This window comes from Sebastes umbrosus, chromosome 4 (genome assembly GCF_015220745.1).
Source record: "Sebastes umbrosus isolate fSebUmb1 chromosome 4, fSebUmb1.pri, whole genome shotgun sequence".
NCBI lineage: Eukaryota > Metazoa > Chordata > Actinopteri > Perciformes > Sebastidae > Sebastes > Sebastes umbrosus.
The window spans coordinates 32,914,212-33,058,390 of NC_051272.1; the positions used below are offsets into that span (position 1 = coordinate 32,914,212).

Genomic DNA, 144,179 nt, shown 5'->3' on the forward strand with positions numbered 1-144,179 from the left:
TGTTTGGGGTTTTTTTTTTCCTTTAACTACTTATGTTCTTTGTATTTGCTTGTCTCAATTTTTTATTTGCCTTTAGTTCCTAGTATTGTCTGTTTTTGTTGATATATATCAAAAATGAGGCATTATACACACCCCACAGAAGTCTGTATCCCTGACATGCACATGCTTCTTAATAAAAATATTTAAAACACATGAAAGTTGAAGTTCAGACGTCTGGATAACTGTATTAACTTAAAAAAAAAATCCAACGCATGCATTTCTGTATTTGTGGAACAAATTTACATCACAAAATCAGTCAGGCAAATGAACAATAGATCCATCTCCGCAGACAGGAGAGGGCACAAAAGATCGATAGGCTACATGATATTATTATAATGAATTATTAATTCTCTATTTCTAATAAGATTAGAGAGGTTCATTTTGAACAATTTCTACCATTCTAATATATTGGTATAAAGATTCCCCGATATGGATGAACATTTTTTAATTTTGCAATAGTGAACCTGAAACGCTGACACATTTGTTTTAAGGGGTGAAATGTAAAAGGAAGATTGTGCATAAATAAATAACTGAATAAATAAATAAATAAATTTAAAAATAAATATAGAAATATAGAAATAAATGCAAAAATAAATAAATAAACTACATGCAAAAATAAATGAATAAATAAAAAAAATGCAAAAATAAATAAATACTTAAATAAATAAAAGGAAAAATTAAACAGAAGAGTAAAAAAATAAGGGAATTAATATAAAGTTAAATATAGATTGAAGCAAATTAAAACAGAAATATCAATTTATGTCACATTTTATCAATTAATTAATGGCTACATTTATTTCTAATATTATTTTTGCTATATTTAATGACATATTAATTTATATATCAAGTCATTTGTTTATTTATTCATTTATTTTTTATTTAGGCAGGTTCCCTCCTCCATACAGTCTACCCTACTAAATGGCATGTTAGTGTGGAATTTCGGACGCAACCACCGGCTGGAGGGGAGCTTTCCATGATTTTCCAGCTGATCTGTATTTATAGAGGTTAAGACTGTTAAGTAAATATATGCTTGATGAGAATTTGGATCCATTGATGTTGTTTTCCCATGATTTGTGATTGCATTGCATCATTTAATCTCAGTGACAAAGCATTCTGCTGCAACCTCTAAATAGGGTTAAACACACAGCGATGGAGCAGTCACGTGATTTCTAGGATTAACTTGATTAACACAGGAAGCAGAAAGTTTACAGAATTAAGTGAATGAAACATGACAGAACATTTGATTTTTTCCAATAGATCACAACTGTGTTCCCGGTGCACATTATATACAATACTCAGTGGTGGAAGAAGTATTCAGATGCTTTACTTGAGTAAAACAAAATGTAAATATACCACATTACATTACAAATCCTCCATTCAAAATGTAGCTTAAGTAAAAGTACAGAAGTGTACTTCAAGTATCAAAAGTAAAAGTTTGGTAATAGAGAAAATGTAACGTACTCTTTCTAGTTTGTCATAAAAGTTGTTAGGAATTTGTCTCAGTGTGCTCATGACAGAACAACAGTCAAGACACATAATAAGACATAAAATCGCATAACCCCATAAAACATTACATACATCCCATGTAAGATATTTACACTCTATAAGGGGAAAGTCTATCTTCAATCTTGATCTCTTCAATGTGAATGAGCTACAGACTAATGCACAGCATAACCGGTATGTAATCAGCACGCAGGGCAAGTAATGACAGGCGTAACTGTAATATAAGCTTCCCCCTTTTCATATAAGAGGTCTGACCTGGTTTTGAAGGCATAAAGGGTTGTGTTGGTGTACCGTGGAAAGCCGCACAAGATGGTGATGTGCAATATTAAAAAACATTGAGAATCAAAGTTTTAATGAGAACAAATACAACTGTGACTCAGTTCAGGTGTTTCATAGTGAGTGCCAGACCTTGACAAAGACTGTACAGCAGCAGGCTGCATCTTGCCCTTGGTGTGTTGGGAGTGAAGATCATTACTCTCCTTTCAGCCTCACATGTATTTTCTGGACTTCCCAGCTTTATTGCGGCAGGCAGCAGGAAAACCGTCCCATGGGAGCCGATGAAAGGAACTCATGAAAACTTAATGCAATGTGTCCTCATGAATTTTTAAGAGTCCTCTCTTCCTATTGTACCACTAATGTGCGGGATAGTAATATAAACAGGAGTGCTGATGTGCAAGGCTGAGTGCAAACCTACCAGCAAGGCAGAGCGTCATCACCTGTCAGCCCCATGAAGAGCAACAGATAGTGACACGTGAGGACACACATACAGCTCTTGTCTGAATCAAATGAGCCACTGACACCTGAGGGCAAAGTTTTGATAACGGACTGACTGGATCTGGACCTCAGCAGGATTTCACGTGTGTGCGCAATAAAATTTGCATGTCTGATTGCATGAAAACTTAGCCGTTCCAATAGCAGGTTAGCTCACACAAAATACCAAATGTCATGCATGTCAAGTAAATCAGAGTCTGGAACAAAGACAATACATCCTCTGAAAGCCAGAATCTCACCTATTCCGGAAGCAGTCACTGACTCATTTATGTAAGGGATAAAGTACAGCTAGCCGGTCATTGTTGTGAAAGAATCCCCGACAGGGCGAAGTTGCCCTGAAGGGGATTCTTTCACAACAATGACCTGCTCGCTGTACTTTATCCCGCTTATCACACGGCTACTTACTGAAGAAATCAATATTTTGACACAAAAACGGTCCTCCAGAGTCCAACATCAGAGCTGCGCCCATAGCAACGGCCTGTTATACATAGCAACGGTCTGTTATAGAGAAATAACAGACCGTAGAATGCAGCGGGGCTCCTCAACGAGTTACGTTATCGCCTCCCGACCGCAGCCGGCAGTCGCAGGGAGACACCGGCACCCGGTCGCGAGAACGCGCGCTCTGTCTGAGTGAAGGAGAGCAGGCAGCGGAGACGAGGCTCCGGCCACACGCGAGCGTGCATATGCGAACGCGCATTTGTGGCTACCCGCTACATTTATACGCTTAAAAAGTTACCAATAGTCCCTTTAAATTACAAAACTGAATAAAGAAATTTAAGAATAACTCTGTCAATGTTCAGCAGTAGGGCGGCACGGTGGTGCAGTGGTTAGAACTGTCGCCTCACAGCAAAAGGACCCTTGGGGCCCTTCTGTGTGGAGTTTGCTTGTTCCCCGTGTTAGCGTGGGATTTCTCCGGGTTCTCTGGTTTCCTCCCACAGTCCAAAGACATGCAGGTTAGGTTCATTGTTGACTCTAAATGTCCCGTAGGTGTGAATGTGAGTGTGAATGGTTGTCTGTCTCTATGTGTCAGCCCTGTGATTAGAGACCTGTCCAGGGTGTAACCCGACTTCGCCCAATGTCAGCTGGGATCGGCTCCAGCCCCCCCGCAACCCTGGACAGGATAAGCAGTTACAGATAATGGATGGATGGATGGATGGATGCTCAGTACTCATTTTGTGACAAAGTGAGCAATAACATAAAAACAAAAAATAAATTTAAAAATAAGTAACGATTCAGATTGTACTGCAAATCAAGTACACAATGTTTTTGAAAAAATTGTCTCAAAAGAGTTAACGAATATATTTGGACAGTAAATCAATAAGTAAAGGAATGATTTCCTTTAAGGAGCTGCAGTTAAAATATGGATTCCCACTCACATTTTTAGATAAAAGGCAAAAATTCCATAATAACCTTTCAGCATATTGTAATTCAAGTGTTCTGAGAGAAAACTAGACTTCTGCACCTCCTCGTGGCTCTGTTGTCACGATATAGCGACTGTTTTTTATAAACTATAACTTTTTTTAATCATATTTGCTCCAATCTGCATTAAAGCAGCAGTGGGTAGAAATGGAGCAAATATAATTAAAAAAAAGTTATTTTTATAAAACGGTCACATGCTGAAAGGGAATTATGGAATTTTTGCCCAATGATGCCAAACAAATTGCTGCCTAGTGAAGCTTTAACAACAAACAGCTCAAGTACTGAAAAAATAAAAGGATGTGTTTGTCCCCGTGTTATGAGTGTAAAATCGATTCAGTTTTCACTGGTTGCATAAATGTATTTAGTTACAGTTTCACCCATGTAGGTCAGGGAACAGCTCTGTCCATTTAACACATGCCTCTAGTGGCAGAAATCAATAGCAATGCTACAAAAAGATTTGTGTTTTAACGTACGAGGAGTCGGGAAGCGGTCGTGACTCAGAGAGATCATGTTGCTCTTCTTACAGTCATCATTCCCTTGGGACAAACACAGAGAACTGGACTACCCATGCTCTGCGAGCAAGGCGGGCCACAGGAGTTGAAACACACCACTAGCACTGACTGAGACTCTTAAAGCCAACAACTTCAGCTCAGCCTGGAGGGTTTACAGCTGTGCTACATTCCTGAGAGCTCAGTCAGATCTGCTGGGCCAGAACAGCAGGTCTGAACTCTCCTGTTTTCCACTACAAAAAAAACCCTCAGAAAGCGAGTTAATGGAAGCACATAAAAGTCTGCTGCTCTGGACGCGTAAACAGGAAATGCAGTCTTCACATAAAAATACCTGCGTATAGAACCTTCCCCTTCATTTCCTGGAACTGTGAGCTGTTTCTTAGACAGGAAAGGGAAGGTGGCTGTATTGTTTGTGAACAATGAGCGCATGAATGTTGAACCTGCTGTCAATAGTTCACCTCAACAAAAGTAAACTGATAAAACGTGGACCTTGTCCTCTGGTATAATAAGTTACTGAACTGAAGGCATGTTCCATACACTATTATCCATGCTGGCCTTTTGCATGGCTTGTTTTTTCATGTTATTTCACAGACTAGTCTTCCATTTTATCTACTCTCTTTGATTCCTGTTTTCATTTCATCATTGAGTACTTCCCCATTTTCTCTTCCTGTACACCACTGTGCAAACATATTTCCTCACTTCCCTCTACTAGTATCTAGCACGTATAGTTTTTCAGATAGACCCAGGTAGTTTGGGTTTCATTTGCCAAGGTTTTTCAAATATCTGCCACCAACCAAACAAAAGATGTTCGTCTTTCCAGAAACAATGTTCTCAGCACTCTGAATAATCCACAGATCACACTGTAAACACTAAAGCACTTTGTACCAAAGAAATAGTCTCCTTGGAAAACTGTTGACAACGTGTCTAGTGGGTTAGTAACAGGGACACCTTGAGTAACAGGGACACCTTGTCCCTTGTCTGGAAAGACATTTTACTGTTGAGCTTTGACAACGTGTCTAGTGGGTTAGTAACAGGGACACCTTGAGTAACAGGGACACCTTGTCCCTTGTCTGGAAAGACATTTTACTGTTGAGCTTTTCCACCGTTTTCAACTGTCTTGAAACTCAATTCCAAAAACAAAAGTCTTCATTCATTCATTCAAAACTGTAAATAAAAGAACTTAAGTAAAAGTACTTAAGTCTTAGCAGTACCATATACTTAGTCAAAATGGACTATGTCTGAAGTTATTATTCATTATAGGTGGATCGGAGTGAAGCTATTTTGTATACTATTTACTGTACACCGATACCTTCTACTCTCTATGCTCATTTCATCTTTTTAAAATGTTAATCTGCAAAGTAACTATAGCAGTCAGATAAATGGAGTGGAGTAAAAAGTACATTTTCCTCTTAAATGTAGTGGAGTAGAAGTATAAAGCAGCATGAAATGAAAATACTCAAGTAATGAACAACCTCTGAATTGTTCCTAGTTCAGTACTTAAATACATGTATTTAGTTTACTTTCCACCACGGGTACTGCAGTGGCAGCAGAAGTTTTTGACCCACTAAAATGTAGTCCAGTCAGTGAAGCCATGTCTGTGATTATGATACATTTTGTCTGTCTAATATTACACATGTAGCCTGTATGGAAAACAACCACATTTGATTCCACTTAATCATGAGTTTAGTTTCTCATAGTAGCTGCTGTTTCTTTTAGGCTCTTTCCTTTTTTTTTTTATCCAAAAATATCACAAAATTCATAAATCTAAATGTCCACGTTGAAAAGTTTTAACACATACTATTAAATATGCTAAAACACCGAGCAACCGTTCTAGCATCTGTGTGCAAAAAGTGAAACCAAACAGTCACAGGTTGGTATTCTGGTCACACTCTTTATGCAACAAACAGCCTGTTCTCTCTCTCTCTCTCTCTCTCTCTCTCTCTCTCTCTCTCTCTCTCTCTCTCTCTCTCTCTCTCTCTCTCTCTCTCTCTCTCTCTCTCTCTCTCTCTCTCTCTCTCTCTCTCTCTCTCTCTCTCTCTCTCTCTCTCTCTCTCTCTCTCTCTCTCTCTCTCTCTCTCTCTCTCTCTCTCTCTCTCTCTCTCTCTCTCTCTCTCTCTCTCTCTCTCTCTCTCTCTCTCTCTCTCTCTCTCTCTCTCTCTCTCTCTCTCTCTCTCTCTCTCTCTCTCTCTCTCTCTCTCTCTCTCTCTCTCTCTCTCTCTCTCTCTCTCTCTCTCTCTCTCTCTCTCTCTCTGCTGACCTGTTAGACAGGTTTTCTTGGCACACATACTCTTAACAAACTGAAGCCTGTTTAACAATGCTTTTATTTATTTGTTCTTCATTTCTCCTCTCTAAAATTCAAGTACATGGATTCGCAGATCCAGGAGACACAATCAGTAGCAATTACTTTCATAACATCATCATGTTCCTGTTTGATTCACAAACAATTCCACTTAACCCCCAAAATTTCTCACCCAGGCTAAGACACGTGGTCCTCTTGTAAACATGATGCAAATCAATCTTTGCTTTTTGATTACAAAAAGTAATCTGGTAGAAAAATATCTTTTCTTTTATAGGTATGTCTCTTTTTAGGAATATTTACATTGAGTACCTCACAGTATAATCTGATTTCAAAAAGTACATACTGTAAAATAAACACAAAAAGGTCTCAGAGGGGTAAAAGGCCTTTGGTTTTCATGAAAAATACGAAAACAACGACAAAACACAAAAAGTCCATTCACTGTCCTCCGGTGTTCCGCAACAGTGATGACTGGATTGGTGATTGTTGTGTGTCTCGTAGCCAAGACTGCGGGACACCAAGATTTTCCACAGATTTGAAAGAGTTCATTCTTGAAAAAGTTCAGAACAAAAAAAAAAAAAAACTGCGGCTACAATCAAGCGTCACTCCTGGGGACGGCGGACCCGCACAACTTCCTCTGGGCAAAGTACCCCAATACTATGAGCAGCATCTCCGACGTGCTGCTGAGGGCCACTATGAAGGGCGCCTGGGACGCAAAGTCAGCTTCCACCCGGCGGAAAGACAGCTGCATGACGGCGAGTGCCAGCAGGCTGTTCTGGACGCCGATCTCGATGCTGACCGTCTTCCTCAGCGGCGGCGCCAGGCCCGCCAGCTTGGCCAGGATGGCTCCGACCACCAGCCCCAGCAAAGGCACCGTCACCCCAACCGCCACAATCTGGGGCTTGACGTTGGCCAGGATGGACGCGCCCATTTGGTAGGCCATGAAGATGCCGCCTACGATGAGCACGAAGCTGAAGGGTCGTATGAGCGCCAGCAGTACGCGTGTGAGGGCGGGCAGGCGCAGCTTGACCAGCATGCCCAGCGAGATGGGGATGGCGATGAACAGGAGGGTGCCGAGGATCTTCACGAACGGCACGTGCAGGGCGGCGTGCACGCCCAGGAGCCGGCCGTACAGGGCCGACGACAAAGGCATGGCTGCCGCCGCCACCACCGTTGACACCAGGGTCATGGAGATGGCCAGGGTGACGTCTCCTCCGAGCAGCAGGCTGTACAGGTAGCCGCCACCGCCGCCCGGGGCCGAGCAGGTGATGACCAGGCCCAAGGAGAGCGCTTTGGGCAGCGAGGCCAGCCGGGACACACAGTAGGCGTATAACGGCATCACCAGGAACTGACCTACGACCCCTAGGAGCAGTGGCACCGGGCTCTTCAGCAGACCCCGCAGAACCTCCACCTCCACCTTGCACCCGAACGCACACTTGTTGACGAAGATGAGGGGCAGCAAGGCGAACAGCACAGGGTTCTCAGAGAAGTGGGACAGGCCACCAGACTGGATGAGCCTGGTGGCCGGGTCATCATTCCCAGGCGCCACTCTGATGGAGTAATCCGTCCTCTCTTCGATCAGAACCGGCATCGAATCCTGGTCCAGGTCCAGCAGCTGGATCTGCAGCTGGGCCCTACCAGGGAACCCGGACCGGATGCTGATGATGTAGCTCTTGGCCGGTCCTGCGTGGCCGCTGTCCGTCACGTTGAGGATGGAGAGGACCTCCGGGTCCAGGGAGCGGACCGTCACCGTCTGCTTCCAGCTCTGGCGGCCCTTCCTGCTCGCCGCCGCCGCCGCCGCGCTCCGGTACCGGCTGCAGATTACAATCACGCCGTTGGTGTTTTCAGGAAACTCAAATTCCTGCGACGAGCCGTCTCCTATGCTGATAAACCCGCTGCTGCTGTTGGCCGTCTGCTTGGTGTCGTTAGTGCTGTCGACAGTGAGATTTCCGGTGGCCCACGCCCGGTACGCTCCGCCGGTAATAAGGAAGAGACAACAACATGTAAATAGCGTCCTCATCGTATTGACGGACAGGGGGCGGAGGGGCGCCGCAGAGACGACGCGCTTCAACCCGCCAGCCAGCGGCCTCCAGACGGTTACACCGCCGCCCTGCTAGCACCACGACGGGACACTTCTCATTCTAGTCTCCGGGATGATACGACAGCGTCGGCAGACGGCTCCACATCTCGTCTGGTTCCCATTTTCTCGCTGCCTTTATACCGGAACCTAAACATCACCCCGCCCTGTCCGGTCCCGTCCCGAGCAGCTCTACAGCAGGAAGACAGACACTCACACAGGCTCCTCTCGGCTCCTCCTCCGTCTACTCGATGTGAAGATGTCTGTCTTGGTAAACCAAAGCCTCGCCTCGTCCTCCGTCTTTATTATCGTCTCCCCGGTTGATGGAAGCTGAGAGCATCGTAGCTCAGAGCTCATCGGTTGCTTTGCTGCTCAGATTTGCTCAGATTCCGTTAAAGCCAGCTGGAGTAAGAGTCGCACTTCCGGTTATGAAATGCCAAAATAAAAGCCCCTTTATCTTTATTTATATACATTTATATATATAACTAGGCTGGATAATTCATTGCAAATTTCACTGGGAATTTTGCACCACCAAAGTAGGGGAGACCGGGGGCAATTGTAACATCTCAAATTCAATTCAAACTTTATTGCAGACTCAAGGTCCAGATAAAAAAAACAAGACATTACATAAAATACATTACAATACAAGAAGCACTGTAAAAAGTCAGGATTAAAAGAGATTCAAAATATAAATATATACATATATTAAAGGGACTGTTTGTAAGAATCAGAAATGCTTGTTAACAGCGACACCTGTGGCCGTTAAGTCAACGAAAGTCAGCGTCGGGCTCACTTTTGTGCTCGCTCTAAATAGACATGAACGATAATCGCTCAAAACAGTGAAGCGACACACGTCAGCTAAAACCACAATATCACTCTATATTTCACCTGCTTGGCAGTAATGTTAGCTGACCAGACAAAGGTCTCTCCATGAATCACTGCTGATCCTAGTGTTGGCTTTTCCTGCTTCAGCCTCCCGACCGAGGTCAGAAGGAACAGGGGAGACACCGCAGTTTTGGTCGGAGACGATAACGTTACTCTTCTGCAGTGTGTAGTGTGCGCGCATGCACGTGAGAGAGCAAGTGAGAACGAGTGCGGTGTGTGAGTGAAGGCAAGCAGGCAGGCAGCGGAGCAGAGAGTCCGGCCCTGGAGACCAAAGCTACAGTCTCCCCCGTGTCTTCTGTCAGCGGTCGGGAGGCTGGATCAGGATTAGTTGACACTGTTTTGCAAGACGGGCTTCACTAGATATAACTTTGCGGTTTTGGTGCTTCTGTGTAGTTTGTGTTGGAACAGTGTAATCACACGCGAGCGTGCATAGGAAACACCGACCCACAATGATTTATAAGAGTGTAAGTGTAATAAGTTATTACCTTTAAGAGTTAAAACACAGAATTGAATCCGCTGTCCCTTAAATTACTTATGTCTATTTGAGTTTACACAACTCAGCAGTGACTTCGTAATCGAAAAGCCAAAGTCCAGCATAGAGAGGCTCAGTGAATGTGGTCTGGACTCTGTGGAGGAGAGTCATGGTTTCAGAGACGCTGTAGAAGGACAGAATACCTGCACTGTGATCCAGGTACACTCCTACTCTGGAGGACGGAGGACCTGAGACGGGGGTTTTGATACTGTTGTACAAAAAGCTATAACTGAGTTGGTTACAATCTAACGCCCAAGATTTGTCATTGTATCCAAAACATTCATTCGACCCCCCTGCTCTCCTGATACTCTTGTATGCGACTGCTACAGAAACTCCTTCCCCTCTCCTCTCCACCTCCCAGTAACAACGTCCAGTCAGACTCTCTCTACTCAGGACCTGCCAACATCCAGTGAATCTGTCTGGGTGACTAAAATAAGACTGTTGTTGACTCATTGCTGTTGCTTTTCTGTTCCCCTCAGATAATAACAGCAGTGTGTTTGCTGTGTTTGGATCCAGTGTGATTTCTCGTGAATATTTTAAGAATCCAGCTCTGGTCTTGGGCTCTGGTTGTGACAGTAAAACATCTACTTCAGTCACTGTCTGTGAGACGTTTGTCCATTTGTCTCTCAGAACGTCCTGTAGTTTATCTCTGACTTCTGACACAGCCGCCATCACGTCCTCAAAGTAGCGCCGAGGACGGATATTGATGCTGGACGAGTGTGTAGATTCACTGAGCGGTGACAGTGAGGGGTAGTTGAGTAGAAACTGATTGTGATCCTCTGTGTGTGAGAGCAGCGTCATCTCAGCGTCTCTCCTCTTCAGCTCAGTGATCTCCTGCTCCAGCTTCTTCTGAAGCTCTTTGACTCGACTCACTTCACTTTTCTGCTGGGATCTGACCTGCTGCTTCGCATCACAGCTTTGTTTCTCCATGAGACGGATCAGCTCGGTGAAGATCTTCTCACTGTCCTTCAGGGCTTTATCAGCAGAGCGATTGACAGCCTCCACCTCCTGTTGGAGCAGCTTCACATCTTCCTCTCTGTCCTGGATCCTCTGCTGGATGTTGAGTCGACTCACCTCCAGCTCTCTCTGCCTCTCGGTCCTTTCTGCTACAGCTGAGACGGTGTCGTGGCCTTTATGTTCATCCACAGAGCAGACATAACAGATACACTGCTGATCAGTACGACAGAACATCTTCATCACCTCATCGTGACGAGAGCAGATGTTCTCCTGGAGCTTCTTGGAGGGCTCCACCAGCTTGTGTTTCTTTAACGGAGCTGAGCCATAATGACGCTGGAGGTGTATCTCACAGTAAGAGGCCAGACACACCAGACAGGACTTGAAGGCTTTCAGTTTCCTCCCAGTGCAGACATCACAGGCCACATCTTCAGGTCCAGCATAGCAATGATCAGCAGGAGCAGCTTGGAGTCCAGTCTTCTTCAGCTCCTCCACTAAAACTGCTAACATGGTGCTTTTCAGCAGGACAGGCCTCGGTGTGAAGGGCTGCCTACACTGAGGGCAGCTGTAGATCTTCTTCTCATCCTCTCCATCCCAGAAGCTTTTAATACAGTTCATGCAGTAGCTGTGTCCACATGGAGTAGTCACCGGATCCTTCAGTAGATCCATACAGATCGAACAAGAGAAGGTTTCCCGCTCCAGCTGAACTCCTTTCTGCGCCATTTCACCTCTCAGTAGCAACGACTGTCTGAGTTTCACATCCTGAGAAGTGAATCAAGTTTGAGCTCTGATCTAAACAACATGTTTGTGCAGTGAATGTCAGCTCTCACTCGACAACTATGTCGGTTACACCCATCCTCAAACTGTAGATCTGAAGGTGAGGGAACAAGGAAATAAATGGACAGAGTGGAGCTCCATGTGTTTGAGAGCAGGAAGAGGAGGGAGGGCTTATCAAGCTGTGAGTCATTCCAGGACGAGGAGCAGCATGACTGACTACGTCCCAAATCACATGCTTTTACTTGTTACTTTTAGTACACTGCAGCTGCCCTTACAAAGTACGTGCTGTTACATGCAGTATGCATACAATTGTTGGCTTTTCCTGCTTCAGCCTCCCTCCCGGTGTCCCGAGACACCGGCACCCGGTCGGAGACGATAACGTTTCTCTCTATGGAGCCCCGTCACTTCACAAGACACGGGAAACCTCTGTTGGTCTGGAGGAGCTGCAGCATTTATTTCTGTACAAACGTCCACTGTACATTCACTAGATATTCTCAGAGCTAAACTAACTCTCCTGCAGTGTGTAGTGTGCGTGCATGCACGTGTAGAGGTGGAGCGAGACAGCGAGAATGTGCACAGTGTGTGAGTGAAGGCAAGCAGGCAGAGGAGCAGAATACAGCAGAGACTCCGGCCACACGCGAGCATGCATGGGAAATCGACCCGGGTGATTTAGACGTCTAAGAAGTTACAAACAGTCACTTTAAAGCTGCAGTAGGCAGTATATTTTTTGGCATCATTGGGCAAAAATTCCATAATAACCTTTCAGCATATTGTAATTCAAGTGTTCTGAGAGAAAACTAGACTTCTGCACCTCCTCATGGCTCTGTTTTCAGGCTTTAAATAATCTAGCCCGTGACGGGAGACTTTGACCAATCACATGTCATTTCAGAGAGAGAGAGAGTGTTCCTATTGGCTGTGCTCGGGTCATGTGACCAGTACGTGGCATTCCTTCAACAGATCTCAACATGGCTGCCGCGTCTCAAACTTTCTCATTTTACAGCTAAACAGTACACTACAAGATGTTTCTGAAAACATTTGAGGAGAGAAATAGGCATTACAGTAACAGAATATTCTGTTACAGACAGACATCTTCACTCTACCCAAACACATACTAAACTTCTGTGAGAGAATGTTTGCTTGTGCATACATCTTGCGGCATTATATATAATATCTCCAATCAGAAACGAGACAGAACCATGGAACTCATTATACACATAGTCTGTGATGATCCCTCTCTGCCTGCTAAAGGACAAACTGATGTCTCAAAGTTTTTCTGCCAAGACTAATTTTTGAGGTATAAAAGTATTTTTTTTCCATCTGCAGTATTTTCCTCATACAGTCTTAACCTTTAATGTCTATGAATTTGAATCTGTCTAGTTTTTATTACCATAATGTTACTAATATTTGAAATCCTTGTCAAATGTTAGCTTTGTTGTTTCTAGCCAGCAGGGTTGCTTTTGTCGTGAGTGGTACGATCGGGGTCGATTGTAACTCTGTGTTACAATTGTGACACCAAAAATGGTGTCTGACCTAGTAACAACTTAAAAATAGACGTTTTTATTTTTTGTGTTTTGTGTTCAGTTTAAATATCTATGTAGACTTTATTCATCACTGTTACGTGCCTGCAGGGCCAGAGAGGCCTGCAGAGCCTTTCTCCTGTTCTGTTCTGCCCCTCCCCCTTGTCTTGCAGGTGCTTCCAGGGTTGGGTGATAATGGAGGTGATTGGAGTCCACCTGTGTAGAGTTGGTCAGCTGCTGATTGGCTCACTCTCCTACCATCCAGCCAATCGCTGTCGTGGGCTGCATTTAAAAGAGGCACACTCCGGGCTGCCCCTCTCTCTGACTCATTTGTACTGAAGTATTTGACTTGTGCAGACATCTGGTTCTAGTGTGAAAGTAAAAGATAAGGTTTGTGGTAAGGAGGTAGAGGGCATAGGTAAGTTTGGGGTTCCCCGTATACCTTTAGCACGTAGTTTGTTCATGTCTAGAAACACTAGATTTATTGGTTGGTGCCACCCCTGTATGTTTTGTACACTGCTGTTTTTTTAGATCATTTAGTAAGCCTTTTGTTTGTTTCTAAAGAAGGCAGAGATTTAGTTAGGCCTGGTTTTGATTTATTAATTTTGATTATTTGGCACAACCATTTTGGACCTACCTCCATCACATTTGTCAACCTTTTTGTTTTCTTTAATAAACACCTTAATTTTGCACTTCACTTTGCCTCTGTCTAATCTTTGGTTGTTGTTCAGTTATTGTTCCACCTAGTGGACGTAACAATCATGTAGTTTATGGCAGTCCAGTGTTTACGTCTCTTTCCTCTCAATCTGAGGACCAGGGTTAAAAAAGACAGTAGTGCCATATTGGCTGAAAATCAACACATTGCCTATTGAAACTCAGTAGTATTGAAACTCAGTTTTAAACCTAGTTGGAGCCATTTCATTTTTACACATTATAAACAAGGAACATGTGTAACCTCTCAAATTGCACCATCAGAATCGAGATCGAATCATGAAACTCATCATGTGCATCACGGTTTGACGATGCCTTCCAAAGGACAAACCAATGTCTCATACTTGTCAAAGTTTTTCTGCCAAGACTTTTTTTTCTTTGAGGTATGAATGTAATTGATTTTTCAATGGAAATTAAATTGTTTTAACTATATCTATATTCTTGGTAGTTTATTGTGGTCCTTGCTTTTTATATGACGGTATTACTTGTATTGTTTCAGTTGCCCCCTTATGCTGTTACAATCGCTCCTTCACATGGAAGCAGATGTAACATTTGACTTCTAGTGTTTGAATCAATATTTTGACTCTAACATTGCTTGTAAACACATTTGATGACTGTTAACAAGTACAACACAAATACAAGTTACTTCCATAAAAATTGTATCCAAATAGCTCCAAAGAGGTTTTTGAGTAATGACATCAAAATTGCCCCCTGGTCTCCCCTATAATATCAACCTGGAGGGTCCTGGAGTTCTATTGGTTTTGGGTTTGTGTATCAAACATGCATTTTCAAGAGCCTGTTTTAATGTTGTGCTCACATGGTGAAAATTTCTAAATAAAGTTGTGTTTAATCAATTTACCACAAATTAACCCAAATTACGTACTGGTTGCACTGGACTTTATGGGAAGAGGGCGTTAAGAGGGGAGTCATTAGGGGCCTCAACAGCAATATTTTTATCCAGCCCACTGCCCAAGGCCTTCAGTAAAATTAAAATCCCAGTAAATTGTTTCATATTCTCATACTTTCAGCAATTTATAATACATTTTTATAGAGAGAACGGAGCAGAAATAAACCACTCTTGTAATGTATGGTTAATGACCTCCAGGGGTCCCAAAAAGTCCAGTCTTGTGAATCAAGTGCTTCGTGCTAGTTAATCATCAACTAACAGGATAAGGGCCTTAAAGGGTGGGTCCTGCTATATCAATTCAATTCAATACAACTTGATTTATGCCTGTATGCCCTTCATTGTTTCTGTTTTGTGTTTATTGTTGGATATGGCTCTGCGGCCAGGTCTAGCAGAGAACATTGTACACATTGTAACAGGGGCCCAGCAGTCAGTCCAGCCGTAATGCTAAAGCATCATATAGGTATAGGTTTCTCATATTTTCTCGACTTCACACACTGGGATCATTGTTTTCTTATATTTCTTTCTCCAAACTGTTAGACGACACACATTTAGGCCACCTACTAATGACAAAGCATCTGCGCTTATTTTTTAAAAACAAATCCCTCTACTTCCTGTCTCTGACTGGGTAACCGTGACTACCTTGACACAACTGTTCATTAATCCAATCGGAGCGGCCCAAAGAGTCATCTCTCCCCTTCCCTCAGCCAATAAGCAGGGGCGGTCACATGGGAGAGGGAACACTGTGATTTGTATCCTTTCTGTTGGGGTGGGGTGGTTGGGTGGGAGGGGGGTGGATTAGTCAGGGATTACCCATCAGACACAGGGGGACATGCATTTAATTTCCTGACCAAAGTAAAATGGCGGAATTGCTAGATGACATAATGATGAAGTGATGTTTAGGCCGATAATAAAGCTCGTTCCAGTCATGCACACCACAAAGATGGTTGGTGTTCATGTTGCTTTCACTTTCACATTGTCTTTCTAAGGCCCTGTTCAGACCTGGTATTAACATGCGTCCTCGGTGATCCGATCACAAGTGGACAGCTTTAAGTACGTCTGTTCACACCCGGCATTAGAATGGGTCTCCACATGCGTCTCCACATGTGATCGGATCTCACTTCCCCGCTCCATATGCAAATAAACACGTAGTAAACACACGGCTAATACAGCAGCCGTTGTGATGTGATATTACAGGAATGTCAGTAGTAATATCCTACATATCCGTGAATTCTGGTACATTTTATTAACATAATAAAAGGTTATTGTACTGGTGGTTCCCGGGGACCTCTGTTCCACCGGCACCGCTGCTTTTGCCAGACAACAGCGGAGTACAGAGCTTCAGAGAGCCGGGGAGGAGAGAGAACAGTCGGGCGGACGGACGGACGGTAGGGTATCAGCTCCGTGCAAAGCAGCGGAACAAAAACACACACATCTCCATCGGTATGATAATAATGCACTTCCTGTGCCTAGTCTGATAGTCTGTAGATATTTAGCCTATAGATAAGATATATTTTAATGAAATACAGATGTACCGACAGCATACAGTAGAGCACAAAAAGCTGTTTCCATGCTGACAGGCGCTTGCGTCTGCCTGTTTATTCACCTGTACTTAGAGCTGTCGACTTGTGATCCGATCACTCAGGACGCATGTTAATACCAGGTCTGAACATAGAAACTGTAGACCTATTGCTCCTCTCTATTGCCCTCTTAATCGAGACCTTCGTCAGTTTCTTTTTCCTGACCTGTGATCCCTGTAGTATCTCTTGACACGGATCCATTATGCTCATGGAGGAAAATCAACACATTCATACGCCCTGATCAGTTTCCAGTTACAAACCTGCTGCCAAGTAGGCTGTTGCTTATTTGTCATACAGAAACAGCAGACACAACCGGGAAACCCGACACTGCCACCCATCTCGGGGACGTGGCATTAAAAGGGAACTCCATTCTGTCAGCATAAACCTTTATATAGCAACTGGCTCCTGCAGGGAGTCACTCACATATTTAAAAGCCATTTTCAATTCATAACCAGTTTTCTTCCCTGGGGAGGGGGGGTCAGCGAGGTCACTGGGTCGGTATTTCCCAGTGAGAACACCACCTAGGCTTATCCTGTCACCGCTCACTGTGTTACAGTCAGTCCTGGGACAGCTTGTTCATCTTCTATTGTGTTGTCATGAGTTGTGCGCCCTCCTTCTGTCACCATGGCTGAGTCAAGGCTTCCAGAAAAAGAAAAGGCGGGGGAGTCCACAGTGGAAACTCCGTGCATGCCAAGACAACCTGCTGGGATGATCGCTCTGGCCTCTTCTTTGACATTTCATGGAGCGACAGCACGTTGTTATGGGGCTGTCAGGCACGCACATTTCCTGCCTGGCATTTGTGCTGCTCCCCTCCCAGGGCTGTCTAATTATTTACCCATGGTATGATAATTTACCTCATGACTTATTTCACAAACAGAGCAGGAGAGAGAGAGAGAGACAGAGAAAGAGTGAAGAGGAATGCAAAAAGCCCCTAAATTACATTCCACTTCCGCCCATCTTGACACTTTCCCCAGTAATGGCTCCAGTGAGGAATACAGGAATATTTGCTGTTCATGCAACTGTTTACCCAGAGAACACAGCAGCCTGTATTTGCCTTTGTGTGTGAACACACTGCATCTGTGTGAATATTCATGAACCGACTCAGGGTAGTGGTTATGATCTGCCTCGTGTTGCGTTGCAAATGAGCTGAGAGCAGCCATGATGACTAATCCAAAAGCCTTGTCCTGAAATGCCAGTTTAGCACCAGTCCACACAAGGTTATCCTTGGCTAGATGGCCTGGCAACAGTATGTCATAAACAGAACCGTAGCCAAGATGTTTTAAATACTGAGGACAGGAGTCCAAAGACTCCCAGTGAAACCCCACCTGCCTAAAGGGGTTTTCAGACTGAACAAAACTCATTTTAGAGGTGGTCTGAGGAGTACGTAAGAAGCCGATGCAAAGACACGTGAACATGGATTTGCTCTGAGCACAAACTGAGGCACTAGATGAAGATGTTTCAACTTGAGTTAAAAAAAAGTGTGCTTATCATGAGGCTTATCAAGTTATTTTTTATAAAATGGTCACTATATCCTGACAGTAGTGCATGAGACAGGTAATCTGAAAGAAATCAGATACCTCTGTGCCCTCTGGTGCTCCTAAAGGCATCTGCAAGATTTCACAGACCGGAGGAAAACAAGCAGTCAGAGCTGATCTGGAGTCTACCATCCACAGCTGCCGTCTTTATATTCTGTTACTGTAATGCCTATTTCTCACCTCAGATGTTCTCAGAAAGATCTTGTGGTGTACTGTTTAGTTGTAAAATGAGAACGTTTGTGACCCGGCCACCATGTTGAGATCAGTTGAGGAAATACAAAGCACCACCCACCAGCCGGAGTACAGCCAATAGGAACGCTCTCTCTCTCTGAAATGACCTGTGATTGGCCAAAATCTCCTGTCACAGGCTAGATTTTTTAAAGCCTGAAAAAAAATGACAATATGCTGAAAGGTTATTATGGAATTTTTGCGCAATGATGCCAAAACATTTCTGCCTACTGAAGCTTCAATTTCTTCCACATTGTACTCATTAATTAAGTAACTCTATTACTGTTCGTTTTGGTAGCCTGACTACAGCTGAGAGGAATGTATTGGAGAAAATAGTTAAGACAGCATCTCTCCCATCTCTACCTTTGATTTCTGAAGTTGGGCCTTCTAAAAAGCTTCTAAAATCGAATTGTTAGAGATCTTTCATTCATCTCACCTTTTTGAGAAAGGAAATTTGAATGGTTCAAAGCCACTCCCAAGGCTATTGGACCCTTGAATAGTAAACCTCTTGTACCAGTTACCAGTGCAGTTATTTATTTTGTGTATTTATATGAAGGTATTTGTGTATGCTGTGTTGAATGTTGTCTGTCTTGTTTGCACTGTTTGCAACATGTCCATGTAATAAAATATTTTTTAATTATGCATCAGCTTTCATTAAGTATTCTGACCTACAGTAGGCAGGGAGGTAAGGAGTAATGGACAAAAAACACATAATTAGAGGAAATGGATTCCATCAACATGTCCTTGCTACTGTGTGAAAGCTGCATTTGCAGTCAAATCCTTCGTCTTAATGCTTGTGGTTCCATCTACTGTTGCTTGAAATGTGATCCAAGACACACTACTGTGTATATACAGCTCGACCGCATCAATTAAAGCATCGTCTGTCTGCACTCAACACACCCAAGCCACTGAAGTCAAATGAAAGACTGCGTCAGAGGGCAAGATTTTATTTTCACAAGATAAATATAGAAAAACAAAATGTAAAATTGCAAAGTATGCTGAGCTTTGAGTCAAAATAAACCCTCGCTGTGTAAATTGGACAAAAAAATGGAAAACATTTTCAGAGGGTGAAGCTGCCCTGTCACAGGTTGAGGTCTGGCTTAGGCCTGCATGCCCTCTAACTGACATCTACATTGAACTCTCAAAGAAGGAAGCATCAAAACTAGTGAAATCACTTAACAAGTATCTCAAAACAGAGTTAGAATCTCAAAAAAAAGAGAAAAGGAACCAGTCTTCTGTAAAATCTTGCCACTGTTTACATGGTTTACAAGGCAAATTAGGAGTAGCAATTGATCTGAAAAAAAAAATCCAGCATCCCTGCTTTTAATTGATGTTTTCTCCTGAAAGTGTTTAAACTACTGTCCTTCAGGCACTGGCGGGGGGAAGCACATATGCAAGCACCTGCATCCCAAAAATAAGGCGATCAAAGCAAAAAAAAGTCTGAATACAGGAATGAGAAATCATCAACAATAAATCTGAATAAAAAGAAAGCAGAACACACAGAAATCATTCATTTTGACACTGAGAAACAAAAAGTTTGAGGATTGTCCTTTGTCGTATACAGCGTTATAATAATGTCATGAAGCAGTTGTTGCTTGGGTGACTCTGATGAAGGAGTTAGTGTTACCAACATGTCGCTATGTCTTTTCAACTTAAAAAACTACAAAACACCAAAGTGCAAAAACTGATATTTCTTCCCCATTAAATGTATTTATTACACGGCTTTGTTGAATACTCGATTCTGATTGGTCAATCACAGCGTTCTACGGTCTGTTATTTCTTTATAGCAGACCGTTGCTATGTATAACAGACCATTTGTATGGGCGCAGCTCTGATGTCGGACTCTGGCAGACCCTTTTTGTGTAAAATTATTGATTTCTTAAGTAAGTAGCCGTGTAATAAGCGGGATAATGTACAGCTAACGGGTCATTGTTGTAAAATAAACCCCTTCAGGGTTAATGTCGGGGTTTATTTCACAAAAATGACCGGCTCGCTGTACATTATCCCTTACGTGTCTCCTTCTTCCCAACAGCATCATCCAGTTAAACCGTCTCTGACTGACAGCTCCCCCCAAAAGAACTTAAAAACAACATGGATATACATCCTTAACCCACCCTGCACCGTAAGAGAGCCAGGGACGCCCAACTCCCTTATAATCACTATAACTGCTTATTAAAACCTTTTCATTTTCATCATTGTACATTATACAGTTTGTAAAATGTGTTTTTTTTGTACAAAGCATACATCCAAAAGCGTGTGATTTGAGAACCGGCGAGTCTGGCCACAGGAGGAGGAGGTGGTGTTGGTGGAAAAAGAGGGAGTAAAAAGGAGGGAGAATAGGAGACACAAAAGGTAAACTGAGATCCAATGGGGAATTAAATTGGAAGATAAAAACGGGAAAAGATGGATGGAAAAAGGGAAGATGAACCAGAGAGAGATTTGTGCCTTCTCAGGTGGTATTTCTAGCCGGAGTGTGAGTGTATTTATAGAGCAGGGGGATGGTAATCGATAGGCTCATTAAGTCCTCCTGGTAGGAACAGTTCAATAGAAACACACACAGCTCCTGTCGCCATCATTAAACTCGTCTGCTTCCACACAGCTGTAAGCCCTGTCGCCTCTCCTGGAGGAGCCCTCAGTTCCGCAAAGCAGCCAACCTGCAATGTGTGAAAAACGTGAGAGAGTTTAATTGTTTGGAACTTTTGAGAATTGAGATACAAGCCTTAATAAATGCAAGGCAGACGTGGTGCATAGATTGCACTTCTCTCCCACTAGATAACAAAAAAAATATTCAAGGTTACATCACCCCTCTGTGTGAAAGGTTCAAAAGATCAAGGAACTCGGTCTCATCAATTCTTACAATGTCATAGGCTGCAAACTTTTTGGGGTAGTTTATTTGATTTCTTTGCCAAGGCTTTTAATAAGGACTGTCGCTGACTGAAGAAATTCTTACTCATCTAATAATTAAATGATTTATTCAACTAATTGTTTTGTTAATTTAACTGAAAAATCTGTCAAATTCTGTTTCCAGTATTACTGTCCATGTGCTGATATTCTTAGTCGACCAAAACCTTAATGACCATTACTACAAACTACAAGGAGGCAACACAAGAAACTCTTGTGTACATGGTGATTTCCTTGATTTAAAGAATATACTGTACTGTGCTTTTTAAGTTAAGGCTACATGACCAAGCATTGTCTACTTTCCTAACCCCAGTTCATTTGACTATTCTGATAACCCATTTCACATTAATGCAATAACTTCCTTCTGCCTTTGAGACACTATCGGAGCTGAACATATTGTTTCTTTCTCGTTCACTTATGACTTTGCAACTACAACAATTGTGTTCAGTGTGTGGGGGGAAGTAGCTTGCTGTGTAATCTAATTTCCTGATCTCATGCTCTGTCCTAACAGCAAAATTGCCTGTTCATGTGCAACTTGTTAGCCCAGTGCCAGAGAATGAAAAGAGTGTACCAGGTGAAGAGTGGGAAGATGCAGTGTGTTGCTTAAAGGTATAATATGAAAGAATTATCTAAAAAACAATGTATAGACAGAAATGATCCTCTCAACCATTACTTCTGAACCGCTAGAAGTGTGTGGTGGTGTCTGTATCTACAGAGACCCTGCAGCCCTCTGCCTGCCCTTTCTCTTTCCTTCTTATTTTGCTGTGTTCGGGACGTTTCTGGGCGTCTGCAAAGAGCCTTTGGGCCCCACGTGGGGGTGTAACCCCCAGCCAATAACAGCGCACAGGGTGTGCAGCCCGTTCGGGTGGTCAAATACAGCCGCTTTGTCAACACCCCTCGATGTCTGATACCCAGGGTTTCCGCCAGAAAAGTTGTTAGGACTCCTCAAAAAAGCATGCAGGAGACCAGAGAGAAAGACATTGTGTGTGTTCAGCTCTCAGTACTTTTGTAGCTTCTAACTGAATCTCCTGCTTTTTTCCTGTTTGTACTTTCACAAATCTGCTTTATTTTACTGTTTCGCTTTCAGCTGCATAGGAGTCGTGTTAAGTTGCTGCTGATAATAATTTTGTGTTTACTGGCTTTTTTTAAATGTATTTTATTTATTTACTGTTATTTAATTTTTTTTTCTTATCTTTCTACTTAATTTTGAACTATCATTCCCTGTGTAGATATGTTATTATACATTATTTTGTCTAGGCAGAGGGGGAGGGGGGAGAGAAAGTGAAAATGCTCTATGTCAAATATCTGTGAATAATGCTCTTTTTCCTAAATAACTAGAAGCGCATTCGGAGAGCAAAGACCTCCACCAAGGCAGGTTTCATGTACGTCGCCGATAGAAAGCGGCCGTATTTGATGGATGAGAACGGGTTGTGTGTTTTTATGTGCACGTGCTCCAGTGTTCCCCCTGCTCCTCTGTCTCTCCTCTACTGTGTGTTGCGAACGGTGTCTCAGTTTGAGTTTGACAGAGAGCAGCGCTGAACCACATACAGCGGACAGGATGCATTCATTCAAAATCTGGCAACTTTGCATCTTCCCGCGGGGTTGAGCGGAGGTGTGTGTGTGTGTGTGTGTGTGTATTCAACTGCCATGAATCAATCAGAAAACCTCTAACCCAGTAGTTATGGGATGGAACATATTGTCCTGTACCAAGTAGAGACACTACCTTCGAGACAGCAGGTCCTCCCTCTCCTGGCTTCGTGAGCTCTCTGCACCTGCACCTGCACCCACTGAGGTGGCTCCTGCAGGCAGCTGGCTGAGCTGGTCCATCACCTCCAGGCCGCTCTCCTCTGCTATTTGGTGGATCAAGTCATCCACCTGTTCCTGAGGCGTGGTCAGCGTCATTGCCGAGCTCATGGAATCATCCATCACCTGGTGTGGGGATAGGACAAAAGAAAACTCAGGCCAGAGAGCGCAGAACTGGGTTTGACTTTTAACAACTTAAAGTCAGACAGAATATCTAACATGCACAGTTTTCGAAGCACACCAAGCACTTGACCAAAACACTGTATTAAAATACATCTACAAGAACAAAAATGCACATAGTCTGCAGCCACTCACTGAGGTGTGGACGTCGAGGTTCTGAACTTGGGTTTCAAACTTATCCATGACCGCAGAGACTTTTTGGAGATCCATGGAGTTCAGAGCTTTGTCCAGAGCTTTGGTCACCTGGCCCATGTTTTTGGTCACCTGATGGAAAAAATGCCTTTATAATGTATTTGTCTTGAAGGACAGAAATGATGTGCTAATATGAATAGAGTTGCTTTATAATCCTACAATTTGAACATATACTAAAACTGCATATATTCTAAGGCAGCAGGTATCAGTGAGATGACTGAAAACAGTAACTTACTGCCTTCATGGTGACAGCAGTCTGGACTTTAGAGGCCACCGCGTCGAGTCGGGACGCCATGCGCAACCAATTAAGACTTTCATTTTTTTTCCGGATAGCGTTCTCCGCATAAACTCTGGCACATTCCACATTCTTCTGTTGCAAAGCCTGATGATGAGAAAATGACACTGTTAACACTCAAAAACTGCATCTGCAATTCATCTTTAGAATACCTCATTTAGTAAAATCTTCCATGTAAATATACATACTGTATATATATATATATATATATATATATATATATACATACTGTGTATATATATATATACACAGTATGTAGGGGTACAGGGTCAACTACAAGTATTTAGTTGTGTTTAATCGTTTTCTTGTTTGCTTTGGAATCTCTTTTTATGTCTTGAATTAATTTGTGTTTTATTCACATGCAGTTGGCATATACCGCATGCCACGTGTCTTCAGACACTGATTTGTGTCCTTGTGTTCTACTCCCCTGCACAAGTTGTGGGCAAACACTGGATGCATTGGGGAGGATTTAGGGATGCACCGATAACGGATCGGATATCGGGTCGAGACTGACTCAAATAGCTGGATCAGATATCGGTGACAATGGGGCTGATCTATTCAATTCAATTCTATATATATATATATACTATATACGTTATATACTGCTGGGATTTTAACTCCTGTTTAAGTTTTGACCAATTTGTAGCTGATTTAAAAAGGTTTACAACTGAGTTGTAATTCCTGTTAATTTTGAAGATTCTTTTTTTTTTACCGAGTTACTGGTGTAAGATTTAATATTAATATTATTATTATTTTTTGTATTTTTGCCTTTATTTGATTGTGATAGTATAGACATGAAAGGGGGAGAGAGACGGGGGATGACATGCAGCAAAGGACCGCTGCGGTAAGGACATGGGCGCCCTCTCTATCAGGTGAGCTACCAGGGCGCCCCATTTATTATTTTAATAATAAATAATTCAGTAAATTTATATTTTTGTATTTATTTTTTACATTTTGTTTTACTAAGTTAGGAAAGCGATGTTTAAATCAAGCCTGATGTTTCCTTACACATAAAAGAATGCGAGACATACAGCTTATTAATCAAACACTGGTATCGCATCGGTACTTGGCATTGGCCGATATCCAAAGCCCAGGTATCGGTATCGGTATCGGGACTGAAAAAGTCAGATCGGTGCATCCCTAGGGAGGATGCATCTTTGGTGTGAGTGACTATGCACTGTAGTGGACCAAAAGGCTACTGTATATGATACGCTTTTTAAAATAGAAAACAAAACAAAAAATAGAGACTTGAAATAGAGAAAAGCAGGCAACTCTTCGCTGAAGCTGTTATTAGTATGTGTGTAGTATTTGTACCAGATCAAAATCTATAACAGTTTACATCAATTACCCAAATTAATTATTTTAATGACTCACTGATGAGGCTTTAGCTGTCCATGTTGTAGTTTGTTCTGCCTGATGAGACCAGGGCAGCAATCTTTTAAATCCCCTTTTTAATAATAGTTTAATTGTGTGGATTGCATCTTGAAAAGTGTAGCTCACATAGCGTTACTAATACTAACAATCATAATCCTTTCAACAGGAATAACAATCAACAACAACAGCTTCCTGCATATTTCAAATGCATGTGAGCCTGTTAGACAGGATATAAGAAGTGAAGTGAAGTGAAGTGAAGAAATCTCTCCGGTGAGTGAGAGGATAAGGGATCGTTGAAACCCTATTGTTGCTTGAGAGAAGTCATCTGGACTTAAAAACAGGAACGGCAATACCTGAATACCAGAAAACTTTACCAGCCATTCATCATGATAATAATAATAATAGTGACACACCTATTTCACAAAACAACTAAGGCACTCCTTGTCAATGCTTAAGTTGTACTGCCCCCCGATGACTGATGTGTGAAACTCCTGCTGTCATTTGACCAGTAGAATGAACACAAATAATCTACAACAAGAAAAAGATTTTCAATCGTGGAGCCCCAAAACTGACAAAGGGCAGTAAAAGGTTATCAGATAAAATACAATTGAATATATCAATAAATATTACTCTTAATTAAATATTAAAAATGGATTGTAAAAAGAAATACATATCTTTAAATTCATATATTGCATACATTATTATATTTAACCCTCAATCAGTTGGTGTTCCTTAACCTCAAATAAGTTGCTAAAAGATTAAATATAAAATTTAAATAATAAATTATTCATTTTACGAGCTAATTTTATTTTTAATTCCTTGTTTTTTCATATTGAGTGTGTGCGTGTTTGCTTTTTTAACAACAGTGGAGCAAGAGGATGGTGTGGCTAGCTAGCTTAACAACAAACACGAGATAAACTCACTGAGAACCGGCTTTCTCAGCTCGCTACCTTAGTCATAAAACTACTCCATTAAAGGAAATCACAATCATCCATATACTGCGTACTCTTGTGTATATGTACACACTATATACACCAACGATAGCTAAATCATTTCAAGGCAAGATAATGCTGATAGAGTTAGCTAGCTAACACTAATTAGACATTTTTAGTTAAGTTTATTTGACATTATGAGACAATACATTAAATCACACACATCGGCAACTATGATATCTAACACTAGATAAGTGTGTTTATTATTTATATACATTTTATTTAATGTTTTTTTAACATGCTTTTTATGTTTTTTCTATTCATTTTTCTTTATTATTTCAAACTTACTTTGAATGTATCTTATATTTTTATATTTTCATTTACTCATTATTATAATTATTATAATAATACTTATTATTATGTAGCTCAAGTATATTTGATACAACATCATTTCTTATGTTATTTTTCTGCTTTCAATATTTGTTTTAAAAACAAAATAGAAGAGAGAAAAAGATATTCTGTATGCAGATGATATCCATCCGGATGCTTTACATTGTTCACTTGTGCTTAACAGAGCAGTTAAAGAGTAAATACTACCTTAAAAACCAATCCCTGCTGCTAACGCTTCACTTTTTTTCTCTCAGCGCATTTTAATCTTTATCAACACTTCCTGATATTGAAATGCTTGAGGTCACAGTAGCGATGAAGACGGACAATGGTGAAGGGACATTGTGATCACAGTATACTGTACCTATGGCATGCATTCAGCCGCAACAATAACCCAATGGCTTGGCCTTAAGCTTGACCCAGTTTGCTCACCTTCTTGACCTTGGCCTGCTCCTTCGCAGCGTCCTTCTCTGCCTTCTTGGACTGTCTCTCAAGCTGCTTGCAACTGAACTGTGAACCACAGAGAAAGATGAATAAAGGAATAAATAATCCACTTGTATAAATTATATCAAGCTGACACGGATTAAACCTTTTCATAGATACATACCTTTAGCTGGAAGAGTGTGTCTGTGGAGACAGTGAGAGACAGAGTTATGTAGTGTATGTAATGTAAACTGTCACAATGGGTTGTCTGTTGCAGCAATATGCTAACTCTACATTATATACTAAAACGTTGGCTTTTCATTCTCTGAGACTGATGACAAACTGATAAGGTTTGTCCGGTCTATCTTTTCTTTGCTTGAAGGTAAGCACATTTTCACTGAAAAAGTACAACAATGAATGATACTAAAAAAACAGATTGGAAAAGTAATGAGATGTATAAATGCACATTTTACTTCTGACCAACTCCAAACATTGTTTCCAGCAGTAACTGGAAAACCTTTATCTAGTCATAACCTAAATAATCAAATTTTCTCATGTCTTTGCCTAATCCTGACACAGGCAGCTCCCTCTTGGAAATGTACAAGTTAGGCCTTAAAAATGTATGTTTTGCCTTTCTTGTCAAATGTGTGACTGGAACTTCTGTCCCCTAGGGGCCATTTGTGATTTTGTGGGAGCTTCTAGTGCTGTTTGACAAAACAAAATTGACAAATATTGTCTAAAAGACGCAAAATATACACAGCTTGAAACAGTAGACATTTTTGTACCATAAAACCATATAGGGGGAAATGCTGTCAAATACAAACCAAAACGTCAACAAAACACAAACAACCAATACAGTAAAAAAGAGTAGGGATGCACTGATCCAACTTTTTCCGTCCCAATACCGAAATCGATACCTGGGCTTTGGGTATTGGCCGATACCGAGTACCAATCTGATACCAATGTTTAATTAATAAGCCTCACTGTGTGGAAGTGACTGGGATCATTATTACCTCCGCCAAGGCCGATGGCCTTGGCGGAGGTAATAATGATGTCGGTCTGTTAGCAGGATTTGGAGGGGTGGAGTGTGGCACAATGAACAATCCATTAGATTTTGGTGGTGATCCAGATCATGAGTTTAACTGATGACGCGTTGATGACGCATTGATGACGCGTTGATGACGCGTTGATGACACGTGACCCTGCCTTCTTCCTTCTGAGAGGAGAGAGATACGTGTGTGGATGTGTGACGAGACATTGAGGTGCGGGAGCTGCTGGCCGTCCGCAGTGAGAAAGAAAAAAGCGGTAGATGATGGGATGTCAGACAACGTAGTGTAACGTTATACAGACATAACAAGGCTGCTGAATGAGAGAGGCATCCGCCGACTACATTACATGGAAACACACCGTGTTAATAATAAGCCGACCACCTCACGGTTCCGCCAGCTGTGAGCTGTGATCTGTTTTTAAAGTCACGCACCTTGGTGGAGGTCTAGTTTTATGTGTAAGGCATCAGGCTTGACTTAAACATTGCTTTCTTAACTTTGTAAAACATAACAAATAAATACATAGATATACATTTACTAAATTGTTATTTATTGTTAAAATAATAAATCGTACTAATCGTAGCAACTTGGTAAAAAAAAATCTAAATTAACAGGAATTACAATTCAAGTTTAAACCTTTTTCGTAACAAATTGGTCAAAACTTAAGCAGGAATTCAAATTCCAGTATATAATGTATATAGTATATAAATCGCCCCCATTGTCACCGATACTCGAACCAGCTATTTAAGTCAGTATCGGCCCGATATCCGATCCAGTAACGGCATCGGTGCATCCCTAAAAAAAGAGTAAACAAAGAAGTTTGTTTCTGGAAGGGCTGTTATGGTGATCCAGTAATGGGGAAACGACAAAACATTATTATTATTATTATTATTATTAGGTATTATCTTATTTTTATACGTATCAATTAAATTATAAGTGTAATCATGACTTTTTATAGTGCTTCCTGTAATGTAATGTGTTAAATGTAATGTATTGTTGTTGTTTTTTTCTTTTTTCTTATCTGGACCTTGAGTCTGCAATAAAGTTTGAATTGAATTGAATTGAAATGTCCCAATAAATATAATCAAGGAGGGCAATAAATACAACCTGGAAAAAATACTTAATTCCTCACCCTGGTGCAATAAGCTCCAGTATCTCTCAGCTATAAGTCGACATGTTTGTGTACCAGTGGAAACCTCAGGAAGTGTCTATGAGTGTCTATCAGTCTGTCGAGGCTGCACTAATGACAGTCAGAGAGGAGTGTGACAATCCTAACATAACACTCATTTGTTAGGAAAAGATACAGTGACAGTAAGACAAGATGTTAAATCAAACCAAAAGCCGAAATTCCAGTTAGATAATGATAAACGAATGAAGTGAAAACAGATCTGACAGCTAACCATGCTAACCTCTTTAGCCACCCACCCGAGCTAACAGGCTAACAGGCTAATGTCACTAGATTGGTGGTTTTACTAAACACAGAGGCAACTCCTATCGAGATGGACCGTCCAGCGGTTAAAACACGACATACCCTCCATGTCAAGACCGATATGAGGTCAGGTGATCACAGGAAAGATAGCTTTCAGCTCCTCAGCAGTAGAGTCGTGTTGGTTTGTTTTGATGTCAGAAACTGGATTGACGCAGCACTTCCGGGTCTGAAAGTAGTCACGTGATCAGATTTCTTCTTCTTCTCCTTGATGTTTTTGTTGGCTGCTAAACAACGAGATGGTTTGTTACCGCCCTCAGGTAGCACGGAGGGAGTGTGGATCCAAACAATACATGTCTATGGTTCACTATGGTTCACTCAAACACACTGATCCTCAGCCTGACATGTCTGGCCTCTTTCTCACTAGATATAGAGCATATTTTCTTTTGAAAGTGGCCTCCAGGTTACAGCAGCATATATATAAACATAATATTATTATTCAGTGCCTGCTGGACTCTGTCAGTCACAGCCAGCATCAGATATGTCTCTGTTTGTGAAGCTATTTAGTGGTGGACAAAAGGTGAGAGAGACGTGCTGTCAACAAGAGGAGACTGAGACACTTCTAGAGGGAGAGGAGTTGCTGATGAAGAAGAAAGAGTTTCTGAAGAAAAAGATTGACCAGGAACTTCTGATTGCCAAGAAAAACAGCCGAAAGAACAGAAGAGGTGAGATATTTAAAAAGGTGTTGATATATATATAATTCTTTAATTAACATTCAAGCATAACTTAGAATTAAAGCTGCCAATATATTGGCATGTAGATGTCCTCAGGCCTGGACTGCTCTGAACAACAACAACAACTTACAAGCATGTAAATTCTCTGCCACGCCACGGCACGACAGCTCAAACTTTTAATAACTTTTCATCGCAGAGGTCTTTAGATTGTACTGACCAAATTTGAAAAAATCTGGTTAAATCTCAAAGAGGAGTTTGTCAAACTACAGAGCCTGGAAATGGCCAAAAATGCATGAAAAATTCACACAAAATTCAAAATATAAAGGTCCCATATTGTAAAAAGTGAGATTTTCAGGTCTTTACATTATAAAGCAGGTTTAAGTGCTATATAAATACTGTTAAACTATCAAAGTGCTCAATATACAGAGAAATACACACAGCCCGTATGCAGAAATTGCGCATTTTGAAACAAGCCGTTAGGATTTCTGTCCATTTGTGATGTCACAAATATACAATATTTAGACCATTACACGGTTTTAAACTTAAACATTCTAAATGCGTCCCAGTTTATTTGCTGTTGCAGTGTATGTAAAACTGACAGGAAGTAAACATGGACGCAAACTGTTGCCTAGTAAAGCAATTCCGTTGCAATTCCATTGAAATGCACTAAAACGGAGCGTTTCAGAGAGAGGGTAAATACATTTATATTCAGGCAGACAGTATGAGGAAAATAAAGTGTTTTTTGAACATTACAGCATGTAAACATGTTCTATTAGAAACACAAAATACAAGCATGAACCTGAAAATGAGCACGATATGGGACCTTTAAGTATACATGTGAAAATGTGCCTAGCAATTTCCGTACTTCTGGGAGAAATGTACTTTGAGAGCTGCTTCATCGAACTTTTGTAGGGAGCGCCCCTTTGCCACACCAAAGCACAAGAACCATATCAGATGACAAATTTTAGCACTTTTAATGCGTTGTCACAGCAAGTGATGCCAGTAACGTGTTATTTTGTACGTGTCCAAGACTTGAAATTATGATACTTTATCACACAGATGAAAAATGTATAAAGATTCCAAATTAAAAAATAAGTCTTGTTCACTGATTTACATCACTGTGTAAAATGGTCTATTACAGCGAGAGACATTAAAGGGAGAGATACCACAGTGTAGGTAGTATGGTAATGGCCACAGTGAATACGACATGGGGGGGGCGTTCATAAGGGCCCAACTCGTAAACACGGCAAAAACCACCCCATTTGAAGGCACCGTATGTCTATTGCCACCTGTATTTTCCCACATTCCTGATAGAAAACTAATTATATACTGTACAGTAACAATTGTAGCTGCCAGTAAGATAACATTGCTCCACAGATATCTGCGTGGTGACTGTGACGTTGCTGTTTTGCTTAAAAATTCCCATGAGTCTGTTTTTCTTTTCATTTGTTGAGAACATTCCTACTCATAAACCGTTTCTCACCGTTCTCTCCTCACAGGGGCTCTGCTGGCGCTGAGAAAAAAGAAGTGGTACGAAGCCCACATCAAGTACATCGACTGCGCGGTTAAGGCCGTGAGGTCCACTCATGAGCACATGTAAGGGAAAAGACATCAGCATAGGAGGTCATTTGAATTAATGACATGCATGAACAGCTGAAAGAAATGTAGGAAGATAAAAACAAGAACTCACACAAAACGTCAGCAATTATTATAGATAATAGATAGGATTTTGGAAGATTTTCTGAAGCTAAGTGAATGTATGCGGGTGTTATATACCATGAGTTTGGATCCAGCTAATGTTATAACCTTATATACAGTCTATTGTTATAGCATCCTCTTTTTGTGTAAGCCTAATATAGTTTTAAAGAAAGGTCTAACTGAGACAGGAACTTTCTGCTGGCTGTTTCAGAGATATTGTCAACAAGGTGAATGACCTGATCAAGGACGTTACAGAGGAACACGATCTGAGTCAAGACATGTCAGACACCCTCCACACATCCGTGAGCTCTGAAGTGGAATTTGATGAGGTGGGCTACAATGACAGTAACTCCTTCAGGGACTTTATTTTAGTGTGACTTTTGTGATTTCAGTCATGGACTTTTGGTGTCTTCAAATGAAACTCGTGAGCTCGTGTTTACAACATGAGAAGTCGTGTACACGATATGCTTGGCGTTCAATTGGTTAAGTCGTGAGAACATCGCTGCTAAGCAACCGCGATATTAACGTCACTGTCGGCGTCTAGAAGCAACGGAGGCTAACAATTTAGCAAGCTAGCAAGTAGATAACATAATGCAGTAAATATATAATGACAGAGGAAAAAGATGAGGCCGTTGGGAATATCAACATTTTCCTCAGGCATATTACAAAATTATGAAGAAAAACAATTTACGACTAAAATTAACTTCCATGGCCTCTGCCATTTCTCAACAAACACGTCACAAGTCATGAACTCTGAGCTTTCAGAAACTTTCCACTTACGGGACTAAAACAGACTATTCAGTTTAAATAAAAAAATGGTGCCTTGAAATGGGTCGATGTTTACCGTGTTTACGAGATGAGTCCATATGAACGCCCTCCTCTTATTCACGACCTCCTAAGTGGAAAGTTTCTGAAAGCTCAGAGTTCACGAGTTGTGACGTGTTTGTTGACGTTGTCAGAAATGGCGGAGGCCTTGGAAGTTCATTTTTCAGTGCATAATAAGTTAATATATTTAGTCGTATATTGTTTTTCTTCATGATTTTATAATAGTTCTGAGGAAAATGTTGATATTCCCAACAGCCCCATCTCTTTCCTCTGTCATTATGCCTTTGCATTTACTACATTATGTTATCTTCTTGCCAGCTTGCTAAGTTGTTACCCTCTGTGGCTTCTAGACGCCGACAGTAACGTTAATATTGTCGTTGCTTAGCAGCGGTGTTCTCACGACTTAACCAATTGAACTCCAAGCATATCGTGCACACAACTTCCCATGTTGTAAACACGAGCTCACGAGTTTCTTTTGTGCTTTCCCCAGGATGAGCTGCTGGCAGAGCTGGAGAGGCTGGAGGAGATTCTGGATGAGAGTCTCTGTGAGAAGGACAGAGCGGAGGAGAGAGTCTCTTGTCCCAAAGTGTCGCCCACTGCATCACCTTCGCAACCTGGTAAGAACCATCTGAAGATCAGGTTCAGGCAGTTGCAAGTACATGTTTGGTGGCGCTAAAGCTGCAACTTCACATGTTAGCTTCTTTAAAAGGATTTGGAAAGCTGATGATAACAGCTAAACTAAATACCATGCTACAACACAAGGTGCATTTGGTTGGAGTGTCTACTAATTTGTGCAAATTGCTCATTTTTTTGTTGTTTTCTTCTTCCCCAAAGGCAAGCCGGAGAAAGATGAGTTTGAAGATGATTTGGAGTATCTGCGGCGCTGGGTGAATGAACCCTCATAGACACGCCATCAGCGCCAACACATGGAGAGGAGAGGATGATACGCTATTGTTCATGAGTGTTTTATGTTTGAGGACATTTGTCTTCTCCACAGTAAAGTGTTGTCAGTGAAAGCATTTAATGTAATGCACAGGGTATTCCAAAAAACTACAGAATTTATATCTTAGTGAAGTATTATGAGCTCTGTAATACAGTATTATCATACTGTGAACACTAATTAGGGCATTGTTAACATTTCTAATGACTTAATGATGTTATCTGAACTTGCCCACCATGCATTTTCCCCTTCCCCTCAAACTCCATTGTTTCAGCTTCTCGTGCCTATACTTCAAGAGCCTCACACCAATGTCTCTTATTATTTGGTATATTTAATTTTTTTTTTTATATATATATATATATATACGTATATATGTTTTTTGCGGTAGCTGAGAGGTTCTCTTGTCCTTCATCCTGTTGGCTGTCAGGGTCCTTCTTATAAGAGTTTTTGTTTCAAATTGCTGAATGCTATACAAATAAACATATATACAGTATAACACCTTAACCCATATGTGCATAAAAAAAAAAAAATGCCACAACATTTGTTCTTGAAATCTGGTACGGACATACTTTGGGCAAGAATCTAACAGCACAACTTCCTTACAGTACAAATTTTAGATCACACTTTCATCATGATTTTTGTCAAATTAGGAAAAACCTCAACATTGTGTTTATTAAATGTTTCCACCTACTGTTAGCAAAATTAGACAATGATTTGTACACATATGATTCCGATGTACAACATCAGCATTTTCTTTTAGATCGTTTTATTGCTTAGTTTTTCGTTTTACATAAGAAAGTAGAGATAAGTAACTGTAGGCAACTGGTGTAGTAATAATAATAATATAATAATAATAATTATAATTTATATAACACTTGTCAACCCCCCCCCATGACACCGTGGGTTGGTTTTCCTCCCCAATTGTCTGAGTCACCAGCCGCCACTGATATATATATATATTGTCATACATAGTACAATGTATAGTGAATGATAGCTCCAGAGCAAATCTAACAAATCGATAAATAGAAAAAATGATTTAAAAAATAGATTAAAAAATAGGATAAAAAATAGATACAATAAAAATATTAGATGGTGAAATGATAAGACAATACAACAATATCATCAGTATATGAATACATATATATATATATATATGTATATATATATATATATATTTTGGTATTCTAGTTTGGAGGTAATCATGTGGTATCAACATATACAGTAATTATTTCATAATAAAACAAGAGTTTATACTAGTTATCCTTATCTGCCCTTTAAATCCAGTATCTCTTTGAACCACTGTGAACTGCACAGGATTAATGTCCGTCACCCAGACAGAGCGAGTGACGGTAACAGGGAGGGAGTGGCAAACGCAGGAGCCTCAGACATTCACAGCACATGCTCTTAAACGCACACTCTCAATGTGATGTAACTTAGACTGGACAAAATGTGAGCACCATGTATGTGGACGTGTAAGGACTGTACAACAGCTGACTGAAGCCTAATGGGGGCTGGAGCAAGTCAGAAGGAATATTCAGGTAGGAATGAAATACACAGGACATCAAATGACCTTAGTAGAATCGTCTGGTTTTTACAGATCGGATTTAAGGATTGCTGCTTTAGGAATAAATACATTTTTTATCCAGATTCTTCATAATATTCTGTTTGTGTTTGTCTTAAAGTGCAGGGGAGGTATAACTGTACATGGACTGTATATTTTTCTGTCTATTGACCTGCCACCCAGATAACTTGAATTTCTTTTTGCTTTCAGTAAATATTTTTCATTAACAACCATGGTACATGGTTCATTAACATCAAGTTAAGAATTCATTTGGCATTTATATATGTATAGCTGTACAAATGATAGATATGTGTCCTCTGAGATGAAGGTGCAGATGACCACTTGTCTTTATTACTGTAGAATTAATGCTGATCAGCTTTAGTAACAACCGTGCCAACAAAGCAGCTTTTTATGATGATGTTAGTTTGTACTATGCCTCAGCTCCCTCATCTACATGGAACAATTGTGTTCAGCAGTGTAAAACGTTGCTTTTTTTTATCAGAGCAGTTGAATATATTAAGATACCTAATTGTTATTGATCATCGTTAATTATAATAAACACTAATATGATATAGACACAGCACTAACGCTCTTAAGAAATTAGCACAATCCAATTTTAAAGGTGCTTCATACCAAACATAAACACTGTGACCATACACCAGCACACACACACACACACACACACACACGCGCACACACACACACGCACACACACACACACACACACACACACACACACTGCTTGAAATCCTCTATCGTCAGCAGGATTACCTCACCTGAACTGCAGGCCTTGTCCCAGGCCAATGACTGTCCGGTAGTTACTCTTTTATCACTGCGATGACTAAATTTAGTAGACAGGAATTAAAACAGAGGCTGGAGAAGATGGCGTATAGTTAAAGAGCACATTTCATGAGTTCATTGGGTTCATTCATCATGTTTTAATGGGTAAATATTATAGTAATATATAATTAGTATTTGGTGTCAGTCAGTGTGTATCTTCCACCTCTCAGTTACAGTTACAGAGAGCCCCCCACCACCACAGGCCATCTCTGAGTCAGATTCAGCCGACTCCTCTCCACGTCCACCTGCCATCATCATCACAGCTCCGTCACGAGAGGACATCTATGCCTCGCCAACCACCGTGACGATAGCCGATGCTCTCAAAGAGCGGAGGCCTACTTCCACACCCTTTGTAGTGGGGAAGAACGCGGTTACCAGACAGTAACTCAACACCACAGAAGGTAAAACAGGAATCAAACTTTTGGTATGATCAGAGAAAGCAGCAACAACTCTGAAACTTAAAGCTGCAGAGGGTAGAAATGGAGCAAATGATCAAACTGTCACTATATCCTGATAGTAGAGCATGAGGCAGGTAATCTGAAAAAAAATCATGTGCCTCCGGTGTCCCGGTGTCCTCTGGTGTCCTTCGGTGCTCCTAATGGCATCTGCAAGATTTCACAGACCGGAGGAAAACAACCAATCAGAGCTGATCTGGTGTCTCCCTTCTCTCAGCAGCTGTCAATCACTCTCAAACTCGGACCAAACGGTCAAACTAGGCAGCGCTGATCAAATATGAATCAATATTCTGTTACTGTAATGCCGATTTCTCTCCTCAAATGTTTTCAGAAACATCTTGTAGTGTGCTGTTTAGCTGTAAAATGAGAACGTTTGTGACCCGGCAGCCATTACAGTACACTACAAGATGTTTCTGAAAAGAGAGAGAAATAGGCAATACAGTAACATAATATTGATTCATATTTGATCAGCGCTGCCTAGTTTGACCGTTTGAAAACATTCTGCCTACAGAAGCTTTAAGAATTAGGAAGAATTGACCTATACTCAGACCCACACTGAGTATTTATTGGACCTACTGCTTCAAGTTTGACCATTCTTTTAAAAAAATCTCTTTATGGATGTGGAATACAAATAAAATGCTGGAGTACTTCTACAGTTACTGCTTCTACACCTATGCTTACTACACTTCTTGCTCACTTAGTACTTCCAATAACAATAATTATAGCCATATATTCCATGCCATTCAATGTTAGGACTAGTGTGACTACATCTGTGGTTCAATCCTTGACATTATTTTTTATTTTTTATTACAGTCTTCCAAGAAGAACTCAAAATGGACTTCACAAATACCAGCCTCCTGTTGACCTACGGTGTCCCTGCCTGTTCAAAGCATCAAACTCCGGGAAAGCTCGCAGTTGTCCAACAAAAAAAACAATGGAGGCGCCCATCTAAGAGTGCTGCGGCCTGTCGAGTTGAAGCCATAACAGAGGATATTATTGTCTTCTGAGACTAAAAACGACCTTAAATGAAAGAATGGACACCGTGGGAGAGGACGAACCGGACCCTATAAAGCTGAAGTCCATCAAGAACAATAAAACATTCACAGTGCCTCAGAGTGACCGGGTAAGAGGAGTGATCTCCTGGTGACGCCAGACTCCACTCAGGAACCTGATAGTTTAATGTTTACCTGCTGATCAGCAACCATACATAACTCATAGATCACAAGTTAACAATCAGCACAACTCTACATGGCATAGTTTACAATTCGGCATATATTTGACACAGGTTATATTAAATATAATAAAGAAAATGTCACTGTGTAGATCCGCTCCATATAAATGAACCACAATCCGTATACAGGGGTTCATTGATAATCAAGGTAACGTTAGTTATTAAAATAGCTGATTTTTAAATGGAGTTTGGTATTATCTCCATCTAAGAGAGTCTGTCGGTTGTTAAAGTAACTTAATAAACTATCTGAGCTTATGAGGGCACATTGTGGAAAAGTAATTAATCTGTATATGTCTGTGTCTTTGCTGTATGAGTCACTTAACTTTCACTTTAGTGCACTTCACTACTAGTGATTGCTTGGTGAACCCTTAGTGTCCTCTCTGTCTTCCGGGTACCTTTTTTAGGACTGAGGAATAGTAATCACTACCCTGAGACACTAAGTTTTGTAATGGCAAATCCTTCTCAGAGCCAATTCTTCTTAGTGGCTCAAGGCGCCTGTTTGGTTTGATAATCACCATTAGATCCCTTTTATTGATTTCTTGTTATTCATCATTTCATTTCAACTTCACTAAATGTTCACTTAAAGGTCCCATATCATGCTCATCCTCAGGTTCATACTTGTATTTTTGGGTTTATATTAGAACATGTTTACATGCTTTAATGTTCAAACAACACATTATTTTCCTCATACTGTCTGTCTGAATATACCTGTATTCACCCTCTGTCTGAAACGCTCCGTTTTAGCGCATTTCAACGCAATTGCAATGGAATTGCGTTGCTAGGCAACCGCTTGGGTCCATGTTTACTTCCTGTCAGCTGATGACATTCACATACACTGCAACAGGAAATAAACTGGGACACATTTAGAATGTTTACGCTTAAAACTGTGAAATTGTCTAAATATTGTAGATTTGTGACATTGCAAATGGACAGATATCCTGACGGCTTGTTTCAAACGCATAGTTTGTGAATACGGGCTGTGTGTATTTATCCGTGATTTGAGCTTTTTGATACTTTCACAATATTTATATAGCACTTAAACCTGCTTTTTAATATAAAAGACATCTCATCTCAAAATCTCACTTTTTACAATATGGGACTTTAAGTAGTTCTGAATACATAAAACATGTCACATGGAGCTATCCAAAGGAATAGTGCAACTTCCCAGTGTCTGTCCATTAACCACATTTATCCTTTAAGCACAATCCTGGTTGTAAAGTAATGTTGTATTAAAAATACACTGTAAAAAGTACTACTACTGGAGACGAGCATGATGCATGAAGAGAGCCTCCGTGCCATCTCTTATCTTTTCACTCTTTTTCAGTTTGGGAGCTGCAGAAGTGTTCGAGAGTTTGAGAAACTCAACCGCATAGGAGAAGGAACTTACGGCATTGTGTGTAAGTCATTAAATTTGGAGAGACTATAGATTGGTTTGACTAGGAAATTAAAAATATCGGATCATTTTAACCATAGTGCTCAGTAGATAAACTTTGTCCTGTTCTTGATATAGACCGAGCGCGAGACACCAAGTCAGATGAGATTGTAGCACTGAAGAAGGTCCGGATGGACAAAGAGAAAGATGGTAAGATCACTGCTCTAATGCTGATTCATATGTGTTCATATGAGTGTTTTGAATGCATTGTTTTTGTATGTACTGTATGTGTGTCTGTCTTTGCTGCATATAATTACCTTATTGGGGAATACAAGTAGCATCATTTGTCTTGGTTATTCCAATTACAATCTAGTGCCTATTAAGATTTTGGTATGCCTTGTATATAGGGGTGTAAGAAAATATCGAGTATCGCGATATTATGTTTTGTGATACTGTATCGATTCTCAAAAACACTATAAATTGATATAGTTATTTATAAAAAGCTAGTTTATATAGTTTACATGCAAAGATTAACTCTCACTTAATACTTTATTTCATTGGCAAAGAGATGCACCCTTTCAGTTTGTGTGCCCTCTCAAAGTGGTGCTATGATGCTGGATGTTACAGAGACTGTGATGAAGACAAATGCAGATCTCACTGTTCTGATTGCATAAAAAAAAAAATCTACTTTTTTAATCAGATTTTATGCATATGGTGGTGTGTTCTTTTAATATGACAGTTTTTCTAAAATTTGATTTAAAAAATCGCAATATATCGCCTTTCTTACATTATCGCAATATATTGAATCATAACCCCTGTATCGTGATACGTATCGTGATACGTATCGTAATGTCAGATTCTTGCCAACACACAGCCCTCCTTGCCATGTGGAAATGTTGGCCTGATAGTGGTGTGTAGAGGAGTTGAGCGAGTTGTTATGGAGATATATATCTCGCTCTGGAACAGTGTTGGACACACCAGCTAACCTGTAATGTCATCCTTCTGTCCCACTTTTAGCACTGCAAAAAATTTGAGTCCGCAATTTATTTACAGTTTTTGTTTCATGGTGTCCAAAATGCCTGAACCGTTTCATTCCTGATTTTCTTATCGTTGCTGTAGTTTGCCTGTTAAATTGATCTGTAAAAGTTGTTGAACCTATTGATGCCCTGCTCTTTCTCTGTCAGGGATCCCCATCAGTAGCCTCAGAGAGATCAACCTGCTACTGAGGCTGAGACATCCCAACATAGTGGAGCTGAAACAAGTGGTTGTTGGCAGTCAACTGGAGAGGTAGTACACGAATATACACACCACCATAACGGTGGATTCACAAGCAATACAAGAGAATATTATACAAAGTTAAGGCTGAACATCTCTCTGGGTGAAATGTAACTATACAGAATACAATTTTGATTAATAGTTTGCATGCATAGATGAACTCAGTCAATACTTTATTTCATTTGCAAAGAGATGCACCCTCTCAGTGTATGTGCCCTCTCATAGTGCTATGATGTTGGATGTTACAGAGACTGAGAAATGAAAACGCCAATCCCACTGTTCTGATTGCATTAAAAAAGTAAACATTTTTACTCAGATTTCATGCATATGAAGGTGTTTTCCTTCTACAACAGTTTTCCTAAAATTAGATTTAAGAAATTGCAATATATCGTCTTGCTCACAGTATCGCGATATATTGAATTGTAACCCCTGTATCGTGATACGTATCATATCGCCAGATTCTTGCCAACACACAGCCATACAACCTTTTTAACTGCTGTTTGTTAACTGAATACTTAATCATCTATTTTTCTTTAATTCTGTTTCTTGTTCAGTCTGTTTCTGGTGATGAGTTACTGTGAGCAGGATCTGGCCAGTCTGCTGGAAAACATGCAGACACCGTTCTCTGAGGCTCAGGTAGGACAGAGTAGACTTCCTAAATCTAACGTTTAACAAACTCCAGCATTTACTGATTTGTACTTGGCTTGAATTTTTTTAACTAAAATTGAATGTACCTATTTTGTCTTCATTTGTTTGTACTATTACTGCTGGATTTGTATGCCTCTGTCGTGCCGGCGACAGCCGTGGCTGGAAGCATTATGTTTAGCATCATGTTTTCAGATTGACTCTTCGTCCGTCCGTCTCGTAAAAGTTTTCCGAGGGGCTGGCTGGACAATCCCAAATATAAAGCCTGGTTGCCTAGGGATTCCAAATGGGAAAAGAAAGACAGATGCAAGCTTTGGTTAGATCTAGGGATGCACCGATCCGACTTTTTCAGTCCCAATAGCGATACCTGGGCTTTGGGTATCGGCCGATACCGAGTACCGATCCGATACCAGTGTTTAATTAATCAGCTGTATGCCTCACTGTGTGGAGGTGACTGGAGCTGGACTTAAACATTGCTTTTCTAACTTTGTAAAACAAAATGTGACAAATAAATACACAGATATAAATTCATTTAATTTTGCTTTATTATTAAAATAATAAATCCTACACCAGCAACTTGGTAAAAAAAATATATTAAACAGGAATTAAAATTACAGTATATAATGTGTGTAATATATAAACATAAAAATGAATTTAATAGATCGTCCCCATTGTCACCGATGTCAGATCCAGCATCGGTATCGGTGCATACCTAGTTAGATCATGGGGGGAGGCAGCAGTTGTAAGCCATATGCAAAGGCGAAAGCCCTGTCATCATGTTACAGCATCCCCTACACCAAGTCACAAAATCAAATATGGTTTGAAAAATCAACCGAAAATCCTGGAAAAGTATGGTATTTTGTAATGTGAAATGTGTAGGCACCCTGTGATGGAGACTAAGCTTGTCTGCCACCAGTGGTACTCCAATAGCAGCCCTTAGTAGACTTCTTAGTAGACTTTGTTTAGTTCTAAGGGGCCACAAGCCGTAAAGATTGGGAGCCAGTAGTGTTGTGAATGAAACCAGTGCAATATTCTGATAACTGTTCTCATTGTTGGTGGGGTGATAACTGTAATGAGTATGACAGCTGTTGTATGATTATAATTGCAAGTGAACATATCTGAACTAGATGAATCTGTAGAGAATTCAATAACAAAGAAATAATAAAAAACTTATTTTTTATGAGGACCCCTTTGAAATCCCCTCAGGGAGCCCTGATTGTAACTAAACATCCTCTTGACAAGGAATCATTCATGTGATCCACATGACTCCTTGATTGCTGGGTCACGTTGTGTCGTCTGCATTATAGTGTTTTCTCTTCTATTGTCCTTTTTCAGGTAAAGTGTATCATCCTTCAGTTGCTCAGAGGCTTGGAGTACCTCCACCACAACTTCATTATACACAGGTCAGTCCCAGATATTTACTGGAAACACCAACAACTAACTCTCAAGTTTTTTCTGTACTTAATATACTATGGACAGAAAGTAACTAGCATGAATTTGCAATATCTGCGACCACATGCTGTATATGTATAAATCCACGCGTGCAAGCATTCACAAACCGAGTGTCTACCAGAAATGGTTCATGAGTTATGAAAGAGGGCAGGGCTTAAGTGTAGGGGGCGGGGATAACCGACACCATTGGAACAGGAACTCCCAGCTGAGACCAATGATAACCAAGCACCGAGGAAGAGCGCCGGTCGTTGATCCCAACTTTCGTAGTGGTCAAACGGCGGTACTACAACAGCCGTGTCCGTCATGTGACGCCATTGGGCCCAAAAATACTTTTTCCATTAGACTTACATTGGGAAAGAGCCCCCCTAGACCCCTAGGAGAAAATTTGTATTAACTCGTTCCCTCGAGATAGGTAACTCGAGGGAACGAGTTACTTCATAGTAACGAAAACACAACGATTCTTAGTTTCGGGTGATTATACACTATTGAAAACATAGTTCTGAATATTATATTCAATTCCTGCTAAAAGATCCACCGAAATACAACACACCGTTCCTTTAAAGCTGTAACTGAAGAGGTTTAAAGCCGTGTTCCATTCAACTCCACAAATGCAAGACAAGTTGAGGATTGTACAAGGGGAGGAGCATTGTACCGTCTCTTCTGTGAGCTGCCTCATTATCCTCTTCAATCTTGTTATCAGGGACCTGAAGGTGTCTAATCTGCTGATGACAGACAAGGGCTGCGTTAAGATTGGTGAGTCATCACTTTTAACGTAACCACTTCTATAGCTCTCGCTATAATCACATTATTCCTGTACTGACATACATCCCAGCACTGACCTTTGACCTCTCTCTCTCTCTCTCACTCTCGGACAATGACTGCCTTAGATTTTTTTATATTCTTCCAGTTTGATATGAATCACTGTTTACTGCTATCTGCTTTTCCCTATATGTAAAACACGTTTATTTTATGTAAATCAAAGTTTATTTATATACCCCCTAATTAAAAATAACCTAAACTTAGCATTTATAATTAGGTTTTATTTTTCCAAATGTTATCGGACCGGATTGATCAGATTGTGACAGTAACTGCAACTATACACACAGAGAGAGGTCGTATTTTTTATGTATATATTTATGTTTTTTTGTTTCTGTTGTATGCAGCTGATTTTGGGTTGGCCAGGATGTACGGCATCCCCCAGCAGCCCATGACGCCTCGAGTGGTCACACTGTGGTGAGTGTCTGCCGGGCCTCTCAGCCATGTTTACCGTAAATACTGATTTAGCCTAATTCTGTTTACATCTGTGTGTGGATGAGTTGAGTTGTGCTTGTGCAACCTCAGTGGAAACTCCTCCTTTTAATCTCTATCAGTAATCCTCCTTCATTAGATCCAATAGCTCGGGCTGATCAGGTCTCTGTCACGTTATGTGCTTCACCCCACTCTACCCCCCCGTCCTCCCTTCATCTCTTTGCAGGTACAGAGCTCCAGAGCTCCTCCTAGGGACCAAGACCCAGACTGTAGCTCTAGACATGTGGTGAGGCTCCAACCTCTGACATTATGAGACACAAATACACATACAGTACATCCACTTTATGCTTTTATCACATCTTAGAACAGCTGTTCTCAACCACTGGGCCGGGGCCCATTGGTGGGCGTCAGAGCGCCATCTAGTGGGCCATGGAGGTACTGCCAAATGGTTAGATCAAATTAAAAAATATATTTTTGGGGTAATTTACAAAGCTAGTTAATTTCATATCAAAATGTGCTCAAGAATTCACATAAATAAAAAAAACATAGCAATTCAAATAAAGCTTAATTTCAATGACCTTACGTTTGAATATCACCATGCCAACCACGACACATCAATTAGAGACAAAGGTTGCGTCCGAAATTCCACACTAACATGCTATTCAGTACGCGAAAACAGTATGTGAGATATTTTAGTGTGTCCTAAACCTTAATATGAAACCAATAGTATGCAAATTGCATACTATTTACTTACTATATACTGCAGCGGCATAAATATCCCACATTGCAATGTCGTAGGGATGATAACATTCATAATAAACGTTGACGGACAGCTCTGTAACATCAATAACGCGTCAATTTAACTGTAAGTTAAAACTGTAAGTGTAAGATTTCACTTTGCTAGGCGTAATATTTTAAATTAATTCAGACTTTGATTCTCAGAAACCGACGTTTTGGTCACATGAGGTTGGCACGTGTTACCATGGTTACACGTCTCCAACTGGCAAGGAGGCTGTGGTGTGGAAATATGACCCTAAATGCATTAAATTAGGATTCATAATGGCAGGCAGTGATGGTGGGGGTAAGCAGAATATTTATTTTGGTCATCACAGCTGACAGTGACATAACATGTATTTACAGCCCAGTTTATTTTTTTTCGTTTTTTTGTTATGTTATTTTTTCCTCGTTTATTTGAGAAAGTGGTCCTCAGAAATTTTTTAACAGTCAAAAATTAGCCTTAAAGGGATAGTTTTGGTGTTTTTAAGTGGGGTTGTATGAGGTAATGATCCATAGTAGGTGTATTACTTACAGTAGATGATGGTCGGCGGAACGGACAGGAGCACCAACACCGGAGCAAAGCAATACAGCGTTGTGGACGGGGACAGCAGAAAAACGTACGTTTAGAATATTTTCCGACAGCGAACTGAACTGAAAGTGAAACGTATCTGTACTGTTTTAGGTGAGCCTTTTTTTTTTAGACGGCTAAAATATGTTTTGCCTTCCCCCGTTCACACTGTATTGCTTTGCTCCGGTGTCGGTACTCCTGTCTGTTTCTCCAAGCTGGGTGCACGCTGACCGTCATCTACTGTAAGTAATACACCTACTATACATAAGTTCCTTATACAACCCCACTTCAAAACACTCTAACTATCCCTTTAAGTTCCAGAAGGTTGAGAATCTTTTCAGGGGAGAATTATAATTTCATTATATGCATTTAACGACTCATAAGCCACTATTTTTCTCATGTTCATCACAATCAGAGATATTGCAGACTTGCTCTCCCACATAAGGAGCCAGTGGGAATAGATGGCTCAAATCGTTAGCTCTGAACTTGCCATGATGTTTTTTTTGCAGGGCTGTCGGCTGCATCCTGGCTGAGCTGCTGGCTCACAAACCTCTGCTGCCTGGAACCTCTGAGATCCAGCAGGTCGACTTGATAGTTCAGCTGCTGGGAACACCCAATGAAAACATCTGGCCAGTGAGTACTGCGGCTCTCAATATGTCTCCAGCATGAACTAAACTCTCTGTGACTTCTGACGATGTTAAAGGTATTGAGTTTGTGTGCGTGTCTCAGGGTTTTTCTCAGCTGCCTCTCATCGGTCAGTACAGTCTGAGGAAGCAGCCGTACAACAACCTGAAGAATAAATTCACCTGGCTGTCTGAGGCCGGACACCGACTGCTCAACCTGCTCTTCATGTACAACCCACAGCGCAGGTACACACACACACACACACACACACACACACACACAGGCACACACACAGGCACACTGAACTTTAAAACCAAGTCTGAACCCTCAAACAGCTCTAGAAGTGAGGGACCGGCCAAAGATGTCCTCACTCTGAAGGTCAAGAGGTCAAGGTACCCCTTTGAAAATGACCATCGCAGTTTTTCTTTGCTAAAAATGTGCATAATTTTAGAGCGTTATTTAGCCTCCTTCCCGACAAGCTAGCCTGGCATGGTTGGTACCCGGGGATTCTTCAGGTTTTTCTAGTTTCATATGATATCTGTAGACAGTAAAGTCGGTCTGGATCGCGGGTCTCAGAGGGTTAAGTATCAGTGCGTTATTTCCCTGTATTTAACAGTATCGTTATCAGGAATTCATAACACAAAGCTGATTTAAATATGATGTTATTTTTCACACCTATAGGGTAGTTACAATTCTTTGTCAGATATGCTAAATTCGCAAGAGCCATCAATAACTGCTCATTGTCTGTTTTCCTGATCCAGAGCTACTGCCAAAGATTGTTTGGAGAGTTCCTACTTCAAAGAGAAACCTCTACGTGAGTGAAAGGTTTTTGGATATGTATCCACTGTTAATCCCACCCTGCCCTCCGATGTGCTGCTAGTCATTCATCTTATCTCCGTGCTTCTCTGTGCAGCCTGTGAACCCGACCTGATGCCAACCTTCCCCCACCATCGCAACAAGCGGGCCGCTCCTCCGGCAGAGAGACACTCCAAACGGAGCAAAGTGTGAGGAAGACAGTAATGATGAGACATTGGACCCCGTGGTGGCGACATTCTCAGGAATGGACGTTGGATTCTGTCCACACTGCCTGCATGGAACATCGATCTGCTCATGACGAGGTTTTACTGTGGAAACCAGTTCAATTAGTGTCAACACATCGCTGGACCGGTTACACAGAGCTCTGCGGCGTTCAGTGTAATGCCGCGGAGATCATTTGAACATTTTAAAAGGCTTTAAGCGCACATTCTCTAATGTAGATCCAGTTGTTTTGCAGCGCTGTGAACTGTTTATAGGTTGTTAGATTTCTGGAGTATTTCTTAATATTCATATTGCTGCCAAGGTCTGCGTACTAAATGAAGAGGAAGTAATGAGGACAAAGTTGCCTTGACAAAGATGCTGAGGCGTATTGTCCTTTGTCGCGAGCATTTATCACGTTTTAGATGTGCTTTTAGAAGTGGCTCTGCTGTTCTGTGATCAGTTTTCGATCCCGACATCAAAATGGTAAAACTGTGAAAAGGCATGACGAGTAGGAACTGAACCAACTTGCTTGAGCTCTGCCCACAGTGTCACTGGGTGTGCGTGACGGCCTCTCTCGGCTGTGTGTCCTGTCAAAGTGTCCTTGAGGTGAAACACTGAACCCCTGAATCCGCTCGCTTTTTGTTAGCTGTTATAGGAACAGTTTCACTAGTTAGTTTGACTTTGGGAAATATGCTTATTTAGTTACTCAGATGTCTGCGCTGAAGCCAGTTTCACAGTAGTTCCATGTTTACTGTACAGATATGACAGTTGTATCAGTCTTCTCATCAAACTTTGAGCAAAAAAGTGAAGATGCATTTTATCTAAAAATGTCAAAGTATTCCTTTAAGAGCTTCAGCAGACAGAAATGTTTTTGCCATCATTGGGCAAATAATAACCTTTCAGCATATTGTAATTCAAGTGTTCTGAGAGAAAACTAGACTTCTGCACCTCCTCATGGCTCTGTTTTCAGGCTTTACAAAATTCTAGCCTAGTGACGGGAGACTTGGACCAATCACAGCTCATTTCATTGAGAGAGCGTTCCTATTGGCTGTGCTCTTGTTGGTGGGCGGTGCTTGGTATTTCTTCAACAGATCTTAACATGGCTGCCGGGTCACAAACTTTCTCATCTTACAGCTAAACAGTACACTAATAGATGTTTCTGGGAACATTTGAGGAGAGAAATAGTCATTACAGTAACAGAATATTGATTTATATTTGATCAGCGCTGCCTAGTTTGACCGTTTGGTCGGAGTTCACGAGTGATTGACAGCCGCTCAGAGACGGCAAGGCTCCAGATCAGCTCTGACTGCTTGTTTTCCTCCGGTCTGTGAAATCTTGCAGATGCCATTAGGAGCACCGGAGGACACAGAGGAACATGATTTGTTTCAGATTACCCGTCTCATCCACTACTGTTAGGATATAGTGACCGTTTTATAAAAATAACTTTTTTTAATCATCTTTACTCCAATCTCGCCTACTGCTGCTTTAAGAGCTTCAGCTTGGATGCCTATAATGTTCTGTAAATAAACATTAGTAGAAATCGCTGAAAATTTGACTGTAGAGCTTCTATGTAAGGAATAATGTACAGCGAGCCGGTCATTGTTGTGAAATAAACCCTGACAGACCCTCTGAAGGGGTTTATTTCACAACAACAACCCGCTAACTGTACATTATCCCGCTTATTACACTGCTACTTACTGAAGAAATCAATATTTTGACACAAAAACGGTCCACCAGACTCCGACATCAGAGCTGCGCCCATAGCAACAGTCTGGTATACATAGCAACGGTCTGCTATACATAGCAACGGTCTGCTATAAAGAAATAACAGACTGTAGAACGCTGTGATTGACCAATGAGAATCGAGTATTCAACACAGCCGTGTAATAAATATGTTTAAACCATCAGCTGTTGAACATAATAAAAATGTCAAACCAGCAACTGTGCCTTTTTGTCATTTGAAATGTCAGTTTTTATTAATGCAGGTTAAATCAGTAGTAATGGTTACATGACCAGCGGCAGGTTAAATCCCCTTACAGGGACGTTAATAAGTGACCTCACGCTTGACCCAGTATGTACCTCCTCCACAAACACACAGGGATACTAGCGCTGAGCTATCACATGACATGAGTTCGCAGACAAGCCTGTGGTTCTGGTGTAATAGTGAGAGGTCAGAGAGATGGTACAGAACAAACATCTAATAGCAGATTTAAAAAGGTTATATGGAAATGACTAACCGTGTGCTCCTAGGGCTAGCTTTCCTTTATGTCTCTAAGCTGACAACAGGACAAACACTATTTAAGCTTGAGAAGGAAAGCCAGGCCTGAACAGACAGTAATGAAACAATAGGGTGGCGTCTGCCTCAGAGTAGAACTTGGTGTGTACATCTGCCTCCCAAAAGGAAAAAAAAACTCCATCATGAAACATCAACAAAATAAATACTTCAAGTGTAAACATACTGTACCTCTATTATAGTCAGTCAAGTTGAATAAATAGTGTTCGGGCAAATAAAACAAGATGTTTGATTTAAAGAGATGTGCTTGATTAAAATATTTCTGTTTTCAACAGACACAAACTTCAATAAAAGAAAATCCAAGAGGGAAGACATCACAGTACACAACCACACAGACAAGTGTATTCTGGGAAATGGAGTGCTGATTTAAATAAAGCAACTGGAGCTGAGGTTCAAAGCTCATTCTCGACCTTGGAAACAGCATCTATGAGCTTTCAATCGTATCACATGATCTTCATCAGGTTGCCCAGAATTTCTTTCATGGACTTCTCATCAATGCTGGCTTAAAAGCTGTAGTGATGAAGATCATGTGATATAATCAAAAGCTCCGGAAAAGCTATTCAATGTTGTTTTCCAAGGTCAAGTATGAACTTTCAACCTCAAATTCTGAGCCAATGTGGATAGAAAAAAAATGGGAATTTGAACATTTGTAATACTGCTTCATCTGCTGAAGAAGATCACATGATATGACCGAAAGCTCCAAAATAGCTACTAAATGAACCTTGTGGTGAGATTGTTTTCTTAAAACCGACCAGAGGTTTACGACTGAGTTAAAAAAACAAACACTTTTTCAAGTTTTGGACTGAGGAGACGTGGTGTTTGGCTCTCAGTCAAGCACATCTCTTGTATTGTAAATATTGAACATGAACGCGTCGCTCAGACTGAGGTACCGGCCTGATGCAGACACACTAAGAGCTGTAGAAGGGACACTGAGGCAGTGAGGACTCATTAAATTAACTCTTCATCAAATAACAGGGCTCTCAACATATAGACATATACATTAAGACACACAAGTTTCATAAAAACACTTAAGATGCATTCACACACTCGCATGCCTGGCAGGAGAACTATCTGCTTTTGTTTTCTTCAAACGTCTCTGTCCTTCATTGCGACCCGGAGCAAAGTGCACAAAGGCAAACAAATGTACAGTCCTTCAGTCAGATAGACTCGGCCCAGAGGGGGACAAACTGTGTGCATTTTAGATTCAAACGCAGCTTTTCTTCACGTCAACGCAGGTTAGATGAAAAGTTCTTGTCGTGAATACGCCGTAGTGGCTGCTTTCATGGAGCATTGTCTGAAATGGGGTGAAAGACATGGGTTCTATAGTCCAACTACCAAATCACACCAAGATTTTCTATTGTAGCATTTGGTCAACTTCCTCCAAGGATTCAAAAACTCGAGCCCGGATGATTACAAGTACAAGATTTCTTGCCCTTTTTTTTTTTTTTTGTCGGAAAAGACCAGTCATTTATTTTGAAATCCGTGAGAGGCAGTGAACCAAGCGCTCAGCGGAGAGATGAAAGCTTACAGGATGGTATAGCATTAGGTAGGGGGTGGGGGGTTTATTAGGAGCAGTTTGACCCCTCTCTTGGACCGGGGAGAAGTGGGGCAGGGCGGGGTGGGGTGGGGCTCTGTCTCTCAGCCCTCCATCCCAAAGTCCTCTGTGAACTTCTTGACCTTAAAGAGATCTTCTGTGTTGACTGTGGGACGGGTGGTGGACAGAGAGCGCAGCATGTCCGACTGCAAACGACAGGACATACAAGTCATTTTGGGTTTACATTGTTTTTTTATATCCACTTTACCAGTTTACCAGACACTGGTCTCAGAGACGGGTTACAAACATGCAACATGGTATGACATCAGAGCAACATGTTACACATCAGTAGAATCACTTTACTTGTCATGATGACTATCATATCAGCAATATTGAAAAGCATTTGTCCACATTGGGATCAAAACGGAGCTTCTAATAAAAACTAGAATTACCGCCTCGTGGTTGTACGCCTACGCCAACCAGACAAGTTGCAGTTTACATCCATGTGTGTCGAAAATGTCATTATTTTTATCCAATTAGACATTTGTGTGAGTTATGGCCAAAAACGTGTTTTGTGAGGTCACAGCAACCTTGACCTGTGACAAAGAATGTATATCGCCTAGAAGTCAATTGTTCGTTCCATTGCAACGTCAGCGCCCAGCAGCAGAGCTACGTTTCCACCATTTTGGACTGAAAGTGAAGACCGGACGCCAGCAAAACGTCCGCCTATAAAGTGCCGTATAAAAGTATTGTCATATTCTAGCGAAATGGCCCGTGTTGAACAACAAAATATTATAAATATAATAAGCGTTTTCAGTCCAAAATGGCGGCAGTGGCTGTCAAAACAAGCCACCAGAGTTTTGTCTCTTTGCTTCTATACTCTTTACCTATGACCACAAAATCTAATCAGTTCTTCCTTGAGTCCAAGTGGACGTAAGTGCCAAATTCGTTCACAAGAATGGGACGTACGGATAGATGGACAGACCGAGTGAAAACATAATGCCTCTGGCTGCAGCTTTTGTAGGTTCGGAGGCATAAAAATATGTAGCTTAATAATGTAATTGATGATTTAAGTGGCATATTAATACATTTTATTCTTACATTTCATTCCCCACATGTGTTTCATTGTAGCTGCAGCCTTTTCCACTCTTATTCCACCACTCAGGTGAAAAAGAAGTGACTTTGTGAAAATACTGTAGAATTATTTTAAATATTAAGAAAAACTCTTTTTATCACATAAGATATTGTTTAAATCCTGGCAACATCAATAAGTGTCCAGTAAAATGTACATATAATATTGCTGTCAGACAGACCTTATCAAACATTAATTTGTTTCCTTAAACCTGCAGTAGGCAGTATATTTTTGTCATCATTGGGCAAAAATTCCATAATAACCTTTCAGCATATTGTAATTCAAGTGTTCTGAGAGAAAACTAGACTTCTTTACCTCCTCATTGCTCTGAAATGAGGCGCTGCAGCATTGATCATATCTGTGTTGTTCATTAATATACTGTATGTGTATCTCACCATGCAGACTATGGGCTCCAGTAGCTTATCACTAAGCACATCCATCCAGGTCATCTCTACGGCTGCAGGGTCACCAGGAGAACAAGGAGTCAAGAGGTCGTCCACCATCAACTGGTTGTTGCTTCGGGATGGACCACGAACCTGCAGGAGTAAGAACAAGAAAAAAAAAGCTCAATAGTAATGGTGAAAATGATTAACCATAACAGGGATTCAACTGACATGGGCTTTTGAGGATTCAACGTGTTTTCCCCCTCTGGATTTCTTCACCTTTTTGAAGTGGGTGGCCGACTGGACCTTCCTAACAGGCTGCATGAGGGCGTCACGGACGATGATGCTGATGTCGGCGCCGGAGTAGCCGTCCGTTTTATGGGCGAGCTGCCGTATGTCAGCCTCGCTCAGGCTGTGTGGCGTGTTGCCCAGATGAAGACGAAACATCTGAGACCGAGCTGGCTCCTCCGGCAGAGGGATGTAGATACGCTTCTCGAATCTGACACACGACAGAGGACAAGATCCGTTCAATCGCACATTCAACAGCTGCTCAAAACATATAAACACATAAGCTTGCAGGTTTCGCACATTTAAAGCTGCAGTGGGTAGAAATGGAGCAAATATGATTAGAAAAAGTTGTTTTTATAAAACGGTCACTATATTCTGACAGTAGTGCATGAGACAGGTAATCTGAAAAAAATCATGTGTCTCTGTGTCTTCCCGTGCTCCTAATGACATCAGCAAGATTTCACAGACCAGAGGAAAACAACCAATCAGAGCTGATCTGGAGTCTGCCGTCCAGCTGCCGTCAATTAGAGCCAGCTGTCAATCACTGGCAAACTTCGATCAAATGGTCAAACTAGGCAGCGCTGATCAAATATGAATCAATATTATGTTACTGTAATGCCTATTTCTCTCCTCAGATGTTTTCAGAAACATCTTGTAGTGTACTGTTTAGCTGTACAATGAGAAAGTTTATGACCCGGCAGCCATGTTGAGATCTGTTGAGGAAGAAAGTTGGAGTCTTTTTCACAACAATTGTTTTCACCGATTATCTGACTCATGCACTACTGTCAGGATATAGTTACATTTTTATAGAAATAACCTTTTTTTATCCGATTTTTTCAAAGTTACCAACTGCAGCTTTAACCGTGGAGTACTGAAGTGAGCTCTGACCTTCTGCGGATGGCGGCGTCTAGCACCCAGGGGATGTTGGTGGCTCCAAGCACCAAGATACCATCGTTGTTGTTTCCCACACCTACAAAACCAGAGAGCTTCAGTCAGCTCTATATGAGCACTTTCTGCGTCCCCCGGTGTTCCTACATGGTTATGTATTTGCATATTTATGACTTTGTAGTTTTCTATATTCACTCATACAGTACATACAACATACAGGATTTGATACTGCATATTCTTCACTGTGCAGTATCATTGTGCCTCAGTCTGATTTGTGCTCATTCCTCATGTCATTAGGCTCACCTTGCATCTGGACCAAGAACTCTGTCTTGATGCGGCGGGCGGCCTCGCTCTCATTCTCGTTCCTGGAGCCGCACAGAGAGTCCACTTCATCGATGAAGATGATTGAGGGTTTGTGCTGGCGAGCCAGGTCAAATAAGTTCTTCACCAGCCTGGGAGACACAGGGAGAGATGGAGAGACACATGGACAGGTTTAAATCGGAAATATTGCCAAATAGGCGCTTCTGCTTTTCGCTTTGACACCAAATCCTCCGCCATCTTCTTGTCTGTCAACTTGCTCTCGTCCCATGTGTGTGAAATTGGACTCCTGCTACTCTGAACTGAAACTCCGTACGGAGCAGACGCATTCACTTTCAGTTTGTAGCGTCCGTCCGACTACGTATTGATAACACGGAGCTGATACGCGAAAATGAATTAAATGGGTTTTATTTCTATAAAAAAAAGGTAAACAACGTTGGGGGCGTAATGTAATCGGTGTGTGCACGACCACAGTGTAACACTGGTAACACCGACCACCGCCACAAACCTAGTTTTGATTGAAATATTGAAAATATGTTGAGTGAACCGGTCATCCAGTAACAAAAGTGTTGATTGTTGACGTTCATTTAAAGGGTTGAAGAGTCAGGTTTCCACACTAGTTAGGCTGCAAACACCGAATAAAATCAACATCTAAAAGAAGTTATAAAACACATTATTGCTATGTTTCTGTGCTACAATAAAGAGACGTACTTCTCACTCTCTCCCAGCCACTTCGACATGAGATCTGAGGAGGAGACGGAGAAGAAGGTGGAGTTATTGGCCTCGGTGGCGACGGCCTTAGCCAGGTACGACTTCCCCGTCCCCGGAGGGCCGAACAGCAGGATGCCTCTCCACGGAGTCCGCTTGCCTTAGAACACAGAGACCATGTTGGTCACATGATGTCATACTAGGGGACAAATTGCTGAGGTACTATCCAACAGAGGTCATAATAAAACGCTATTTGACATTTCAAAACATCTAAAGTGACTTTTCAACTAATTAGCAGTGATAATGAACAAGGGTGGCAACTTCAATTTTCAAAATTGATTAATCTATCAATTTAATTGATTAATACAATCAAAGAAAAGTGTGAGAAATGCCAATTAAATATTCTTAGAGATCAAGCTCACATCCTCTAATCACTTCAGATTGTTTTGTCTGACACATAGTGCAAAACAAAAAGTTCTCTCACATTTGAGAGGCTAGAAGCAGAGAATGTTTGATGTTTTTGATTAATAAATGATTAATTGAATACCAATACTGTTGCAAAATAATATTCTGTCAATTGATCAAAAAGTGTTTCAGCTCTATATTTACCCTTCAATGTCACATAGTAATACAACAATGGATAATGTACATTTTTAGCTCCAAGCACATCTAAAAAAATGTACCTCTGCCACATCTTTTTAACCATTTGATTTCAGTGTATGATAATTAGTGGGTGTAAACAGAATTACAGCGGGAACATCCCACAGTACCTGTAAAGAGGTGAGGGAATTTGATGGGCAAGATGACGGCTTCCTTCAGAGCTTCCTTAGCTCCCTCCAGCCCAGCCACATCATTCCACCGGACATTGGGCTTCTCCATTACGATGGCACCTGGACACACAGGAACAGCATGATTGAAACTGACAATGCAGAGGGAAGAAACACTTTAAGTGGGGATTGTACACCTGTAGCCCTAGCACAAATAAGACCTCATAACCCCCCTGAACCCCAGACTACTACTAATAAATAAAAATGTATGCAAGGTTACATTTGATAAAAAATTCCATTAAAACCCGTTCAGGTGAAGATATAAAGCAGCAGTGTAGTGTTATTCAATTATACAAAATATAAATAACCATCATATCCATTGTATCAGCAGACCACACTGATTTAATTAGAGATGCACCGATGCTGGATCGGATATCGGGCCGATACTGATTCAAATAGCTGGATTGGATATCGGTGACAATGGGGCCAATCCAATAAATTCAATTCTATGTTTATATACTATACACATAATATTTAATTCCTGTTTGAGTTTTGACCAATTTGTTGCCGCATTGAAAAGGTTTACACCTGAATTGTAATTCCTGTTTATTTTGAAGATTTTTTTGCCAGTGTATGTTTGTTTGCTGGTGTACAATTTATTATTTGAATAATTAAATACATTTATAAATTTACAAAGTTAGGAAAGTGATGATTAAGTCCAGCTCGATGTTGCCTTACACATAAAAGAATGATCCCAGTCACTTCCACACAGTGAGACATACAGCTTATTAATTAAACACTGGTATTGGATCGGTACTTGGTATCGGCAGATACCCAAAGCCCAGATATCGGGACTGAAAAAGTTGGATCGGTGCATCCCTAAATCTAATATCACAAACATCATATCAACTGGCACCCATACACGTATACTCACCCATAAGTTGCTCCTGCAGTTTCTTCTTCTCTGGGTTTTCACCCTCGCTGTCACTATCACTCCTAGACCAGACACAAACACAGATGTTGACACAAATACTGTGAAGCCCACTGGCTTGAACGTGTTTTCTGAGAGGGCAGAAGATAGACAGCCTACTTGTCATTGCTCTGTGCCTCCTTAACAGGCTTCTTTCCCTGTTTGTCTTTATTTTTCAGATAGTCTTTAAGTTTCTCCGCCCGGTCCAGGTACTGCATGCACTTTGCTCGTATACTCTCCTTCGCCTTGTCGCTGTGGGCCTCATCTGAGGGGAAAGATGAAAATTCCAAGCAACAATGTGAATGAAACCCACCGATGTTTGTACCAACGGAAATGTGCTAAACTAATTTTATTTATTATATTTATTAGTTTACTTGACAGGGACAATACATAGGCATTGTTACACTTAATTAAAGTGCAACCGATGCAAGGTATATAGGACTTCTAGCCATAGCTAATTTGCAGACCTTGTCCCTGGTTAGGCTTTTAAGAAAAAGAAAATAAATAAATAAATAAAAAATACAGAATAGCACATCTTACATAAAATCACATAATGTAACATTGTAAATTAAAATCAATTTACATATGTACTGTATGTTCCCAAACAATAATCAGTGATCACAGGTTTGGTTTAGTTTCAGCCAGTGTTTCACCTTTTCATTAAACTAATTCAACTACCTGTCAGGCTGCAGTACTCACATTTGATGGCATGTAGGAAATACTCCACAGCGTGCTGGTACAGTCGCAAGGCCTCCTCATAGTTCTTTGCCTTGTCTTCCTCTGTGGCTTTGGTCACAAGATCAATCGCTTTCTGCAACAGATGCAGAGAGAGACAGTCAGAGGACAAATGTGGATGTAATGTAGATGTGAGAAGGATTGGGGGGTGGAGACAGAAATAAAGGCACGTTAGTCATCCTCACATCAGTCTGCACATGTCAACACTGGAGCTTAAACCAAAACACAAGTTATACAACTAGCATAACAGTGAATACAATGGGATCTTAACAGTTTCACTGTGCTATTTCTTAAAGAAATTATAAACTGGGGGAAAAAAGTTCGGAAATTGTGTTTGGTCAATTATTTCTCTGTTGTTACAATGCTAATTGGCATTGTATTTTACATCGTTGGAAAGCCTGTTTATTTACCTTCACAATGATGTCCAACTTGTAAGGATCATGCATTTGTGGGATGAGCAGCACAGCTGATTATGTGGGGAGCGCCCAAGAAAAATTTGCCAAAATGCTCTACCAATGGTAAACAGTGTATTCTCCTGTTGGTGTTGACTCTTGTTTTGAGTTGTTTGGTGGATTGGATGATTGAACTCTCTATCAATAATAAGAAACAAACAAGACATATTGGCTATTTGACACTTTATTCATTTAATACAATATGTCAGGAGCCTCAGTAGTGGTGGAAGATCCATACGCAGCCACAACAGCCTGGCACCTCCTCCTCATGCTGTGCTGCTCATCCCACAAATGCATGATCTTTACAAGTTGGACATCATTGTGAAGGTAAATAAACAGGCTTTCCAACGATGTAAAATACAATGACCATTAGCATTGTAACAAAAGAGAAATAATCTATCTTTGTGATGGAAACTGTGTGTGAGCAGGTGCTAAAGCAGATAACGGTGAGAGCGCGGCTGGATCCACACATTCATAACCCAAAACCAGAGACAGCTATTGCTTTGTAGTATGTAGTTAGATAGCAGCGTAACGTTAAATCTGGTCAACACTCATTTTATTGTCAAGACAATGTAACGTTAATGGACTGTTTGCAGGCTCAGTTAACTAAACTGGTTTGCTCTCACAACGCGAGCAGGCTTTAGTCAGCTGTTCTGCTAGCTGGCTCTCTGCACTGCTGTCTGTCTACGGCTGAGACAAATTATGCCCAAGGCCTATTGAAGGAGGTTGGGCCACGCGTCATAGCAAAGACGGTATCACACATGCGCAGGAGAGTCTGGTCTGCCCTCGCCGAAATTGTGCCAATCGTAACGCAGGACCGCAGCTTCAGTCACACTGCGCATGCGTCATACCCCACACCCCGAGACCAGTGTCCTCACCTCCTTCAATAGGCCGTGGTTATGCCCCGTTAGCAAGATAACGGTAGCTATAGCTAACAGCAGCCTACCTGTAATGTTGACGTTGTCATTTCATCTCACTCTAGTGCTCTGCTCCCAGGTTTATATCTTCTGACCCTACCCAGAGGCGGATATGTGGAGAGGTGACCTCGTTAACAGCCCTGTGTTGTGAGGGGACAGGTTGCTCTTGACATGACAACAGCGTCCAGTCCGTTATCTTAGCTCGCTGCTGCTCTGACAACTCTACACCGCTGAGACTACGAGCTGCATCAAGCTAGCTGAGACAGAGACGACTTCCGGTTAAACCTTTCACAATACATCACACAATGACAAGCATAATGACCTGCGAATGACAGAATACACACATTCAACAACTAATCAACACTATTTTATGGATAGGATCTTCGCTAAATGAAATTTCCATTCATTTTTTGTATTGATATTTTCAGGCTAAACTTGACGAATAGTACAGTGGGAGTCTGAATGTATAAGAATACATCCATGAGTGGAGATGATGGCTGCTGCCGCCACCCAGCGGCCACATTAGTGCTATAGTAGTAGTAGTACCAGGGATGTAGGAGTTGTACTTGAAAAAGACACATATGCCCAGAATAAGACTAGAAATATACATTAAAGGTCCCATATTATAAAAAAGTGTGATTTTCATGTTTTTTTATTATAAAGCAGGTGTAAGTCCTATATAAATACTTTGAAAGTATCGAAACGCTCAATCCACAGGGAAATACACACAGCCCGTATTCAGAAACTCTGCATTTGAAACAAGCTGTCAGGATTTCTGCCCATTCGTGATGTCACGAATATACAATATTTAGACCCTTGACACAGATTTAAACGTAAACATTCTAAATGTGTCCCAGTTTATTCCTGGTTGCAGTCTATGTGAATGTCATCAGCTGACAGGAAGCACACATGGACCCAAGCTGTTGCCTAGCAACGCAATTCTGTTGCAATTCCGTCAAATGCACTAAAACAGAGTGTTTCAGACAGAGGGTAAATACGGGTATATTCAGGCAGACAGTATTAGGAAAATAAAGTTTTTTTTTTAACATTACAGCATGTAAACATGTTCTAGTAGAATCACAAACTACAAGTATGGACCTGAAAATGAGCACAATATGGGAACTTTAAAACAAGTGTGCACCTCAACGCTGAGAAAAACGGTTGAAACATAAAATGAAATGTAAATATTGTCTATATTATAAAAGTAAAGCCTACATCTAAATCTTCACAACAAACCACACATCAACTTGTGTAATTTGTAACAGTTTTATTGGTAGGTATTTACATTTGAGATTATTACATTGTTGTCATACATTTTATAAGGTAACTTGGAAGGAAGTCTAAAATACTTTGCATAAGACAGGTTGTTGCAGCAGCACTTTATTTACTTTTCAGTTCAATGATTGTGTTGGACGCAAGCTGCCACAGATATTACCTTTGGTTCAAAAACCCCTTCTTTGAAGCATTGCTTTGCATAGACAGGATAGCCTCAGATCATAAGGAGATGAAAAAGAATCACCCGGAAGAAGAGGAGAGGTGTACATTCACAGATTTAAAGGGGTTTGATAGGTTAGTGCATCAAGCTCAAAGAGGGACGGCCTGTAGCTTGTTGAAGGGTGACCAACTTAAGACAATCAGATCTGTGCAGTGGGTTAGAGAAACATGATTAACATAGAATGAAAATTGTGGTGAAAAAGTAAGATTAATGGAGTGCAACACAGGAACAAGACTTTATATCAGGCCAAATAGAACTCTAACATATCTGCCTTTCCTTTTAACACAGCCTATTAACTATAGATTGAAAAAGAGCTATATAGCTACAGCAACTATAAGGCTACACATTTTCACCTTCACAAAAAAAGCCAAAATAAGTTGCTCAAACCATCACAAGGACATCAGAGTCCAGAACAGGATAGAGGTCATTCAGACTGGTGATTGTGTTCCTTATCCGAGGACAGAAGGGATATCTTGTTCTCCTATGTTAAACGCTCTGTGGACACAATGGTACATTGTTTGAGGGCCAAAAGAACACAGAGGCTCTATTGAAGGGAAGGGTTGCTTTAGCAACATGTACCACGAAGCAACTGAAGGTTACGAAAATGTGTTAATTACAGTCATGTAGAACTCATTAACGAGTCAAGTCTCAACACAGGCACTGGACAGAACGGAAAAACTGAAGGGCAGATTGTAATCAGTTTAGTTGGCGAACCTCAACCCACTGAAAAAAAAATGACCCAATGTAGGGGTATTGTACCTAGAGCGATAAAAACAAATGGCTGTTTCATGGTATTTAGTATTGACAGAAATGACAAGATCTATAATGGGATTGTTAAATAAAGTTTCTTAAGAGCGTCAACGTTCATTCTTGAGCTTGAGAATAGCAGTTTAACAAATAACCTTAACTCTAAGTCCATTTAATGGCTTTTCCACAGCTTTCAACTGCATCTCACAGTCTTCATAAGTGGATGGAGTTTGCTCACTCACACTACACCGTTAAAACAGCAAAGGCCTGAACAAACACCAGAAACAGCCATCAGCTGTACGTCAACACCAAAACCTCAACTGATCAAACAGCTAAAAGCGAAATTTTGGACTTAAAGCAGCAGTAGGCGAGATTGGAGCAAACATGATTAAAAAGTTATTTTTATAAAACAATCGCTATATCCTGACAGTAGTGCATGAAACAGGTAATCTGAAAAAAATCATGTTCCTCCGGTGCTCCTAACGGCATCTGCAAGATTTCACAGACCGGAGGAAAACAAGCAGTAAGAGCTGATCTGAGGTCTACCGTCCAGCTGCCGTCTATGAGAGCCGGCTGTCAATCACTCGCGAACTCCGATCAAACAGTCAAACTAGGCAGCGCTGATCAAATATGAATCTATATTCTGTTACTGTAATGTCTATTTCTCTCCTCAGATGTTTTCAGAAACATCTTGTAGTGTACTGTTCAGCTGTAAAATGAGAAAGTTTGTGACCCGGCAGCCATGTTGAGATCTGTTGAGGAAATACCAAGCACCGACCACCAGCCGGAGCACAGCCAATAGGAACTCTCTCTCTCTCTGAAATGACCTGTGATTGGCCAAAGTCTCCCGTCACTGGCTACATTTTTTAAACCCTGAAATCAGAGCCATGAGGAGGTGCAGTAGTCTAGTTTGACCGATGCACACTCACGTCTACGTAGTGCGAGCACAAGCGCGAGCAACAGGAAGCTGTCGTTGACTTAACGGCCACAGGTGTCACTGCTAACAAGCAATTTCTGATTCTTACATAGAGTCCCTTTAAGTTCCACACTTCACGCTGTCATTCACTCACGACAGCTGCATGACAACTGAGACCACGAGATGCATCTGAAAGCTCCAAAAGAAAGCAAGTCAGTGGACCTTGAGTTAAGATTATTTTCTCAAACTTTCTTTGGCTTTCTGGGACTAAAATGGAAGGAAGAGACAACAATAAGCTAAAGGATATAACGGGTACAGTAACTTCTCTACTGCAGGGGATCATAGGAGCTGAGACGTATTTGACCATTAAACAAAATGGTACTTCTGTCATGTGGTGGCCCACCCTGAAACAAGCCTGTTAAACAGTTCTTAGCCAGAGAAATGCTGCTGTAGGAATGGTAACAAGAGACCAGTAATCTCAAGCAAAGTGGAACGAGATGACGGCGACACTGAGACGGAGATGGTGTGTACGTAGGTCAAGAAAGGGGAGGTAACACATGGTCAGGTCATACTGTATATCATCATCTGATACAGAGTTCAATGTCAGGAAGTCATGCTATCATGAGATACACTTAAAAAAACAAACAAAGTAACATGGTTTACACTATAAGAGTAATACTATTGCTTGCACATGTTGAAAGCTTAAAATTCTCTTATTGTGTGAAAGAAATAAAAAAAAAGGAAACATTACAAAGAGTGTCTCTGACTACATGTAGAAAGGCACAGTTGGCACTCCTGATTACAACAGTAGTTTGGGATAATGTGCTAAAAAGGTGAGTCGGTCAGACAGCAGGCACACTATCAAGCCAACAGAAGCGTGTAGTAGAGGCACACACACACACACACACACACGCACACACATACACACGCACAATCTCTGCTCAGTTAACTGCATTCTGACTGTAAAACAGCGTCTTTCACTCCTACGTCTACACTAAGACGAATACATTAAAAGAGCTCAAAGTACATTGGAAGGCTGTCATGGAATGATAGGCATAGAGTAAAAACAGGGAGCATTCACCAATCTGTGCTTGGCTGTGTATTCATTGTCTAAAAATCCTTCCTTTCCTTAATATAGTTCAGTAACACTTTGCTTGAAGTGCACTGTAATGGAATCGCATCTTAGCTTGTTTGTTTTTAACATCATGTCAGGTAATCATAATGGAATTTAATACATAATAACATGGAATGTTATGAGATTGTTAATAGCTTCCCCCCCCCCCCAAACCGTCTCCTAACACCTCATGACTTCAAGCAAAGTGCCACTTCCTTTTTACCTGACCTTGCAATACAAATGATTGGAAGACGTCGAGGAGAAGTTGGAAGAGAAGGCACAATTTTGAGACAATCAACAATACGACTCGTGGGTTAAATCTTCCCTGCAGCTTCAGCTGTGAATGGAGAAATTAAAAAAAAAAAAAAAAAAGAATTAAAAATCAACCCCCCAGTATCAGCATGTTGGGAGAGTCTTCCCCCTCCTTGCTGTGCCTGGGCCCGTCCTCTAGGCCACGCTGCTGCTGCTGTTGTTAGTTGTTTCACGTCAGCAGGCCCATACGAGTGAGCTTGGCTGACAGGAAGGAGTGGAGGACAAACACCACCGGCTTTGGACCCGAGTGGAGGTCAAATACCTGGAGGAAGGAGGGAGAAAGTGAGGAAGGAAAGCATGAACAGTAGATGGAAGAGGAAAAGAGAGACATAAGGATGTAAAAAAAAATGTAAAACAGTTGTCAGTATATTAGCTGGCATCCCAACACTTAAGTTTTTTGAGTTTGTAAATTGTATAGTCACTTTATTATACTATCAATTCTTCTGGTTCCAATCTGTACCGTTCATTGCAACAGTTATTTGCCATTTTCCACAGGAAATGAGTAATTCTGTCCTCTACATTACCCACGATGCAACCTGACCACAGACAGTTCGTCAGAAATTCAGGTGTGTTATGACAGTAGCGGCTAAAAATAAGCGATGTCAAGTGACATCGTGCCATGGATGATGGAGCCATGTGTAAAATTGTTGGAGTTCCCTTGTAACCAGGGCTCTCAACTAACTCTTTTCACCATCCTCCCGGAACCATCCACCGTCCCGAAATGAATGCGGACCGTCACAAATTTAAAATCTTTTCTACATTATCATTAGTTAATCATTCAAAGTGAACTTTAATATAAATCAAACATCAAAATTGGTTTATATAGTGGTTATTTTTTTAATAATTTATCAAAAACTTATTTAAAAAAATAATTTTATTGTTTTTTTTATTTATAATTTGCAAGTTTGTTTTGATTTTGATGTCAACAATGCAGCTAAGTTAAATTAAAATATTTTTTTGTGTAAAAAGTCACATTTGGAACAAAAAACAAGATTTTGCATATGGGCCCTCAAAAAGCTAGAACCGGCCCTGCTGCTGCTGCTGCTGCGTCCTAAAGTTGGAGGAGCTGCTGCACAACATGCTCCTGTCATGTGGAGAGGAGCAGCAAGTTGCCACGGACAACATTTATTGATTGCAGCCTTATTACCCTTAAAGGGGATGAAGAGGAGTAAGTAAGTTAACATTAGTAACATGATTTGAGCTGCTGCAGAGTTTTGACTCATCTTAGTTAACGTAACGTTATCATCAGCTCACTCACTGTGAATGCAGACGTTGGCTGCTGACTGGTTAGCGAGCGTTAACTGTGACGTTACCGTTAACATCAAACAGTCTAACGTTAGCTAACTGCTAACCTTAATACTAGAAAGTTTACCTCATTGATTTGGGAATAATTTTCCGTTACTGCCGGGCTGTCATGAGGTCAGAGGCTGTGTGTGTACATGCGGGACGGATCGGACACTGACTGTACGTGTGTGTGTTTATGTTGTCAAGGAGGTTCAATAATAACGGTGCGCTACACAAAACATGCAGTCATTTTCATCGCTGTTCATTCTAATACAACAGGCGTTTTTATTTCAACTCCCATCCCAAATTCGTCCCAAAATTAATTTTCATCCTCCCCGATCCTATTTTTTTCTGCCCTGGGACGACGGGACGTCCTTAAGCTCCAGCCCTGCCTTTAACATTTCAAAATGGTTACTTTGGTGCCACTGTTGAAGTGTAAGTGACCACAGACTGAACTAATTTTCACTTGAATTATCTTTTTTTTTCTACAAAAACCTATGCCATCAGAATAATTTGCTAGAATAAGGTGCTATAATCACGTAAAAATTCTACATTTAATTATTTTAGACTAAGCAAATCAAAAATAACTGATTGATAAATCAATAATGAAAACTTACAATGACTTTGTGTCACATACCGAACTAATCCAACTGCTCTCTGGCAGGAGTATAAAATGATGAAAAGACATGTGACAGCATACCAAATATTACAGTATATCTTTTATTTCATTGTCTTAAACTCACCATTTCTCCCTCTGGACCCCCAAAGTCAAGGTAGAGGTTGCGTATTCCATCGTCGGCGGACATTTTGAGCTTCTCGTAGGGGTATCTGAACAGCACGGCGCCCCCGGCTGGATCTGCCGGCTCCCTCGTCACAGTGAAGCCCTTTTCGTAGTGCAGCGTCAGCCGAACATCCTGTCTGTTCAACGTGCAACCTGGAAGAGAGAGAGAGAGAAGAGCTGAAGAATAGCAGGTGTATGAGTGAGCGGGGGTGAGAAGCATTCCAGTGGGTGATTGCGAGTAATATGTGTACTGCACGTATACATATCGGCAAAGACAAACTTCAATAACCATGAAGTCATACCATGTGTTGACAGCAGACTACATTTCTTCCTCTTAAAGCTGCAGAGGGTAGAAATGGAGCTAATGTGATTAAAAAAAAGTCTGAAAACAGAGCCATGAGGAGGAGCAGAAGTCTAGTTTTCTCTCAGAACACTTGAATTACAATATGCTGAAAGGTTATTATGGGATTTTTGCCCAATGATGCCAAAAATGTTCTGCCTACTGCACGTTTAATGTCGGATAGGTATGTTGTTAACTTCCTTTATTAACACAAATCCCGGCAGTGACACTATCTGTCGCCTGAATAATAACTTACTCAGACAAAGTTTATTTACAGCATCTGAATTCAACCTGGATGGGATGTTCCTCTCTGCTGCAACCCAAAGTTAATTGCATTTACTGTACTTCCATGTGTATTACTGTAACTTCACTGGCTTGAATGTGCGTGCAGGACAGGGAAGAAGAAAAAGAAATGAAAAAAAAGGCCGAGGCTTTCCAGCGCTGTTCCGGCAGCCAACTATTGTTCTGCACAGAGTGGAAACATTCCCCTCTGCTGGCTCCCACTTCTGCTTTTCCTACACAGAGCTGCTCTCTCTGAGCTGCTGCACACTGCTAGTCAGCCTGTCAGGAGCTTCCTGTCACAGACAAAGTACTCCGACATTTAAAGGCCTATATACGTAAAAAAATATATATATTTGATCTGTGCTTACCTAGACCTCATGTTTGAGAACAAACATTTTCTCTGGAAAACTAACTTCCACTTAACATTCATTTGTTAGCATGATGATTTCTTGCATGACGGTGAACTCACATCCTCTGGTTAACGGTCTGCTTACTCACTGCTGCTAACTTGTGTGTACTGACACAAATCACACACACAGTATACAAAACAAGGAAACGTGTGCACATAAGCCAGACATGCCGGAGGTGCTCAATCCACTCTGTGGTGTTGTATTGTATTGCACTATATAATGAAGTGTTTCCTGTGTGCAAAAAAACATGAACACTTGGGATGACCTTAAATCTAAATCAAGAAGTATTATGAGATTTACCTAGAAAACTATAATTGTAACAATATATATATATTTTTACACATCAGTGCATGAATTTCCTTTATCGTTTTGGCTCACGTCTGGTACAATTTCAACATGACCAGTTAAAGCTGCAGTCGGTAACTTTGAGCAAAATATGAAAAAAAGTTATTTTTTATGAAACTGCCACTATATCCTGACAGCATAGCATGACACAGATAATCTGCGAAAAAAAGTCATGTTCTATTTCGTTCTTCCTGACTGCCAGAGGCAGTGTTTAACACTGGATGTTATCCATCTCGCGCACGCGCAGGTCGAGTATTTAATATCAACAAAGTCACATGTGACCTGGGATGACGTAGTTTATATAAGCCCACGTCATCATCAGAGATGTCCCTTGAATCTTCTCGCGGCAGGTAATCCGCGAATGCAGGTTGATTAAAAAGATAAGCCGTTGACTTTTCGCTGAAAGCCCTGCAACCGCATGGTTGGAGCTACGGTTTCGTCCTCCAAGGGCTGCGATTAGTTAATCACGGCTACACTCTAACACTTTAGACGCTGTAACACCGGTGTTTTCGCCGGTTCAATTCAGCGAGGCTAACGACAGGTGAGCTAGGATAACAAGGTGAGTATATCCTCCCGTCGTTAGAGTTTAAGTTACGTTTGTTGATAGGAGTCTGTTTTCGGTCTCCTCTATTGTTTATTGCCGCCGAGCTAAGTGTTTGCGCTACAGTATTGGCGAGCCTCCGTCGGACAACGAGCCCCGTTGGGCTGTTGTCGGCTAATTCATTTCCTTTTACAGTGTGTATTGCTCAGCAGCGAGTGATTTCGCTCGTTAAGGCAGACATCTCCTTTGTTGATAGATAGAGCGACCGCTCCCCAGTAAGTGATTTCGCTTGTGGGTTAACTTATTTTGTGGCTGCTGTTAAAGGGGAAGTTATTATCTTCCCTGTCTTTTGTATAATAACAGTCCTAGTTCAAAGCTAGTGTCTAGTTACTGAGACAGTTTGCTGTTAAGCAAATTGATGTAATTTCTTTCTCTCTGTTACTAGAGAGTGCTTTCACTCCAGTGTAACCAATGATTTGCATAACTAAGTAAACACATTATATTAGTAAGATAACTACATTAATTAATTAAATTAATATAAGAGTATAAAATGAATACTAAGAATTATTATAAATATCAGCAGCACCATGTTAGGAGAGCATGTTTGCCGTGCCTGCATGGCTCCACTGCTAGCTACTGATGGCCATGATGAATGCCCCACATGCCTCGGTGTTGTACACCTGAGGGAGGGGCTGTCCGACAGTCAGTGCATGAATTGTAGCTTTATGCCACGGGAGCTGAAGATAGCTCGACTAGCTGAGCTAGAAGAGCAGCTCGAGTGCCAGTTGCCCCTATCGGGTGTACCTTCAAATGCACGGAGTAGGCGGAGGCGCGCCCCACCTGAGGGGGCCCCACCTACAAAAAAGTCAAGGAAAGTGGACTGTTTGGCAACTAAGGTCGACACGCTAACATCAGAGTTTGCTGAGATTAAAGCGCTGCTCCTTAACCTTCAGCCAGGCAGGGTGAACGCAACCCAGAATGACAGCCCGCACGCTATGAAACCTACCCCACTGGGATGGGATGAGGATGCCCTGTCTACGAGGGCTTCCTGTAGCCAGTTCTGTGAGGACCGGCCTGGACAGGGAGAGCTAGTAGCCTCCTCCCACGCTTCTGACACCTGTTCCCAGCAGTCAGGAAGTGGGTCCAGGGCAGGCTCAGAGTCTGCTCCAGCAACAGTTAAGCCAGTGGTCCGTATGGCTCAGGGTAGTGTTCATTGGTTTAACTTTGGACTCCCGCCATATGCTGGCCTTCCCAACACCAAGACGAGTAAACGCCATACTCCAGCTCCTCCTCCGGTTCCGGACGAACAGGAGGTTGAGGTACAGCCTGTTTCTCAGGCTGTTAGGTATGTTGACGTCAGTAACAGCAGTAGTGCCACTGGGCCTCCTGTACTTACGGCCATTCCAAATTTGGATCAATGGTCTCCAATTAGATCCAAAGTCCCACAGATCCAAGAGAGTCAGGGTGTCCAGCCGATGCCTCCTTGCATTGCGGCCATGGAGAGACGGGGCATATCTGGCCAGGGGCATCTCATTGGGTTCGATTCCCTCACGTCGCGAGGTGGTGGTGACCGATGCTTCGCCCTCCGGCTGGGGAGCAGTATGGCAGCACAGAGCGATAAGGGGGCTCTGGACAGCACAGGAAGCGGCGGAGCACATAAATGTGCTCGAGCTCCGTGCTATATATTTGGCACTTCGCAAATTCCTACCACATTTGAGAGGCAGGCATGTTGTTGTACGGTCCGACAACAAATCAGCTGTCTACCATGTAAACCGGCAAGGGGGCACCAGATCAACCCGGTTGCTACAGGTGGCACGGAGACTTCTGGTATGGGCTTTCCCTTGTTTTTCCAGCCTCAGGGCCATGTATCTGCCAGGGCCACAGAATGTGGTGGCAGACTTTCTCTCCCGCCAGAAACCCCCCGTGGGCAAGTGGAGGCTCCACCCAGAGGTGGTAGAGGAGATATGGCGCAGCAGAGGTGGACCTGTTTGCCTCAGAAGCCTCAACGCACTGCCCTCTTTGGTTCTCCCTGATGGAGACAGCAAGCCCGTTGGGACAGGATGCCCTGGCACACCCATGGCCAGATTGCCTCCTCTATGCCTTCCCACCATTCCCACTGATAGCAGTAACGCTACACAGAATACAGCACGGCAACAACAGACCCCTGTTGGTCGCCCCAAACTGGCCGGGGAGACCCTGGTTTCCGGGGACGCACAGGCTTCTGGACGGAGTTCCATGGTGCCTGCCCAAGAGGCAAGACTTGCTCTCACAGCTGGGGGGCCGCATCTGGCATCCGAACCCGGATCGCCTACAGCTTTGGGTATGGCCCCTGAGGAGCCGGACCCACTCCTAAGGGTATGTGACCAGGCGGTAATTCAAACCATTTCTGACTCAAGAGCACCCTCCACCAGGGCACTGTATGCCAACAGGTGGAAAATATTCTCAGAGTGGTGTAAAGTTCATGAGGAGGTACCTCAGAGTGCCTCTGTGCCAATAATACTGAGTTTTTTGCAGTCTTTGCTGGAGAAGAAACTCTCTCCTTCTACCTTGAAGGTCTATGTAGCTGCTATTTCAGCCGGGCATGTCAGAGTGGATAACCAGACCGTGGGGTCTCACACTCTGGTGACCCGATTTCTTAAAGGAGCCCAGCGGCGGAACCCCCCGCAGGCTGTCAAGGTTCCCTCGTGGGAACTGCCTCTGGTGCTAGAAGCCCTTTGTCTCCCCCCCTTCGAGCCTCTGGAGCAGTCGGGGCTGGAGTGGTCTTCAGTAAAGGTTGCTTTCCTTTTGGCGATGGCATCAGCAAAACGTGTGAGTGAACTTCACGCCTTGTCAGTGAGTGAAACGTGTATTCGCTGGAACTCGGATGGCACAGGGGTAGCACTTTGGCCTAACCCATCATTTTTCCCGAAGAGGTTGGCTCCGGCCCACTCTAATCAGGTCATTGAGCTGGCAGCTTATGACCCTTCATGCCTACAGGGTGAATATGCTAAGTCAGCAGAACTGCTCTGCCCAGTGAGGGCCTTAAGGCATTATATACAGGTGACTGCGAGCTTTCGCCGCTCTGATAGTCTGTTTGTCTGCTATGGGGGCCATAGGAAAGGGCACACCCTGTCCAAGCAGAGGCTTTCCAGGTGGATTGTTCAGGCCATTGAGGAAGCATACAGGTCAAAAGGACTGCCTTTACCTCTTAATATCAGAGGCCACTCCACCAGGAGTGTCTCTGGGCAGCGCTACGGGGGATCCCTCTAAGTGAGATCTGCGCTGCGGCCAGCTGGGCTACTCCATGCACCTTTGCCCGTTTTTACAGGGTCAATGTTGCTGCTCCCCATGCAGTAGCATCGGTGGTCTTTCAGGAATCCACAGGCCGTTCCCGGTGAGGTGGGTTTTCCTCGTGACTACGTTGGTAGTCGTCATCCAGTGTTAAACACTGCCTCTGGCAGTCAGGAAGAACGAAATAGAACGAGAGTTACGTATGTAACTACGGTTCTATGAGTTCTGGATGACTGCCAGAGTTGGCTGTCACTCGGAATCTTGGCGAGAAGATTCTGGAGGGACATCTCTGATGATGACGTGGGCTTATATAAACTACGTCATCCCAGGTCACATGTGACTTTGTTGATATTAAATACTCGACCTGCGCGTGCGCGAGATGGATAACATCCAGTGTTAAACACTGCCTCTGGCAGTCATCCAGAACTCATAGAACCGTAGTTACATACGTAACTCTCGTTCCTCTGTGTCCTCCTGTGCTTCTAATGGCATTTAACAACCAATCAGAGCCGGGCAGTCTCTAAGCAGCTGTCAATCACTGCTCGTGAAACCCGCGAACTCCGATCAAATGGTCAAACGAGGCAGCGCTGATCAAATATGAATCAATATTCTGTTACTGTAATGCCTATTTCTCTCCTCAAATGTTTTCAGAAACATCTTGTAGTGTATTGTTTAGATGTAAAATGAGAAAGTTTGTGACCCGGCCGCCATGTTGAAAACAGTTGATCCAAGCACCGCCCACCGGCCCGGAGCAAACTTTCTTCCATTCCTGTGTTCAACATTTTCATTTAACAGATAAATAGACCTACCAATCACACCACAACAGAGTGCTTGCAACCCCTGCTTGTCTTACAACACAGATGGCTTCCATTTGATCAAAATGGTAACAATCCACAGTGTGTCAGAGAGCCCCGCTACACGAACCCTGGCATTTCTTTTACGCTCCTTTTTTTTACTATTGCAACTATAGTTGTCAGATACATGTAGTAGAGTAAAAAGTAAAATACTCCCTTCTAATATGTAGAGTAATGTGAAGTAGAAGTAAAGACAAGGTTAGGTGAAAATACTCAAGAAAAGTACAAGTACCTTAAAATTGTACCCAAGTACAGCACATGAGTGAATGTATATACTGTAGCCACATTCCACCACAGAATGTCCTTCGTTGTTACAGCTGTTGTTGGGCGGCAGGTTACCATATACCATACCATAGTGGCTAACCATAGTGGCTAACCATAGTGGCTAACCGCCAACGGCGCTTCTTTTGAAAAGTAATTCGCCTTCAATTTAGCAAATCCTGCTTTATTTTTTTAACAGATATTTAACTAACATTAAATTTACATTTTCTAAAATGTCCTTGTGGAGCTCTGGTACTTGTTGCGCTGTTGGTGGCTGTACTAACAACCAGACAAAGCTAAATCTGTGTCTTCTTCAACAGTGTGTTGAACATGCACTCAAAACAAAAAGGGATTGTTCTTGTGACCAACGGTACAGTTTCCATCGCCGACCTACAGACGAGGAATCCAGAAGAATGTGGCTGAGAAACTTGAAGAGACCATAAACCCTTGTTATGTGTGCTCATTTCATTTAGTGGACAAAAAGCCAACGGAGGAAAACCCCTATCCTACTTTGAGGTTGGGCTACGAAAGACCAGCGGAGAAGAGACGTCAGGTCCTTAAAAGGACTGACAGCAGTGCCAGGAGAACATCAGCTATGATTTCATGTGTAGGGAGGACACAGCATTGTAGCGTTGGTTTAATGACAGCCAGTTACTTTCACTATTTTCTGTACAGTTTATAATGTAAGGCAGTTTATGTAGCAACGGAGTGCAGGGCAGCATTAGACTAAAGATAGTTTAAGTACGGTTATCTGTGTGTAGAAAACAACAAAACCTTGTAACTGTGGAAGTACTGATCTGCCTCAGAGCTTTTCAGATTGTTCATCTCTTCACTGTCTGTAGCAACGGAGTCAATAACGTAGCTAAATATGCTAGTGTAGGTTATCTGAGGCCACTTCTTCAGGTCGTCCTTCCATCCCTCCATAGTAGAAGGCAGAGCTATGATCACATTATCCTGTTTGAGCTGTAATAGGTGGTGTTCACACATGTTTTACTAGATTTATTTATACAATCGCTCTGGGAGAGAGGATTAGCGTACCGTTACAACGGAAAACACCAGTTCCGGTTCAGTGACACAACGCACCAGAAGTTGCACCCATAATTCATACAAGGTATCATCGGGGCTAGGAATAAGGTGAATAAGTACAACAGAAATAGCCATGCAAACGTTTCAGAACGACCCCCGAACATGTTTGTCTAGAAGCTTGTTTCAGCCTTAAGACTGCTTGGGAAGACCAATGTCCACAGAGAATTTTGGAACTGACTTAAAAGTCTTACTACAGACTAATCGCCTACTGCACACACACCCACACTCACCAATGGAGACTTCTTTGATGAGCTCAGCGGCAGCGTGCGCCCCCTGCACGAGGGCTCGCGTCCATGAAGACAGATCCCAGTGGGTCTCCACTCGGAAGATGTGGGACTCGATGCCCCGCCCCGTGCCCGTCCGAGTGGCGAACACCAGGTCTGAACCCTGGGCGGGAGAACCCCGGGCACTGCCAGAATGGACCAGTCTGGAGGGAGAGACATGAAAATACAGGACACATTCTCAAAGACCACTCGCATAAATAATCTGCAAGACTCCTAAATGAAATTGCTTAGCTCCTCTTAAACTGTTTATTAAAGTAGGCATTGACTGATCTAGTTAGTGTCATTTCCTAAATAGGATGAACTGGGTGTTGACATTTGTGTTGTTTTTTTTACAGGTGGGGGTTCCCAGCTGAAGTTTTCCCCTCTCCTCCTCCTACACTAAACAGCTTACCAAATTCTTTTTCAGTTTGATTTTAATGTGAGCAACTGTAAACTTCCAGGTACTTACCATAAAACAGTTTGTTTAACAGTTGACAGTAGATGGAAAGTACTGAACTGAAAGCCTGCTGAAACAGGGTTGTGTCTAGAAGATAACCCCCCACTCTCACAAGACTCGCTGACCGATGACCTCCTATCCTAACCTCAGCTATTCGAGGTAAATGCCTAACCTTAACCATCTTGTGAGAGTTTCGCAACTTGTGGGTTACCTTCTAGACACAACCCTAAACTGGTTCCTTGTGACAGCTGATATGCTGTTGAATATTTGCTGATACCTTGCAAAAATGTCCCATTCAAATGCATTTTAACATAATTATAAATATCTATTTTATACAACCCATATCACAGTTATGATGACAGTGAACTGTTCTGAGCAAAAGGTCAAATCTATAAAGAAGTAATGTTTGATCTATTTTCCTGACTTTCATTGGTCCCATAGCATGACGTGAGATATATTCCTGATAGACAAAAAGCCGACCTGTCTGGTAAGATATGAACATTCTGGCTTTGGTCTGGCCCTGCTGTCTGTTGTCTTTACCTTGTGGCTAGCAGCGGGTGTGTGAGCAGAGGCATGGACCAGGACTCTCTGCTCCACGGCACCGATTCAAATAGCAGGATGTCCTTCTCCGTCAGTGCCATGACCACTGGCTTGTACTGCTGCCGTCCACCTTCCAGCTGGACCTGAAGAAGACAGTCAGGAGGAGATGTCCGTACTAATAGGTTAAACTGATACACGAAAGCAACATAAAGTCTCCAAATTACATCTTTTACTTCATGTTCTGTTCAGTAATTTACAGTATTTCCATAAATCTTTTCTCTAACTCCGTGAAAAGGTGTATTTTTGATTATAAGTAAGCTTGTGTATGTTTCAAAATTAAGCAGATGTGTTATCCAGTTCCATAATGTTCACTAATGACATATATATCTAACTATTCACATTATATGTAAAATATCATAACATGACTGAATAGCACAGGCTTAATGATCACAGGAAGTGATGTAGTTTGATGGGGTGTAAAGTACTACCGGGTCTGGGGTACAGTTATAGTGAGGTGGCTTCATGGGGAACAGGTATTCGTGAAGTAGTATAATGGCGTATAAACTACTATGAGGTTTGGTGTCAGTTATAGTGATGTAGTTTAACAGTGTACAGGTACAGTGATGGAGTTTGACAGTGTACAGCTGCAGAGGAGTTAAGTAGCTCACCCTGACCTGAATTTTGATAGCATTGTGGTAAAAATAGGGCGATGTGTGATCGTCTGAGTCATGGCTGAGTGACTGGAGTGTTGGTGGAGCTACAGTAAAAAGCAAAGACATCAAAGCAGACCTTGTGTTTGTGAGTGCAACAGTGGTGAGTGGGTGGGCTCTAATTCAACGTTAACTTGCATTGGTGTTTCCTGTTTGAGCCCGGTCAAGATAAACACAGCCAGACATCTATACATTCAACATGACCTTGAATGAACACTACATCAAAGTGAAAGTAAAAGATATTATTCAGAATGAGAGTCTTGTTCCTGAATTTAGGACTAAAGCTATTTCAAGAAAACACACTCTTCCTGTGTGCTGAGGCAGAGCAGAAATGCTAGGGTATACTGTATGTTTGAGATCTGTGTATGTGCAGTGAAATAGGTACTGTAGCAACCTAAACTGAAATAAAGTAAATAAAAAATAGCTGCCCAGCCCCTAATCATAGCTGTGGGTCGGGTCCGGGCATTTTGAGGAGGAAGACAAATGAGAAGTACAGGACAGTCCATCAACATTAATCCTTCTGCCTCAAACTCAACCTCACAACCTCAGACAGATTGATTGCTCCTTAAGTGACAAACTGATGTTTAAAAATGATTGATTTCCATTGACTGTACTGGTTCACATGAGGATAGAATTCAAAATTCATAATTCTTGCCTGGTTGAAGCATCTGAACATTTCTGCAAACTTGAGCTACATTTTGGTGGAAAGTTGCGTTATCGCGTTAACTTTGACAGCGTAGTTTAAAGATTATCAATAAGCTCTAAGCAACTGAAAAGGATCATCACCTTTTTAGACCATTTCACAGATCCAAATGTGTCCCCATTGTTTCCTGTTGCACTGTATGTGAATGACGTCAGCTGACAGGAAGTAAACCAAGCTGTTGCCTAGCAATGCAATTTCCAGCTATAAAACTAAACAAAGCTGAATTATACCTGTTCAGCCAACCAGCCGATGTGTTTGAGATGGGGGTGTGTGGAGGCCGAGGACGAGGCCCCCAGGTAAGCGTTGATGTGAGCCAGGGTGTGTGGCAGCAGAGCGGCAATGTTGGTGTGGACGGCAGTGAACCAGGAGTTGGCGGTGGGGCCGTCTTTACAGCGCAGCACCACAGTGTGCTGGCCGTCCGGGGAATGGAGCTCCAAAAGTCTGAATGGGACAAAGGAAATGTATGAACTGTATCAGAGGCTCCATTCAGGGACTAAACAATAATATAAACTTCTCATGGAAAAGAACTAACCACAATCACAAAAATATGGACTATTAAGGTCAGAATTTCTAAGCTTTCTAAGTGTTGGGTCTTTTGGGATATAATTTAATGAAAATACTTTTAATTTTTTTAAATATACTTGAGACATGTTGTTAAATATATAATTGTTCTATGTAATCTCCTTAAAGCTTCGTCCATAACCTAGCCCAACGAAAGAAAATTATGGCATATTCACACTTGACAGGTTTCATGATTATTTTGGGGCCTAAAAACAGGATAGGTATGCCAGATATTATTTTCAGAACTTACTCAGAAGTGCCATCATTTGGCATGTGACTGGTACTGTACATGTTCTGTGACAGTGGAACAAATTTTTCTGACGTCCTTTAACGTTCCCAACCGGTCGAGGCAGATGGCCGCACACCCAGAGCCGGGTTCTGCCAAAGGTTTCTACTCATTAAAGTGAGTTTTTTCTTGCCACTGTCGCACCAAGTGCATGCTCATGGGGGATCTCTTATTGGGTCTCTAAATTCTAGAGTACGGTCTAGACCTGCTCTATATGAAAAGTGTCTTGAGATAACTTCTATTATGATTTGACGCTATATAAAAATGAATTGAAGTTGAATTAATGTCCTTTATCACATTTATGTGCTCATGAATAATTTTTCCTATTTATTTATTGATCTCTTTTTGGATGACCATCTATTTAATATCCACAAACACAAAAATTGTCATGAACATTATATCTTAAGTTGATCACAGGAAAAAAAAACACACCCAGCGGTAAAACACCCATCCACCCAACTACACCTAAACTCCTACATACTCAGCTATCTCTCTCAACATACATACACGTTTCACATCGTACCTGTTCTCCAGATCTGGCATGGTAAGGTTCCTGCTGATGAAGCACATCTTCAGGCTTATGACTTTTCTATCTTTGGAGGAGGAGGAGCTGCTGTGTTTGGGCGACCCGGAGTCCTCGCTGCCGCTGTAGCTGGGTGACTGTGGGCGGACGCCGTCCCACGGTAGGTCGGCCACCAGGGACGGCTTCTTGAAGAGTGGAGAAACCTCGCGGATGTACTTCACTGTGGAGGAGCACAGAAGAGGATATACTGTATATCAACCTATGTACATCCACTACTAAGCCAGGCACTCAGGTAACCTCAGGGGTTACATTGCCACACAAAGTATACGACATTTGATGTTCGTAGTTTCAAATTGAAAACAGCCTTATCTTATTTATTTTTTTCACTAGGGGGGAGCGTAACAAGTTGAAAATACAACATTAAAGGGGACATATCATGATACGTACATACATACATTTTGGGTATCTGTAGTGCCTACCAACCCACAAACTGTGAAATAAGACAACCCAATCATTTTTTTGTGGGACGTCTAGATCAGAAAAGATGATTCAACAAGTCATTGACATTTGGCTCCCAAACATCATTCCTAACTGGCCAAATTAAGCAAAAGCTTTTACAAACATGTGAAATCCACAGATACTCTACTTCTCATCATAACAGAATAAAACAGGTCACTTTGCTAGTTTGTCAGGGGGCAGCTGTTAAATATCTACAGATCTTGAGGAAACTGTGTGTGTTGATAGTTCGACCATCTGTGGGATTCCACTCAATAACACCCGGTCACTCAGGATATATGGTGCAGCCAGCCATAAACCAGGCCATAAGGAAACACTCTGGGAAGTTTTCTGAAAGAAGTCGGCATTCAATCTGCTTTTAAATACACTTTGGGGCCCAGTTAGGGTTAGACTTTTTAAACATGGTTGGAGAAAGCCGGGGTTTGATTCTGTCAACAATCCGTTGTAAATTCATGTGGGATGGAAAATAGATTATGTCCTGTGTTTGTCCGAGCTAAAGTTTAATCATACCATACAGCAATTATTCATACAGTAAGTTATTCAAATGGGAAAGACACTGATCGTATACCGGCCAAGAACTCGGAATGTAAACAGTTCCCTGCTATCTTCCAGCATGTCTTAAAAGGACACAGTGGTCCCCTGGGTGAAATTATCTTAGAGAAATAAGACCTGACTTGGCTGTACAGCTGTGAGCTTGGCAGGTCGGCTGTTTGTAAAACAATGGCTTTCGCTCGGATGTGATGGATTCACTTTCCAAATTTGGACCCGCAGCCTCATACACCTCCTCATACACCTCCCACCCCCACCGGTACACAGTCACGTGCCCTCTCACACTCTTTTATCTTCCCTTGCACATGCTCATTTTATCTCCTCGGTGTTTCATCCAATACATTCCCTCATAGTCTACTTGTGTGCACAAGAAGTTTGAGTCGTGAATATGAGAAATGAAAGAGACAAAAACTCTGGGTATGTGTGTGTTGGACCATTGAGTCGTTTTATGAAACCTGAGACAAGACTCTCAAGAGGTGAGGTCATTCTTGAATGTTGACTGAGATATTTGGTTTGTGAAGGTGTGTGTGTGGGTGAGTATGTGTGCAGTACACGAGAGCTATAGGAAGATAAAGTAAAGTCTCCGGCAATGTGCTTGACTCTAAAATGAGGACAGTAAGATTTACATAGAGTTTATGACTGAACCATAGAAGCAGAGCGAGCTGCACAATGCATGAGTCCCTGCACGCTTGTGTGTACATTACGCTGCGTATGACTCAGAGTGAAGGGCAGGGCCGGTAGTAATGCAGAGGCAACGAGCCAAGATGCTGAAGGCTCATTTCACCGGCCCTCATAACCACACCGCCCATACCAACAAGGTCTGGGGATCATTTCTGCAAACGTAAGTGGTTTGGAGTAAGTAAGTGAGTGTGAGAGCATTCCTGAATGCCCATGTTTATGTCTGAGGGTCATATGGAAGAGGATGTCTCTCTGCTGCAAAGCCCCACTTTCAGCCTAATAATCAGATCTGCTGCAGAGATGTTCAGCCGAGATATTTTCCGTCCGCAGAGCAGACCCAGGGCTCTCTGTGGTCACAGATGTTTATATCTTGAAATACTAAACGAACAGCTCATTGAGCGTCGCTGTGCAGCGGTTATCGGTGTTCAAGTCATCTGTTAGCAGTTCTACAGTTATTACCAATAGTAGTTATAATCCTCCTGTTAATAATGCTATCACTACTTTCATGACTATGACCACAATAAATAAAGAACTGGGATGTAGTTTACAGGGAATGAAAAACTAATCACTCATAGCAAATGTCAAAGTTGGAATTAAATACTACTCCCCAATACATTAAAGCTGCAGTGGGTAGAAATGGAGCAAATATTATTTAATAAAGTTATTTTTATAAAACGGTCACTATATCCTGATAGTAGCGCATGAGACAGGTAATCTGAAAAAAATCATGTGTCTCTTTGTCCTCCGGTGCTCCTAATAGCATCTGCAAGATTTCACAGACCGGAGGAAAACAAGCAGTCAGAGCTGATCTGGAGTCTGCCGTCCAGCTGCCGTCAATTAGAGCCCGCTGTCAATCACTCGCAAATTCCAATCAAACGGTCACACTAGGCAGCGCTGATCAAATATGAATCAATAATCAATTCTGTTACTGTAATGCATATTTCTCTCCTCAAATGTTTTCAGAATCATCTTGTAGTGTACTGTTTAGCTGTAAAATGAGAAAGTTTGTGACCCGGCAGCCATGTTGAGATCTGTCGAGGAAATACCAAGCACCGCCTACCAGCCTGAGCACAGCCAATAGGAACGATCTCTCTCTGAAATGACCTGTGATTGGTCAAAGTCTCCCGTCACGGGATAGATTTTGTAAAGCCTGAAAACAGAGCCAAGAGGAGGTGCAGTAGTCTAGTTTTCTCTCAGAACACTTCAATTACAATATGCTGAATGGTTATTATGGAATATTTGCCCAATTATGCCAAAATATGTCTGCCTACTGAAGCTTTAAAGCTTTAAAGCTTAAAGTTTTTAACTGGTTATGATATACATTAGTAAAGAAGAAGATTGGAAATTGAAAAGAAGATTGGCTATTTCGATATAGTTATTCTTAAGGCCTGCACCGGGTCTGATTCCCTGTGACATCAGAAGAAACAGTTTACAGCAATCTATGTTTACATTTTCATAGACAAAGTATGGCAGCGAGGAGTACGTTAGTTTGTTAAAAGGAAGCAGGGGGAGATTTTTCTTTAGAGAATTTTTTTTTTGACGATATATTTTGTGGTTCAGCCAAACGTACAGTAGGACTTAAAGCTGTATGTGCATATGTGTTAATGTTTTACAGAACAAGCCTTTTAATCAGTGGGACGGAAAAGAGGATATGGGAACAATTCTTTTCCCAGCATTGGCAGGGAGTTTCACAATGATGGCTGTTCTCTGTAAAGGGGAACGTGACAGCACTGGTTTATCAGCAGGTTATCATCAAGAGTAAGCACTGAAAAACTTCATATTACGGGTCAGTTAGTTTTCAGAACTCATAAATATTAATCTTGTCACTGGAAATGAAGAATCTGTTGATTCACAACCTATGACCTCCACCTGATGATGTCCCTCCAATCGACAATAGTTATCTATTTTATATTGCTGTGAAAACGGCTCCTTCAAACAACTGGAAACGTTGGAAGTTTCTTGCCAAAAAAAATAATTTTACGAGATTACATTTGAACACATCATGATAACGTTGTAATTTACCTTCGCCCAATGGTCATTTTTACCGAGCAGAGCTTGAACACCTCATAATAATAACGGAATGGCACCTCCTTTAACGTTAGTAGCTCCATTTACTTAACCAAGCAGGACTGTGCTGCCCACTGGCTGCTAACAGGTAACGTTACTAACTCTTCTCCTGCTGATTTCAACACAGATTTGTTGTTCATAGTGTAGCATTATCAGGGACAAAATAGGGTGCATCCCCTCAGGTTTAGTAGCGTCATGCTTTTGAGTGTATTTTTTTTCTCTCAGCCGTGGCTCCGGTCCCAAACAAACTGAAACATGATACAACGTGTGTATGTGTCATTGTGCATGCGTAACTGTCGGAAAGCATCAGTAAGAGGAATCAATAGTCACGGAGGCATGAGATGCCAAGGAATCAAACAACTACGGTTCTCTATTCCCATCCCCAGCGTTTTCCCTGTCCGCCAAAGTGGCGGATGGCCTGACAATTTTACCCACCAATGCCAACAATTTACACGCATTTGGCGGGTGCTCATTTCAGACCCTGTAACCCAGTTTTACAAGCATGACACAAATAATTCCAATTTCTGGTTAACATATGCTGTTATCTTCTCTATTTTGTAAATGTCCATTGTAATATCCATCCATGCATTTAAAGTTGGGCTCTAACCATTTCCACGTAAGAGCCTTTTTACCTGCAGCTACCAGCTATATATTTAATAATTATATTATTATTATATTTATTTGTCTCTTTTCAGCCATTCTTGAGGTACGATTCCAAAAAATGAGGTCTTACTCTCCGGTTCAATGATTTTAATGTGTACAATTAGGTTCTTGTCATTATCTTTCAGATTTAGTTGTCAGATAACTTCACAACCAACATTTCTTGAATCTTGGTTGAGAAAACCCTCTGCTGCAGTTAAGCTTATGAATGCTCTGTTGTGTAATTTGTTGGCAGTGTGGACCACTGTACATCTGCTCCTATTCAAGAGTTTGTTTGGTTAAATGAAAGGGCTGTGAGCAGTTGCAATCTTTGATGTAGCCACAGAAATCAAATCCATCGTCATGGGGATGTAGCCTCTTTTAACAGCTGAGATGCTACAAACACCACAGGTTTATTCATTGTGATGTGTCTACCTGCTGCATTGTATGGTGTCAAAACAGTGTCGTAAGTATTCACAAACAAATGACAAGTTATGTAACTCGTAAAACACAATGCACAATAAAATGCAGAGGGATTTGTATCTGTAAATCTGTATCTGTAAATATCCATCTGTATCTGTGAATCTCTATCTGTATCTGTGCCTCTAATTTACAACTTGTATATCATCATTTGTACATCAACTTAGCATTTTTCAAAGGAAATATATTTGTGAATCTCCACCTATTTGTGTGAATTCTTTTGAGACTCTTATCGTGCTGTTTTCACAAAACAATCCACAAATACAGTGAGAGTGTGACTCGTAAAATGTCATGTGACTTGTGTCTCATAAAACACAATGCACAAATAAATGCAGAGTGATTTGTATCTGTAAATCTCTAAAACTGTAAAAACAGTTGTACAAATACATTGTCATAGTTTTACTAAAACATGGTAAATGGACTTGCATTTATATATAGCGCTTTTCTAGCCTTCCGACCACTCAAAGCTACATGTCAGCATTCACACACACATTCATACACTGATGGCAAGGGGCTGCCATACAAGAAGCCAACCTGCTCATTAAGATCTAATCTAAATACTCATTCACACATCGGTGGCACAGCCGGAGCAATTTGGGGTTACGTATCTTGCTCAAAAACACATGGAGGAGCCGGGGATCGAACCACCGACCTTCCGATTGGTGGACGACCAGCTCTATGTCTGAGCCACAGCCGTCCCAACACGACATCCTCATTTGCGAATCCTCAATTTAGCATTCTAACCCCCTGAGATCCGCGACCGACTTTACCGTCTTTCAGAGGCTGTAGCAGGTTTCAGTTTTAGAGGTAGAGTGAAGGTACAGATATCGTATGAAATTAGAAAAACCTAAGAAATCCATAGTAACAACCATGACGCTAGCTTGTCGGGAAGGAGGCTAAATGACGCTCCAAAGTTCAAAGCTCACCGGTGTCCCTTGACCTCTGACCTCAAGATATGTGAATGAAAATGGGTCACCAGTTTGACCAATGATAATGTTAAGTTGCACTTGACAGATTTTCAATGGTCGCACTCTGGAGCCCCAGAAAACACTTAAGGGAATACATGAAACCCCAGCAGATCATCACTGGATGCTTACAGTAGCATTGGGGCGTTTCGATGATACATATTTCCCCAGTTTTTCCTGCCAGAACTAATAACTCTTCCTCTTCACAGTCCGTCTATCTCAGATAAAAAAATGTTTTATTCCCATCATTACAGACAGATTTAGTGCTTTCTGCTTGCATTGCATGTCTGTTTGTCTATCTCTTTCTCCTTTGGTGCTGTTAAATGAACTCATTAGTTCTTTCAGGCCTTTCACTCAGCTCCAATTCTGCTTCTAATTAGGCCTGGACACAGAGGACTACCTTCTCATCATGTGTGTGTGTGTGCGTGCGCGTGTTCACACATTTCTGCCTCTGTATATGCATCCACATTAATGTGTGTAAAGGAGTTTCCCCAGAGATGTCAACCAACATCCCACGAGGCCAGCTCATCTGCTTCCCTTCATACCTCGCTGTGCCTGCAGCAACAGAGGGAACGAGGAAAACAGGGAAGAGGATGGACAGAGGGGGAAAAAAAGGATAGCATGTAGAAGAGGAGGAGTGCAAAAAAGCAGAGGAGTCTGACTCGACACATATTTGGTTGTGGCGTTAGTTGTGGCGAAAAGCTATCCGTAATACTACCCGCCTTCAAACCGCCTTCCACTCTTGTTTCTCACCACACACACACACAGACACAGATTCACACAAAAGTAATCATCTTATGGTATGGCCGAAATAACGAAATAATAGCTTACAGAGCAGCAAGTGAGGCAATCAGACCCCAGCCTCTGTATTTTCCCCCCAAAAAACTGCCCAGAAATTCCCCTGTGGTTTGGCCTGCTACTCTCTCTTCACTGGCTTCTCTCTCATTCCCCTCTCTTTTCTATCTACAGTCCTCCGTCTTTCACCTACTTCTCTCTCCCTCCTGTTCTTCATCCCTCTCTTTCCTCTGTTCCCTTACCTCTCATAAAGTCCTACCTCTGTGTCTTTCCCTTCTTCATCTTGTCTGCTCCCTCTTTCTTTCTTTCTTTCTCTCTCTCATCCTCCCCCCTCCCTCCAAGTCCGTTTGTGCCAGAAACCTAATGAGACCAATGTGTCAGAATGTGTGTGTGGTGGGATAGATGTCCTCATGGGGACCCTCCTCTATTATAAACATGTGAAATAACATTATGAACATGTCTATGGCAGGTCACTTTGTCATATAGTACAGTTTTTACATGATACTAGCTGATACTGTAATTTAAAGCTTCAACAGGCTACCGCCAGATGAGCGCAGTGCAGAGTGGCGGCAACGAGGGTATAAAGCACCTTTAATGTAGGCCTACTTTAGACTTAAAATAAACTTCTGTATTGAGAAATCTTCAATATGAAGTGATTCAGATATGAATCTGGATAACAACCTTAATCTGGATCTCTCAAAATTAGTCACTATTTTACGGCATAAATGACCTGCCATACCCTGTGCAAATATAATACACGAGACTGCATGGCAGTATAATCACACACTGTTACGGACAAACTCTCTCTTTCTCTCTCTCACACACACACAGATCTTAACAAGAGAAAGTATTCCCTTGATCCCTCAAACACAGAGTCACACCTGCCCCCTCCTCTTTGTCGTCCTCTAACCTGGATCAGAGAAAAAGCCTTTGGGAAATCATGCTGTTGAAGTGTAAAAACACGAGTGTGTTTATCTGCAACACCGTGGAATTACATAAGCCCATTATCTAAAGGCCAGTGTATTCAGTGTATTGGAATATTTGTTCCAACTTTCTACAAAAGATAAAGCAGATCATGGACAAAAATGATCACGTTCATCATTCTCAACTGTAGTGACTGTTAAAGATTACAAATGTCTACCCATCATGTCTGCAGTGAGGGTACAGACTAGGGCTGTGTATTGGCAAGAATCTGATGATACGATATGTATCGCGATACAGGGGTTACGATTCAATATATCGCGATACTGTAAACAAGGAGATATTGCGATTTAATTTATTTAAATCTAATTTTAGGAAATCTGTCATAGTATAAAGAACACACCATCATATGCATAAAATCTGAGTGAAAAAAAGTTTACTTTTTTTATGCAATCAGAACAGTGGGATCTGCATTTGCATTTATCACAGACCCTGTAACATCATAGCATCAAAACACTACTTTGAGAGGGCACATACACTGAGAGGGTGCATCTCTTTGCAAATGAAGTTAAGTATTGACTGAGTTAATCTTTGCACGTAAACTATTAATTAAAAATCAATAATATTTTTGAGAATCGATACAGTATCACAAAACATAATATCCCGATATTTCCGACATTTTCTTGCAAACACATTCAAATTTCAGTTTCTGTCCCATTTCAGAAGGTCATTTAAAATTCTCTAGACAGCTGGATACCGGAGATATATCTGCAGATAAATATCAAAGGCAGTGGAGTTCATACTGAGACAGAGCCGACAAACTGACGTGGCCTATTTCAGGCTGTGCAGACTCATGTTCTGTGGTAGATCTTGCCCCGTGAGGACAGCGAGCGACACAGTGAACGGACGGCCGGCTAGTTTTGGCCTCGGAACAAAAGAAAAGAACTGTTCCTTGTCAGGGCTGTCCCCTTTTCATCAATAGCCTCTGTGTCTGGTATGTGCTGTTTTTATTCCTCCAATTACTCGCACAAAGGGCTCATCCTGCGTCTCCTTCCACTGACCAGCGGGTTAACCCAATAAGACAGCAAGCTTCAACTAATCATTTTTGGACATATGGGATATTATGTCTATCAGTCAGCTGGCGAGGGGAGGGGGATTAACCAGCGGCATGTCAGGCTGGGAGATATGTATAACATGTGTTAATGGGTCAGAAACAGCCCATTCATTCCTATCCCCTCAGAGAGTGAAATCACTCTCAAAAAGCAACAAACCTTAAAGTCCAAGTAAAGCAAAAATAAACACGTGTTCTGAGTTTGTCACACCAAAGAATGTGTTATTAACCACGAAGTCAAATTTGAATGATTTAAAAAATTGCCAAGTGTATGAAATTGGGTTTCAAAATAGTGAAAAAATAAGCAGTATTCTCTGCTTTGAAATGTTGGGGGGCGTGTCTGCTGAAGGCGCTGAAACCACGCCCAATCACAGGTGAGGGTTGATTACATATGTACAGTTACAGTTACTCTATGAATGTGCACCACACACTTCCGCTGGCCAAGCCACCTAACGTCCGGTTTAGCACTATGCCGACTGAATGAATTGAATTGGGATATTTGTGGGCCGGAAAACTCAAATAATGAACTGAAAAAGACACAAAAAAAGCTCTTTACAGATATCTCAGATATTAGTGTGACTTTTTGAACTTGGTAGTATGGACTGGATATCTTAAAACACGTGTAATAATCTAGTGCAAATGGTGCTTGAAGATAATCTATCTTGTGAGTTTATTTGAGCCAAAATTAGACTGACAAACTATTCAGGCAACATGCTTCTGAATTAAATGGTTTGGTGACAAGCCTTGTTTAAAAAACAAGACTCAACTCTTTTGCATCCATCACCCTCTCACCCTCATATGGATTTCTCTACTCTCTCTTCCTACTCATACAGCACCAGCAATAAAAATCACTGAAAGTGTGCTTTGCTCGTGTGGAGCAACACGAATCATCCAAGCCGGAGCCGACAGTGTTGACCTTTGCCCTAAATACGCACATGCAAGCGGAGGTCAGGAATGTGGGGCACCTAAGCTAATTGTGAGAATATCTGGGGGTTTATGTATTGTGTACACGGCACGGCGGTATTGAAACTCAAGCCTCGTTCTGTCTGACTGCCATTTGTTTCTCAGAGCTGTGGGAGCCCAGCAGAGACCGAGGGGGGACTGGGAGGAAGAGCAGGTCTACAAACAACACAGCTCACCTCCTGTCAAACTGACAAACAGTGACAGGCAGCTGACACATTCTTCCAAACAGAGGCCCCACGTCTGGACTGTGGCCCGAGGCAGCACATCCTCCCGTCTACGCCTGAGGGGTTGCTGCAAATGTTTTTATACCGATACCAGTTTCAAGAGGCCATATTCCACCAGCAGTGTTGAAATCAGGGTCTGAAATTAACTGTTTTCACTTCCTGCCACTGTGGCAGACAAGTATTTTTTCTTATCTGCCACTTTTGAAATCTCTGCACTAAATAAAGGAATAACATTTTAGATCTGGTGTCATTCAATGTTTGATATATTTTACATGAAAAACATTATATACAAGGTAAATTACAGTGTTCGAATCCCACTGTAGGTTCTGGGGAGCCCTATTTTTCGGGGGAGGGAGCGTACTGTACACAGTACTGTACTTTGTTATTGTCATCTATAGTGGTTGTTTGTATAAAAACACACAATTCAAATGATTATGATTATTTAAACATTTGCTTTGATTAAAAAAAATCTTGGCAAGCTGCTTAGAGCTAGTGTTACGAAGTTAACCAGGTCATAATTCTCTCTCTGATATCTATTTTATATTGTTGTGGAAACATCTCCTACAAACATCTGGATTTATTAAAGTTCCTCGCCAAAAAACTTAATTTTACGAGATTACACTTGAACACATCATGATAACGTTGTAATTTACCTTCGCCCAATAGTCATTTTTACGGAGCAGAGCTTGAACACCTCATAATACTAACTCAATGGAACCTCCATTAATGTTAGTAGCTCCGTTATTTAACCAAGCAGGACTGTGCTGCCCTCCGGCTGCTAACAGGTAACGTTTCTAACTTTCCTCCTGCTGATTTCAACACAGATTTATTGTTCACAGTGTTGCATTATCAGGGACAAAATACAGTGCGCCCCTCAGGTTTAGTAGCGCCATGCTTTTCAGCGTTTTTTTCTCCCTCTCAACCGTGGCTCCGGTCCCAAACAAACTGTAACATGATACAGCGTGCATATGCGTCATTGTGCATGCGTAACGGTCAAAAATCGATAGATTGAGGCATGAGATGCCAAGGAATCGGACAACTAGGAACCGATTCTCTATTCCCATTCCTAGCGCTTTCCATGTCCGCCAAAGTGGCGGAAGGCCTAACGATTTTATCCTCCACTGCCAACAATTTACCCACATTTGGTGGGGGGCGGGTGTTGATTTCAAACCCTGGTTGAAATGATGCACTTCCACTATGTTAAATTATGTGCAACATCTGCATGTGTTATTTGCCAGATCTCCATCAACCAGCTGAAAAAACTGAAATCCACAACACAATATTTTGGATCATTTTTGGTTAAGGAAAAACTCATGTTGATGTACCATTTTATACAGAGCCTCTCAGCCCAGTGGTTGGCTGATAGAGTCTAGAACATTTTACCTTGGTTTATTTTGGGAGGCACAAAACAGGCCTCGTTTTGACTTGAGTGGAAATGTGTCACACATTGATTAGGTCCTACAATTCCTGCTCGTCAGTATTCGTCCGGCGTTCATTCCAAACCATTAAACACTGCATTTAGCTGTTCCTGGCCTGAAGTTTCCGAACCCTAAGGGCTCTGTGGCCTCCCTCCCTCCAGTTCACTCTTTTTCCACTTTTCTAAAGATTGAACAGTTCTGTATCAGCGCAGTTTAGGATCTGAACTCATCTCCATGGAGCTCTGTTCAGTCCCATAATGAAGCCAGTACGTACCGCCTAACTAACGCATTTCTCTACATGCGGCATGCTACCTCCATCTACTGTATGTATTTGTTAGTATGTATGTATTATGGTCCTTCAATCTGAAGTTTAGTAGACTTTTAGGCTTTTTGATTTGTGGATATTTTTGTGGAATGCATGTCTGCACAACAGCACTCTTAACAATAATCTACCTCTCATATCAAATGATACACTTACTGTGTTTTCACACTTGGTCCCTTTCAGCCCTCCAAACGGAGTCAGAGTAATTAGTCGGCATCTTTTGCTCATATGTGAAAAACTAAAGAAATCAGAAACCTCTGAAACAAACCAAAGTCAGACCTCCTGACCAGCCACCGATTGTTACCGGCCAATATTCAGTAAAAATATGCAATTGGGAGATCGGCATTAATAGTTTCTACTCACCAATCCCTGATAATGCAATGTGTGAACAACAAATCAGTGTTGAAATCAGCAGGAGGAGAGCTAGTTAACGTTAGCTGTTTGCAGCCGGTGGGCAGCACAGTCCTGCTTGGCTAAATAACAAAGCTAACAGCTAATGTAGGAGGTCCCATTGAGTTATATTATGATGCGTTCAAACTCAAAAATGAGTATTGGGTGTGTCACCATGATGTGTTCAAGTGTAATCTTGTCAAATGTAGTTTTTGGCAAGAATCTTGAATAAATACAGTTATCTGAAGGAGATGTTTTCACAGTAATATAAAATAGATACTGATAAGTAAGAAAAAGCAAGAGACTGGACAGTATTCTGTGTGGAACCGTCTGTGCCAACCCTAAAAATGTCATTGAAGGGGAAAGCATTGACCAGCAGAGTGATGAAGGTAGGAACTATAGTGTGAACAGAGAGAGGACTGAGGCCCCATCAGAGCTAAAGTGGACCAGAAACAGAACTGAGTCCTCTTTCAAATGAACTGACAATGTGAACACAAAAAGAACTGAGTCCCTTTTCTGTTGGTGGTCTTTTCAGTCCACTTTAAGAGGACTGAGTTTGGTTAGTTTAAAAGGACTATATGTGAAAACACCGTTAGTGTTTTTAAAGTGTGTATGCAGCTTATTGGTTTATTGAGCTGTATTCATTAATTTGTCAATAAGGGGGGCAGAAAATATAAAAAAAATAGCTAACAGATACAGCCACCATACCTCCATTCATTCCAGCTTAAAAAGTTAAAAAGAGAAAAATATCTGGCTGTTAAGCTGCTAGATGTTTGACTTTTTCACATTACATATAGTCATTTGATTTAATGCTTTAATAATAATAATTATTGATTTATGCAGTTTTAGTGTTTCGTTATTATAAGTGGTATTTTTTAAAAGCCACAGTGGTTTCATTATATTCTGTTTTGCAGATGTATCGGACAATAATAAGAAAAATAAGATGGAAAAACTACAAAGGAGATCACAAAAATGCAGTCTGCCTCATATCAGCAGTAAAAGGTTGACTTGCATACAGATGTTACTTCTTAAATCTGATACTGACCCAAATAAATAACATGTTGATATACTGGTACAGAAGTCTCATTGGTACATTTCATCCTCTAAATGCAGTGAGAACACATTTTCTGACTATATGGACCTAATTTATCTTTTCAAATACAATATTGGATATTGGGTCGATGCTGACTCAAACAGCTGGATTGGGTATCGGTGACAATGAGGCCGATCTATTAAATTCAATTCATGTTTATATACTATATACATTACATACTGGAATTTTAATTCCTGTTTAAGTTTTGACCAATTTGTTGCTGCATTAAAAAGGTTTACACTTAATTCCTGTTAATTTAGAAGATTTTGAAGAGTTTTTGCCAAATTGTTGGTTATTGTTTTAATAATAAATAGCAATTCACTAAATTTATATCTATTTATTTGTTACATTTTGTTTTAAAAAGTTAGGAAAGCGATGTTTAAGTCCAGCCTGATGTTGCCTTGCACATAAAAGGATGATCCCAATCACTTCCACACAGTGAGGCATACAGCTTATTAATTAAACACTGGTATCGGATCGGTACTCGGTATCGACCGATACCCAAAGCCCAGGTACCGCTATCTGGATCGGGACTGAAAAAGTCGTGCTTCCCTAATATATTATGTTACGACGGAGTATTAGGGCCACATTTAGGGGAAAAAAATAAATATGAGATTTCGAGAGTCAGAAGTTTACGATAAAAAAAGTCGTAATATTATGAGAATAAAGTCAGAGGTTTACGAGAAAAAAGTCGTAATATTACGAGAGTAAAGTCATAAGTTTACGAGAAAAAAAGTCGTAATATTACGAAAATAAAGTCATGTTTACGAGAAAAAAAGTCGTAATATTACGAGAATAAAGTCAGACGTTTACGAGAAAAAAAGTCGTAATATTATGAGAATAAAGTCAGACGTTTACGAGAAAAAACTTTGTAATATTACGAAAATAAAGTAAGAACTTCACGAGAAAAAAAAGTCGGAATATTATGAGAATAAAGTCAAGAGTTTACGAGAAAAAAAAATCGTAGTATTATGATAATAAAGACATAATATTATAAAGTAGTAATTTTACGGGTTATTTTAGAGGGGAAGTAGAGCAGCGTGCCGCCTGTGTGAAAATGAGGAACGTGGAGCATCTTGTGAACTTATACTTTAGTTTAGGTTTCACAAATAACCAAATACTTCATCTTTTGGCACATTAGCACCACATTATCATCAGTATCAGGACCTTGAAAAGATTGTGCAAGAAGCTGTATTTATTCCGAAGAAAGAACCACACGGGCCTGATGGGAATTGCCTCTTTTGTGGAGGAGGAAATTACTTTTTTTTCTAATAAAGTTATGACTTTATTCTCCTAATATTACGACTTTTTTGATATGATTGTTTCTCTCTTCTATTCCGTGTAGGTGCAACATGCTTCATTTCCCCACAGATCATTTACATGTTTTCCTCTGTCTCTCTCCCGGACAGTATCAGTGTAGTCACACAGAGGCTAAATCTCATCAGCGTCTGTCTATTCAGTGACCTCTTATCTTTAGCAACCCACAGCCATTCAAATACACAGAGTACAATGTGTCTAACTCTGACTGTGACCACAACTGTGGTTACTTTGCTCTTTGCACTAATCAAAGTCTTTATGTTCTGTTGATATTATTTAAACCCTGCTCCTCCTCCTCCTCCTCCTCCTCCTACTGGTCATAGATCAACTGGTACTGTGAGCCTGATGGTTTATGACAGCATTCCTGCTGTTATCTCATAAACGTGTTATAGAAATGGTTAATTGTGTGGTGAAAGTTAAAACCCACAGAACATGTGAGTATCTATCTATAGATAGATACTTTTTACTAATTGAAAATCTTAATTTAGGTATAAATTCTTAAATTAAGTAAAACAATCTTAAAGTCAGCTTAATCAAGAAAACACAACACTCATTTTAAGTAAACATTTCTTACATAACAGTTTCTTTGCTTGTAATAAGCAAAATGTTGGCTAATGTTTCTAGTTTTAAGACACACTACAGTCTTAAAGTGTCTAGATTTATAGTCTAGTTTTAAGAATTCTAGCCAAGCAAATTTTGCTTACTCCATTGGCAGTTTTTTTTGCTCAAAACAAGAACATTTGTCAAAATTTAAGAATATTTGGCTTATTTCTAGTAGGTCTGTTTTTGCAGTGTATAAAGTTCACCAACCTTTAGTGCTGGCAGCGTGCATCCTGCTACTCTTATTTTAACAGGGACCAGTGGTGGTCGTGCTGATGAATGCACTATCTTGTTAGTATAAATACACCTTCGGCTACTTACAGTTGTGGGGTCAAAGCAACTAGTGACTTTTGGTTAAAAAAAATATTATTTGCATGCTCCATTTTTGACTTTAAAATGTTTGTTTGTCTGACAATCTGCTGCATGATATATGTACTTAAAGAAGTACCAAACCCCAGAGACTTCCATAACAATAATAAGTGGTAGTATGAAGAGGAGTGCTGCACAGAGGTGTGTAACTCCAGCCAGACTACAGGAGTCTAATCTTGGCCTCAGCCAGTCCTCGCTCTCGCGTTGGCCCACTCACCCTCCAGCGTGACTTCTTTGCCCGCCTTCTTCAGCGCCTGCACCGCCAGGTCGTGCGTCGCCTCCCGGAGGTCGCTCCCGTTCACCGACAGGATCGCGTCGCCCACCCGGAGCGCCCGGCTCTGGTCTGCGGCGAGCCCCGGGAAGATCTTGGAGATGAGGATGGGCATCCGGTTCTCTCGCCCCCCCTTGATGCTGATCCCCAGCCCGCCAGACTCCTGCTTCACAACCCGGACTTTACGCACCGCCTCCGAGGAGCCGTCCAGGCTGACGGGGACCGGGACCGGGACGTCGCCTTGTCTGGACCCGAAGCTGGACCCGGGACTCCCGTAGCTCGACCCGGGGCTTCCAAAGTCAGAGTTTGTGCCGTTATTCGGGTACTTCCCCCCGGGGCTGTTGGGACCGTAGTTAGCGTCGTGTTGACCCCGGCTGACACCGCCTCGCCCCGGGCTGCCGCTGCGCCCTCTACCCCCTCCGTGGTTCTGGTTCTGGAGCTGGTCTGTACCCGAAGAAGAGCCGCGGGCAGGGTTCCCCGGACTCGGTCCCGGGTCGTTTCCGTTCGTAATGCCATTCCGTAGGCCTGCGGAGGAGTTGTTGAGCTCCCAGTGACTGTTTCCCCCCGGTCCGGTCGCCTCCGCCTCGGCCGTTAGAGTCAACGTCTCCCGGGTGAGTTCTGCCGCCACTCGGATCCAACGGTCGCGTAGCAGCAGGTCCAGCTGACCGTTTTTATCCGCTCGGGTCCAAACTGCCATTCCGGGACGGTTAGCCTGCTCCGAGGCGGGCCGCGTCACTCTGAACTCATCTCCAACTTTCTACTCTTCTACTCAGAGAGCGCTCAACTCAACACAACACGAGCAGCGACTAGGCTGCTCTGGTCCGCATCGACACACCCACTCCCACCGTGAGACTGCAGGCTCACAGGGAGGGGAACTACAGGACTCCCACAAACAGAGAGAGAGAGAGGGAGAGAGGAGGAAGAGAAAAGAACAACTGGCTGTGATGGGCCAGCCTGAGAGGGCTTGTTGTTGAGTTCAAGCTCTAAAGCTGTCCGACTAACACTGGCAGGTTAGCAGGAACTAAACTACACCATGTCCGCTCAAACCTTTCACAATAAAATACACGACCATGAACTTGTCCCTTGCTTTAAAGCTGCAGTGGGTAGAAATGGAGAAAATATGATTCAAAAAGTTTATTTTTATAAAACGGTCACTATATCCTGACAGCAGTGCATGAGACAGGGAATCTGAAAAAAAATCATGTTCCTCTGTGTCCTCCGGTGTCCTGCAAGATTTCACAGGCCGGAGGAAAACAACCAATCAGAGCCGAGCTGGAGCCTTGCCGTCTCTGAGCAGCTGTCAATCACTCTAAAACTTCGATCAAACGGTCAAACTAGGCAGCGATGATCAAATATGAATCAATATTCTGTTACTGTAAGGCCTATTTCTCTCCTCAAATGTTTTCAGAAACATCTCGTAGTGTACTGTTTAGCTTTTAAATGAGAAAGTTTGTGACCCGGCAGCCATGTTGAGATCTGTTGAAGAAATACCAAGCACCGCCCACCAGCCGGAGCACAGCCAATAGGAACACTCTCTCTCTGAAATGAACTGTGATTGGTCAAAGTCTCCCGTCATGGGCTAGAATTTCGTAAAGCCTGAAAACAGAGCCGTGAGGAGGTGCAGAAGTCTAGCTTTCTGTCAGAACACTTGAATTATAATATGCTGAAATGCTGTCTGTGTCTGGCTGTTCAAACAAAACAAGTTTCTTTAGGCAATCGGTCTCCAAATGTAAACTATCCCCCTTGTTTTTCAAGAAAACATAAAAAAAAAAAAAAAATGTGTTGCAGCATAAACACAGGCTAAGAGGAAAGGAAACCTAGACAAAGAATGATTTTAAATAATGACTTGGATCGCATGCAGAATCCAGATCAGCTCTGACTGCTTGTTTTCCTCCGGTCTGTGAAATCTTGCAGAAGCCATTAGGAGCACCGGAGGACACAGAGGAACATGATTTTTTTTTCAGATTACCTGTCTCATGCACTACTGTCAGGTTATAGTGAACATTTTATAAAAAATAACTTTCATTAATCATATTTGCTCCATTTTTACCCACTGTAGATTTAAATAGGCCTATACATAAACAGCATTGAAATACACAATATACAGTACAATTGCACATGCACATTATACACCTTTACTTTGAAAGTACAATCATCTAACTTCCTGTTTTATTCTATTTCATTCATTGTGTCTTCACACAGCCGTCTGTCTGAAGAGTGAACTCAGAGCCGGATGACAGACAGAGACAGCCAATAGACATGTCGACCTGTAGATTATTTATTCATGATGATAGAGGCGGAGCGTCTATAGACGCATTATAGATCCACTGACTGGGGACAAAGCCTACTTACATTCACTCACTGCTGCCTCTATTAATGGATACTGCTGCTCTACTATACACTTTTAACCTTTTGGTGAGTTTAACTCTCATGAAGGCAAACTGCCAAGATGGAACTGTTGGCAATTCACATTGTCCATGACTATGTCTGAACAATCATGATGATTTGGTTTGTTTTATAGACCTACTCTACTATCTAGAAGGTATAAGATGCATTAGCATTTGGTATCTGATGTCTATTCTGTGTCCACATTAGAAAACTGTTAGTTTTTTTCATCAGTGGCGTAAGGTAGTTACGACGGGCCCCAGTGCACGCTATTATGAGGGGTCCGGGTGCACACTAGTTAGCTTACTAGTTAAGCAAACACACACAATTACGCATATACACCAATCAACAACAACAATTTTATACAACAATATACAAAAATGTTACCAACAATCTACTTAGGTTAAAGCTGCAGTGGGTAGAAATGGAGCAAATATGATTTAAAAAAAACTAATTTTTATAAAATGGTCACTTTATACTGACAGTAGTGCATGAGACAGGTAATCTGAAAAAAATCATGTTCCTCCGGCGTCCTCCGGTGCTCCTAATGGCATCTGCAAGATTTCAGAGACCGGAGGAAAACAACCAGTCAGAGCTGATCTGAGGTCTGCTGTCCAGCTGCCGTCTATGAGAGCCAGCTGTCAATCACTCGCAAACTCCGACCAAACGGTCAAACTAGGCAGCGCTGATCAAATATGAATCAATATTCTGTTACTGTAATGCCTATTTCTCTCCTCAAATGTTTTCAGAATCATCTTGTAGTGTACTGTTCAGCTGTAAAATAAGACAGTTTGTGACCCGGCAGCCATGTTGAGATCTGTTGAGGAAATACCAAGCACCGCCCACCAGCCCGAGCACAGCCAATAGTAACGCTCTCTCTCTCTGAAATGACCTGTGATTGGTCAAAGTCTCCCGTCACAGGCTAGATGTTCTAAAGCCTGAAAACAGAGCCATGAGGAGGTGCAGAAGTCTAGTTTTCTCTCAGAACACTTGAATTACAATATGCTAAAAGGTTATTATGGAATTTTTGCCCAATGATGCCAAATATATACTACCTTTACCCACTTTAAGCAAACACACACAATTGCGCTTATATATTTTACCAACTGTCTGATGGATTTTACAGTCAAATGAGTTAGCCTACTTAGGTACTGTGCTTAAGTACAATTTTTACTTGAGTATTTCCATTTTATGCTACTTTATGCTTCTACTCCATTACATTTCTTAAAAATATTGTACTTTTTACTTCATTACGTCTTATTGACACTTATAGTGGCTAGTTACTTTTTACATATAAAAGCTATAGCTTGATTAAAATATGTAATCGCGACATTTTTTAAATGTTCAAAATGTACCTTAAAGGGAGATTTGTCAAGTATTTAATACTCTTATCAACATGGGAGTTGGCAAATATGTTTGCTTTATGCAAATTTATTTATTTATTTATTATTGGAAATCAATTAACAACAGAAAACAATGACAGATATTGTCCAGAAACCCTCACAGGTACTGCATTTAGCATAAAAAATATGCTCAAATAAAACAAGCAGGCAACAACAGCTGTCAGTGTGCTGACTTGACTATGACTTGCCCCAAACTGCATGTGATTATCATAAAGTGGGCATGTCTGTAAAGGGGAGACTCGTGGGTACCCATAGAACCCATTTACATTCACACATCTTGAGGTCAGAGGTCAAGGGACCCCTTTGAAAATAGCCATGACAGTTTTTCCTTGCCAAGATTTAGCGTAAGTTTGGAGCGTTATTTAGCCTCCTTCGTGACAAGCTAGTATGACATGGTTGGTACCAATGGATTCCTGAGTTTTGTCCTGAGACCTTCAAGGTACCTTTACCTAGCTTTAAAAATCACAAGATGCGTTAATGCATTAAAGAAACAAGTGACATTAAAAGGAATTTGCATCAACGCCTTATTATCGCTTTAACTTTGGCAGCTCTAATAAAAACATGAAATGCTTAAATGATATGTAGTACGGGCTACTACTAATCTTCCTAATAGTATACAAAGTATCTAAAATTGGCACCACCTTGACAAACTACAACATTGAAATGCTCGTACATGAATTTGTTTGTGATAAAAAAACAGAATAGTATATTCTGTATTAATAAGCTATAACACTTAGGAAGAAGCCATTCTGCATAACGTGTACTTTTACATTTGATACTTTAAGTACATTTTGCTGATAATACTTCTGTACTTTTACTTAGGTCACATTTTGGCCTTCCTTTTGTAATGAAGTATTTTTGGTCTATGGTATTTGTACTTTTACTTAAGTAAAGGATCTGAATACTTCTTCCAGCACTGGTAATATAACAGTAAAACAACAGTAAATCCTATTCAATGTTCAGTTTTAGACTGTTTTAGAGAGATGTTGATTCAGCTGTATGGTCATGTTGGAGGCTGCAGTTTGTGGTGCTGTTGAGTTGTATATACTGACAGTCTCATGCAGCACTTCATCTCTTTATAGACAGAGCATTTCAAACATGAGGGTTGTAGCAGCTGAGCTCTTTTCATTGAATATGAATGGATCAAATTGACCACTTGATAAAATGCTCTCAGATGTGACTCTGCCACAAGTCGGCTGGTGGTGAAAAACAAGGGCTCCATGAAGCGAGAACCCATGTTCTGACTCCATTTGAGGGCCTAACTGCGGATGTGCAAGAGTGTGTTTCTCTGCATTGCAGCTTGGAGTTACTGTTAAACATTACTCAGTTATAATAAATGGAAAATGTAATTTTTTTGTACTCAGAGCATCCAGAATCTGACAGAAGTGACACCTGGTGACCATGTGATCATCTACATTAGGCTACATCCAGAAAATCTGCATTTGGAAATGGTATTGAAGGCAAGAAGCTTCCCATTAATGTCTAATCATTAAGAACCACGTCATATTGTCTGGCCCCCTGTAATTTCAAGACATCCCTTCATCACACCACAGAAGAAATTGATAAATATATATATAAAATAATTAATTTTATTGTGATCACAAGTAAAATATTTTTGTGAGCTCAAGAAAACAATCTTGAGATCACATCATTAATGTTTTGTGAACTCAAGAAAAGAATATTTTCTTGTTACATATTATTTTGTGATCAAAGGAAAAGCTGATATTGAAAGGCCAGAGATGATACACTTCTCACTTGCTAGAAAGCTCATCTCAACATCACAGCCTTACTTTTCCTGTGTATGAGGGGCCGTACAAGACATAATTCATTCTTGCACTCACACACACATACAGTCTCCTTTCACATACATATATTTTCACTCGCACAAGAATATAAGTGAGAATGAGAAGAATATATGCATGTGTGAGAAGAATATAAGTATGTGTGAGAAGAATATATGTATGTGTGAGAAGAATATATGTATGCGTGAGAAGAATATATGTATGTGTGAGAAGAATATATGTATGTGTGAGAAGAATATATGTATGTGTGAGAAGAATATATTTATGTGTGAGAATAATATATGTATGTGTGAGAAGAATATATGTATGTGTGAGAATAATATATGTATGCGTGAGAAGAATATATGTATGTGTGAGAAGAATATATGTATGTGTGAGAATAATATATGTATGTGTGAGAATAATATATGTATGCGTGAGAAGAATATATGTATGTGTGAGAAGAATGCCAGGCTGTTGTGGCTGCGTATGGATCTTCCACCGCTACTGAGGCTCCTGACGGTGTATTAAATTAATAAAGTGTAAAATAGCCAATATGTCTTGTTTGTTCCTTGTTACTGATAGAGAGTTCAATCATCCAATCCACCAAACAACTCAAAACAAGAGTCAATACTAACGGGAGAATCTACTGTTTACCATTGGCAGAGCATTTTGGCAAATTTTTCTTGGGCCCTACCCACATAATCAGCTGTGCTGCTCATCCCACAAATGCATGTTCCTTACAAGTTGGACATCATTGTGAAGGTAAATAAACAGGCTTTCCAACGATGTAAAATACAATGACCATTAGCATTGATACAACAGATAAATAATCCACCAAACATAAGTTTCTGAACTTTTGTTTTCCCAGTTTATATTGTAGATGTAATGTAGGCTACAGTCTGATACACAGTCAGATTCCACCACTTTATCATTAAGGAAATGTAAGTCAGGTAAAAGATGAATTAATGGACAACACTGAATACAACTTTATTATATTATTGACACTTTCCCCGCTCTGACTTTTTTATAGATAAATGTGCACAGTCAGCATATACTGTACGTACATGTACTACAATCTAAACGTCGATTGGATTAAAATGGAGGCTCTGCCTCTTATTTACCTGTCGCCATGTGAATCGTAGTATCAGAGCTCTACTGATGATGGCTTTTTATGTTCAGGTTAAACCTACTCAGAGTTGATTGAACTGACTCTGATCAGCTGTTCTGGAACCGAAAACTCTGAGGATGCGGTCGAAAAGTCTGAAAAACGTATTTTCCTAACCATTTTTCCTTGACCTTGATGGAAATCGTCATGAGGTCAGGGAAAGATGTGAAGGAGAATTCATAAGGACTTAGGAAAAGACAACCGTGGTGTTGAGAGAATCTGACTGCACTAACACTAGGCTCCGTAATTATGATGTGAGAGTGGCGAATGTGAGTGATGCGGGTCTGCTGTTGTAAATCTACAATGTTCTGAAGATTACAAAGACTACAAAAGACGCTCCTTCCCCCCCGTGCGTTATTACATTTTGTTTTTCAGTGACAGGCTGTCCCAATTTTTTGAGTCACCAGCCACCACTGGTGAGAGTAAAGAATACATGTGTGTAAGTCTAAATATGTGTATGTGAGAGTGAAAATATAATCCTTCACTGCTTTCTTTGCATTTAATCTTTTTGAAATTACTTCTTTCTCAGAGCTCTGTGGAGAGAGCTGCCGCTTAAGAAGTAACCGTTTAGGCTGCTTCTGTTGAAAAGTAAAGTAAATATGTACGTGAAAGGAGAATATATGTATGTGAAAAGAGAATGTATGTGTGTGTGAGTGAAAATATATGTATGTGAAAGGAGAATGTATGTTTGAGTGCAAGAATGAATTATGTCTTGTACGGCCCCTCATACCTGTGAGTACAGTCTAGACCTGTTCTAAATTTATATCAAAAGCGTCTTGAGATAACTTTGGTTATGATTTAATGCTTATTTAACATGTCTCCATGACTTCTTCCATCCCCTTCATGAATTTGCAGTATAAAGTAGCGCAAAAACTAACATCGCTAAATCTTCCTGCCCGTCGTCCGCCATGTTTGTTTACACTAAAGTCACGTTTGATCGCCAGAGATTTTGCGAGTTTTCCGTTTTCTTTAGTCGGGACTCTTGTTGTTGATGAATGAATCTGTTAGTGTGTGGTGTGCTGTTTGGGCCAAATCGTTGCTCTCCACACACTATAGAAACAAATCTGTTAAATTTAACATCACGTGTTGTTATCTGTGGGCTCTCTCACATTTTCAAAAAGGAAGTGCATTATACAGATGTTGTGAATTTGACTTTCACTTCCAAGATCTACCCTGAGAAACAGAGAGGAAAACAGATGGATGTAAATAATCTGCAGTGATGTGGCTTCACATTAAGGAACTAATTGTATTGTATTGTTTGTAGTCAAGGCAACTTCCCTGCTTAGTTCCCTTTTCCTTGTAGTTGTTCCTCAAAAAAAATTAATATACTGTACGTTATGTTTCCATTTATTTATGAAGTGCAGCTCTGTGACCACTGAAGCTGTCATGTGGCTGTACAGAACGGCTGAACTCAGCATGCAGAAGTGAACAGTCCAACTCAGACAACAGCACTGGACGTGTTTGTCATTAGATTTTATTGCAGTTGAGGTTTACTTAGTGTTTATAAAACCAGAGCAGATTGCAAGCGTCCATGGGGAGTGAGAGAGGCGGGAGTTTCGTCTGCTCGCTTCACATCAGCATCATCATGCTGCGTCAGTTTTAAAGGTGCAGTCTGCAGCTTCACCCCGATTACATTCACAGTGTCGCCGCGTTCATACCTCGTCCGGCTGTACCTGGGACTTTACAAGCACGTCTAAAATGCAAAGAAGAGGCCTCGTTATGCAGCAGCCACTCGTTACAAATCCCTTTTTTTCGGATGATTAAAAATAAATGCTGTGTACAAGCTTATCATTTTTTTACAATTAGGTTTCTGTGTCCTAAGTTACATTCATGACAAAAACAAGGCAACCACAGAGAGCTAAAATGCTAGGGGTTACATGTTGACTCTATGCTGCGCAGCTTTTGTCCTCCTCAAACTACCACCACCCAACAACCACCTCCACCTTCTCTCTCGGTGTATCTTCCCACAACCACCAGTACTTTCCTTATCTGCCCTCTCCTCCCATACGCTTACCTCCCAGCAGCTGTGAGCATTGGGGAGTGAAGTCATAATGCTGTAGATGAAGAAGATACAGACACAACTGCTTCTTACTCAAACCTTATAAAGTGACTAGAGGGGCTCTGTGTGTGTCTGTGTGTGTGTGTGTGAGAGCACATCTACTGGGTGAGATGGTGAGATATGGAAGATAAAGTAGTTGGGAACTGGATGATGGGTGAGGTGGCGGCGGTTTAGTCGCTAAATTCTTACTAAAAAGGGTTCTATACAGCTCTTGAAAAGGTCTTTTAGGTTTATATATCATAGCATAACCGCTAAATGAAAAACACATTTAATGCTCCAACCCCGCAATATCTAAAGAACTCCGAAGGACCTTCACAGGATTCATATTTATTCGAACCAATCCAATGACTATTTGAGTCATTACTGATGTGCATGTAACCACTAGAACCCTACTTTTTCTGTGCGTGTGTGTGTGTGTGAACACAGTGTAGTGCAGGAGCACAACTTATTAAGGAGTGTGTGTGTGTGTGTGGGCAGAAAGGGATAAAAAGTCAATCTACTCATTGGTTCACATTGGTGATCGTCTTGGTGCGGAGCTGCGGCGAAGGAGCCGGCGATGACGAATGAAGCAGCTGCTGTTGTTGATGATGGGACTGGGGTGGGAGCTGGGGGTGACACTGTGACTGTGGGTGAGGTGAACGGTGACACGGAGGGTCAGGGCAAGTCTCCAGGTGTGATTGACGTTGCAACTGTGGTCTCTGAGGGGCAGCAGCAGCAGCAGCAGCTTTGGTCTCCCTCTTGGGAGTGTTGTTGAGGATGTCCAGACTTCGGCGGCTGGAGGAAATGACATCGGCGACGAATTTGGTGCATTCGGCGCAGATGTCGCGCAGCGTGCAGCCGTGAGCGTACAGGTGGGGGAACTCCTCCTCCACTGAGCGGCGGGATAAGCTGCGCAGGGACCTGCAGAGGGACAGGAAGGATTGGAAAGGTTTTGTGTTATGAATATAGAGGTGTAGCACAGTTGATGCAATAGAGTTTACCTGTTATTTCTGACTGCAATCATTGTATGGAACTAATTCATCGCAGAAACCTCACTTAGCATCCTCTGTTTAAAGGGCCAGTGTGTAGGATTTGGCGGCATCTAGCGGGTGAGGTTGCAGATTGCAACCAACTGAAACTTCTCCGGTGTGCTAAACATGTAGAAGAACTATGGTGGCCTATCCAGAACCAGTGTTTGGTTTGTTCATTCTGGGCTACCGTAGAAAGATGGTGGTGCAACATAGCGGACTCTGCGAGGAGGACCAGAGGTCTGTGCTATGAAGCAGGATTTGACGTTAGCGAGGTAACTTCAGGGTTATCCCTGGGAAGTGCCTTCCTGTGTTATTTGTAGCCTATAGTTGGGTATCATTCAGGTCCCAGTCAGGATGCTCCTACATATTATACAGAGACACATTCTGAATTTATACAGTGAATAAAAGATACTAGGAGATATTAGGTATGGGGGTCCTCCCCCAAAAAAATTGAAGGTTTTATAAAACTGTGCAATTTGACATCATTTAGGACCATTATTATTACTAGCTGGTTATTTTATTATTTATTACAGCCTACATTTAATTCTTCTGGAAATGTTTGCCCTGTAAAATCATATTCTATAAATCAAAAGAGCAGATTCAGGAAACATTAAATAATGTCACATTAATTATATTTGTTCACAAATATAAAAAGTTATGACAAACCGTTGACGTGAACATTGTATTGATAAATTAAAGCACACTCGTTCCACCCCCGTAAGTTTTATGAAATATCTTTCATTTATGTTTCTGTCAAAGCATAAATGATATTTGTTCATATTGTTTGAAATCAACATATTCTCATTGCCATCAACTCCTCCATACATATTTTAGAAAAAACACATTCCATTATCACAAATTAAGTATCCTATGAAAATAGATGGCCTTATTTTTTAACATTACAAATGATTTGTCAAATAATGACCAAATTGATACTATGATACACCTACTTAGTTAAGTTATTTTACATTTAGTTGAGTTTTACCTCTTTGAGGGTTAGAATTAACCCTTAGCTATATTCTTGATAAGGTTAAGGTTAGTGGAACAAAGAGGTTTTACTTCTTTTATTGTACAACTACCTTTTTCATACATATAGGGACAAAAAATGTCTTTTTGTTACGTGTAAATAAATGTAATTTTACTATGAGAGGGCTCTTGGAATATGATGGGAGATTTAGACATTACCCTAACTTAATATTTTTTCTTTAAACTTGTTATATTCAGTCACACTGTTCTAGGGGTGTGAAAAAATATTGAAACACATGAGCATCATGATATTATGTTGTGCGATATTGTATTGATTCTCCAAAACACATTTTTATTTTAACCTCTTAAAAATCTGACGGCCCGCTGACGTGCTCGACCGCTATTCAATATTTCGGAGGTTGTAGCGGATTCAGTTTTTAAGCTAGAGTGAAGGTACTGGCATTATATGAAACTATAAAACCTAATGAATCCATCGGTACCAACCATGTCATACTAGCTTTTCGCACATGAGGCTAATCAACGCTCCAAATTTACTCAATCTTAAAAACTGGCATGGCGATTTTCAAAGGTGTCTCTTGGCTTCTGACCTCCAGATATGTGAATGAAAATGGGTTCTATGGGTACCCACGATCTCCCCTTCACAATCACGCCCACTTTATGCTTTTTGTATGCAGTATAAAAGTGTTATTTTTGCCTCTTCAATAATGGGGTATTTCTGGTGTGTTCAGTGGTATGACAGTTTTCCTAAAATTAAATTAAAAAAATTGCAACATATCGCAATATACTGAATCGTTACCCCAGTATCATGATTCATATCGTATTGCCAGATTCCTGCCAATACACAGCCCTACTGTCTGTTCTCTTGTTCGCTGAGTTAATTGTGCCACTTTAATATCTTTGTTGAGGCAGCATTTTAAAAGGAGATACAAGCTGATTAATATTGACTGTTCAATAGATAAACAGTCACATACTGTAACCCATTTCTCACAGTAAATCAGCTGAGCAGCTGGAAAAAAAATGAAGCTAGACTTTATCTTGTTTGCCTTTCTAAGTGTATTAAAATAAACACAACATGATAAATTGTGCACAAAAAAAAGAAAGGAAGACATGCTGCGGTGGTGCGGTGGGGTGGAACCATCACAGTCACTAACGAAAAGATTAAGGTCATCTTTTCTGATTAAAATAACGCGAACATTTGCTGTTATAAAACCTACTATTTCTGTCCTTATAGCTGCACGGTCGGGTAGTGATGACAGGTGTTAGACAACAGATCAGCTCAATACTGTGCCTGCATACTCTCTCTCCAACTCACTGTCTAGCTCTCTCGCTCCGTCCGTCTCTTAACTCTCACTTCCATGTCTGTCTTCACACACACAGGCGTAAGGAGTGAGGATAATGACAGCTGGGTAATTATTACATAATGGCTGCTTAGAGGCACTGCTCTAATTATATAACAAAAGGATGGGGGAGTGGGCGGGGGGTTGGGTGGGTAGACGCTGGTGATTGGATTGAGTAGGCAATCTGCGATTGGTTGAGTTAAGCACAGAGGCTGTTATTGCTAAGGTTGGAGAAGGTTAGCAATCAGTGGCTTGAGGGAGAGGCAGACTTAAATAGATTTAACCTGTGTTCTTAACCCGAGCTGTGCATTTGTCCTTGGATTGAACAAGTATAGTGAATGGATGAAACTGGACACCGAGTGTCTGTGTCTCAAGCTAGGAGTCCATCCAAATGTCAAGCCAACTTTAGCTTTGAGTGAACTTTGGAAATTACACACAAATTAGTTGTGATGCCCTCAGATGGGTGGATGCTATCAGCAAATAGTCACATATACAGTAGAAGAACAACAATAGAGGGATAGAGCCCTGCAAATGGGCCCCGGAGACTCCCATTTCCATTACACGTTATCATATTAAAATACCAACACAGCGTACAGATTATATTGATTTTTAGCCATTGTTCTGGTTCTAGGAATGTCAGTGTCGATCTCTCGATCCATCACTTAGGTCCAGACTGAAATCTCTGTCAGAAATAGGTATGGTCCTCAGATGATGACGCCTAGTGACTTGGGTGATCCCCTGACTTTTCCTTTAGCCACACCATGAGGTTGACATTTTTAGTTTTTTTGGTGAAATGTCTTGACCGCTGTTGGAGGGATTTCCATGACATCTGGTGCAGACATTCATGTCCCCCTCAGGATGAATTAGTGAATGAATAACTTTGGTCAATAACATCCCCTGACTTTTCCCCCTAGTGCCATCATCAGTTCAAAAAGGAAATTTGTCTAATACTTTAGTTTATGACCAAATACCTGCAAAACTAATGACATTCCCATCAGCCTCAGCTGTAATTTGTGATTAGTGCTAACTTGCGAATGTTAGCATGCTAACACGCTAAGCTAAGATTGTGAACGTGGAAAACTTGATACCTTTGCTGCGTGTCGTACCTTCTCTCTCTCTCCCCCCTTTCCTGTCATTCCCCAGCTGCACTAATAAAAGCAATAAAAGCCCCTAAAAAAAGCACAACTTTCCGCCTGAAGGAAAACCAAAGAAAAGTCCCGTTGGAGAAATAAACGACCCACAGTGCAGCCCGGTGCGGTGTCGGTGCTGGAGCTGAGGAGAGAATGGGCGGTGCTGGTGGACGGTGCACTTCCAAAACGTCCCGAAACTGCATTTCAAACGGCGGTCCTCGGTAAAGAAGAGAGCGGGGTGAGAGAGAGTCGGTGTGTTGAGATAATTCTTGTCTCATTTGTGGTCTGATGAACAGTAAATTCATCTAAACTGGGTTGAAAAACAAAGCAATCTTGTTGCCATGGTAATGAATTAGGTCTGACTATTGACCACATCCCCATTCTCTGCTTGAGAAAGAACGTTAACCAGAAAACAGGAAGTAAAACTGGTTGGAGGGGGGGGGGGGGGATTAAGTCTTGTTAAAGTCAGGATTGTGGCACTAGAGGGAAGGTCATGGGCCAATGGAAAGTCCAAAACTGACACTGAAGTAAAACTGAGAACTGACACTGGGGATGAATTCTCTGAGGTCTTACCTATCCATAGAGACCAATATCATGCATATAGACCTGGTAGTTGTGGAGCTGTTCTTGATTAATCTTGGGTATGTCTGTCTAGGCGAACCACACCTTCCAGCACCCTAGGGCTTAAGAGGTTAAGCTAAAACTATGTGTAACCCTTCGTTACAGGTTGCCTATGTCACGGGGTGTGGCCTCCCTTCAAACAAAGATCAAGTTTTCCTTCTCAGATCGTTTCAACGCCCTCTAAACCACACTGTCTAATGCGTGGACTGAGCAATCTTTGAGGCAAAAACCTTTCAAAATCGTTATCACTCTATATTGCAAAATATATATTTTTTAGGTCAAATCTCTCATTTTAATTCAGCTTTTATGATTGTCTAAACTATAAATCACAACAGGCTCTGACCGTCTCTGTAGATAAACACAGACTCACTTATAGACTTGGCTCTTGTGTCCGTGGCTCTTTGGAGTGCTGTGGAAGCCTACAGTGTACACAGGAATATGGGCCATCTTCTTCGAGGGAATCTTCATCTGGAGCACAGGAAGAGGGAAACAACGAAACCAAGTACAGAGAACAGAGAACAGAGAACAGAGAAGAGAAAAAGAAACAGAGAAGAGAGAAGAGAAAGAGAAAGAGAAAGAGAGAGAAAGAGAACTGTAATCGGAGGAGACACAACAGACTTGAAGGCAAAATACTCTAGTAAAAGTATTTTATAGAGTCTCCAAGTACAGCCAATAGATTCAAAATACACAAACACTAAGGACTCCACACTTACACAGCAACTAAACCACGACCATTAGCTGTCACACAAATCACAGTCACAAATTAACACATAACCTAAACATACACATGTATTTCAAACCCCAAAAAATGTTACACAACACAAATGAATCACAAACAACACCCCGACAAACAACAGCACTGCACGCATCATTTAGAATCAGAAAAAAATACACACAAAATCCAAACAGCCTCAAACCTACGGAGCACAGAACCAGACATCCAACACGGTCTGGGACCGAGGCAACACGTGAAAACCAACAAAAGAACAACAGAAGAATTGACGTCAACAGATACGCCAGCCACTTCATCAAACGATGTACTTGACAAACTGAAATAACGTGTTAACGAGTGGTACAATATCCCATTTAAACTCTTGGTGTTGTTTTGCAAAGCAATACATAGTCAAATAAGCAGGAAAATAAAGCAAAAAGCACGTCACTAAACACATACTATAAGTTCTTAAAGTTACCTTTGCACTGCAGGAGCCGCAGACAGATCTGTAAGAGAAACAAACATGAATCAACACTTAACTGGGCTCTTGAGAAACACTTCTGACAATAATTAGCTCTCCAATATTAAAATTATTAAAATATGCCTTTTGTCAATTTCAGGCCACTGTAGCTTAAAGGGTAACCTTTTTTTGAAGAACTATACTACAAGTGAACTTATAACTATACTGTTAGTTTACTAGTTATATACTTGTAGTCCATTTTTTTGTTTATGAAAGTCGATTTAAAGTACACTCTCAGTAAACTACTAGTTTAATAGTTTTTACTACAAGTATACTCACTTCACTTATAGTACTTAGCCAATGATTTACGGATTACATAAAGAGAATTGCTCTTTTTGCTATTTCACTTGATGTTTTGTGATGAGATTAATAAAATAAAAAAAAATATTTTGCTCACATGTCTCCACGGTGAACGGAGAATGCAAAAAACGCAGAAAATTCTGAATTGAAGTAAATTCATATCAAAGCATATGTTTACAAACTCTCACACACACTTAAATAGGCTACTCTATCAAAAGTAAGCAGAAGCCAAATATACTTAAGTATAATTTTTGTTAAGTATAACTCTGATAAGTACATAAAAGTAAACAGAAAGCATACTCTCTTATTTTAAGTTTAAACGAAGTATACTAATAGCACTCTTGAAAAAACTTCTTTTGGTAAAGGGGCCGTGAAATCAATTTTACAGAAAACATATTAATGAGAAGTTAATGGAATAAATAAAACGTGAATGGTGGTGGAGGGTGCTTTGGGGAGATTCATGACCTCAATATTACCTAGAATATTGCCTATGGCTCAGGAACAAACATCAAATAGCATTCAAAGATAAAATTATTAAACATTTCAGAAATCCCTAGAAGGTCTTCTTTGATACCTTTTACACAGTACGCAGGTAGACGGCCATGAGAAGAGAGGGAATTTCACTCTGCAGCAGCAGCAAACCTGAGAAAAACACACACACAGTTACGGAGTCCATTTACTGTAAACACAGCACAGTGAGAAATAGCAATGAGGGAAGTTCCACTCCATTACCTTGCCTCTCTTCAGGTTATTGTAGAGCTCTTTGTTCTGAAGAAACTTCTCCATCTCTGCTTTAACCAGCACTCTGCGCACATTGATGACCTCATCCACCGTCAAGGCGAGACTCTCCACAGGGTGGCTGAACTCCTCCTGAAGGAGAGAGGAGAGCTATCAGTAGTCAGAGTTTACTCTATAGTGAGCAGTAGATTGATAAATAACAGTTATGTGACACTTTGAAATCTCAAAGTCAAAACATTGCATTGCAAAAATGAGTCTAAATGTTATGTACTTTGTTTGTTCCCATTTAAAGCTGCAGTGGGTAGAAATGGAGCAAATATGATTGAAAAAAGTTATTTTTATAAAACTGTATTCAAGACACAATCAAGACTTTTCTCAGTTTTTTGATTCTCCAATCGCCGTGGAGGCATGCGAGAGAAAAAAAGTTTCTTTAAGATATAGACATATACTGTATATACTGTATATACCAATGGTCATTTTGGGGGTGAAGTATTCCTTTGAGGTGCTCAGAAAAATAGGAATTTTAACATTTACAACCCCATGACTATTGGGCAAACTCCATCTGCTGATGAAGAACATGTGATATGATCGAAAGCTCCAGAGCAGCTTCTCAATGGACCTTGTGGTGAGAGAACAAATGATGTCAACTTGTTTATTTTGACAATTGACTTGTTTCGAGGATTTTCTAAAATCTGGTCATTTTTCTGGAATCTAGTGCATCAATCTTTCATATTCTGTCTTCTGAAAAGATACCGAAGTGGGTCGAACTAATCTTCCTACACTGGAAGATTTTTTTCACTTCAGAAAATGAGTCTTTACGGACTCAATAATAGATGAAACTGAAACTAGGATGAATGATGTTGCAGTGCGATGTCGTTAGCAGTGGGACCACTGAGAGTCCCCCTTGAAGCAAAGGACCGACTCTGATGCCGACTGCGATTCTATTTCTAACTCACCATCCACTGGTGCTTGGCTTCAGCTCTGGAGCTGGACGGCGTTTCCGATCCCTCTGTGGTCTCGTCGACTGAACTCAGAGACAGGCGGGCAGGAGAGGGCGGCACCCAGCCGTGAACTGGGAAGGAGGCTGGGGTTGGGTAGGGGATGAAAAGTGAAAGAAAGAGACGGAGAGGAAATAATGAGAGTTTAAAGGGTAACTTCTGTGTTTTTCAACCTGGACCCTATTTTTCCATGTTTTTGTGTCTAGGGGCGTTTTCATATTAGGTGCGATTGCCCCCCCCTCCTCCCCCCACCCTCGCTCAGCTTTCACATGAATAAAGTTGTTCTGTACCCGAGTACACTTCCATCATCATCCACGTGTTTTTCTTTCTGTTGAGATCAGCTGTTCTAGTGGCGGAGCATCGTAAAAGACTTAATTTAAACTCAACAGAAACAAAATAAAACTCACTAGTCTTTCCAAAAATCACCAACTCTGGTTTTGTCGAAATAAACTCTTATTTCACAGAGTTTGATTTGAAAACAAACATCGCCCAACCCCATCGCCTACTATTGTTTATATTTTAATGAACCTCTCGCCTGCCTTCCTGCTTTATCACCCACGGCCGTGCAGTTCAGAGGATGAGATCGCCGCATGCTGTGTGCATATGCAGATTTCGGAGGAGACCGGCGGCGTTGAATAAAGCCTGCCCTGTCACAACTACTCGCTGACTGCTAACATTACTCGTGTTACATAGCGGTCCACTTCCCGGTACGGTTGGCTTTCACACCTGCTGTGAACCGTATCCGAGTACACATGATCCATGCCCGAGACCACCTTTTCAAGTGGACGTACGTACGGTACGGAGCGTTCACACTAATCAAACGAACTGGACTTATGGGGTCATGTGTATTCAGATCCGGGCCTGGGTCCCTGATGTGAAAGCAACCTAAATGACTAATGGGTACAACAATTTTTTTAATTGTTTCAGTATTGAGGGACAGCTCAATTTAAAAAAAATGTTGTCCAGGAAATAGAAAATAGGGTTGAAAAATACCTAGGGGAACTAAAAACGACAAGATCAAATGGAAACATCATCAGACAGTGAATGAGAGAAAGCTACAAATCTCAGTCTAACAAGTCCATGAATTACACATCAGCCTCTTTCATTCAGCCCCGTCTCAGATCTCAGCCCTCCAGAGTGCTCGTCGATTGACTGTCATGTATTATTAATCTGGTTTCAGTGGAGCGATTCAGCCCATGCTGCTACGTCTGTAACTTAGATCACAATGAGAGGTGTGCTCAGCAGCTGGTCTAAAAGAGGAGCTCAGTGGAGGCTCAGTGGAGGCTCAGTTAACCGACGGTAGGAGGGGAGGTTAAAACAGACCACACACAGCTGAAACTGGGGGCCTCTTCGATCCTGCAAATGGAAGGTGTCAATTTGGCTCTAATGGAAAGTAAACAGGCAGAGAGGAAGGCTGGAACAGGCCGGTAAACATCATCAGTACATATAATTTGGATCAGCTGCCGATGACTGGGGCTTACAGGCTTACATCCTCACATCCACAGTTTAAGGCTGGAGAGCCCCCTGCTGGTATAGTCATGTGCTGCATAATACATTTTATTATTCTAATGTCTAAGGCAGGGGTTCTCAGGGACCCCTTAAAGCTGCAGTGGGTAGAAATGGAGCAAATATAATTAAAAAAAGTTATTTTTCTCCGATCAAATGGTCAAACTAGGCAGCGCTGATCAAATATGAAGCAATATTCTTTTACTGTAATGCCTATTTCTCTCCTCAAATGTTTTCAGAACCATCTTGTAGTGTACTGTTTAGCTATAAAATTAGAAAGTTTGTGACCCAGCAGCCATGTTGAGAACAGTTGAGGAAATACCAAGCACCGCCCACCAGCCGGAGCACAGCCAATAGGAACGCTCTGTCTCTCTGAAATGACCTGTGATACTGCCTACTGAAGTTTTAAAGGGGAGAACATTTTCCAAGGATCCCCTTATAATCGTAACACTGATTAATAAGCATAATGCTTACTACCATTTTTACAATTAGATGCCATTGGAACTATTTGTATTCTAAAACTTTTCAACCTAAATACTTCAGACCTGTTTGATAGTGATAAACAACAAACAAATTAGAATTTGAATCATGTTAACACCACTTTGTTTTGCCCTGATGTTCCGGGTGCTTTGTAATCAGATGGTGCTGTAGCTTGGCCGTCTTCGTGGTGTCGTTCGCTAGCAGCTGAAGACTGACTCAAATATCTCTCCATGCTAATAAGCTAAGCGAAGCTAAGCAGCAGCAGGAACGGTTTGTTGCACCTTGAGTGAAGTGAATGATTCCTGAGTTTCTATTGGCCCAAAGTTAATGTGGGTGGTAGTAATGGACACAATATGCTTGTTTTATTGGCGCAAATGGTCCCCCATCTGTAGTGATGCAATTTTTAAGGATAAAGCACAAATATATAATTTATAGCAAATCATTTTGCGGACCCCCTGACAGAGTGCCACGGACCCCTGGGGGTCCCCGGACTCCACATTGAGAATCACTGGTCCAAGGCTTGTGGCATGCAGCGGAGCGGCTCGGCTTGCAGCCATCTAGAGACTGAGAATAGATTCAAATCAAGCCTCTGGATATGGAGGGCCAGGCTGCTAATGCATGAATCATGACCATCAAACAGATAACATCCTCCCTGTGGCTCACATGCAGCACACTATTCAAACCCATTAGCTTCTCCCCTCCTTCACTCAGTTACACTTTATCAGCACATCTTTAGATTTGATTAGAATCCATCACAGCAGCTTCACGGCAGACGTAATCCCCGTCAACTCCCTGTCAGCAAGGGCTGTAAGGACTTTACCACGGTGGACTGACACGTTATTCGGCTCTTATTTCGGTGCGCTAACAGCAACAGTAGTTTAATGAGGTTAGTGCTTGAGGTATAACTGAGGACAGATTGGAAGCAGACGGGTGACATAATGTCTCCACAACAATGGGATCACTTTATTGCCTTTAAGGTTGAAATAAAATCCTTTTATTCCAAAAAGTTTTACTTTCAATGTGCTATAGTTACAAGGGATATGGAAAGAATAGAAGTAGTTGTTGGTTCTGTCATGACCTTCTAGTTAATGCACTGCTGCTTTCCTTCCAGGCCTCAAGGCAGAAGAGCTGGAAACTTTAAAAAGGATGTTTAGGCTGGTAGCCGCTGTATCGATGATCTAAGTGCAGTCAGTTTGAGGGGGGGCAAATTTAAGTGGCAGTCGGCAGTATATTTTTGGCATCATTGGGCAAAAATTCCATAATAACCTTTCAGCATATTGTCATTTAAGTCTTCTGAGAGAAAACTAGACTTCTGCACCTCCTCATGGCTCTGTTTTCAGGCTTTAAAAAATCTGGCCCGTGACGGGAGACTTTGACCAATCACAGTTCATTTCAGAGAGAGAGATCGTTCCTATTGGCTGTGCTCCGGCTGGTGGGCGATGCTTGGTATTTCCTCAACAGATCTCAACATGGCTGCAGGGTCACAAACTTTCTAATTTTTACAGTTAAACCGTGCACTACAAGATGTTTCTGAGAACATTTGAGGAGAGAAATAGGCCTTACAGTAACAGAATATTGATTCATATTTGATCAGCGCTGCCTCCATTTCTACCCACTGCAGCTTTAAATGTTAAATCCAAATCTCCACAGACTGTGCTGTAGTACAACTGGCACCGTGTCTCCTTCTGTTGGAGGAGGATTAAAACGGCATCAAGAGGGCCAAGAAGAGTCTGCAGGTTTTCATTGCAAACAAACACTGCAGCAGCTGATCTCATTCGTTATCTCTCTTTCAGCCAAATAGCAGAATCTAACCAATGGAATGAGCTGCAGCAGTGTTTGGTTGGTATTAACTACCTACAGACTCCAGAATATCAATGAAGCCTGGTTGAGAATAAAGAAACAGAAGTGAAGATGTGTATAGCTATGTTAAATGTGGAGCGAATGAAAAATACAACATGCTGCATTTCAGCATTCCCAGCCAGCCCTGTCTGCAGCAAAAACACTTCTTCTGCATGAGACATTTTGACTTGTCATATAGGAGAGCACAGTGTTACTATTGACCTTAACATTGGCTGTGTTATATTCAAGAGTCCCAGTAAAAGCTTGACAGTGTGACAGTGAGCCAGCTTCATTTCAATGACATTTGGTGGAAAGTTTCTTGCCCCCCCAGTTATGGAGTTATGGCAGTTATGGAAGGCCCCCCCTTCCATAACTGCATGGACTAGATGCACTTTATTTGTTGTATTTTACCATGCACTTTAACCTTGACTGCAATTGCACTTTGAACTGCATTTGTTTATGATTTTGTACATGCCGACTGATTATACTATTTATTATGTATTTAATTATTTATTACAATCATTGTCTTTTATATTGTTTTAGATTGTCTACTTACTTTTCCTGCCCTTTATGACAGTTTGTACGTACGACACTGGTCGCTAACCTCATAGCTGTCTTTATACAGTACCCTATATTTATAGACTGTCTTTTAATGCATCGTGTGTGTGATGGGGAGTTGCAAACTCAATTTCGTTGTACCTGCACAATGACAATAAAGGAAATCTAATCCAAGTTAGGCCATGAGCAGACTGGAACAACTGTTATGTTTTAGTTGCAATAGTGCCACCATGTGTTCATTTATGATGCACTTTTTTTTTTTTACTCACAACTCTTGAAGTAAAATTATTTTTCTTGGAATATTCAGGCCTTTCTACCACACCAGCCATTTGGAAGCTGAAAAACCTTATGTATTTGAATTATAATATCCTGAACGTCAACTGTATTTTTCTTTCACATGTTTCTCATTGGATTCTGGTGTGCAAGTTAAACTTTTTCCAAACTGCCAGACGTTTTACACACAAAAGACTCTCAAGCTCTCATGTTCCTTTTATTATTCCCAAATTAAAGCAGCAGTGGGTAAAAATGGAGCTGTAAAATGAGAAAGTTTGTGACCCGGCAGCCATGTTGAGATCTGTTGAGGAAATACCAAGTACCGCCCACTAGCTGGAGCACAGCCAATAGGAACGCTCTCTCTCTGAAATGACCTGTGATTGGTCAAGTCCCATCACGGGCTAGATTTTTTAAAGCCTGAAAACAGAGCTATGAGGAGGTGCAGAAGTCTAGTTTTCTCTCAGAACAATTGAATTACAATATGCTGAAAGGTTATCATGGAATTTTTTGCCCAATGATGAAAAATATACTGACTACTGAAGCTTTGATAACTCATAGGTTTTCTTCACAGCAGACATTTTGACTAGTCATAGCAGGAAAAGCTCAGGCGGATCTAATAACATTGTGACGTCTGAAGCAGCAGTTAATAACATTGTTAGTGATGCTTGCATTTGTCAAGTCAAAATGTCTGTTGGGATAAAGGTCCATTCAACTTTTGTTTCACTCACCTTTTTCCCCTCGACAGGCATTAATCAATTTTTACAATTTGGAATGCTGGACTTCTCGTGTGAATTCCATGACCAGCTTTGATCTAAAACTGATTACCCTGTATGTAGTATTTTGCTTATATATTGCTCTATATAGAAGTAACCATTCATAAGCTGAAGTATGAAGTATTACCAAGTATAATCAGTCTACATTTCCACACTGACCTCTGTGATAAGGAAACGGACCGGCACCCATCAGCGTCCTGGACCGAGGCCTCTCACCCCTCAGCCTGACCGCCCCTCCCAGCTGGGCCGACTCGGAGTGCGAGGGAAGCATCTCGGCGCGGAGCAAGGCCAGGTCGTGCTCTGAGAAGGAGCGATCTCTTTTCAGAGGTGTTGGGGAGCTCTCTGCCCTCCTCAGCTCCCCGTTGTCTGGGGACTCCTCCTCCTGAGGGGTTGAAGAAGGAGAGGAAGGGTTGAGGGAGGTGAGAAAGAGGAAAAGGGAAATGAGGGTGCATGGGGCAACACAGCTTTAGAATGAGCCTTTCATATCTACATAGGGAGCGGGTCCTCTTCACGGAGTCCGCCATGTTTCTACAGTAGCCCAGGACGGACAAACACTGGTTCTAGAGAGAGCCTTTCACATTTTTACGTAAGCTTGAATTTGGTGTTGAGAATGCACCTGAAGGTCACCATAGACTCTTCTACACGCTTGGAAAGGGAGGGGTGAGCAGAGGAGTGTTCAGTTGGTTGCAATCTACAACCTCACTGCTAGATGCTACTAAATCCTACACACTGTCCCTTTAAGTCAGACTTATTTAAGCCACCTTAATGACACAGAAAATCCTGAAAACCAGTCTGGTTTAACTGTTAATCTTGGTTTATGAAACACCACTTGAAACACACTAAACTGGAATTTAATTGTTGTAATTATGGGGTTTCATTCTTCCTCAGCTCCCTCAAAGTTTCTTTGGGGGGGGGAGGGCACAATATGCAGAATGAGTCACGGAGATTTCACAGATGGACCACAAAAATATCAGTTTCCTAAGGGAGTAGCACATCGTCAAGTTTTGATGATTAATATAACATAACAAGCGAGGGAAAAATAGGCGATTTCCCAAGTTGTTGAGTCTTCGTGCAAAAGAGAAGAGGATTCATCTCAAACGTTGTTCAACCCTCCGTGCTATCCTGCAGAGGCATCTTAACCCACTTAAGCTGAGAAGCAAAGCATGTGCTACTGTGAAAAACACCCGTCAGCCCTCAGAGACGTCAACAATGATTCAAATGATCCTCCTTCCCTCCCCAAACATGTTAGTGTTGGAGCTCCTGCCTGGCCTCACCTCAGATATATTCATCTCCTCCATCTCGGCCAGAGTCGGAGCCTTGAGCAGGATGCGAGGGCGGGACGGCGGCCGGGGCTCCGGCACGGACAGGTCGATGCACGAAGTAGATTTGACGTTGCAAGGACAAGTCTGAGCCAGGCAGGGCAGAGAGCCAAATGCTGAGGGAAGAGAAACAGAAAACACCGTCAGGGAACAAATGAGTCAGAAATGGTGAGATCAGAGGGCAGTGATTCTGAGGGGTACCCTGTGTAGCATTTTAGCATCAATAATTCATTACCACTCTCATTTTAAGACGGGAGTACAATTACTGCAAACCAACAATGTGAAAACATTTGAGGTGAGAAACAGGAGGAATTACAGTCACAGAATATTGATTAATATTTGATCAGTTTGATCGGAGTTCACAAGCAGTGATTGACAGCTGCGTTACGGCAGGTTCACGTATGCCGCGAAAGCGCCGTGATTTTCGGTTGTTCACATAGGACAGATATATACAGACGTAGGCAAAGTTGTTGGTAACGTTCCGTTAAAGAGAGAAAAACCCACAATGGTCACTGAAATAACTTGAAACTGACAAAAGTAATAATAAATAAAAATTTACTGAAAATGAACTAATGAAAATCAGATATTGTTTTTGAATTGTGGTTCAACAGAATCATTTTAAAAAACAAACTAATGAAACTGGCCTGGACAAAAATGATGGTACCCCTAGAAAAGATGTAAAATAGTTTGACCATAGGGACATGTTAAACTAAGGTGTGTCCTGTAAATAGCATCACAGGTATCTTCAAACTTGTAATCAGTCAGTCTGCCTATTTAAAGGGTGAAAAGTAGTCACTGTGCTGTTTGGCATCATGGTGTGTACCACACTGAACATGGACCACAGAAAGCTAAGGAGAGAGTTGTCTCAGGAGATCAGAAAGAACATTATAGACCTTCATGTTAAAGGTAAAGGCTATAAGACCATCTCCAAGCAGCTTGATGTTCCTGTGACTACAGCTGCACATATTATTCAGAAGTTTAAGGTCCATGGGACTGTAGCCAACCTCCCTGGACGTGGCCGCAAGGGGAAAATTGATGACATATTGAAGAGACGGATAATACGAATGGTAACCAAAGAGCCCAGAACAACTTCCAAAGAGATTAGAGGTGAACTCCAAGGTCAAGGTACATCAGTGTCAGATCGCACCATTCGTCGCTGTTTGAGCCAAAGTGGACTTAATGGAAGACGACCAAGGAGGACACCAAATCATAAAAAAGTGAGACTGGAATTTTCCAAAATGCATATTGACAAGCCACAAAGCTTCTGGGAGAATGTCCTTTGGACAGATGAGACAAAACTGGAGCTTTTTGGCAAGTCACATCAGCTCTATGTTCACAGACGCAAAATGAAGCATCCAAAGAAAAGAACACTGTACCTAATGTGAAACATGGAGGAGGCTCGGTTATGTTATGGGGCTGCTTTGTTGCATCTGGCACAGGGTGTTTTGAATCTGTGCAGGGTGCAATGAAATCTCAAGACTATCAAGGCATTCTGGAGCGAAATGTGCTGCCCAGTGTCAGAAAGCTTGGTCTCAGTTGCAGGTCATGGGTCCTCAAACAGGATAATGACCCAAAACACAGCTAAAAACACCCAAGAATGGCTAAGAACAAAACATTGGACTATTCTGAAGTGGCCTTCTATGAGCCCTGATCTAAATCCTATTGAACATCTGTGGAAGGAGCTGAAACATGCAGTCTGGAGAAGGCACCCTTCAAACCTGAGACAGCTGGAGCAGTTTGCTCACGAGGAGTGGGCCAACATACCTGTCAACAGGTGCAGAACTCTCATTGAGAGTTACAGAAATCACTTGATTGCAGTGATTGCCTCAAAAGGTTGTGCAACAAAATATTAAGTTAATGTTACCATCATTTTTGTCTAGGCCAGTTTCATTAGTTTGTTTTTTTAAATGATTCTGCTGAACCATAATTCAAAAACAATATCTGATTTTCATTAGTTAATTTTCAGTGAATTTTTATTTATTATTACTTTTGTCAGTTTCAAGTTATTTCAGTGACCATTGTGGGTTTTTCTCTCTTTAATGGAACGTTACCAACAACTTTGCCTACGTCTGTATATTTGCATAAAGCAGCATACATGTTGATAAGAGTATTAAATTCTTGACAAATCTCCCTTTAAGGTACATTTTTGTAAAGATAAAAAAATGTGTGATTAATCGTTATTAAATATTTGAATCTATTGACAGTCCTATTTTTTTAGATTAACAATGGGTCAAGTGACTATAGTGTAAGGTCAAAGAGGTCGCTCATCGTGGCAAGATTTTCACCCGACTCGGCAGTTACTCTCAGCTCCACAGAGTCTTTCAGCAGGATTCCGTGTGCATTCCTCGTGGACATATCAGCAGGTATGAGACTTACTAAAATGAAAGGTTGAACTCAGGTCCCTTTACTGAAGAGACAGTCCTTCTAACAGTTAGGTCACCCGACTTTACAGGTTGCAATTATAATATTGCTGATAATTAAAGTGGCAGTAGGCCATATATTTTTGGCATCATTGGGCAAAAATTCCATAATAACCTTTCAGCATATTGTAATTCAAGTGTTCTGAGAAAAAACTAGACTTCTGCTCCACCTCATGGCTCTGTTTTCAGGCTTTAGAAAATCTAGCCTAGTTAGACGGTATACTTTGACCAATCACAGGTCATTTCAGAGAGAGAGAGCGTTTCTATTGGCTGTGCTTTGTCTGGTGGGCGGTGCTTGGCATTTCTTCCACAGATCTCAACATGGTTGCCGGGTCACAAACTTTGTCTCATTTTACAGCTAAACAGTACACTACAAGATGATTCTGAAAACATTTGAGGAGAGAAATAGATATTACAGTAACAGACTATTGATTCATATTTGATCAGCGCTGCCTAGTTTGACCGTTTGATCGGAGTTCGCGAGTGATTGACAGCTGCTCAGAGATGGCAGCTGGACGGCAGACTCCAGATCAGCTGTGATTGGTTGTTTGATTTTTTTCAGATTACCTGTCTCATCCACTACTGTCAGGATATAGTGACCGTTTTATAAACATATATTTTGTAATCATATTTGCTCCATTTCTACCTACTGCTGCTTTAAGTTACAGAATTCTGATTCCTCATCTTCATAAATAACCCATAGCAGCTCTAAACAAAGCAATGTGTGTTCTTTAGGTGGTGTGTTGTGTGTGAGGACTCCTTCATCAGCGGCCAACACACTGAATTACACTGACCTTGATCTGTAAATAGCTGGTCAATATTTATGAAATGCAATGCCACCTCCACATGTACTGTAGCTCTAAATGGAAAAATCCTCCCTGTTACACATACATATATACTTTGTATGAAAGTACCTAACTGTAGGGTGACCATCACAGGCTACAGCACAGAATGTGCAGACTAGAGTTTCAGCCCTGAAGTCATTATTTAGCAGCTCAGGTGGTCCATTCACCTTCAGTATAACATTTACTTTCTGGATAGCACAGCAAAGCAAAACAAGAGTCATTCTGAAAGTCATGCAATGACTTTAAATAGGCAAACACACACAGTATGATATCAAGAGCAGCCACCAGACCTTATCTTTTACTTCACTTAATATCACCATAATGCTTCTCCCCAGACACCATCCAACTGTTTTTGATGTTGACAAATACATAAAATAAAATAAAAGACAAATGCATGCAGCCAATACAATATGATATTATTATAAAGCACTTTTGTGTCTGTCTGTTGGAAACCAAACATCTGCCCCTGGTTCTGCAAAGCACCACAGGTCAATTAGAAAAGTTGACTTTTATCTTAATCAAATAAAATGTTGTGTCAAACTAGGCAGCGCTGATCAAATATGAATCAATATTCTGTTACTGTAATGTATATTTCTCACCTCAAATGTTTTCAGAAACATCTTGTAGAGTACTGTTTAGCTGTAAAACGAGAACGTTTGTGACCCGGCAGCCACGTTAAGATCTGTTGAGGAAATACCAAGCCCCGCCCATCAGCTGGGGCACAGCCAATAGGAACGCTCTCTTTCTCTGAAATGACCTGTGATTGGTCAAAAGTCAAAGCCAGAACAGAGCCATGAGGAGGTGCAGAAGTCATCAGCCAAGACTGACAGGCAGAGAGGGCGGCCTTGCAGTAATAGACAGAAATGGTTTCAGCTGTTCCCCAGTCTTGCTTGGCTGCTTCTCCACCTTTGAGAGTCTTAGTTTTATTTTAAAGAATAAACTAACCATTTTATGTGTTTTAATCTACCGAACCCCTTAAATTTATCTCTGGTTTTATTCAGGACTTTTTATCAGTCATTATGTCTCAATATGACAGAGTTCTTATCCTTGGTGATTTTAAAATCAATGTCTGTTGCCCCTCCTCCTCCACCTTTACTGTTTAGCTGTAAAATGAGAAAGTTTGTGACCGGGCAGCCATGTTGAGATCTGTTGAGGAAATACCAAGCACTGCCCACCACCCACTCTCTCTCTCTGAAATGACCTGTGATTGGTCAAAGTCTCCAGTCACGAGGTAGATTTTTTAAAGCCTGAAAACAGAGCCATGAGGAGGTGCAGAAGTCTAGTTTTCTCTCAGAACACTTGAATTACAATATGCTGAAAGGTTATTATGGTATTGTTGCCCAATGATGCCAAAAACATTCTGCCTACTGAAGCTTTAATAGTTGGATGATGAGGAGGAGCTCCTGTGCCTTGAATGAATAAGGTTGTTGTTGTTGTAACGGATGTGAGGTACTTGTCTGGACATGCCACCTCCCGCCTCTGATGTCCAGTCACATTTTTCAGGAGGTGCGCGGCGCGTCAACTGCAAGCTCCGTAAACCATCTCTGCGGCTCTGCGTAAGCTTTTCCGCAGAAGTATAAATATAAGCATTAGTCTCTTTGTAAACGCGAGGAGGAGGAACAGTTTCAAAGGGAGGGACTCACATGCACTAACATGCACTACCATGCATGTGCGGCAAAACAAAGCACAGAGACACTCGGATTACAACACATACAGAGAGAGAGTGACTTCATTCTCTGCTCAGGTAGACATTACTCCACTATATCTTTACATAGCAAATTGTTGGATGCTGCTATATCAATGTTCAAAATATCATGTATAGGTCCCTTAATTTGACTATGACTTAATTTCGTTATGGTGGGGTAAAAGAAACAGTGGTGAATCACGGTCCCCTTACGTCTGGAGCTGGGCAGGAGCACAGGCCTGAGCTTTCTCTCCTGCTTGATCCCAGCCAGGACCTTCTCATGGAGAGACTGCTCCTGCAATGGAGGAGGGGGAAGGCTGCGCTCTGAAACCTAGTGAGGAGAAATCATTACAACACATCCAGACTTCTGAGAAAGAGATGACTAAGAAAAACTCAATAGGATTCTTCTCTTCGTGCCGTCAAGGCCAAATTTTGTACATACATATATGGATGAAAAAGATGCCATGTTGTGCCAAGATTTAAAGATATGATGTAACTACCCATTAAAAAATGTCTCCAGTGTTTTTGACTGGGTGTAAAAGCTTTTGAAACTGCATTTTAGACCATAATTAGACAATAAAACTCCAATGGAACTCAGAATAGCATGTAGTAGTGTGAGTTGCCCTAAGCTCCAGTGGGTGTGGGACTTTGTCAAACAAATAAAAGTCAATAAAACTATTGATATTTAATGTCTTTATAATATGCCTAAAAGCTTCAAATTTATTATAGTTTTTAATCTTTATTTATTTATTATCATTTATAGTCTTATTGTTGGTTTGATGTTGTTTGATGCTCCATGTAACATCCACACCACTATACTAAATAAAATGCCTGATCAACTGGTGCAACCCTGATAAAAAGACCTGTGAAATATATATACAGTTATATCAAATCACAGAACACACTAAACTAGTTAAATGTAAGCTAGTGTTAGTACAATATTTTATTGCATAAAAGCTCGCAACTGTATCGATGTCAGCTTTTATCAATATATCAAGTATAGTATTAAAGGACCAATATGTAATATATTTACTGTAATAAATCATAAAATGATCATGATATGTCATCAGAGATTAAGGAAACATAACATGCTAAATTGAAGTACTGGCTTCTCCAACAACAATGCTGCAACCAGCATGCTCTCCTTTGAAATCTCCATTCCGGTCCGGAAAGTCTGTTTTTGTTTTGGACCTGTGTGATCCCGTCTTCTGCCCATTTAGACACCCTGTTGCCACATATGAATTAAATTGGTACCCAAGCACAGCCGATCTGCAGCCATGGAAGCTAACAGACTGGATCAACAGAGATAACCTTACAAAAAAGAAGTTTATCCAAGTGTGCGAATATTAGTATACTTATTTGAACTTAAAATAAGAGAGTATGCTTTCAGTTTACTTTCTATGTACTGATCAGAGATACACTTAACAAAATTATACCTAATTATACTTGGCTTATACCGACAAATATACAGAAAAGTCCAAGTATACCTGGCTTATACTGAAAAGTTTACGGAAAGGTATATTTGGCTAAGTACTACAAGTTCACTTAAAGAAAACTTACAAGTATACTTGCAGTAAAAACTATTAAACTAGTAGTGTGTACTCAGAGAGAGATATTATACTTATTATATAAAGTATACTTGGGAATTATACTTAAGTTTACTTCATAAAATAAACTTGAAGTAAACTTCTTTTTTGTAACGGTAACGTTAACGTTCGGCACATCTCTCTGTGGTCCGTGTGCAGCTGGTTATCAAGGCAGCCAGTATTTGAGACACACAGACGCTGAAGTGATTCTGACTACTGCTGCTGGCCAGAGGGTAATGCGGTCGTGTCCAGAAGGTAACCCTCAAGTTGCGAAAATTTGTGCTAACTGCTATCAGTCCCACCGGAGGAGCGGACAGACCAATGGCTCCAATGTTTTGACTTTGGATTGCTGTTACCCATTTTAAACGCTAGCTGTCAGTGCTACATATTGCTCCTTTAAGTAGAAGCTATTAATATTTGGTTGACTTCGTAGTAAGCTGTTAAACTAAATAACACAGGTCCAGGCTGACTCACTGTACTTATGCTACAGTTCATGTTCAGCTCAGTTAAAGACGGATAACCATCACATTAACCTCATTAAGCTACATTAGTAGTATCTTTCTACCTGCCTGGTTATTGCATTCTCTACTGCTTCTGTATGATACACACTCAGGCTTTTCAGGGTATACTGTAAATGGCAAGACAAAATTGCACACATGTACCCTTCTTCACACAACTTGTCTTAACAGGTGAAACTCACTGGTTTGAGTGGAGGTCTTGATCTGATGAAATCCAGTATCAATTCATGGGCATTTCTCTTCACTCTTGTGGGAATGTCACCGTCCACCTGAGTGATATAAGAAGAAACACCACACCAACTGTAGTACTGAGTCTGTAAATCATTCAGTGATGCAACAAGCTGTGAACACAACATTGGCATATTATCACCTGAAAAAGCTGATATGGCAAACATGTACTTATCAATTCACTCTTCTTTTAGCTCTGTTTTGGTCTCCACCAACTCTTGAAAAAACAACTAATCTGGCTCTTTAGCTGCTAAATGCTCCACAATGTTCAGCAGCTAGTTGCTAACTTTGTCTGCTGTTCGGTGCTGAGCAGGCAGTGTACAGTACAACAGGTTTATCAGAGCTTTCCCACTGAAAACAGCTGCCCGCTGTAGCCGGAGACAGGGTTGATAAGAGCTGTGAGCTGCGAGGCTGAATCTAAACGATGAAGTTGAGGCTATGAAATCAAAACAAAGAGCTGAAAGGAGCTGAAATGCTCTGTCGAGCTGAGGGGAAGAGTTGGTGATGATTTTCTTTGCAACTGCTGCGAGAACAGAAGGCTGAGAGAAGCCTTCATTAATATTTGTGTTCAGAGGCTAAATTATGTATTTGCCCGTGGAGAAGGCCTCAAGGTGACTGCCATATGTATGTCTGCAACATAACATTTCCCTCCTGTAACAAAGCCTATACAGTATACAGTATATGGTGCGGTGGACTGCCTGAAAAGGAGGATAGAGGCTTCAAGGTCTTTAAATGACAAAGAGGCGTCTCAGTCTCACACTAGTCTCGCTCCTGTCTGCCCTCGATGTCCTCGAGCCCCATTTGAACAAAGTCAAGTGATGATGAAAACACTTCTCGCGGAGTTAAGATTTCAGAGAAGAGAGAACGATGTCATGATATTGTCATCCTCAAGATCCCTGATGCTTTGATTTAGCTGCTTACAGCAGTAAACACCTCTATTGACATTTCAACTTCTTTCAGCTAGGGCTGTCAATCGATTCAAATATCTAACCGCGATTAATCACATAGTTAATTGTGATAAATTGCAAATTAATCACACATTTTTTATCTGTTCAAAATGTAACTTAAAGGGAGATTTGTCAGGTATTTGATACTCTTATCAACATGGGAGTGGGCAAATATGCTTGCTTTATGCAAATGTATGTGTATATTTATTATTGGAAATCAATTAATGACACAAAACAGTGACAAATATTGTCCAGAAACCCTCACAGGTACTGCATTTAGCAAAAAAAATATCATAACATGGCAAACTGCAGCCCAACAGCTGCCTAGTCAAAATATAATTAGGGATATCTTGAATTAGAGTTCTGACTAGGCAAAATGACGTTGCAGATTTGTTGCTTTTGTTGCTCGTAGTGTGAATATGGCTTTACTCTTCAACTGACATTTCATCTGCCTTCATGGCATAGACATCTTTAACTGCTTTCATATCTTCATATTCACGTCATATCTAATGCTCGGCTTGATTATTTTAAACTGAGGCTTTTCTCTCACCATGACTTTGCGTAGCTGGAACTTGCGAGTCCGTATGTCCTGCATCAGCATCTCAAAGGGCGTGAGGCTGAACTCGGTGGGCAGCAGGTTGAACGGCTGCTCCTGCACCTTCTTCAGCTTCACTCCCTGCCGGAGCTCCTTCATCAGCTGCACCCACAGACGTGCCTGGGATGGAAACAACAACAACACACACATCTGCATGCGTCGACACGACAACACTGCCTTCTTCAGTCAAACACACTGTTGCATTGTCCTTCCTCCCTGTCACACTTTCTCACCCAGTCTGTGTGTTTCAGTGCATCCAGCTCAGCTGTGGACTTGTCTTCCAGAGCTTCCTCTGTTGTGATCTTCTTCAGCATCTGTGCAACAAAAAACAAAACACATTTTTTTGCATTTGCGTTTGTCCACCCGATGTAGAAAATGCTAAATATTAAGAGGTTGTACTCAATAGACTGCAGTGTTAAAATTAAATCCCTATGTGTGATTATTTCAAATTATTCTGATGGCATACGTTTTTGTTTATGTCTCTAATGCTCGTAGTCTGTGTCCCTGAATCAGATCAGTGTAGGGTATCAGCAATCACTGCTCTCTGCAACAGTTTCTTTTCTGATGATACCACCACTGGGGGGCACCAAAGTCAGAAAAAATCGAATTCTGCACATAGTGGCCAAAACATTGAACATAAGACTTTATTTGGAAGTAAAAAAAAAAAAAAAAGTGATGCCTGAAGTGTCAATAATCCATGTGGAAAACCATGTGCACAGTTTGGGTCTGTGTATCACCTGATCATTCAATTCAATCCAGAAAAACAGAATTCCATTTTTCTGGATTTTGTAGGCTTTAAAAAAAGGAGAATGAGCAATCTGGTTCACCGCTTAGTTACTCCCCACCCAGGTTAATCAATAGACTACCCAGTTGTGTGCCATACCCTTAAAGCTGCAGTGGGTAGAAATAGATCAAATATGATTAAAAACAGTTATTTTTATAAAACGGTCACTATATCCTGACAATAGAGCATGAGACAGGTAATCTGAAAAAAAATGAGCTGGAGGTCGATCACTCGCGAACTTCGACCAAACGGTGAGACTAGGCAGCGCTGATCAAATATGAATTGATATTCTGTTGAAAAAGAAAATGAGAAAGTTTGTGAAGAGATCTGTTGAGGAAATACCAAGCACCGCCCACCAGCCGGAGCACAGCCAATAGGAACGCTCAATAGGAACGCTCTCTCTCTGAAATTACCTGTGATTGGTCAAAATCTCTCGTCACAGGCTATTTTTTAAAGCCTGAAAACAGAGCCATGAGGAGGTACAGAAGTCTAGTTTTCTCTCAGAACACTTGAATTACAATATGCTGAAAGGTTATTATGGAATTTTTGCCCAGATATGCCAAAATGTGTTGCCTACTGAAGCTTTAATTAAAGTAGGATGTTTATTTTTGGCTTGGTCTACTTTCCGTCCCGGGACCATCCCCTGATTATTTCCGTCCCAAGGATGGTGGAACACTTCCCAGATTTCAGCAATTAAAGGTGGAGTTTGACCACTAGTAGCACTATGGAGCATTGTTTTTACGCGTCACATGCACAAGCGTGAGAATGTAAACACATTGTTTGGGACAATACACTCCTGCTGACGGTTTCATACTATTCCACTGATCAGCCGTTAGTGGTGGTAACGTGAAGAAACCTAGCAATATGCCAGCAAAGGCAGGGAAGCAACCCAAAAAAAGGAAGACAGACTTATCCAAAAGTGAGTCTGACAATATCGGTGAAGCGTTTCAGAGCCTTCTGCTAACCGTAGCCGTGAGCTAGCCAGAGCAGGCTGAACTACTAACAACATTTTCTCTCCATCTTGGTTTAGCCTTCTGCTCACGGATGCAGCTAGCGCACGGCTATGGTCTGTGGCAGTAGCTCGGGGCGAGCATCATTTACAATAGTTTAGCCTTCTGCATGAGCTCACCGCCACGGCGCAGCCATGATGGCGACGGTTAGCAGAAAGCTGAACTATAGTATATATAGTATACTGTATATATATAGTATATATAGTACATCACTACAGTCGCGAATCACATTAGCCTGTGTCACCTCAAACGGCTTTACAGGCCCACAAATTAATGACTAGTATTCGTAAAGGTTACTGTATGAAGCGCGTGCTTGTTCTCGTCTGGTGGGAGGGGCTTAGGATAGCGAGGAGAGCTGCAGGATGAGGGCTGTAATTATATTATATATTACATTATAATCAAACTATGACCGTCTACTGGACATCTGTGCCACATCTGGGATTGTTCAGCAGATGCATGCTATTCAGTCTCTGCTCTGATGCATGTACACAAGAAGCATTTCAAATTCATACACACAGCGAGGCGCAGGCCACTGGAGGAAGAAGTGATGAAAATCCATTGCTGAAAAGCAGGTCATGTGTTCCTGTATTTATTCCCTGAATGTTTCCAGCTACATTGCTATGAAAGTAAACAGGTGTTACCCTGACGTACCTCCTTAGCATTTCTGATCTTGATGAGGAAGGTCTGCAGCTCTAGAGTCTCTACAAACAGAGCTCTGCAGACAGCCTGGTAATGCTCTGGAGCCAAGCTTGGGTTAGCCAGCCGAGACGCGCACAGCGCCATCACCTGGCCGAGCGTACACACCGGCCTCATCGCTCCCACCTGCTGTTCCTCCTCTTCCTCCTCCTCCTCCTCCTCTTCCTGGCCACTGTACCCCTCATCTGTGGTACCGTTCCCGGTGGTGCTGATGCCCTCTCCACCCTGGCTCCCCCCGGCCATGCGCTCAATGAGGTGCTCCAGCTGTGGGCTGAGCTCTCGCTCCTCGTTTTCGTCCAGCCCCCAGTCCAGAGCTTGGTAGATGGCCACGCCCAGCGACTGGACCAGCTGTTGGATACAACAAGGCAATAATAAATAGGTTGTCCTTTAAACAATAACATTTCCCATACCAAGTTTGTCAAAATAGATTGCAAAGTAATCCACTCAGACAAAACTTGAACATATAAGACCTTCACGGTGTAGCCGATTAGTCAACACAGAAGATCATGTGAGATGGGCCTTTTGTGTTTTTGGAGGACTGGCAGTAGCCGAAACGTGTTCTCAAACCAGTCAACAGTAAGCATCCCATGACTGATATCTAAGACATGCTTTTAAATTAACATTAACATGAAATTTACAATCTGACAAGAGGGGAAAAGATGACGACAGAGATGTCTTTAGAAAGGTCAGGTACACTGTTAAGATTGTAGACCAAAACTCTGTTCCATGTTGGACAATAAGGGTCGACTGAAATTCATAATATGTCCAATCTAGTTTGTCAGTGCTTTCTTTCTTTCTTTCTTTCTTTCTCACCTTTCGCTCTGGTGGAGGAGAAGGTCCATCAGTGTCATCTGAGGAGACAAAGGAGGAAGGACCTGAGACACGCCACATTTTACACAAAGCACAATTCTGGGTGATTTTGTTAAACATATTATTCCATTCAAATGTTTATTGTGACAGTTTCTACATCTGATATTTCTGCCAAAACTCTTGCGTCGCATGTCTGAGAGAGAGAGAGAGAGAAGACCTGTGGACTTTGCCTGCAATGTTTCTGTAAGTTATTAATAATAATAATAATAATAATAACTAATATGAACTGCAGCCCAACAGGCAACAACAGCTGTCAGTGTGTCAGTGTGCTGACTTGACTATGACTTGCCCCAAACTGCATGTGATTATCATAAAGTGGGCATGTCTGTAAAGGGGAGACTCGTGGGTACCCATAGAACCCATTTTCATTCACATATCTGGAGGTTAGAGGTTAAGGGACCCCTTTGAAAATGGCCATGCTGGTATTTCCTCACCAAAATTTAGCATAAGGTTGGAGCGTTATTTAGCCTCCTCCCCTACAAGCTAGTATGACATGGTTGGTATCAATGGATTCATTAGGTTTTATAGTTTCATATGATATATTCTCTCTAGCTTTAAAACTGAGCCCACTGCTACCTAAAAACCACAAGTTGCGTTAATGCGTTATAGAAGACGAATTTGCATTAACAGCTCTAATATATATATATACTGTATATATATATATATATATATATATATATATGAAAGATGCCTTACACTAAAGAGGAATGTCTTTTTTTTTTAACAACAAGCAGTTATATATTCTCTTCCCAGTTATGCCACGTGATTTTTCACATCATTTAATATTTTTCTCACTGCATATTTTCACATTTTGGAAATTCTATTAGAAACTGAACTTCTATTAAACTGGGAAACAAACTTTTCTGCAGTGACTCATTTTAATAACTAACCATTAACCACTAAGTCTTTCTTTAAAAATTGTTGGCGTACTGTACAGGGTTAATCATTTTGATTATATATGGGGCTTGCCGAAACTGTCAGTTGAATGTTCATAGCTTTCATAACAGTTTTTTAAGAGACTGGATTTGTTTAGTTTTTTTTCCCAGCGACCACAATAAATGTACAGTATTCATCTATTTTTGCATAGACATTTGGGTTTTGGGATATTGAGTTTGTCTCATCTAATACTTTCAATTTTTCTAGAAGTTGTAGTTGTACTAGTACAATTTCTCATGCTATGAATGCAGAGTAATGGTGTGAGTCTCATCCAATAGTTTTAGATGTTACTGTTCTATTGTTCATTTTACAAGTGATGGAATATTGTCCTAATTCCACTCTGCGCCCAACATTTGGAAAATTTCTATGAAAGTCCAAATATATTTTGTTTTCTTCTGGGGTTAGTGTCCTATTTTTCTTCTTGAATTAGTGAGCCCCAGATTTTGCTGCCATATAAAAGAAATAGTTCTATGACCCTTATAAAACTTTTATCCATATTTTAACTGGAATATAGTTTGTATCTTATGCTGTAATATTCTCCTAAATTATTGATTTTTTTTTTTTAGCAATTTCATATTAATGTGAGCATTTGAGAACACCGACAGAGAAGAGACAAAACTGGTTACTGCTTCTCTGATTTCATGATTTTCTTTCCAAAATACAGCTGTCAACTAACAGCTGACAGTATGTTCAGAAGAGAGATTTATACATCATGTTCAATTTAATTTATCATTTCCTGGGGTTGGAAACACATATAGATGCCAGGGGAGCCAGCTTTAAACAAAAATCAGGAATATTTCCATATACTGAACTGGATGATTAATCAGCAAGTTGTTTGAAAAAAAACTGATATTTGGGCCACTAATAGTTAGGGGTGGAAAAAAATCGATTCACCTATGTGTTGCGATTTTTTTTTTACGATTTCAAAATCGATTTTTTAATGCCAGAATCAATATATTTGCTTCATTTGAGTCTATGTGGAGGTAGAAAGAAGTTTCCGCTTTTATTGTTGTAGTCTGAGTAACATGATGTCATATCCGTTCCGTATCCGTCAACCAAAACAAACCAGCCGGCCGAGACGAGAAAGTAGAAAACATTGGAGGGTCAGCTGGATACGACCTGCATCTTCACATGTTAAATCCAGCGTGGTAAACACTACACATCCAGTAAAGTATGGAAACACTTTGGGTTTCACACATTGCAGGAAAAGCAGAGCTAGACATCACGGCTAAAGCTGCATGCTAACTCTGTCACAGACAGGAAACGTTATCGTAGCGCGGTAACGTGCGGTCGAGCCAGCCGTCGCTCTCATTCATCTCCGTGGTCAAATGGGCCGACGCTACAACTGTATAGCACCCATATACTGACATTTATGTTAAATGCATTGAAACGGCCCCGATGGAGCTGATCATGGATGGATAAAGAGAACGGAGCTGACGGGAGAGCTAGAGACCACCTTGGAGAAGTTAGAGGAAGTAGACACGTGGAACTACATCTGGTTTTCAAAATAAGGTGTTAACAACAGGAACTGTATATACAAAATATATATATGGAAATAAGATTGATTGATTGGATTATATTCACCAGAAGTATAAAACATTACTCCATATGTCCCACAGTCATAACTTAGCCATGTATTATATTGTCGCAGCCATGTTTAGCATGCCTATGTGAGTGTGTGTGTGTGTGTGTGTGTGTGTGTGAGAGACGGTAAAACGTCTCTCTCTCCCAGCTCAGATGTCAGTAATGACACCCGAGAGGCCTGAAACTCCTCGATCAGCAGCTCTCTCACTGCAGAGAAACAGGAGAATGAACGGACAAGAGAAGCAGGAGACGGAGACAAAGACAGAGAGAGGGAACCCGTGGAAACATCAGAGAAGAGAGAGAGATGAAAGGATGCGAGAGATAAAGCAAGAGAGAGATGAGAGATCAGCAGGAAAAAAAAAAGATGAGAAATGGGGGAGAACAGGTCTGGACGTGGTTGATACAAGGTCAGCCTACCGCAGCATCCTCCGCTGTCTGTCAACAACAATGTGCTGAGAGCAGGAGGTGAACCTCAGACCAACAGAGCATCACTCTGTTCCTTGTGTGAACACAGACGCTGCAACAAAAGGCAGCAACCAACACTGAAGGAGGGCAAAGAAACTCTATTATGAGAGATGATAACATGAACCCCTGCAAACCTGTCAGACAGGTTCAAATAATGCACGGCCGGGTCACATAGTGTAACCAATGATACCTCTGCCACTTTCCCACAGTTACAGGTCAGGAAACACGAAAGAGGAGAGGAATGTGCATCGAAAACACTTCCAAAAAGAAGTTGCCCTTTTAAATGCCTGATTAAAACCTGTATTCTTAATTCAATTTGTGAATCCAGTTATTTATTTCTCTTTTTAAAGTGCATTTTTAAATAGATTTTTAAATTCCATTATTATTTATTTATGAATTAATTAATGTATTTTTAAGTGATGTACTTATTGACTGTTTTTTGCTGTTTTTGTAAATCCCTTTTTTAATTTCAACTATTTATTGATGGATTAATATTTAATTTGTACATTTTTATAATTATTCTTTTTATTTCCCATTAAGAAGTCAAATAAATGAATTACTTTGTAATTTAGTCCATTATTCATAGATTAATAAATACATTTGTAAACAAATTTATTAATGCCTATTTGTGTTGTACAGTTAGTTATTAATCAATTCAATGCTTTATTACTATTTCCGTGACTCTTGTGGTCCTCCATATATATGTGTATGAATAAATGTATATTTTATATCTTTTATGACATACAATTATGTATAGATTTCTATTTTTTATCAATGTAAATTCTGCTTCTATTCAGTTGTTAACCGTGAGCATGAATGCAAATAAACTCCAACCTTCCAAATCAAATTTTCTTGAATCTCATGTTTCAACAACGCCTGGTCAGCGAGCTAAAAACTGCCTTTTGTCTTTTACCTGTAAAAAAAAAAAAAAAAAAGCAGTTGACATTTGGGTGATGATGCAAGCTTTTTATCTGACAGGAGCGATGTGTATCTGGACTTTGACTTCCTGCTGGCCTTAAGTGCTCTCAGTGAATCAGCTCACCTCTTTAGCCTCGTCCTGCAATGTCTTTCAGCAGCCTTCAAACAGAGACTGGTAAGAGGTTTCTTTTCAAATGGAGGAATTGCTGCTTATCTGAAGTTCTTCTAAATCTCATCTCTTACTCCGTCTGTAAGATATCTAAAGTTAAATAGATGATGGATCAGGCGCTTTTCAGCGCTGCATACTGAACCAACACAGTCAAACTGAGCCCTTATGATTTATATTACATATTACATATATTACGATATATACTGTATACTGCAGCTGCAGTGAGCACAATCAGTTTTTACAAGGGACAATATCATTTCCATTAGACCCACTTAGTCATAAATCTATTAATGAGGAAGAAGGTACTGTGCCGTTACAGTTATCCTGACTCACATAAGGACAGAGCTGCACTTGTGATAGGACGGGACAAACGTCTAATCCTCAGTTTTGCAATTAAGTATTGTATTTCCATTTGGGCGGATGAAGCTCAATACTTTTTATATCTCTTATATAAATAAAAAACAAGCAGAAACCAGATCTTTTTTAGAAATCCAAAAGGGATATCAGCATTTTTGGATTTATTGTTGGTGCAACAAACTAAACAGCAACTCTTTGGCATAGCGCTAATTTATTTAAACTGGTTTGTTTATAGTAGAAATTTGGAGACATGTTCAACTCCCATTCATTCCTATGAGAGATGCTCAGTGGCGCATGAAGCCGAAATGGCTCGACTGACGAGTGATAAAGTACTTAGATCTTCCGGCGATCTTTCGCATCCACTCGGCCCACAGAGCAGGCGCAGTAGCGTTTCCTTGAACTCCACCTCCCAGCCCTTGCTGCAGCCTCGGTCTGGGTCTCATTCACATGAACAGAGGAAGGAGAACAACTCTGGATTCAGCTATTAGTGCGTTTCACAACTATTAGGACCTGATGATTTAAATAAGGACTACTAGAGTGTTCGTACTGGGAAGTTGATTCACCTCAAAATAAATGATCCTCTGAGTTACAGACGTCTCTTTCCCAATGTAAGTCTATGGGAAAAAGTCTTTTTGGGCCCAATGGCATCACGTGACGAACACAGAAGTTGTAGTACCGCCGTTTGGCCGCTATGAAAGTTGGCATTGACGACCGGCGCTCTTCCTGTTGGAGACATGTGACAAAGGCCTCCGACCAGAATGAATCCAGGTCAATATGCTATGTGTCTTGACCATTAAGACGCTCCCTGTGTGTTGCTTCTTAATTGCATTTCTGTCTGTAGTTGTTTAAGTATTTTAAAAAAAATATGCGTTACATTGCAGCAGCATTGGTCACAGAGACGTCATGGTGACTCCAAAAAAACATTCTCAATATCTTCTGTAAAAAAAACTAGATCTAACAGATTTACTTTTATGAGGTTAAGTTCAGACACAATTTTCATGTTGTATAAAAATATTTGTTATTTGAATATATTTCACCGACATTTGGAGGTATAGTAGTTATAAGCTATACTTTTATATATGTGAAATTAGGCCCAGTGGTGGGGTTTGGTGACCCTAAATTTGCATGTAGGTGGTACAAATGTCAATTAAAGTGGTCAATAAAATGCATTCATAACGAAGCTTGGACCTCAGATTATTGTTCAAATGAGTTGTTTCCTCTGTAGCACGGCTGTCTAAGCCTGGCATGGTAATTTGGGATGATTTGGACACTTAAAGAATGTAAAGGGTCCTCATAGCTGACTGGCTGCATTAATAATGTAGACTACTCAGACTACAATAGGCTCACTTCATGCTGGTTAAGGGATTTACGCCACTACTTTGATATGGATTGTGTTTACTTATGGATCAGCAGAGCGTGGACCAGCACAGGCTACAAGGATAAACAGCTGTGTTAATGAGAGCTAAACATCTACTCAGTGAGAGCTGACCATTAAGGATCACAGCAAAATATTGAAGTGCAACTGTTAAATGAATAATGTGGCTCAGCAGGTTCTTAAGTAGTTCCAGTGTCTCCCTGTGGTCCTTGAGGGGGAACCAATGGGTCCCCAGCAAAATGAGGAACACTTTAAAGTCATTATAGTCTCATTGAATAGAATACAAAGGGAATTATTATTAGAATCTCAGCTCACCATGTAGACCGTATTATATATGACGGAGTATTAAAATCCACTTACGGGACATTAGTCCCTGGGAGTCATTTTATAGTTTAGTCTAAAGTTTAACCCTTTGAGACCCGCCAACTGACTTTACTGTCTTTCAGAGGCTCTTGCAGGTTCAGTTTAAGATACTGGTATAATGTGAAAACCTAAGGAATCCATTGGTACCAACCATGTTATGGTAGCATGACGGGAAGGAAGCTAAACTACGCAAAATTTTGGCAAGGAAAAATCAGCATTGTCATTTTCATAGGGGTCCCTTGACCTCTGACCTTAAGATATGTGACTGAAAATGGGTTTTATGGGTACCCACAAGTCTCCCCTTTACAGACATGCCCACTTTATGATAATCACATGCAGTTTAGTTTGCAGATTATTGATAATTTTTTATCAATTCTCCAGTGGCAAGAAAAATAGTTGAATTTAGCACCAAATCTGTGTAGCAAATGGTATCAACCCAGAAATTGCTTCAACTACGTATGAGACATAAATGAGCATGGGAATGGCCATCACATACTTCAATCACAATGTTCTAAGACCTTACACACTTTAACAATTCATTTTAAATAATTAATTCCTGTTTATTTCTGATTTATGACTAGAACCACTTGACACACAGCGCTGAGCTACATCTCAAATTAATCTTCAGGTTCCCAGCTTTTGTACACCACTTCTATGTGACATCTACTGTTGACCTGCTATCCCCCCCTAAAGACCCTCTGCACCTCCCTTAAAAAGACAAAAACGGGTCTATTGTGGGTCTCAGAGGGTTAACAAAGGATGCTTTTTACAGATAGACTACTAATGGTTTAGGATAGATGCCATCCTGTTGCTGAGCAACATGCATCAAGCATCGCCTGGAGACAGACTGTAAACTTTTCCTGTTAAATTCCTTAAAAAGGTGCTACACACAGCTGGTACAATGCGAACAACAGCACAAACGTGTGTGTTCATCAGGTTGTGACGACTTGTTACACAGTCAACAGAAGTCAGGGCTATCCCGTTCATTACTGCAGATTCCATAACTCACATTCCTTCCTTTCTCAACATTTCTCACTCATGTTTTTAACATTTATCAGGCCTTCTCTGGCCTCTTGTCAGGGACTCAGCACAAGGAAATTCAAATATTCTGGCTGCATATTGATTTAGGGCAAAGGTACATTAAAAGTAGTACAGAATAGGAGACTTTGAGAGGCTTTCTGTGCCTTCCAGCATATTCGGTGCAATAGGCTACAGGAGTACTTGAATAAAACATCAGTTTCTGGGAATAAAGGCTGTCCTTGCCCAAGACTGAATAAGCGTTGCACAAAGTTGAGATTTCATTCAAACAAGTACTATGTGGTTTATTGGATTTATTATAAAGTGGCTCTCAAAAGGTCTCAAACGCAGGTGCGAGTTCACCATCAACTAGGAAATATACATCCAAATAAAACCCTTTTCTGAATTAAGTTTGGCATACAGATGTCTCTGTGCTATAGTCTGACTTGTGGAACAGGTTTATAGGCCTAGCCTGCAGTGAGGACATAAATACTTCACATATATTAGATTATTATGCAGGTACAGGCTGAATTCAGTGGGGGAAACAACTAGAAGACTGCATAAAATCCTTTGGGCTCCCATCCACCCTTTGAAGTCTCCCAAAACAGTCTTTGCAAAAAGGGATGCTGCTAGGGTGAAGCTGTTCTCTATATGAATAATTAATCATTTACCGGCAGAACACAAGTCATCCTGGTTGGCATCAGATCCCAATCAAAATACTGTGTCCTACTGTTTGTGTAAGGTCAGCTCAAGGTGCTACAAAATTATTAAATAATGTAGTTCAAGGTCGATTATTATGCAGGAATATTTAATGTTGTTTTGGGGCGGGATAGCACCGATGCGTCCATTTCTCTCCCAAGATGCCTCAGTGTACCAAACCCAGTTTGAAATTCGTATACTTTAACGTGGCATTGATTTTAGCTCAAGGTTCCTGCTAGATAAAACATGATTCAATGTTTTTTTATCAAACACTGGTAGCACTGTTAAATTCGGCGCTGGTATGGTCAGTAAACAGTACGTGGTTTAGTAGAAATGTTAACATTAATGTTGGATCGCACGGTTTAGTTGCCGGCTGCAGCGGAGTGGTTGACTGGAAGAAGGCAGCGGAGAATCAGGCGGACCAGTTGACAAAAAGTGGACATTTTACTAAAAGAGAGCAGATTAGTGGACTGAACTTTACGCCGAATTGAAAAGTGTCTCCTTATAGTTAAAACACCATGCTGTGTCGAACGGTAAGCGCTGACTTACTCTGCAGAGCATGAACACACTGTTAAAATCTACTTTCTCATAGTTGAGTTTGGTGTGAGAGCTCCACAGCGGAGGAGAGAAGATGTCATACCGGTTTGTAGCAGTGCCACGGTCCCGTCCCTCTGCAGGAGGATGGAGGACGGGTCCTTCACCCGGCTGAGTCTCCCTGCGGCCGGGCGGGGCTTCCTCAGCCCGCTGCAGCACTGGTAGCACACCGCCCATGCCTGCTCCTCGTTGACGGGCTGCTCGTAGGACTTCAGCACCTCCTCCAGAGACAGCTCCCGGGGCTCGGCCAGGTCCCGCGTCTCTCCGCGCTCCGTCGGGGCGCTTACCCGAGAGTCCCCGTCCTCCGCGCTTCTGTTGGTGGATCTGGCCATGGCTGCGACAGCATGGAGCCCATTTCTTCACTGCTGAGGAAGCACCGGGGCCATTTATGCTGTCCAGTGTACTCGTGTTCGGCCCAGTCTCTCCGGTCCTCTCCGGTCCTCTTCTTGACGTCTACCGCTGCTCAACTACCGCAACTACTGCACCTCGTTACCACCACAACAATAGTCAAGGTAGCCAGGCTACACGCAGCACTTCCGGTCAAAGCTTTAAAAATAAAACTTTATTGCTATTAAAGTTTCAGAAGGCAGTATATTTTTGGCATCATTGGGCAACAAATCCCATAATAACCTTTCAGCATATTGTAATTCAAGTGTTCTGAGAGAAAACTAGATTTCTGCACCTCCTCATGGCTCTGTTTTCAGGCTTTAGAAAATCTAGCCCGTGGTGGGAGACTTTGGCCAATCACAGGTTGTTTCAGAGAGAGCGAGAGCGTTCCTATTGGCTGAGCTCCGGCTGGTGGGCGGTGCTTGGTATTTCTTCGACAAATCTCAACAAACTTTCTCATTTTACAGCTAAACAGTAGGCTACACTACAAGATGTGTCTGAAAACATTTGAGGAGAAAACTAGGCATTATAGTAACAGAATATTGACTCATATTTGATCAGTGCTGCCTAGTTTTACAAAAATAAGTAAATGATAATGTACAGCTAGCGGGTCATTGTTGTGAAAGAATCCCTGACAGCGAAGCAGAGGGGTCTCTCATCGCCCTGAAGGGGATTCTTTCACAACAATGACCTGCTAGCTGTACATTATCCCGCTTGTTACACGGCTACTTACTGAAGAAATCAATATTTTGACACCAAAACGGTCCGTCAGAGTCCGACATCAGAACGGTCTGTTATACATAGCAACGGTCTGCTATAAAGAATTTACAGACCGCAGAACGCTGTGATTGACCAATCAGAATCGAGTATTCAACACAGCCATGTAATAACTTTTTTTAATCATATTTGCTCCAATCTCGCCCACTGCTGCTTTAATCAATATGTTACAACTTTTGGAGCAATGTAAAGTAATAAGGTAAATGCAAATGTGTAGTTCATGAAAATCATGTCTTTTCCCCTGAATTTGTTATACACAATCAAACCAAATTAATACTGTATTATTCAGCATATGAGGCAGACTGTGAGTTTGATCAACAGGTGCTATTGAGCAACGCATTGAACTCCCAACTACTCGAGCCCAGCCCAAGAAGACTGTTTAGGTCTAATACTGTTGCACTTCTTCAGCGTATGTCACAGAAAACTATAGTCTTATATAAACATTCCAGATTTTCACAACAAATACGGAAATATTTGTTGTTGTTTTCAAACCTGGAATGTTTTCCATATTGCAATTTTCCAAATTTATTGTATATTTCTGCAATTTCGGTGTTATCTGTTTCAGACGCATACAAAAAAATGTGGGTTGCAATATAACTGTTCAGCTATTTATTTATATTCTTTTTTTTCTTCTTCATTTACATAGGCCAAAAATTAGGTGGATAAGGACTAATTACGGTTTCAGTTTACCTCTTTTGCTTTTATTTTGAAAGTGAAGCCACGACGCTTCCGATCATGGTCTGGCTGATTCTGACTGACTTGACTCAGCTTGTTGCCATATCCGCAAATAAGAGAGACGATTGGATCTGCAGGAAAATGTCAATCAACGGCCGGTGAGGCAGAAACCATCCTCCTTGCTGGCTGTCGCATTATCCTCCTGCTAGTAGCCGAGAGGAGGAGAAGTTATTGGGAATATTTCACTCCATCCATCAGTTCCAACTATAATGATGATGATGATGATGACATATCTGACTACATGTATCCCACTTTCTTTCTCTTCTCTCAGCTCATCATGTGTCAATTAGAAAGAATAAAATAGAATAAAACAAAGCCGTTACTCCTGAACCACCATGCTGCAACATTTCAATAATTAAATGTGTGTTGTGATATTATTTACCACCAGACTTACCTATAATAACTGACTAAATTCATATTTAATTAATGATAGAATTAAGGAACCAAATCAATGGTTTCGCATGGTTTAGCTTATTAACTTTAAATCACATTTGTTTTAACATTAAGCCTACTGCTGACCATTATTCCAAGTATACCATGTATTTTTAGATTGATTTCCTACCTTCATGGCAGCATTTGGTTTCCCTTTATTGCATCAGTTGGGGAATTTAATATCATTTCAACAACTGAGATTCCAAGCTGCAACAACATTTTGTTGAAAGGAAATCACATGTTCTCCCCTGCATTCAACATCTTTATTTTCTGTATATATACATTACATTTGCATTTAAAGTTGTGATGGCGCCGGCACCAGCATATAGACAAGGTCTTAGGGAATGCAAATAGTATGAAATATGGTAGATTTAACATTGTAATATGGTAAGTTGTATGTTTCAAACTATTTTTAGCTTTGTGCAGCTGCCAAAATCGAATGGCATATAATGGTATATGGAGTGTATATAAAGATGGACGACATGACAGCTCCCCAAAAGTGAAGGCAAAACATCTGGATTGCCCTCTGGTGGCTGGCTGCATGAACCAAACTAAAAAGTCAAAGTACACATCAAATAATGTTTTCCTAAAGATGGTTTCTGTCATTTTAGGTAGTTCTTATCACGCTGATATGTTCAAGTGTTCAATTTACTGATAAGTTTGATTTTACTTAGTTATTTGACGCTATAAAAAGGGGGCGAGATGTCATGATTGGCAGCTGTGAGTCTCTCTCGCTGACGAGCTGCGGCCGTGCTCGGCTCACGATTGGTTCGGGGCGTTGTCCATCTTTATGTACAGTCTATGGTTTCACATCATGTTAAAGTCTTTAATGCTTCATGGACCTGTCAAACCTTTTATTTTGAAGGCAAAATCGCCTAGTTTTAACCTGGCTTTCAAGATGCACCCCTAGTGTTGGTTGCAACATCCTTTCTCTGCAGCACCACTCCAACTGCACATGCAGGAGCTTCAGTCAGCACACCGAACCTCAAATGACAAAAACACTTCTATATTGACTACATGATCATTTATTTATTTTTCTCTTATATGACTACACTTTCCAGCAATTACTAAAGCAGAGGAAATGTGTGCCAATATTAAGAAATGTCCACTTTTAATATGGAGGACGGAACCTGCCAAAATAAAAAATAAATAAATAAATGACGCAAAAATAATAATTAAAATAAACGTGGCCATTAATTAATTGACAAAATGTGACATAAATGAATATCTCTGTTTTTATTTGCTTCATTATGTATTTATTTTTGTATTAATTCCCTTATTTGTTTACTCTTCTGTTTAATTTTCCCTTTTATTTATTTATTTAAATCTTTAAATGTATTTATTTATTTTTACATTTATTCTTTCTTTCTTTATTTTCACAGGTTCTGTCCTCCATATTTAAACACCTTCCACATGCAGTTACATGTATGTACATCCCAATATTAATTGCAGATATTTTTCAATTTGTCAAATGTCACACAAATCACTTTCCAGAATAAATTGTTCTCATTACATTCTGAAAATGTATTTTTCCTGTCTGCCTGTAAGGCCTTCAGTTCCCCAGTAGTCTCATTATCAACAGGTACATCAGTTCCACTTATATGAGTCTTTATGAGAAACGCCAAAGTAGAAACTGTCCTGATATCCATGCTTTCCTACCATGTGGTTGTCTTTAAGATACAGTTTTGAGATTTAAATTTAGAAGACATGGAAGCAGGTGTTATACCAAAGAGTTGCTAGTATTTCTTTGAAATTCACTTTTTTTCAGAGAGTGTTTCTTTGCTGAGCTGCAGAGGAGGGATAGTAACACAAAGAGGGAATTTCCTACTTAGAAGACTAAAGTATATTTGGAAGATAATCATCTGCTAACTCCGACTGCTGAAACCTCATAGCTTTGACTGAACCTCAGAATGCATTATGTAGAATTTAAATTTAAATGGTAAATGGACTTACATTTATATAGCGCCTTTCTAGTTGTCTGACCACTCAAAGTGCTTTACACTACATTTCAACATTCATCCATTCACACACACATTCATACATTGATACAAGGTGCCAACCTGCTCATCAGGATCTAATCTAAATGCTCATTCACACACCGATGGTACAGCCTTCGGGAGCAATTTGGGGTTCAGTATCGAGGACACTTCGACATGTGGACTGGACTGGTATCGAACCGCCCATCTTCCAATTAGTGGACGACTCTCCTGTGGACTCCATCTCCTGCCCTAAAATGTAGGGTGAGTTGCCGTAAAGTGGGACACCTAAGCTTCAGTGGGTGTAGGTTTTCCTCAAACAAATAAAAGTCAATAAAACTATTGATATTTAATGTCTTTCTAATACGCCTAAATGCTTCAAATCTATTATAGTCTTTATTCTGTATTTATTTATTATTATTTATAGTTTTATTGTTGTTTTTTTATGTTGTTCAATTCTCCATGTAACATCCACACCTATAAACCTAGATTTTATAACAGCAATAACATTGTAGGTGGTAAAATTACTGAACATGGGATTGCACATGTATTAATTAAGGTGATTTAAGCCTTTTAACAGACTTTTCAGTGTCCCACATTTCGGACATGACTGTCCCACATTAGAAAAGCAAGATTTGTGATAGAAAACATTTCTTTTATGAGTGTGATATCTTCATTTTCTTTTTTTGGTTTGATTATTTAGGACACATCTTCGGGATTTTGGAGTGGTACTGGGTTTGGATTTAATGTATCGGCTTTATATAATAATATATTCAAGAAATCTGAAATGCAAAAAATGTCCCACATTAGGCTAATTCACCCAATATCATATTCCTCAACCGCTTATGTGTGTGTATTATGCTCCAACCATGTGTGCATTTATTTAAAAAAAGACGTATAGAGTGTGTCTTTGTAGATCTTGATATCTGTATGTGTTATATGGAAGAACATACATTGACTAATTACAGGCAGTATAACATTACTGTTGTAGGATAATGGTCATAAATGTGTAATTCTGCTTGAATTATGTCTGGAAAAGTGGATTTCTGTGAAGTGGGACAGTGTGGTGTGTGTAGTTAGTAAAAATAAAAGTTATTTCGTACAAAATTGTTGGTTTGTTATCTCTTTCTAATCAGTATATACATACACTAGATATTTAGTAAAGATGTTCAAATTCTATTTCATACAGTTAACTAGACTCAGCCAACAGGTGGCGCCCAAACGTAAATTATGTAATGCTGAGGAAACCTTGTCATCTTCTAAGAAACATTGTGAAGTCAGATTCATAACCAGCTTTCAGTTATTAACGTCGACAGAAGAAAAATAGCCAAAGATTACATGTCAACATTTATTGCAGTCATCAGTACCATATCATTTCTGCTTCATAAGTCATCTTCACACAGCATAAATACATGAACAGGTCTGTCGGCTAAACCCCTCTGAAAGGCACCGACACTGTCGACTGACTCTTCATACCAACTAACTTTAGAGAAAGGGGAGACTGTTTCATATTTTTCACATTGCATAGGGACACATGTTGACTGTTGACAAAACATTTAATTAATTCCACTGTGAAAACAGTCGATCCCGTTGTGGTTGAAGCATCACGGTTCAGAAGCTAGATTCATTCGTGTTCAGTTATTTCATCACTCCTTCAGTACCAGAATCAGTGAGTAAAATAACCCTATTGGTGTTAATGTGTGCTTAAAAAAGGGGAAAAACTCCCCATAATGATGATTTTTATCCCATAACACTGCTGTTAAACACTGTTAGTAGAGTGCATTCTGTTCAACTCTCTCTCTTTTAGACACTAAACAGATATTTATTAATGCAAAGGGTGGAATAGCTGGCAGGCCAATATAACACTCTGCACACTGGGAGACATTTCTGCTCGCTTACTGAGAGAACACAGTGTACTCAGCGAACACTTTGTTCCATATGTTTTATGTGTTCTATATGTTCCATATGTCTCAGCCAGACACACAGAGCACAGCCACATACTCTCGTCTTCAGCCGTATTAACTCTTACTGACCCTTTAAAAACAGCAGACGCAGTGTATTATTTTGAATTCTAATCTATGACTTAACTCTAGCAGATACCTGTCTCCAGTAAGCATTTCTTATTGATTATTATAGTGTGTGTCAGAAGTTGCAAACTCAAAGTCAATGTTTTTTGTTTTTTTTAAAGGGTTTTTAGTTAAGATGCCTGAAATAAGGTCTGTGGTAATAATACAAGCTTAAAGGTACTATATGTAACAATTTACATGTATTAATCTCTTTGTATTGCCAATGTGTGAACGGATTGTAATGAATCTGAGTTGTTCTCTCAACTTTCTTGGTTGCCTATTACAGCTTATGGACTATTTTCTATGTAAAGAACTTAAGAAAGTTTTGAATCCAAAAGATATGACATTTATGCGCAATCTCAGTAACAACGTTAGACTGCACACTAATGCTCAGAACGTTCTAGTATTTTGTGAGGAGCTGCGTTTTTGGAGCTGTTTTGTGCTCTAATTCTCATCTCTTGAGAGATCATCAGAGCCACATTGTACATGTTGTGAAGTCCGGTGAAGTCCGGTTTTTGTCATGCTGCATCTGTGAGAGTTTATTTTTTTCTTTCTTTTTAAACAGCTGCCTGCTCGAAACAAGGTTGGCGAGTTGCGGGTCGGAAAACTAAAACAATGAGCCGAAAGACGCTTAAACTCTCTGTAACGAATGACCCCCTTTCACATTACACATCTGAGCCATTGTCAAAGAAATTGATTAGTTGCAGCTTCAAGTTTATAAATTTGACATTTTAAAATGTGTTAAGAGTACACCTCAAATCCACATTGATGTCTTGTATACTAGTAACTGCCAACAATGTTGTATTGGTATATATTGTATAACTGGGACACAGCTCAGGTTTGCCTAAATGTACAAGGGGAAGACATTATGTTGCACATAAAAAAAAAAAAATCAATGCTCAAGTTCATGTCAAAGGGAAACTATTGTGATTTGACATTTTTTCTATAGAAAGAAGATTACTCACTATAGAATCTATATATTAACTACTGACAGCAGTTAATTTGCGTTGGCTCTGAAGATTGTGATCATTCTACTATTGACTAAATGTTTTGATTCTTAATCATTGTCAAACTAATCAAAGCAGTAGTCATTTATTGCATCAGTGTAATCATTAATCAACCCATAAAACCAGAACAATGCCTGTAAACAAAGATAAATAAAGATATGGGGTATTTCAGGAAGCAGATTTACAGTTGGCCAGTTTACATTAACATTGTCTGCAGTCATGTATGACTAATATCCTCGAAGTAAGCTGCTGCACTGTAAGCTATACTGGGCAATGCCACGCTTGAGGGGTTTCACGTAGCAGCAAGTAAATGTTTGAATTTGGTCAAATACCAGGAACCAGACGTCCCTGAAGTGTAATAAGGTGGAGGTTCATTCATTTTGACATTAAGTTACAGTGGGAGAGGATTTCCCAACAGTGACCACACAGACCACTGAAATGAATTTTGGGGAAAAGGAAGTATCAACAGACCCACTTTGAAAATAGAGAGTGCAAGTGTGGATTCACTGATTCATATTCAGTACATAAATCTATAAGCAGACCTTTGCTGTTTTCTGGCTAACAATGCAAGTGTGCTTCCTGAACCCCCTAACCCCTCCCCCAACCCAGATGCAGATCCATAACATTAAC

General features: G+C 41.0%; 9 protein-coding genes and 1 long non-coding RNA gene across 13 annotated transcripts in view; 3 read left to right on the forward strand and 7 right to left on the reverse strand.

Moving 5' to 3' along the window:
- Positions 1-6,543: 6,543 nt before the first annotated feature.
- On the reverse strand, positions 6,544-9,001 carry slc10a3 (solute carrier family 10 member 3). Its single transcript, XM_037767154.1, has one exon. The coding sequence runs from the start codon at positions 8,555-8,557 to the stop codon at positions 7,133-7,135; it is 1,425 nt and encodes a 474-aa protein (XP_037623082.1). The 5' UTR covers positions 8,558-9,001; the 3' UTR covers positions 6,544-7,132.
- Positions 9,002-9,669: 668 nt separating this feature from the next.
- Positions 9,670-11,866, reverse strand: LOC119486780 (tripartite motif-containing protein 16-like). Its single transcript, XM_037767153.1, has one exon. The coding sequence runs from the start codon at positions 11,706-11,708 to the stop codon at positions 10,038-10,040; it is 1,671 nt and encodes a 556-aa protein (XP_037623081.1). The 5' UTR covers positions 11,709-11,866; the 3' UTR covers positions 9,670-10,037.
- An 8,602-nt stretch (positions 11,867-20,468) lies between these two features.
- chmp1a (charged multivesicular body protein 1A) lies at positions 20,469-29,508 on the reverse strand. Its single transcript, XM_037768091.1, has 7 exons — positions 29,302-29,508; positions 26,909-26,928; positions 26,734-26,811; positions 23,549-23,695; positions 23,257-23,385; positions 22,862-23,067; positions 20,469-20,891 (listed from the first exon to the last, which is right to left on the reverse strand). Exons 1-7 carry the CDS (start codon positions 29,306-29,308, stop codon positions 20,870-20,872), a joined length of 609 nt encoding a protein of 202 aa, XP_037624019.1. The 5' UTR covers positions 29,309-29,508; the 3' UTR covers positions 20,469-20,869.
- Positions 29,509-29,635: 127 nt separating this feature from the next.
- Positions 29,636-33,573, forward strand: LOC119487318 (charged multivesicular body protein 4b-like). Its single transcript, XM_037768092.1, has 5 exons — positions 29,636-29,921; positions 31,430-31,526; positions 31,840-31,957; positions 32,944-33,070; positions 33,288-33,573. The coding sequence occupies exons 1-5, from the start codon at positions 29,738-29,740 to the stop codon at positions 33,356-33,358; spliced, it is 597 nt and encodes a 198-aa protein (XP_037624020.1). The 5' UTR covers positions 29,636-29,737; the 3' UTR covers positions 33,359-33,573.
- A 1,202-nt stretch (positions 33,574-34,775) lies between these two features.
- cdk10 (cyclin-dependent kinase 10) lies at positions 34,776-47,586 on the forward strand. Its single transcript, XM_037768727.1, has 16 exons — positions 34,776-34,931; positions 35,965-36,195; positions 37,063-37,372; positions 38,805-38,877; positions 38,991-39,062; positions 40,037-40,139; positions 40,682-40,763; positions 42,108-42,175; positions 42,925-42,977; positions 43,388-43,457; positions 43,699-43,758; positions 45,327-45,450; positions 45,547-45,686; positions 46,203-46,255; positions 46,355-46,449; positions 46,536-47,586. The coding sequence occupies exons 3-15, from the start codon at positions 37,283-37,285 to the stop codon at positions 46,447-46,449; spliced, it is 1,083 nt and encodes a 360-aa protein (XP_037624655.1). The 5' UTR covers positions 34,776-34,931; positions 35,965-36,195; positions 37,063-37,282; the 3' UTR covers positions 46,536-47,586.
- Positions 47,587-48,402: 816 nt separating this feature from the next.
- vps4a (vacuolar protein sorting 4 homolog A) lies at positions 48,403-58,069 on the reverse strand. The gene is made up of 11 exons (XM_037768726.1): positions 57,873-58,069; positions 56,439-56,550; positions 55,860-56,004; positions 55,704-55,765; positions 54,773-54,892; positions 54,006-54,162; positions 53,280-53,428; positions 52,977-53,058; positions 52,080-52,299; positions 51,813-51,953; positions 48,403-50,491 (listed from the first exon to the last, which is right to left on the reverse strand). Exons 1-11 carry the CDS (start codon positions 57,891-57,893, stop codon positions 50,390-50,392), a joined length of 1,311 nt encoding a protein of 436 aa, XP_037624654.1. The 5' UTR covers positions 57,894-58,069; the 3' UTR covers positions 48,403-50,389.
- Positions 58,070-62,087: 4,018 nt separating this feature from the next.
- Positions 62,088-92,644, reverse strand: sntb2 (syntrophin, beta 2). The gene is made up of 7 exons (XM_037768725.1): positions 91,559-92,644; positions 75,925-76,144; positions 74,785-74,995; positions 73,142-73,284; positions 72,112-72,308; positions 64,455-64,645; positions 62,088-62,689 (listed from the first exon to the last, which is right to left on the reverse strand). Exons 1-7 carry the CDS (start codon positions 92,307-92,309, stop codon positions 62,597-62,599), a joined length of 1,806 nt encoding a protein of 601 aa, XP_037624653.1. The 5' UTR covers positions 92,310-92,644; the 3' UTR covers positions 62,088-62,596.
- A 7,161-nt stretch (positions 92,645-99,805) lies between these two features.
- Positions 99,806-136,691, reverse strand: spire2 (spire-type actin nucleation factor 2). Of its 4 annotated transcripts, none has more exons than XM_037767063.1 (16): positions 136,216-136,691; positions 127,636-127,673; positions 126,778-127,170; positions 126,424-126,495; positions 124,566-124,646; positions 124,288-124,452; positions 122,745-122,831; positions 120,672-120,789; positions 115,465-115,625; positions 114,350-114,572; positions 108,720-108,847; positions 107,758-107,913; positions 107,600-107,667; positions 106,684-106,711; positions 105,864-105,961; positions 99,806-101,308 (listed from the first exon to the last, which is right to left on the reverse strand). In XM_037767063.1, exons 1-16 carry the CDS (start codon positions 136,499-136,501, stop codon positions 100,909-100,911), a joined length of 2,502 nt encoding a protein of 833 aa, XP_037622991.1. In that variant the 5' UTR covers positions 136,502-136,691; the 3' UTR covers positions 99,806-100,908. The 4 variants fall into 4 exon arrangements, with proteins under 4 accessions (XP_037622991.1, XP_037622992.1, XP_037622993.1 ...); XM_037767064.1 differs by having other exon boundaries at positions 107,758-107,895; positions 136,216-136,689; XM_037767065.1 differs by lacking the exon at positions 126,424-126,495 and having other exon boundaries at positions 136,216-136,689.
- Positions 125,762-141,114, forward strand: LOC119486741. Its single transcript, XR_005206582.1, has 3 exons — positions 125,762-125,771; positions 131,095-131,098; positions 141,036-141,114. It is a non-coding gene; the product is annotated as an uncharacterized LOC119486741 (long non-coding RNA).
- Positions 141,115-141,810: 696 nt separating this feature from the next.
- The window catches only part of chst6 (carbohydrate sulfotransferase 6), a 33,429-nt gene continuing 31,060 nt past the window's right edge, over positions 141,811-144,179 (reverse strand). Inside the window, exon 2 of the mRNA XM_037767067.1 lies at positions 141,811-144,179. This exon is cut by the window's right edge and continues 2,858 nt beyond it. The gene's annotated coding sequence lies outside the window, so the exon portion shown is untranslated.

Excerpts from the sequence above, each read along its gene's own strand:
- slc10a3 (XM_037767154.1), bottom strand. The coding sequence starts at position 8,557 with ATGAGGACGCTATTTACATGTTGTTGTCTCTTCCTTATTACCGGCGGA.
- LOC119486780 (XM_037767153.1), bottom strand. The coding sequence starts at position 11,708 with ATGGCGCAGAAAGGAGTTCAGCTGGAGCGGGAAACCTTCTCTTGTTCG.
- chmp1a (XM_037768091.1), bottom strand. Across the intron at positions 23,696-26,733 it reads AGCAGGCCAAGGTCAAGAAG|GCTTTGCAACAGAAGAATGT; the intron begins GTGAGCAAACTG and ends TCTCATCATCAG. Across the intron at positions 23,068-23,256 it reads ACCTCGACGTCCACACCTCA|GTGATGGATGATTCCATGAG; the intron begins GTGAGTGGCTGC and ends TCCCCACACCAG.
- LOC119487318 (XM_037768092.1), top strand. The coding sequence starts at position 29,738 with ATGTCTCTGTTTGTGAAGCTATTTAGTGGTGGACAAAAGGTGAGAGAG. Across the intron at positions 31,958-32,943 it reads CTGAAGTGGAATTTGATGAG|GATGAGCTGCTGGCAGAGCT; the intron begins GTGGGCTACAAT and ends TGCTTTCCCCAG. Across the intron at positions 33,071-33,287 it reads TGCATCACCTTCGCAACCTG|GCAAGCCGGAGAAAGATGAG; the intron begins GTAAGAACCATC and ends TCTTCCCCAAAG.
- cdk10 (XM_037768727.1), top strand. The coding sequence starts at position 37,283 with ATGGACACCGTGGGAGAGGACGAACCGGACCCTATAAAGCTGAAGTCC. Across the intron at positions 43,458-43,698 it reads CCTCGAGTGGTCACACTGTG|GTACAGAGCTCCAGAGCTCC; the intron begins GTGAGTGTCTGC and ends ATCTCTTTGCAG. Across the intron at positions 43,759-45,326 it reads ACTGTAGCTCTAGACATGTG|GGCTGTCGGCTGCATCCTGG; the intron begins GTGAGGCTCCAA and ends TTTTTTTTGCAG.
- vps4a (XM_037768726.1), bottom strand. The coding sequence starts at position 57,893 with ATGACAACGTCAACATTACAG. Across the intron at positions 56,551-57,872 it reads TGACAACGTCAACATTACAG|AAAGCGATTGATCTTGTGAC; the intron begins GTAGGCTGCTGT and ends CATCTGTTGCAG. Across the intron at positions 56,005-56,438 it reads TTTCCTACATGCCATCAAAT|ATGAGGCCCACAGCGACAAG; the intron begins GTGAGTACTGCA and ends CTTTCCCCTCAG.
- sntb2 (XM_037768725.1), bottom strand. The coding sequence starts at position 92,309 with ATGGCAGTTTGGACCCGAGCGGATAAAAACGGTCAGCTGGACCTGCTG. Across the intron at positions 72,309-73,141 it reads CACCCGCTGCTAGCCACAAG|ACTGGTCCATTCTGGCAGTG; the intron begins GTAAAGACAACA and ends CTCTCCCTCCAG. Across the intron at positions 62,690-64,454 it reads GGGGTCCAGAGGGAGAAATG|GTATTTGACCTCCACTCGGG; the intron begins GTGAGTTTAAGA and ends TCCTTCCTCCAG.
- spire2 (XM_037767063.1), bottom strand. The coding sequence starts at position 136,501 with ATGGCCAGATCCACCAACAGAAGCGCGGAGGACGGGGACTCTCGGGTA. Across the intron at positions 127,674-136,215 it reads CGTGGCACTGCTACAAACCG|ATGACACTGATGGACCTTCT; the intron begins GTATGACATCTT and ends TTGTCTCCTCAG. Across the intron at positions 108,848-114,349 it reads TCCGTTTCCTTATCACAGAG|CCTCCTTCCCAGTTCACGGC; the intron begins GTCAGTGTGGAA and ends ACCCAACCCCAG.